Here is a 144,179-nt window from a genome sequence, read left to right on the forward strand (position 1 = left end):
TGATGCAGCGGAGTTACAAGCAACTGCAGAAGCAAGGCAGGAGCATCCAGTACCAGTCTAGCCTCAAGATGTTCCTAAAGTGGTCGCGAAGGATCCAGTGGCGCAGACGGAGTCAAAGGAACTAGTGGCGCCAGCCAAGTCTAAGAGCGCAGCACCGGACCAACAGGCAGAGGAGGAGGCAAAGCTCGTGGACCAAGACACCAATCGCAAAGAGGATGAGGAGTTGGCTGAAGCAGAGAAGAGGGCAGAGAATGACGCCGAGAAGAAAGACGCTGAACTTCTACGTAAAATCGAGGAGCACGAAGGGCAACAAATAAAATTGCTTCAAGAGCAGAAACAGATCCTTCAAGCACTGCAAGAGCACAAGAAGGAGATAGAATGGACTAAGAACCTCACAGTAGAACAAGTTAACAAAGTCGTTGGCGGCGATGGTTCAAAGAAAGTCGGTGTTCCTGAACAAGTAGTCCTCGCCAAGGATAGTCAGCAGAAAATTGTTGTCCCAGAGAAAGCTAATGTTCCAGCCATGAACAATACAAATATTGACCAGAAAATTTGCTACCCCCGATAAAATTAAACTTCCTGAACAGAGATTCCTAGCCAAGAAGAGTCCAAATATCCAACAAAATGAAGTTATCCCTGAAAAATTTAAAATTCCAGAGCAGAGTTTGCCAGCTGAAAGCAATCCAAATAATTTACAAAGTGAAGTTATCCCAAGAAAACCTAAAAATCCAGAACAGAGATTCCCAGGCAAAGACAATCCAAATAATTTACAAAGTGAAGTTATCCCAAGAAAACCTAAAAATCCAGAACAGAGATTCCCAGGCAAAGACAATCCAAATATGTCACAAAACAAATTTATCCCAGATAAAGTTAAAACTCCAGAACAGAGATACCCAGTCAAGAACATTCCAAGTATCATTCAACAGCAGAAAGCTCATATTGCTGAACAAGATGGCTTGGTCAAAGATGGTGTGAATATTGCGCAGCAGAAAGCTATCCCGGAGAAAATCCACTTTCCAGTGCAAGAGATAAAGGTTCAGAAGGACGCTCTTCAGAATATTGCTGGGAATGCAGTGGGGAACATGGAGGCAAACAGTCTTGAAACAAATCTTGTGGACAGTGAGAGAGCTTGTCACAAGCAGGACATGCCTTAACTCGCCAAGGTGAAGGAGGGGAAACCAGGTGAGCAGTCTAATGCCACATTACATTTGTCCCTACAGCTAAGACTAATAATCATATTTCCTTATTCAGTTTGATCTCTGTGTTCATGTAACATAAAAACTATCCATTCTGTCCGGCTCCATGGCTAAATGGTTAGTTTGATGGCCTTTGGTCACAGGGGTCTTGGGTTCAATTCCCAGCAGCGTTGGGAATTTTAACCTTAATTGGTTAATTTCGCTGTGTATATGTATGTGTCGTCTTCATTTCATCCTCATCACGAAACGCAGGTCGCCTCCAGGCGTCAATTCAAAAGACCTGCATCTGGCGAGCCGAACCTGTCCTTGGACACTCCCGGCACTAAAAGTCATACGCCATTTCATTTTTTTTTTTTCCACACTGCCAAACACACAACAATTTCAATATAAATTATACACTATAAATCAGGGATTCTCAGGGTGCATGCGCGTGGTGCATGCACTGTGCACGGTGCAAAAGACGACTTGGCTTGGTTGACCAGATTGCAGACCCCACACTCCTCGATGTGGAGCAATAGCACTTACTCTCTCTTTCCTCACGCCTGTCTCTCTCTCTCTCTCCGCCTGTCTCCATCTGCCCCACTTGCGCAGTAGCGCTCCAAATCCGGGCTGGGTTGAGCCGAGTATAGCCGAGTTGAGCCGAGCTTAGCCGAGTAGCTTAGAGACGAAGCGTTGATCCGAGCCATGCCGAGGGGCACCGATGCACAGTGCACGGAGCTCTTGTGCCTCGATCTGCACGCGTGAGATTTTGGGTGTTTGAGAGGCCCTGCTATAAACAAACCTGTAAAAATACGCAATATTACACAAAGAATGATATGTTTCATTCCACAAGAATATCCTCAGATTCTATCAAATCACTTAAAATATCCATATATATCTACAATATTGTTTACGTTGCTTAGACTTGTCAATGATAGAGAGTTAGGTGATAATATGGACAAGTAATAACAGATAACGAATTTACAAGTATTAACACATTCTCTAGACTGCTGATGCTAAGTCTGTTGTCACCAAACACTATTTCAGGACTGTGGTCATGGAGAGGCAAATGGAAATTTTCGGGCATAGCATAGTCTTGGCAGAGAGGGGAGGGTTACCAGAGGAGTAACTAGTGGAACATTGTGGGTTCTTCCTATTGGATGTTATAATCTAGCATACTGTACCATGCGGTCAGGAGGGGGAGCTAGGGATGGAGCAAGTGGAGCATTCTGGAAACTCTCTTCATCACTGGAAGGTAAATAAAGTATGGAATTGAAATAGAGAGTATCTGTTAGATGTTAATATTATGATAAGCCATACACTAAAGGCTGTTAAGCGCTAATTTCAAGAGTAAGTGTTGTCCAGATATTATGTAGGTAGAGCGAAGAGGGGGCATGTAAATTTTGATTGCTTCCTTTATATTCAAATATTCAAGTATGGCTTCATTATTTACAAACTTTGTATTCTTCATCATTTAGCATACTTTCGTGCCATTGGGAGGGTGTATATTGCCCCCTATTTCCTGGGTAGTCTCAGCTGGTGAACGAGAGTCCCAAAGATGGACCCTTCGTTAACTGGCGTCACTAATTTTTAAGGGCAGTTAATAGGACAAGGACTGACGACAATGGAAAAACAAACAATTTAAAAATAAGGTTTGACATTTATTGCTAATAGCACACCTTTGAACAAAAATTAAGCAAAATTTTACAAACAAAATCTTGAGGTCATTATGCATTTTCTTCTCATAAGACAGTTTTATACAATTCTGACTCTCTGGCCCTTCCACATTGAAGCCTGAATTACACTGAAATGTAAATAAAATTCAAAATTAGCCTCCATCTGGCTTGAGGAAAACAAAATTTTTGAGGGTGAACCTCATCTTAACTTCTTTGAACCGTGAACTTAACAGAAACTGGCTCAGGAAAATAGAACATTTTTCTTAGTGAAAATATCTTTGAATGATAATAACGTTGTGAAACTCTCACAAAATAATACTGAAATATTTACATCATAATTTCATTTTAATTATGGATAGATTCCGCTGATATTGCAAAAATTCCTAACAATAAATTTGGATAAATTACATTCTCGGGTATATTTTAATTAATGTAATTTCAAACAATTATACTGATTTAAAACTTCACAAGCGTAATTATAACCTTAAAAAAGCATTCTTTCCATAAAAATCCTGCCAAATGTGATTGAAATTAATTTGTGACATTTAGAAATTAATGTTACACAACACTATGGAAAATTTTACAATATTTAAAAAATATTATAAACATTGTTTATGCGAGGTTGAAATAGATTGGGCCTATTCATTTTTAAATAGCACATCAATGTAGAACTTTACTTAAATATACTATAAAATTCACTAAACATAATTAATTTCCAGAAAATAAATGTGGACAAACAACGTCAAAATAACCTGAACACGTGGTTAGGTTAAAACCACATTTGAATAAATCACAAGAAAAAAATATTCCTAACTACTGCATTCACTCCACATTCACACATATTTTACTTATATTATTTAAAAATGAATTCTAGAATTTAATTTTTATTTCTGAGTTTTGTCCTAATCCTATCAATAGAATAGTCAGATGACAGTATTTGGTAAATAATTAAGTCTGCCAATTAGTAACACATGATTGAATATTTGCAATCAACTTTTAAAAGAAAATAGCAGGATTAATACAATGTCGATCACATACAAATTCAGCAATTTAATACTCAGAAGAACTTCCTCTTTTTTCTTAAGACACCGTCTCCAAGTGGAGGTTGGTGATCCACGTAACTAGCTCTGATCTTAACAGCGCAGAATGGAATGCCACTTCTGAAGTACGGCAGTGCCATGTTTGAAAGTCTTTCAGCCATGAATTTCATCTTTTCCCAGGAGATCTCTTCCCCTGTATCTTTCCTTCGATAATAAGCTGTAATAACTGATACCTCCCACCTCTCGTGATATGTTCTAGGTATTGTGTTTTCCTCTGTTTCATGGTGAGCAGTAGTTCTTTTTGCTTTCTCATCTGACTAAGGACCTCAACATTTGAGATATTCATTACTCAAGATATCCGCAAGAGACTGCGATACAGGTACATTTCAAAGGCATCAATACGTTTTTCTATGACTGGATTCAGAGTCCAGCTTACACATCCATATAGGAGAACTGGTCAACAATTATCATGCACATCATTAAGGTTAAATTCAATGTCACCGGACACGTGATATGTGAGCCACGTTAAATTGTTATTATTGCTAAATGTCATAAATATCAATTAACACGTGCTCAAAATTTGCAGAATGCATGGTAACCCAACCCAACACACATGCTTCTCCAAATAATCCACAAATTAATCCCACAGGATTGCCATTTCCAGGCTCATACTGCAATTCACAACAGAACACACATTAAATATTTCGCAAGAAGAGCAAATATTATTTATCGCTTTATTTTAACCCAGCTTTAAATTTTTTTATTATAATTATAATTATTATAATTATTATTATTATTATTATTATTATTATTATTAGTGGTGATTTTTAGTCCTACCACAAATCTGAATTTAACACTGAATTAGATGACACTATCCTGCATAAATCCAGAGTAATGCATAAGATGAAATGCACACTGAAATACGTCATATAAGACACAACATAAATTTGTCCCACACGAGTTCATAAATTTAGAATTGTTTAATTAAATTTTATTTTATCCAAGAGGTCCATTACTTTTAAACATTACGTTTGAATATTTGCATGGGAATTAGAAATAATCCCGGAAGACATTCAACAGCAAACTACACTAATAGAATCCAAATAACATTCACACTCAACGTAACAACACTGCCATGACACCAGAAGAATGAAGTATGAAAATATTGCAAAATTGCACTGATCTAATATAAAAACTAATACAAATGAAGAGGCACATACTACTTCTGCATAGATGAACAGTAATAATGTTACAAAAGTTTACTTAAATTTGTGATAAGACTCGATCTCTTCCCAGGTGGCTGAATCTGCTCACATGTCGCAGGTCGTCCTGGTCGCTTTCTCCTTCATGTTAGAATGTGCCTACATTTAGTACACATGCCGACAGCAAAAGTCCATTTTCGTAGGTGAATTATTTGCTCCTCTTGAAGATAGGCGTAGATGGTTATTATGAATTGTAGAGGTCCTCTTCTTTCTTGAAGTTCTGATGGTGGCTGAAACTGACACATACAGCTTTAGATATTTATTAAGTATGACCACGTCGAATAAATAGCTTGATGAACACACTTAACTTGAAGCTCACAAAAATCTGCAGCAATAGAGAATCACAATTAAAGAGAGATTTTATGCATTTTTCTCGAACTTATATTCCCTCGGCTGTGGAGGTGTGGCACATTCCTGACGCACATAATTGGTTGTCTTGATGTTCTGTGATAGGCTGTAATTCTTTCCAGAAATTACTGGGCTCTGATTGAGTTTTGACACGCGCAAGTACATGCGGAAGCAACCTTGAAAAATTCCTGGTTGGTCACGTGAATACCATGTGTTTACTGATCGTAAGGCTGGAATAATCAATAGTCTGCACACTCCCCAAAACTGATCAAACCAGTTATCTGAATGAGAACACACCCATTCACAAATAAAACTTCACACTGCACTCCCAATGGAATAATGTTGTTAGCCATTAAGAACGCATAATCTTCTTCTTCTTATCCTACCGCTTTTCCCACACCTGTGGGGTTCGCGGATGCGAACTGCGTCGCACATGTGGATTTAGGTCTGTTTTACGGCCGGATGACTTTCCTGCCGCCAACCCTGTAGGGGGGGATGTATTCACTATTGCGTGTTTCTGTGGTGGTTGGTAGTGTAGTGTGTTGTGTGAGTATGAAGAAGGGAAATCAAACCCGGGACCCTCTGAACTGAAGGCCAGTACACTGACCATTCAGCCAACGAGTCAGACTTTAAGAACACGTAATAAAAATGCTTATTATGAGCCAAATTTGAAGGGTACTATATAGCACATAAGCCTCTCCATCGTTTCCTCTCATCCCACCAAGTTTGTTCGAGTCTTCTCCTCTCTTTACTCTCTTCGACAATCTTGTCTCTCAGTCTTCCACTCATCTACTTGCTGCCAACTCCAATCTAGTGCAGGAAGTAAGAGCAGCATTCTGTAATCTGCTTTTTCCGGTCTGAGGATGTACCAGGGGCAGAAAATCATAGAAGACTTTCAGCACAATACAGGAACAATGTTTTGCTACAGCGAAGTGTTTACCAGTGGAATGAACAGTTCAAAAGGGATTGCACAAGCGTGTAGGACGAGGAAAGATCCGGGCGTCCATCTGCAGCCATAACAGATGCCAATATTGAAAAAGTGTGTGATATGATCCTGAATAACAGATGAGTGACTGTTCTATGAACTTCCACTCCTGGTACTTCGTCAGACCACAAAATACTTATTACTGAACACTGTTCTTTCTTGATGCAAACAGAGTGTGCTGCGGCCATCTTTACGTCACTACAGCGCAAGCTGTACTGATCTGATAATGCTGAAACCTAACACAGATGTAGACAATGGTGCCATCTAGTGGCTAGTGAATACACAACACCATATAGCCAACCTACAGACAATTAGAGCAGAATTGCAGATACTTATTGACTTGTCTTCGTAGTATACATATTGTCCTTGGCTGATACTCGTGTCCGTGTTTTTGTTTCTCGCTTGCAATTCTGTAATTCTTAGTCTACACAATGAAGGTGGAGCTGATGGTTTATCAGAACAATTCCTGCATAAAACATGCAGCCAAACATATTGTATCCAATGGAAGGTGGGGGACGTGGCAGTGTTTGACATGGCTTCTTTCATTGGCGAGTTTCATCTTCCTGCCTTCGACGTTCCTGCTCAAACTGTGCAACTGTAGCTGGGATGGCAGCACGCCAGCGAGGGCGATACATTTTGAGAGTATGCTAAGAATTTGGGTTTATATCTACTCTTCTCATGGTCTGCTTAAGTTGGTCTTCATATCGCTTCAGAGGACCACCACGAGTCCTTTTGCCAGTGCTGAGTTCACCATACAGGATTTGCTGAGGGAGTTTGTTGTCACTCATACGATGGATATGGTCTGCCCATCTAAGCCGATGACCAACGATGGTGGCTATGATACTATTTAGCTTTGGCTTTGTTAGTTAAACATCGTATTTCTAAATATCACTAAAATGAATTTACTTAACTTCTGTAATTTTGTATCCCTATTGATGATTAATAACTAAATATTAGGTTTTTATGATGTTAGTGAGATTTACTTTCTACAGATTTGAGTTCAACATTGAGCACTTCCTTTTAAATAGCCTTGGATTGCCTATGCCACTAATTTCTGCTGGGACTGAGTTCCAGGAACGTATGGTAGTGGTATAAATGAGTTGTTGTACGAGTTACTATGATTAATGGGAATGGACAAGAGGGATCGTGTGGATGACCTTAAGGGAGCTCTATCAGAACGGTACAGGTACCGTATTTAAAGTCCATTTTGCTTGTTTGCAGTACACTGTGGAGAAGGAAAACAGCGTGCTATTTACGTTGTTTGGTCAATCTTACCCATGACAGCTGAGAGAGGAAAGTGCTAATATGAGTTTGGACTGGGATATTTAATATGAATTGAGCACAAGCGTTGTAGTTTCACTGTAGTTGATATGAAAGTGTTTTGCTCATACTATCATAAACTACATCTCTGAAGTCAAATATTGGGAATATTAGACTCTGAACTAAGTTTTCTTGTGTTCCTTAGAAGGAAGTCTCTCATCCTTTTTGCAGAATGTAATGAATAGTTTCCTTTTGGGGATCTTTGACGAATCTCTGTGACATTGTTCCAACCAACTTCGAACATTACTCCAAGGTTCCTTACATGATCACTATGTTTTTGAGATTCCAGTGGGTATAGATGTGTTTTGTATTTTAACATATGATTTACAAGTACCAATTATTATGACCTGTGATTTTGATGGGTTCACTTTCACCATGTCTGCTAGTCCACTCTTTAACGTTTGCTAGGTCTTCGTTTAACTTAGTGATTGAATTATTTAAGTCATTAGGCTTTGCGTGAATGTATAATTGGATTTTATCTGCATAGGTGATTTTTGCAGTTGGTAACATTTCACATAATTCGTTCATATACAATGAGAACGGAAGAGGTAACAATACTCCACCTTGTGCCAAGCCCACCTTAGTGGTTTGCAATGAAGATGTATCGTTTCCCACTGATACACGCTACTGATGACCACTAAGATAGGCAAAAGAGTGACTGAATGGGTGGCTATATTTCTAGAAAATAGAACTTGCAGAATTAGAGTAGGCAAATCTTTATCTGACCCACTAACAATTAACAGGGGAATTCCTCAAGGCAGTATTATTGGACCTTTATGTTTTCTTATATATATATATTAATTATATGAGTAAAAAAGTGGAATCAGCGGGCGAGTTTGCCGTGCAAGATTGTGGATTTGAACCCCACTGTCAGCAGCTCTGAAGATGGCTTTTTGTGGTTTTCCATTTTCACACCAGGCAAATACTGGGGCTGTACCTTATTTAAGGCCACAGCTGATTCCTTCCCACTCCTAGGCCTTTCCCATCCCATCATCACCATAAGACATATCTGTGTTGGTGTGACGTAAAACCAATTGTAATATATATATATAATCAGAGACAAGGCTTTTTGAGGATGCTGTTATTTTGTCTACAGTAATAAATAAGTTACAAGATTGTGAGCAACTGTAAAATGACCTTGATAACATTGTGAGGTAGATAGTAGGCAATGGTATGATGATAAACGGCTTAAAAGTCGCGTTAAGAGTTTCACAAATAGGAAAATTCCTCCCAATTATAATTACTGCATTGATGGGGTGAAGGTTCCTTCCGGGGATCATTGTAAGTACATACGTTTTAATATAAGGAAAGATCTTCATTGAGGTAATCACATAAATGGGGTTCTAAATAAAGGATACACATACTTGCACGTGGTTAAAAGGGCATTTAGGGGTTGTAGTAACAATGCTGGCATAGGGACGTGGTGACTCCATCACCCAGTGGGTAACAACTGCAATTAGCCTCCCGAGTATTGGCGGGTAAACCATAAACCTTACTGACATGGGGCAATGCATGTCAAGCACTGACCAGCTAGTCCATAACAAAATATTAATGCAAAGATCCATGATAGGCCTAGCAAGCCAGTGGTAGCGTATTAACATCGCTTTCAACAATCAAGCGAGCCTCGGATGAATGTAAAACCACTACTGAAAATGACAAGGCCTTTGTGCAGATATGTCAGGTTTGACGGCCAAAACTGCTCTGATGATAGACATCCCTGTTCACAGAAACGTACTGATAATGGGACTATGTGAAATAAGAAAGAAAAAGGGTGTGGTAATAAGGTGCTGGAGAGGGGATATAAAATGTGTTGGTCAGGAAGAGACAAAAGAAAAAATGGTGTTGCAATAATATTGGCTAAAGTACTGGCCAACAACGTACTCAATGTGGGTTATGTTTGTGACAGAATAATTAAACTTCAGTTGATGATGGAAGGAAATATCCTTGAAATAATCCATGTTTATGCTCCTCAAATAGGTTGTGAAATAGATGAAAAGGAAGAGTTCTTCACTAAACTGGAGGATGATGTAACATCAAACAAGACTGTGATTATAGGAGACTATAAGAGACTTCAATGCTAGTTGAGAATGATAGAGGAGGATATGAAACAGTTATAGGAAGCCACGGAGAAGATCACAGAATGATGAAGAGGAGATGTTATTAGACATGTGTCTGAGAAATACTGTATAATCCTGAATACCACCCGCCACCGAATAAGACCCATACCCTAAATTTGAGACGGCAAAATACAGAAAGAAAAAAAATCAAATAACTTACATATCTATTTAATTTTCTTCGAATATACCACAAATATAAATTCAGGCGGCTAACAATTAATAAAATCATTACAAAAAATCTTAAATAGAATCGGCCCAATACTCAGATCATTCACAATTCACCGTCATCATCTGAAGTTTCACCATAGGAACTTTCGTCACTGGCATCTTTCCACAAATAGCTGTCCTCACTAACATCCACTGAATTTGAAATTATCTTGGACACTAGATTATTGGGAATGCGCGCCCATGCGGTCTTGATCCAGCTGCATATTAGTCCCACTTGAGGCCTCTTCAGTTGTCCGGTTCTTGTTAGCGCGTGGTCACCATCAGACGTCCATTTGGTGTATAACTGTTTCTTTGCAGTTTTGAAAGGCCGGTTCATGCACTCGTCCAACGCCTGTATGATACAAGTGAGTTCTCCGGGAATTATTGCAATATCATTTTTTTTTTCTTTCCTCATCATATCTTTTACGGCATCAGTTGTATGTCCTCAGTAACTGTCCAACACAAGCATGTTTCGTTTTTGTAACAAAGCTCCCGGGCGACGTTGCCAAACACACTTCACATAGTCCTCAACTAACGCACTGTCCATCCAGCCGGACTCATGTGTTCTAACAATAACACCGGACAGCAAGTTTCCTTTTGGAAGTGTTTTCCTGTTTTCCTTTTCAGAACCACATATGGAGGGAGAATGGTTCCATCCGCTAATACGCACAACATTACTGTGCAACGTTGCTTTTCTTTACCACCTGTTCTGATGGTTACACTTTTAGAACGCTTTGTATCCACTGTACTTTCCAATGGCATTTCAAAATAGACAGGTGTCTGGTCAGCATTCCCAATTTACGACAGCAAATAAGAATTTTGCTTCCTTAAACGACTAATGTGACACTGAAATGCTGTCAATTTTTCTTCATACGCCTCAGGGAGACTTTGTGAAATAGACTCGGAATGCACAATCCCTTTATCCGATAAAGGTTTTGGACCCATCCACGGCTTGCAGTAAAAACCCTGTGTTTTGAGTTCTTTCGAGATCTCTAGTGCTTTCAGTTGACACATTTCACTAGAAATACCATATCCTAACTCACGTTTTCTATCACAAATTTGTGGAGTTGTTCTTCAATTTCTCGAAACCCTGTGCTCCGCCCACGGAATGCTCTGCGATTGCCATTACTTTTTAGAAGATGTTCCTTCTTCCGAACATCACAAAAACACGATTCATCAATATCATGCTTTCTGCCAACAGCATGATTTCCTTATATTTCAACTTCACTTACAACTTTAAGTTTCTCACGCACAGCATATGACCGCAGATGCCGTTTTGAATCCATCGCTTTCTATGAAGACAGCACTTTCGCGGGACAGATACGGAACTCGAATGTGAGCGGAGTAGACTTCCATAGCCAACAGTCTCGACTTTCGCAAAGTAGGGTATCCCACAAGATCAGCTATTCGTGCACCCAGCATGCCAGCAACACTTGTGAAACAAATGACGATCAAGCATCCGCAGCAGCGGCTTTCATATTTACTCCATATTTACCCATATTCTTTGATTTATCGTATTTCTTTACCTTACATGTCACTGTAACCTTATTGAGAAAAAATCAATCTTCTTTTCTAGAACACAACTAAAACACAATAAGTCCTGAATGCCCGTTTACATACGGTATATTGAGTATGTAACCATATTCAAATCTATTTCAATAGGTACTCCATGTAAACGTAGTAAATATTTACAAGACTGAACGGCTTGTATACGACCCGCACCGAAGATTTAGAACCAATATTTTGGGGGAAAAATAATGGATGGCATTCGGGATTATGCCATAAATGGATCATTTGTAATGGACAGTGTAAGAAAAGAGATAATCACAAGTTTTCCAGATACAGTTGGAACTTGCAACAGAAATCCATAATTGATTAAATAATAATAACGGAGGAAATCAGAAGTTGCTTGACAGATGTGAAGCCCATACCAAGCATTAATCTTGATGGTGACCACGGACTATTGGTGGGGACATTGTTGAAATTCAGAAGGGGTAAATATTGGGGGGAAGAGACAGGCAAAAATCAAATGCTGGAAACTAAAAGATAGAGAAATCCAAGAGATATATAGAGAAAAGATTAATACTCAACTTCCTAAAGATGAGAGGAAGAATTTTGAGGAAGGATGGAAAAGGTTCAAACAGGCTGTAGTCAAAGCAGCAGAAGAAACCTGTGGAAGGACTTCAACAAATGTCAGACACAAAGAAACTCCATGGTGGAATGAGAGAATTGCAGATGCAGTCAAGAAGAAGAATAATGCATGGAGAGAATGGTTCAGAAACAGAACGGAACATAATAGAGACAAATGGAAACGACTAAGCGGAGCAGCAAGGAAAATGATAGCATTGGCGAAAAAGATGTCCTGGGAAAAATTTACAAAGGAGATAGAGGAGAATGACAAGAAAATATTATACCACATATTAGGTAAGAGAAGGAAGCAAACAGAAAATACATCAAAAGTCATCAACAAAGATGGAAAACCTGTGTGGGAAGAAAAAGTTTTGAAAGTATGGAAAGAATACTTCCAAAATCTATATGAAGGACGAAATGAAACAAATGAGCCCAAGGAAATAGATGAAGATAAAATAAATATCACCATTACAGTGGAAGGGATGAATAAATGATCCGATGAAATAGGGAGAGAAGATCTACAAATGCTTGATGCAGAAAAAGCTGTATAAGAAATGAAAAATGGACAAGCTCCTGGAATAGATGACATCACAGTGGAAATGATCAAAGCTGCAGGACCTATTGGAATGCAGTGGCTGTATAAAATAATGAAGATCGTATGGACTGATTGAGAGAATCCTGATGATTGGACAAGGGCAATTATTGTACCTATTTTTAAAAAAGGTAATAAGGCACTTTGTGAGAACTACAGAGGAATAGCTTCACTGTGTCACAAAAAGTCAAGAACAAGACAGATTCAAAATTAGGAGAACAACAACAAAGATTTAAGTCTGGAAGATCAACTATTGATGCCATATTTACAGCTAGAGAAGTAGTAGAAAAGAAATGGGAATTTGGGAAAGACATCGCACTTGCATTCATAGATATACAAAAGGCTTATGACATGGTTAGAAGAGAAGAGGTATGGCAAGGGATTAATAGAATGGAATTGTCAAGAGAAATGCAATTCAGAAATAGAAACATGTATAACAAATGTCTGAACTGTGTTATAATAGATGGCAAAAAAATCAGAATGGTTTAGAAGAGACAGAGAAGTTTGACAAAGAAGTATACTTTCACCAGTGCTCTTTAATATAGTGATGGGCAACATTATGAGGAAAGTTTGCGTAGGGTCAACAGCAAATGATATGAAAGTCATAGCATATGTAATGATGTAATGATACAGGAAGAAAATGAACAAAAATTGGAAGAACAATTAAATACCTGGCAGAGGACAATTGAAGAAGCAGGCATGGACGTAAGTTTAACAAAAAGTGAGATAATGAAAATCAGTAGAGAAAGAAAAAAAGAAATATGTTAGGTGTAATGGAAAAATTCTTAAAGAAGTAAATGCTGTTAAATACCTAGGAAGTAAGAAAACTGGGAAAGGAAACATCAAGGAAGGAATTTTTGAGAGGATAGGAAATTGCTCAAAATGTTATTACTGTGTACCTTTCAAAGCAAAAGTCATGATATATAAATCGTATTATTTGCCAATATTGACCTATAGAGCAGAATGTTGGACTTGAACAAAAAAAGATCTGAGTAAATTACAAGTGACAGAGATGCGCTTTCTGCAAGGGATCTTGGGTAAAACAAGGAGGGACAAGATAAGAAATGAAACCATACAAAGCACGCTACAGATCAACCCTCTGAAAGAAACTATGGAGAGAGAAGTAGGCAGAAATGGTTCGGCCATATCAAAAGAATGGGACAAGAAAGATTACTAAGAGCTCTGGAATGGACACAATCTGGAAGAAGACCAATTGGAAGAACACAAACAAGATGGAGGTATCAGGTGGAGGATGACGTCAATTGTAGAGGACTACAGTGGCAGACAGTGATGAAAGATAAAATGTGGGAAAAAAGGGAAGATTGGAAGAGGCTCTGTGAATAACCTGCATAAGCAGAAACATATGAAGGAGAAAAAGAAGAAGAAGAAGAAGAAGAAGAAGAAGAAGAAGAAGAATAGTAAGGATGTAAAGCAGAGTGCATGTAAGTCTCTGGTAAGACCCCAACTAAAGTTTGGTTCCAGTGTATGGGACTCTCACCAGGATTAATTGATTCAAGAACTGGAAAAAATCTGAAGAAAAGCAACTCGATTTGTTCTGGGAGTTTTCCGACAAAAGAGTAGTGTTAATAAAATGTTGCACTGGGAAGACTTGGGAGAAAGATGATGAGCTGTTTGACTATGTGGTATGTTCCAGCTGTCAGTGGAGAGAAGGTGTGGAATGAAATTAGTAGACAAATAAGTTTGAGTGGTGTCTTTAAAAGTAAGAAAGATCACAATATGAAGATAAAGTTGGAAATCACTGGGTCAGTTGGCCAAGCGGTTAGGGGCGCACGGCTGTGAGCTAGCATCCGGGAGGTAGTGGGTTCGAATCCCACTGTCGGCAGCCCTGAAGATGGTTTTCTGTGATTCCCATTTTCACACCATTTCCTTAGAACTCCTAAGCCTTTCCTGTCCCATTGTTGCAATAAGACCTATTTGTGTCGGTGTAACGTAAAGCCACTAGCAAAAAAACAAAAAACATAAAAACAAATAAAAAAAAAAGCAGTTGTAATACAAGAGGACAAATTGAGGCAAATATTCTTTTATAAGAAGGGGAGTTAGGGATTGGATTAATGTACCAAGGGTGATGTTCAATAAATTTCCAATTTCTTTGCAATCATTTAAGAAAAGGCGAGGAAAACAACGGATAGGGAATCTGCCACCTTGTCAACTGCCCTAAATGCAGATCAGTGGTGATTGATTGTCTGATAAAGAATTGTACCCAGGATGAAGTGCTGTAAGAAAATTTCAGCTTCTTGAGTTTAGCGAGTAATATATCTCTGTCTACACAGTCACCTTTGTTTAGTATTTCCCATCACTTTCTTTGTTTTCTTGTAAACCGTATTCTGCTTCTCAAGAATCTCATTTCACTCACCTGCACTCTACTAATACCTCTTCTTTCATTTCATTTTCTGTAAGTTAATTCTGTTCTCCTTTATCTGTGTATTATCCCGTGTCATATAGAGGTGGTGGTGGTGGCAGCAACAGCTTTTGTTTTAAGAGGAAACACAATTTGGTAATCATCCTCTCTGAACAAAATACATGGAAATAAAAATAAAATAAAATCTTTTATTCAATAGGGAATTTGAAAATGAATTAAAAGGTTTTCTTATTGAGCTGAAACAGTCACTAAAGCATCAAAAGGGAGCGTAAATTCTTTGAGTAACAGAACGCTTGAAATGTATATACTCGTGATTATTTGACTCGCATGCATAAAGAGAATGAAGAGATCAGCAATATTCTTGTCATTGGCTAGTAAGCGTTCGAGTGTCTTCTGCAGATTGAAAGAAATCGGCTTCATTTCCAGGACCAAATCTTAGTTTTACATTAAATCCACCTGTATGTTACTATATACTTGCTTTAAGCAAATTAATTATTTGTAACAGGTTTCATTCCTAGGAACGTCTTCAGCTACATTACGTTGCTTTTGCATGTTATTAATCTCATTCCATATTGAAGGTTATCATTTTACAAATAAAAAGAATTTATAAGATTCTCCTTTTCAATACAAAACAAACCGTCTGTTAGATGGGACAATGTCTATACATGTTTCAGCCTAATCTCAAGGCCATCTTCATCAAGGCCATTACATTACATAAACAAATTAAAAATATTGATAAAGTAAAATACAATGATCATGATTGTTAAAGTAAAAGACATATTGATGTAAAAAATCTCTTTTCTGAAAGGCCGTTTTGATTGACAGTAAAACTTGCTGATTCTTTAAAATGAAACACTGTGTTGTACAACGTAGTGATACCGTCAATATTGTGGTTAATAAGTATGCAACATCTGTAATGGAAACAAAGAGAGTATGAGTGGATGAAAACAAATCAAAATATTCTGCGAAAGTAAGGCTCAGTGGCCTTACTTATTAAAAACCTGTCGTCTCAAGTGGTATGACCTTGACATCTCAAGTCACATTGACACTAAGCTTGCATTTAGCTTTCAGTGTGCCCGTGCTGATATGGTTGGGTGGGGAAGTGGAGGAGGGGGGACGAACAATGTGGGGTAAGGTAAGTTACGGGAGCGGGATATTGAGGAAAGGGCAGGTCTTGTTCTGGAATGTCGCTAGAGAAACTCGTTTTTATTCATAAATTGCTGACTGATGAGAGGGACAAAGGTTTCCAATAATATATATCTCTTCTCGTTAATTTCATTTAGGTTGTGTGAGGAATTGTTATATTGGTCAATATCGATATAAATATTCTTCAATATATTGAGTAAGGGACCTTTCTGTTCATAACGTAAGATCTTTAAATCCTGGTCAACTGTTGTGTACTTATGATTTTGCTCCCTACAATGTTCGCTCATGGCTGCGTAGTGGTTATACTTCAAGGCGTTAAGATGTTCGGTGTAACTTATATTAAAACTACGGCCTGTTTGTCCTACGCATGTTGAAAACCAAGACTGGCACTTTAATTTGTATATCCCTGAGTTTGTGAATTTGTTGTTGCCATTGATGGTATGAGAATTAAAAATTGTTTTGGCATTGGTGTGAATGTTCTTGAAAGCTATTTTTTAATCAGTGAGGAAACGATACCGAAGGTGAACGATCGCACGCGTATAATCGCTTGTGACAACGGATGCGTCAGTGGTAGGGCTCTCACTGTAACCAAAGGATAATATACAGTTTAATATAGGAATTTTGAAAGGACAGCAAAATTTGTCATGATAACGGGGCTCTCGTTAATTGCTGTACTCACTATAGCGGACTTCTTTACTAAAATAAGTGGGGAGGTTTGACTTGGGCAGTGTAATGGGAAGGGAAGATATATTTACTTATGTTCTAACCTATCTTAATACAATTTTCTATTCACTTAAATGGATGTTAAAAATTAGTTTGTATACAGCACTCTTGTTTATATATGATGTGTGTGTTTTTTCTTAGTTGTTCATTTTAAAAATGTTTTTGAAAAGCACCATTTCGTGTCGATGTTACGTCTTAATTAAAAAAACTGTTCCTTCAGCTGCTCTTATTTTCTGATGTGCGTATTGTCATTCCGTTTAACTTGGTGAAAAACGGTCTCTTGAATTTTTAAAAATTAAGGGATCCTCTGAAGCTGAATGCTGTCTTATTGATGTTAAGAAAAATAATGTAGCCACACAGATGCACACGAGTAGCTGCCAGTTGGTACAATTAATTTTATTCACATGAAAATGAAAACCTACAACCTGTTTTTCAGTCATTGACCGGGTCAGGGATGTAATGAATGAAGCAGATATAGGCTATTAGTACGATGGGGTCGCCACTCCTAAAGTGATTTTAATTAATGAATGATAGATGCTATGAAGTGAGAATGGAAAGTGTTGCTGGAATGAAAGATGGCAGGGAAAACCGGAGTACCCGGAGAAAATCCTATCCCGGTCCGCTTAGTCCAGCACAAATCTCAAATGGAGTGACCGCGATTTGAACCACGGTATCCCGAGGTGAGAGGCCGACGCGTTGCCGTCTGAGCCATGAGGCTTTTATTCACATATATATACAAAATAATACACACATAACCTTAATCACAGTATCACAACAAACACCTCACTTCAAGAATATAATCAATCAATCAATCAATCAATCAATCAATAAATCACTACTGATCTGCATTTAGGGCAGTCGCCCAGGTGGCAGATTCCCTATCTGAACACAAATTCCATCTGCTGCACATCGTCGGAATCTCAAAGATATTCTCATTGCAATAGCTTTGCTCTAAGTATTTATCCTCCTTGCTTGGCCCAACTACTGGGTAAAAACAAAAGAATGACACTAACCACTGTTTGTTTTCACTATGGGTTCCTCATTGCACGGTGTTTTGTGTTCTTTGCTAAATGATTACAATGAAAGGGAAAAGTATTGTGATCATGATTTATTGAGTGAAAGTGAGAGTTCAATGAACCTAGTGATGAAGAAAATATTAATTGCGGGGAAGACGACAGTGTTATTCTCGGTATCGTTTTACCGACAACAGCTTGTGGTGATGGGATTTCACACTTGGATACTGTAAATACCACCAAATTTGCAAATTCTGTTCCTATCCCTGATAAACTACAATTTACTGGGCAAGCAGGTTTAAAAATATACAAGGTTTTCTGAAAATGAATATCGGAGATTTAAGGCTCTATAGTGTTTATTACATTGAACTTACATTTGCAAATAATACGTCAAGTGAAAGAGAAACTCAAACAGTTTGTCCTACAAGTGTTCAATGTTGCACCCGCTCATGTAGCGGTCAGTGCCAAGTTATCCCGGTTGCTCTCTATTTCTTCTCAGGGTATCCAATTCCGCTCATAAAATCTGTGATTTTATATATGATTATTTTACGTGGTTTCGAAAGAGAAATTGGTCACTGGGATACGCTTCACGGGAGTATCTATACGCACAAGAACGAACCTATGACCGATAACTTCAAAGGGATATCGCTTTTCGTTTATAGAACTTATCAATTGCTTACATCTAGAAGACTTATTGACTAACTTACAACTAGACGTTACCCGAACAGAAATTAAAACACAGTCACTTACTAAAGAAAAAATATATAAGATTATTTATTGACTAAAATAATGTTCGAGATATAGTGAAATCTGGGTAGTATTAATTCTGTATTATTTAATCATTTGAAAAACTAGAGTCAGCGCTGGCTCAAATAAAATAAAATAATGAAAGCTTTTAAAAAAAAATGCTAACATTCTCTCATTACTAAAGTTCAAATTCCAATTAATACATATCTGGATATTCGTAGCCATGTTCCGAAAGTATTACATTTTCTCCAATAATATTCGCGATCACTGAGCATTCATGGCATCAAATAAAATTTACATATTGTAAATACTGCTCTGTTAATTATTAAAATTATCCTCACAACATATAAGACATCATACTGTGGAAAAATGAATGATTTGTTAACTTGAAAACGTAATAAAATTACATAGGAAAAAGTTAAATTGTAAACGCAAATCTGCTCATATTTTCACGTAATTATTTCCCAAATATACTCTCTTGTGAGTAATGGGAGTGTGATGCGTCGTTGTAATCCATCTTGCAACAATAACATAAGGACTCGGCAAGTTTGAGTCCTCTAGCCTCTCACACTCCAACTCCAAGCACGTAACCTACAAGAGGTGTCCCCGTTAAGCCGAGCAACCCAGCGGAAGGTTCGGGTAACCAATCCCAGCGGAAAGCTGGGTCGGCGAGCCGATCAGTGCGGGAGGATCACCAATCCGTCAATGAAGCAGGCGTGGTGATTATGCTTCACATCCTTTAAGTCAAAAGACAATGAGTGACATTAAGGTGAAATTCCTACATTCCGGAGGTAAAATAGCCCCACAATCGGATCTCCGGGTGGGTGCTACTTTGATGTCCCGTGAAAGAGAAACAACCACAGGAAAAATCCAAACCTACCAGCTCTGCACGTACAACTGTCGTTCTCTATTAAGCAATGACAGATTAGAAGAGCTCGAAGATGAACTTGGAAAGATCAACTGGAGCGTAATCGGTCTATCTGAAGTACGCCGTAAAGGAGAAGGGTGTTACCTTTTGAATTCTGGTAATTTGTTCTATTACTGTAGTGAACCAGAAGGAGGGCTTAATGGAGTAGGATTCCTAATCAACCGACATCTCGTGAACAAGGTCTCTGTATTAGAAGGTACTTCAAGTAGAATTGCGCGATTAGTTCTAAAACTCTCTAAGAGATACAAAATGCACATTGTGCAAGCATATGCGCCCACATCAAGCCACTCTGACGAGGAGTTAGAATTCTTTTATGAGAGTCTACATGAAACCTGTGAGAAGGGGAGTGACTGTCACTTTCAAATAGTAATGGGAGACTTCAATGCGAAGGTTGGAACCTGTAAGACTGGTGAAACTGTTATTGGAAACTATGGGATAGACGAGAGAAATGAGAGAGGGGAGAGATTGGTCCAGTTTGCCGAGTACACCAACATGCGTATAATGAACACATTCTTTAAGAAACACCCAGGGCGTAAATGGACATGGAGAAGTCCCAATTTTGAATTCACCAACGAGATCGATTTTGTTCTCTGCAACATCCCTCAAATTATTAAAGATGTATCAGTCCTCAACAGATTCAATACTGGTAGTGACCACCGACTAGTAAGGGCTAGAGCCGAATTAAACATTAGGGAACATCGACTTAAACTAGTGCGGGAGAAAAAGAAACAAATAAATCTTAAACATCTAGAAGAAAATAAAGAGAAATTCCATCAAGCCCTTCAACAAAGCCTACATGACACAACTGGTGAAAATCTGGCAAAAATGCTAATGGATACGGCTGAAGTAATTGGAGGGTTGAAAAAGAATAACACTCGTGATAAGAAACTCAGTGACGATACCAGGAACCTGCTAAAGAGGAGGAGAGAAATGAAAATTCAGTCTGACTGTGACAAAATACAGTACTCTGAGCTGTGCAAAACTATAAGAAAGAGAATTAAAGCCGACTTAAAGAAATTCAACAAAGATACTCTGAGAACTTGCTTATCTGAAAAAACAAGTTTGAAGTCTGCTAAAAGGAAGCTACAGATCGGGAAGAAGCAATTAATTGCATTAGATGGGGACAACGGACGAATTACTGATAGGGAAGAACTTCTTGAGTTCATCAGGAACTTTTATAGCAAGTTGTACGAGAAGGCTGATGATAACCTGTCCTTGCCTGACTTATCCAACATTTCCCAAGTCCCGGAAGTTCTCCCATCTGAGATCAGACATGCTATAAACAGTATGAAAAAAGAATCAGTCGCAGGTAGCGATAACCTTTCAGTTAGCGTTCTCAAACTTGCTGGTGATGAAACTTTAAGCCACTTGGCAAAAATATTCACGTCTTGCCTACACAATGCATTCATCCCTCCATCTTGGAACAGAGCAATGATAATTCTCCTGCACAAAAAAGGGAATATACATGACATCAGAAACTATCGTCCTATTAGCTTGCTTTCTGTCCTTTACAAGGTTTTCACCAAGGTACTGACAAATAGAATCAGTTCAACGCTTGATTTTGCCCAACCAATTGAACAAGCAGGTTTCCGCCGAGGTTTTGGAACAATCGACCATATACTCACCCTTCGTGAAGTTATCAGCAGAAGTAATGAATATCAAATGCCGCTCTGTCTAGCATTTGTGGACTTTGAAAAGGCTTTTGACTCGGTGAGCCACGCTGCTGTTATGCAAGCCTTAGCTGAACACGGCGTCGATGCTGCCTACATAAGAGTTCTCCAGCATATCTACGAAACCTCTTCAGCCTTCGTGAACATCAATGTGCCAACCACGGATTTTCCCATTCAAAGAGGTGTTAAGCAAGGCGACCCCATATCTCCCAAGCTGTTCTCAGCCGTATTAGAAATGGCCATGTCAAAAATCAACTGGCAAAGCACAGGAATCAAAATCAATAGGAAAAGGCTGAACAATTTAAGGTTTGCAGATGACATTACACTTTTGGCCAACGACATCGATGAACTACAAACTCTAATAAATGATCTTGTCTCAGCCTGTCAAAAAGTGGGACTATCCATGAACCTTTCTAAAACCAAAGTAATGCTTAACAAGTGGGCCCCAGCAGGAAAGCTGCATGTGGGAAACACCACTTTACAACAGGTCAATGAATTTGTCTATCTTGGGCAACTTGTAAACATGAAAGGGGACTTAAGACCGGAAATCTTCCGACGTATCAAACTAGGATGGCAAGCCTACGGAAGAAATTCTTCAGTCTTCAAATCCAACATGCCACCCCACCTAAAGAAGATAGTCTTTGACCAGAGTGTTCTCCCCGTACTGACTTACGGTTGTGAAACCTGGACATTGAGCGAGTTTGTTAAGCAAAAACTCAGAACAATCCAAAGAGCTATGGAACGGTTCATGCTAGGCTTGACGAAGAAAGACAGGAAGAGAGCAGATTACATCAGGTCAGTCACGAAGGTCAGTGACATTTTAGAAAGGGTATTTACCCTAAAATGGCAGTGGGCAGGCCATGTTGCTCGGAGAACTGATGGTAGGTGGACAAAGCTTGTGCTTGAGTGGTGTCCGAAAGATCATCTCAGACCAAGGGGAAGACCACCGGACAGATGGGATAAAGACATCCGGAAGATTACTGGGATCAATTGGCAGAACATCGCTCAAGACCGTCCCAGATGGAGAGACCTCATGAAAACCTACCTTGCTTTGGACTTAAAGAGGCCACATCGTAAAAATGATTGAATATGGCTGATAGTGATAGTGATAGTGATAGTGATAGTGAGTATTAAACTGTAAAAGTGTCCTCCAACTTTCCATTCATAAGTTTTAGTCTTTCATAGATTATATTCATTCATAGATCTGAACTCTGACTATTTGGTCACATATTTTGAGTACGCACAAGTAACAAACTTACGAGCTAAGGCAATACCTCCCTAAAGCCTACGACATATGGCTCCTAACTAACCATAGTAATATACTTCATATTTAAAATTCCCGAATTGAAATAATTATTGTATGAAAAGAAATAAATATCTAACTATTTATTCAAGTAGTTTCTGATCTACACACTCCTCTATTATTGGCTCAATGTACTCTTGCGATCTGCACTGTCTCAATACTTCATATATATACGTGCTACTGAACTTGTATGGATAGTATAGAATTAAATTATTTCGTATTATCCCGTAACGTCACCGCACCACGAAATATTAGATGTATACTCAGTCATGAGTCTATTGAATCGTATATTAAACACTCTCTCATACGCAGTACCTGTTATTCACCAAAGTCAGACATAAATATAACTGTCACGATACACAATTCTACGTAATACATGTTTATCTTACCTTAGAATGGTCATCTGCGCGTTATTCTCTCCTTGTCATATACTTTCAAATACGGCACAGAAACTCACCTCGTATTTCTAATATACCATTATCACGTCGAATAGCAATTCTTACACTTCCCGTAGAACATAAACAAACCTCTATACTTTAACCATTCATCAATATACTCCAATAAATAAACACATATCAACACTATTCCAAAGACACTTTAACATAATACCGGCTTCCATATGGCCGTATGCATATAGCCATTACTCCCAAAACTATATGCTAAATATTCTAGAATTGCTTTGTAAAAGTACGCAGTTAATAACCTTTATCTTAACGTCAGTAGTACGAGTTCAATGCCCACTTTCTATGATGAAAGGAATACTTAATTTGACAATAATCATCGCATCGCGCAGGTATTTCGTGATGTAATCTATATTCAGGTAAGCGAGATTAATCGAAATTTCATTAGTAAGTTAGACTCATTGCTACAAGGTATTCACAAGCAACACTTCTACCTCTTATCCAAACTAGTTCCACTGTAGATATGCTAGTGCGGTAACCCGTATATGTTATATTAACATTCTAATTCTACACTTCCATCTTATCTTAAAGCCTTAAGTATTTCACACTTCACTTATATTACACACGCGTTCTTAATTACTTCAAAAATCACCAAAATATTCAGCACATGCCAAAATAGCTTGAGGGTGCAGATTACAAGAAACTACTCTACTAAAGAAATGTATGGACTTAGCTCGTCAGTTGCCACGTTTGGTCTGGTAGTTGCTCCATCCTTTGGTTGCAGCTAGACCCTCAGATCGGATCTGGATCTCTGGTTGGATTGCACGTTCATGGTCATCAGCTGGTCACTCAGCTCGTCGGACCACTCCTAATCGTCCGGTCTCTTGGCTGGCCGGTACTCATCCACGTCATCATGTCCACTGGTTGGCCGGTCCAATCATCCACAGCAGGTCATCTGGCTCAACGGTACATATCCCCAGTTCGGTCCATCTTGTTAAATTAGCAGACAGTCATCATCTTATATCTATAGACAACGAAAAGAATTCCAGGTGCGCAGTAATTAGCCATGATATTTTCCATATTTCTAATATTTCAGGTAATCGTCGAAGTTTTTGTTTGCTCTGAAAAGATTCCTCCGTAAATAGTTATTAGGTTTACTGCTACGGTATTTACTATCTTCTCGTATGAAGTTATTCAAAATTATAAATGATGAATTCCGATTCTTTCGATCGCTGAGTTGGTGCTCACTAAACCAAGTCCGTCGTATATCACCAAAAATTATATATTTATATATAATTTCTCGCCTCTTCTACTAGTATACACCAGTGAATAATTTACTCGTATGCTATCGCCGATATATATACAGTAGTTAATATTCTTCTTCAATAGCTAAGAATATTCTTCGGATATGTAGTTCCGCTCGTTTCTGCGTCTTGTCTCCGCGAAAGTAATTTTTTGAGAGTGAGTTCTTAAACAATCCTCCCGCTGCTATATTTTTTTTAAAACAATTCAAAATGAGCCTCTACTGTTCTGCAGTGTCTTCGAAATTTATCCTTTCCATGACGTACATAGCCTCCTATTCGCTGCATTGATATGAAGTTCATTGCCTTAGTAGATCGCATGGGCCATACCTTCCTACGCCGCCATTTTGTTGTTGGTCTTCGAGATGCGAACGGGCACAATGTGAACACCATTCGTCACACAGCACATATAGAGTTGATCGCAGAGTTCACCCCACATCTCGTTCAGTGTGTCTGGAGTAATTGTTGCAACAGGTGTTTCAATCCTGCTTCCTTAAATCTCTCCACACTGACATCAATGGAACTGGTAATTCACAACAAGCCCTCCGAACTGATTTCTTGGGACTACGCTTGAAAGATACTTTCACTTGTTCAAGACGTGCTTTTTTTGTTGGTCTTCTGGAACTCTTGCCTTTTGCAAAGACAGCTGGTGTCTTCAAACACATAACATCTATAGATGTTATTATCACTTGGAGGATTACAATGGAACTTAATATGGAACGCACATTGCACTGAGACTACAGATTCACCCTCAACAGCGTTACATGCCCTCACTCCATTATGAGCACTGTGCAGAGTTTTGAAATTGAATCCAGGCTTTTGGCACGCAATCTAGTATACCACCACCTCCACTACACTGACGGCCATCATTGTGATGGTGAAAACGTTTTCCACCAATGGGACTCGAACCAGCTAACCACAGTGTCAGACCATTGCTACTTCAAAGCCTAAACGATCATGGCCACCAGGCGGGCTAGTTCAAATTACCCTTACTGAACAATGCATTTGTGAAGTTGCACTTAAGTAGGTTCCTATTCAGCCATGGTGTACATGATGTGTAGATCTATTCTGCCTTTCTCCTCGTTCTTCCTTTCCCACAACAAAACTGAAAGTGGCTGAATGAAGTGGAGGAAGATCTTGCATTAGGCCCACTTTAGCCTACTGGAGCACGACTACTTATCATTACCATAAAATTTGCTTGCAATTTTTATTCGAGTCACATGCCAGAAGACAGGTCTGGTCAAGTCAGAAGCAAATGTAGGAGCCAGTAAAATTTCTTGCGTGCCAGACATAAAAAAATAATTTGCCTACCCCTGTAGTATTAACCAGTTCAATCACTCACTTCATCTTAATCACTATCAAATCACATTCACTACTCTAGATACTTCATTTAACCTTTCCACTGCTGAGTTTTAATGACCAGGTGAACCCTTCTGGGCCAGGTTCTTTTTAAGGAAGAAGCACTTTTACAGATACATTTTTACTGATACTATCAATGGAATGCATATCGTCCCCTTAGCCCAATACGGGGTCGGGGATGAAGTGAGATTATATTTCAAAGCTTTTTTTTATGGCCAGATGCCCTTCCTGATGTCAACCTCAGTTGAGAAGATGATGAATATGAAATGAATGATGGTGAATGAAACTGGGTACGAAAGTGGAGGGAATCGGCTGTGGCTTATGAATAGGAACTGTCCCGGTATTTGCTTGGGAGTGCAAAAGGGAAACTATAAAGAAAAAAAAAATTCTCAGGACATTTGACGGTGGATTTCGAACGCACTCGCCTGTCAAATGCAGAGTTTGGCTCCAATGCCGTAGCATGTTAACACGCAAGGCTACTCCGCTTGGTGATATTATTACTGAAATATAATATAAAATTGTTGATCCAAGGACTGGTATTATCAAAATCATTAACATTTAGGGAAAAAAGAATTTTTCTGAGGAGGGGGTGACAATCTAGCACGAAATTCATCATTACTACTTCGTCTCGCACTTTGTTGTAGTCTGTATCGCCCCCTATATATTATCCATCTTCATCATCAAAATATAGCTCTCCAGAATCACTGTTTATGAGGAAACATTCAATTTCTTCATCAACAAGAGTTGAATATATACTTGAAGACTCCATGATGGCTACACGTAAATGCGAAAGATTTTCCACTCCAACGAAGCTGAATTAATACCAGATCGCTTTCAAAACATGCGAAATGGAGTGGCATATCTGCCATACAGAACTTCTTTGAGCATGTCCATGGAATTTCAAAGCATGACACTATATCCCGTTCATATATGAGATCGGTGGAGTACACACTGCACCTAAAACGTATATATACAGGTTTGGCGGGTGAGGCACGGCGTTCATTAACATATATATTATATTGTACCAGTGAAATAGTCCGACTTTATGAATTAATATTAAAGTTAGCACGAAGTAGGTCTCAGGGCAATTCTGGGTGGTTTCTAGCTAGGGCTTGGTACGCGAGGCAGGGTCATATCTACAAGAAATTTTTAAAATAGACTGAATAATAGGTTTTATTCAGAAAATGCATTTCAAAGTGCACATCACCTTATTGTTGATAGTTGCTGTCTTCAACGTCGCATTTTGATGACCCGTGCTCCCAGTTCACCAGGCTGAACGGGGCTGGAACACGTTCTGGAAGTTGCCAATATTACGTTGAGATAAGGCAGGAACATCCAGGTTGGTTAGATATGGGTTTGAGTCTCAAACTTTCGACGTTCTGGATGATCTCCGATGTTCTCCGACGATGTTGCAGGGTAATCACTCGTCACGTAACTTATACAAGTGTCCAGAATTACACAGTCCACCGACACTTTGGTTTAACAGCACTGTTTTATTTAATATATTTGGGATATGCAGTCAAATTCACTCTTAATCTTGTAGATAGAATTTATAAGTTCACTAAAGATGAAGATGCGGGTAGCATCGAGATTGGAAGAAAATAAATCACAGTTCATGAATAGAAATAATGAAACTCAAAAATTGTTCATGCACATGGCACAGTTTGTGGTGATTTTCTAGTAAATAAAGTAGCACTTGACATTGAAAGATATGTATGACTGCTCTAGAGTTTATCAAAGACACTGCTGTCAGTCATGAAACAACACTTAACACTTTGACGAAGAAATAAGGTTGAAATGAAAAGCATAGTTCGTTGTTAGAGAGTTTATCAAAGACGCTGCTGTCATTCACGCACAAATAATTTACTTACTGTTCAGAAGAAATAATACACAATTTTGAATTGGATAAAGAACGCAGTTTGATTTCGGAGTGAAAACTTGGTGTCGTAGCACATGATATGGCAATCACTTGCATTAACACTCTTGTGAAAGTTCGAACACTTTCATAAACACTCTAAATCCCAATGAAATTATGCTGACTGAGATACTTCAAAATGTCACAGTTAATAGTATAACGTAGTAGTGTCACATTGAAATTAAATATGTTTGTTCAGATGCTAAGTTTCACACAAGCAACGTGACTCAGTTCTACAAGAACAAAAGTAAGTTGCATCGAGAAGTTTCTACATGCGCAGAGAATATAACTCCGACTTGACTGTTGTCACTTAAGTCCAATAAACGACTTGTCATAATCAGAGTTCCAATATGCGCACAGATTATAAGTTCAACTTGATTGATAGATTTAAAGATAAAAATTTCATTGTTCCGTATTTAAAAGTATCACAGTATCAATTTAACTGTGATACTTTTCAGTACGGAACAATGAAATTTTTATCTTTAAATGCACAAGCGAACCAAGCTAAACAAAATGCCTTCTCTTTCATGGGCCTTAAGATCAAGATCACTAAATTAGGAAAAGATATAGACTTCCTAAAACAATGCATTTCCTATATTCTTACCCCCAAATTTCTTCAAGGTTGTATCAGGAAAAACCCATTCCTCTCCTCACGTATTAAAAATCCAAAGAATAACCAACAAAATTTGGTTAAAAAACGAAATTCGTTTCTTACACAAGAAAAAATCATATTTAAACAACAGATTATATGAAACACATCTAGAAATTGCTAATCTTCTCCCGAGTGCTCAATGGAACCTCTTCCTAGCTGAAGTTGACAATAAATTATTTCATGAATTGTCAATTAAGCAACAAACCCTTGAGAAAAACTCAACATTCTTAAGAACAATTCCTCACATAAATATCAGTTTAAGAAAATTAACACACCCTCCAAAACCATTGAACAATTCCATCCTCCTATAGTCAATTTATCTAAAACAACTCTGAGTGATGATGAAGGCTTAATTCTTTCAAAGGGCCTCAAACACATTTGGCCCAACCTCAACACTTTCAATATAGCCACCAATTTAATCATTGAATCTGGAGTATACAACTGCAGCTCCTCTTACATCGGTCAAACTGGCCACAACTTCAACATCAGATACTCCGAACACATCAACGCCATTAAATACAACAGATTCTCCACCATAGGACAACACATACATGACTCCAAGCACAATTTCACCAATATTGAAAAAGACATGAAAATACTTAAAATCATTAACAAAGGCCCCCTCTTAACACTACTGAAAATTGTTTTATTCACCTTGACCGATATTTCAACCCCAATTTCAACTTAAACGACATTTCTGAAAAACCCAACATCCTATTTGACTTCCTAAATCTTCCTCTCATACAGAACTTCTTTGAGCATGTCCATGGAATTTCAAAGCATGACACTATATCCCGTTCATATATGAGATCGGTGGAGTACACACTGCACCTAAAACGTATATATACAGGTTTGGCGGGTGAGGCACGGTGTTCATTAACAATTCAATTCAATTTTCCATGCCTTTCCATGCCTTACAAAGTTCCTACCCACATTTTGTACCTCCAGTAACCCACCCTAAACTACCCCTCCTTCATCCCTATCTTATCCTTTCTCACCACCTTTTAACTTTAAACCCTTTTAATCTTTTCTTATCCACTAAACTTCTTTCTTTATTAACTTGTCCTATTTTTCTTTTCACCTAAAAAAATTAAGCTACATTTTCACCTTCATTTCAGGCCCCCACTTTCAAATTTAAACTCATGCCTTGCGTCCGCCAAATTTGACTACTTCAATCACGACCTTAATTTTTTTTATATTAAAAAAATAGCGCACTGTGCATACACGTATTCATTTGTTTCTGGTATTGCGCTTTTTACCATTTTTTCTATTCACTATTGTTTTTTCACGTCAACTGTTCTAAAAATCTTAAAGATCATAATTACGTATTCAATTGTACTGAATCGTATTATAAGTATATATATACATATATACAGGTATATTTTCGTGAACTAAGCAAATACTTGATCATTAATCTATCCTTCAATCTCCGTCAGCATATGAAACTACAGCACTTGACGTTGTAAACACCGCGCCGATCTTCTGGAGCTTGCAAGTTACTTCGATTGAGCTGCTCGCCTTCGGCTTCTTCATGACTTTAGATCTTCATATTTGGATTGTGTTGTGACTTTGTGCCTGATGGTGTATGCAATCTGGCTCATTTAAATATTCTCTGCTTTTCGTGAACATTGTGAAACAGTGCCAAACATTGCGTGTGCCGTGCTGATGCTCGGAAGATTACGCATTACTTATTTTAAGTGACTTACATTCCACTTCGTCTGAATTTTACAGTGCCTACCCCCGTCATTTTTATATCGCCTCTTCAACTGATATTGTGTGGACTTGACCGTTAACTTCTTTCTTACTTATGCATTGTTTTTCGAGTTACAATCGGCTGATGATGACCCAGACTGGGGTCGAAACCGGTACCATTTCCACTTTTAATTAAATAAGAATGTAATCTCTACATCTCTTATTTACTTGTATTGAATAGGTTGAACTACCATATTTATTATTTCAATTTAACTTTGACTGATAGACTCAATGTCCATTATAAAGACTTTGTTATACATTAGAGTTTACACACGCACAATTGATAAGTTCAACATGACTGTCAGTGTTTAAGTCCCACAGGAAGACTTTGAATATTCAAAGGTAGACTCTGTCAGCACTTCGACGAACACTGCAGCGTGGAGAGTCAGGCTGAACACCCAGCTATGACTGTCTGATCTGGGTAAAGTGAGCTCTCCTTATATTCTGTTCGGGCCTCCTACATCATCATATAATGTGATCACTTGAGGCTGATTATCTTGCGAAGCCCTCGACGGATTTCCTTAAGATTCACAATGACGTATTGATCAAGTCGCTGCGATTAATATTAGAGAAGTTTTGATTTTTTCTCAATGGAATGTTCGCGGAGGTGTAACGTTCATATCCAGAATATACCAGACCATGCAGGCTACACGTGGTGTCAGGCGGCTAGTCTATATTGTCCCTGCAGATACGTCACACACACAGCTGTCGGCGGCTCGCCTGTTCGCTCCTCCGAACGTAAACAAACCAAATTTGCTCTGAACGTCTTGCGTGACGATGAAGTATAATTAATAGCGAAAAAATACGGCATGTTCAGGTCATAACCAGTACAATATATATACGGGTTTAGCGTTGAATGGGTTAATGGGCCCAAATGTACTAAGACCAGAGCAGTTGTTATTACATAGTAGTGCAGCACACGAGGAAAATAGTAAATAAAATGTGGTGCCAAGAGCGGCAAAAGGTAGAGGTTTAAGTTGTCGATGTAATGGTTAAGAGCGATCACGAGATATAGGCCTATTGGACGCTCATATTGATTCAAGTCAATGTTCACGTGTTACCACCGCTTATAACCACTTCTAAACCTAATAATCTCTGTAATTACATACGTTGGAGAGACGACAACAACAACAACAAAAATAAATTAACTTAGGAACAAATTGCATTATGGAGTTATTTTAAAAACCACCAAATTTATGTTTTATGCGTTGCTATTTTCAGAGTAGAAATATATTCCAAAAACATTGTTTTTCTTCAGACTGGAGTTTAGCAGTTACAATTTGAAAATGTTAGGTGCCTATACATTTCTTTCCGGCACCATGACGTCCGAGCACCTGGGATTTCACCAGCCTTGCCATAAGATAAAATGTTTTGGTTATTTTTAAAATGTATTTAAGTTGTTGAACCTCTCAAGTCAGCCAGCTCAATTCTTTTCTGATAAAGTGTCCTTTTTGCTTACAGTTAAAATGAAAGATGATGCGGTGGAGTTACCAGCAACTTCAAAAGCAAGGCAAGAGCCTCCGGTACCGCTCGAGCCTCAAGATGTTCCTAAAGAGGTCGCGAAGTATACAGTGGCACAGGCGGAGTCGAAGCATCTAGTGGCGCCAGCCGAGTCTAAGAGCGCAGCACCGGACCAACAGGTTCCGGAGCCAGACAAGGAGGAGGGGGCAAAGCTCGTGGACCAAGATGCCATTCGCAAAGAGGATGAGGAGATGGCAAAAGCAGAGAAGAGGGCAGAGAATGCCGCCGAGGAGAAAGACGCTGAAATTCTGCGTAAACTCGAGGAGCACGAAGAGTAACAAATAAAACTGCTTCAAGAGCAGAAACAGATCCTTCAAGTGCTGCAAGAGCACAAGAAGGAGATAGATAGGACTAAGAACCTCACAGTAGAACAAGTTAACAAAGTCGTCGGCGGCGATGGTGCAAAGAATGTCGGTGTTCCTGAACAATTAGTCCTGGCCAAGGATATTCAGCAGAAAATTGTTGTCCCAGAGAATGCTAATATTCCAGCCATGAACAATCCAAATATTGACCACAAACAAGTTGTTACCCCAGATAAAATTAAACTTCCTGAACAGAGATTCCTAGCCAAGAACAGTCCAAATATCCAACAAAATGAAGTTATCCCAGAAAAACTTAAAATTCCTGAACAGTGATTCCCAGTCGAAGACAAACCCAGTATCTTACAAAATGAAGTTATGCCAGGAAAACATAAAATTCCAGAGCAGAGTTTGCCAGATGAAAGCAATTAAATAATTTACAAAGTGAAGTTATCCCAAGAAAACCTAAAAATCGAGAACAGAGATTCCCAGCCAAAGACAATCCAAATATATCAGAAAACAAAGTTATTCCAGATAAAGTTAAAATTCCAGAACAGAGATTCCCAGTCAAGAACATTCCAAGTATCATTCAACAGCAGAAAGCTCATATTGCAGAACAAGATGGCTTGGTCAAAGATAGTGTGAATATGGTGCAGCAGAAAGTTATCCCGGGGAAAATCCACTTTCCAGTGCAGGAGAGAAAGGTTCAGAAGGACGCTCTTCAGAATGTTGCTGGGAATGCAGTGGGGAACATGGAGCCAAACGGTCTTGAAACAAATCTTGTGGACAGTGAGAGAGCTTATCACAAGCAGGACATGCCTTAACTCGCCAAGTTGAAGGAGGGGAAACCAGGTGAGCAGTCTAATGCGACATTACATTTGTCCCTACAGCTAAGACTCAATCACACTTACTTATTCAGTTTGATCTCTGTATTCATGTAACATAAAAACTTTCCACTCTGTCCGGCTACATGGCTAAATGTTTAGCATGCTGGCCTTTGGTCACAGGGATCCCGGGTTCGATTCCCAGCAGCGTTGGGAATTTTAAGCTTAATTGGTTAATTTAGCTGGCACAGGGGCTGGGTGCATGTGTCGTCTTCATCATCATTTCATCCTCATCATGAATTGCAGGTCGCCTCTGGGCATCAAATCAAAAGACCTTTATCTGGCGAGCCGAACCTGTCCTCGGACACTCCCGGCACTAAAAGCCATACACCATTTCATTTTTTCTTCCATTCTGCCAAACACGCAACAATTTCAATATAAATAATACACTATAAACAAACCTGTAAAAATATGCACTATTATACAAAGACTGATATGTTTCATTCTACAAGAACATTCTCAGATTCTATCAAATCACTTTAAACATCCATATATATGTACAATATTGTTTACATTGCTTAAACTTCTCAGTGATAGAGAGTTAGGTAATAATATGGACAAGTAATAACAGATAATGAATTTACAAGTATTAACACATTCTCTAGACTGCTGATGCTAAGTCCGTTGTCACTAAACATTATTCCAAGTCTGTGGTCATGGAGAGGCAAATGGAAAGTTTAGGGCATAGCATACTATTGGCAGAGAGGGGAGGGTAAGCAGGGGAGTAACAAGTGGAACATTGTGGGTTCTTCCTATTGGATGTTATAATCTAGCATACTGTAATGTGGAGTCAGGAGGGGGAAATAGGGGTGGAGCAAGTGGACCATTCTGAAAACTCCCTTCATCACTGGAAGGGAAGAGAAGGTGATTATGTATTTTGTGTAATATGGAAGAATGCAAGTTAATGATTTTAGGTAAATAAAGTATGGAATTGAAATAGAGAGTATCTGTTAGATGTTAATATTATGATGAAGCATACTCTAAAGGCTGTTAAGCGCTAATTTCAAGAGCAAGTGTTGTCCAGATATTATGTAGGTAGAGCGAAGAGGGGGCAGTATTTATGGTCATTTAGGTTGGTTACGTCAGCTTTTTTGTGATGTAAATTTTGATTGCTTCTTTCTTATTCAAAAATTTAAGCATGGCTTCATTATTAACAAACTTTGTATTCTTCATCATTTAGCATACTTTCTTGCCATTGGGAAGGTGTACGTTGCCCCCATTTCCTGGGTAGTCTCAGCTGGTGAACGAGAGTCCCAGAGTTGGACCCTTCGTTAACTGGCGTCACTAATTTTTAAGGGCAGTTAATAGGACAAAGACTGACGACAATGGAAAAGCAATAATAAAGTTTTATTATGAATCCACCTGTTCAATACAATATAATGTTGTTACATTTAAAATAACTTCATTAGTTAAAAAGTTATATATGGGACATGTTTTGCTCCCTTATAGAGCATCATCAGCCAAATCTGAATCTCAAATAATTGTTATTTACATAAGTAAAGACTTAAGAACTATTAGAACATTTTTGACAAACTTAAAACTTATTCTATTAGAAAATCATAAAATATAAAATCTTTGTATACATGGCTTAATTACATGTGCTTTGATACTATTTAGCTTTGTTTCCTTGAGAACATATAATCATTAGTTAAACATTATATTTCTATATATCACTAAAATGAATTTTCTTAACCTCTGTAATTTTGTATCCTTATTGATAATTAATAACTAAATATTAGGTTTTTATTATGTTAGTGAGATCTACTTTCTACAGATTTGAGTTCCACATTAACCACTTCCTTTTAAATAGTCTTGGATTGCCTACACCACTAATTTCGGCTGGGATGGAGTTCCAGGTTCGTATGGTATAGGTATAAATAAGTTGTTGTATGAGTTAGTATGATTAATGGGAATGGACAAGAGGGATCGTGTGGATGACCTTAAGGGGGGCTCTATCAGAAGGGGACAGGTATTTAAAGTCCATTTTGCTTGTTTGCAGTGCAGAGGTAGCCCAGTGAGGGAGGAGCTTGTGGTTCGGGGAACTTCTGGCTTCGTTCTAGCGGTCGGCTTTCTCCAGATGGTCTGCACCTGTCAGGGTGTTTGTTTGCTGTGTATATGATCTCATTACAATCCTGTAAAACTCTTCTTGGTGTCATAAATCACCATAAAATTCGCTGATTCTAATGAACCTTTAGTCATGAAAATCTGCCTTGTATTACGCAAAATATGCTATTTCTGTGCTTGAAAACCGTTGAAGGCGTGGATTGGTAGTATTGCGTTTGCCTGAAAAACAATAAAGAAATAATGTTTGCCAGGGTTGAATGCATTGTTCGTGACCTTCTTCACTCTCTCAACTCGGCTTGGCTATTCTCTTATCTGTCACGCCAGAGTGAGAGCGCTATCAGTTGCAGATGAAAGTATGACTCGTTTACGGTAAGAATGCGTAGTTAGAGCCACGACCACTTAACTTGTGGTGTGCACTTGCATCCCGTGAAAGGTAAACGTGTGCTAGCTTGGGCGCTAATTAACATAAAAGAGGACGGAAAACGACATATTCTATCTACAGGATACCATAATATACTCTGGGTGACGTGATGAACGGTCACAGTAGGAGCATTTAAAAGTGTTAATACTACCTGCAGGTAGCAGGTAGGGACCCTCTTCGGAGGCATCCCAACGTAGTGAGTGGCGCCCCTGCCTATGTGAGTCCCAGAGCACACTGACCCGGTGTGTAACATCTGGTATGGGTCCCAGCTCAGGGTTACGAGTGAAGACCTCAACGGCATCTACAGCAGAGAAGGTGAACTTTGGTACGGTGGAGATGGTGGAAGGGGCAAATCCGTAGCGTCTGTATTCCAGGGGAGCGGCTACAAAAGGCCCCTGTCTTCATTTTAGGGGCGACCTAATTTTGAACCAGGCAACAGCTGTAAAATGCCTTTGGGTGTGGCGAGCCTAACGTAACAATAGCCTGTATGGACAAAGCAGATATGGTGCCTCAAAAAGGGTTACGGCGTCCCCGGCTAAAAGCGACAAGCAGATCTTCTGGTGCTGGGGGAACTGTGAGCAATGTTTAACTAGCACCAAACTACATAAAGATTGTGACAGTAAATGTCCTGACACTGACGGAAAAGACAGAAGAACTGGTTGAATTCATGATAGAAAAAGATATAGCCATACTTGGACTGTACGAGACCAAGAAGAGGCGTACAAGGGAGATTCCTCTGAGAGAAGAATACAGGCTGTATTACAGCGGAAGATCTGAAGTGGAAAATGGATTGGCCATCATACTCAGAAAAGAAATCCAAGAATGTGTGGAATATACAAAATGCGTCAGCAATACGATGATGGTGATGAGACTCCAGTTTGAAAATGGTGTGAAAGATCTATTTCAGTTGTATGCCCCATAAACGGGTTGCATAGATGAACATCTAGAGGACTTCTTAGAGGAAGTGGAGGGACAGATAGAAGATAAGGAAGTGCTATTGATGGGAGATCTAAATGCACAAGTTGGAATGGAAAGACAAGGAAAGGAAGATGTTGTACGGCCCTTTGGAAATGGAAATGTAAATCCAGAAGGCAAGTAGTTGGTGGATTTTTGGATGAGGAACCAAATGATTATTGGAAACACCTCGTTTAGGAAGAAGAACAGTCAGAAGGTTACAAGGTATGATTGGGTAGACAGACAAACAAAGACCATGATTGATTATATAATCATAGAGAAAGAACACCTGAAGAACCTTTTAGATGTTACAGCCATGCGTGCAGAATCCTCTGGTGGAGATCATAGAGTTGTGATAGGAAAATTGAAAGTGGGAAAGATTGAAAAAACCTCCATTAAGAAGAGAAAAAAGAATTTAAGTATGGAAGTTGAAGGAGAAAAGCATACAAGAAGAATTTCAAAGGGAAATAATGCCCTTGATACCCAGGATGGAGGTGGGGAATGTTGAGAATGGTTGGAAAAGATTTACGGAAGCACTGGTTGGATGTGCAGCAAAGGTGGAAATGTGAAAGACAAAGAGACACACTGGTGGAATGATAGGGTAAAGATTAAAGTGAAAGAAAAGACAATGGCATGAAAAACATGGAAAATATCTAAGACTAAAGAAAGTATAAGAAAATATGTGGAGGCAAAGAATTTGACCAAGAAAGTAGTGGAGGAACAAAAGAGGAAAAGCTGGGCCTTATTCACACAGAAATTGAGAGATGATATGCATCTTAAGAAACAAAAAGAGAGATCAAGTAAACACCAGATTTGTGAAGGATGAAGGTGGCATAATATTAACAAAGCCAGAAGAAATAAGTAGATGGAGAGAGTATTTATAGAAGTTGCTGAACATGAGAACTGATGACAGTCATTCAATGGACGACTGAAAAGGGCAATTAGTTGATGATGAAGAAATGGATAAAGGAATTACAATGAAGGAAATTGAAATGGCTGTCGGAAAGATGAAGAATGGAGAAACTGCTGGAATAGATAAAATTTCAGTGGAAATGGTAAAGGCAGCTGGAGCTGTAGGCCTGCAGTGGACATATTGGGTTCACAGGAATGTCTGGGAGAATAAGAAGGTCCCAGAGGATTGGCAAAATGGAATAATCATCCCAATTTTCAAGAAAAGCGATAAGAAAGTTTTGAAGAACTTCAGGGGAATTACTCTAGTATCCCATGTTGCTAAGATAGTGGAGAGGATACTGGAAAGTACTGTAGAATAAGGTTGAGGGTTGAGAATCAGATACAGGAAAATCAGTTTGGTTTCAGATGTGGAAGGTCAACAATAAAGCCCATTTTCATTATGAGACAACTAATGGAAAAGCAATGGGAATACGGGAATTATATGGTGATGACATTCATTGACATTGAAAAGGCATATGTCGGTGTCCTCAGAACAAAAAGTTGGGACAGTTTGGTGCAAAAAGGAATTAGACAGGGATTAATAAAAATGATCATGGCATTGTACAAGGAATGTTTTAGTTACATGCAAACACAAGTTGGCAGGACAAGTTGGTTCAAAATAACTAGTTGGCTGAGACAGGGAAGTGTTCTATCACCAATCCTGTAACAGATGACATCATGAGAACAGCGAAAGCAACATATGGAGGAAGAGAAATGAACATGATTTTATTTGCAGATGATATTGTGATTGGGGGAGAGAAGACGACAGGAAGGTTCAAAAACAGTTGGATACGGTGAATGGGAAGATCAAAAAATATGGATTGAAAATAAGTGTAGAAAGGAGTAAAACTCTTGTTATGACTAGAGGGGAGACAGAAGGGAAAGGTCAGATTAGACTTGCTGAGGAGCCCCTGGAATAAGTGGAAACGTTCGAACACCTGGGGAGTGAATTAATGGAGAATGCTCGACTGGATGCTGAGATTAGTAAGAGGATTCAAGCTGGAAGCTGTACCCAATATAGTGTAAGAAACATGTTATGGGACAACGATGTGCCAATGGATAGCAAAGGAAACTATGTACAAGATGTATTACATATCTATAGCAACTTACGGAGCAGAAACTTGGACAATGACAAAGAAGGATGCGAGTCGAATACAGGCAGCCGAAATGAAGTTCTTGAGGAGTATGATACAGAAGAGTAGAAGAAACAAAGTAAGGAATGAGAAAATTTGGGAAGAAATTGGAATGAAAAAAATGAATAATAGAGAAGGGCCGACTAAGATGGTTTGGGCACATAAAGCGAATGAGTGATGAAAGAATGCCAAAAATGGTGATGGAAATGCAAATGCAAGGAAGAAGAGGCCGTGGGCATCCTCGATTGAGATGGAAGGATGTAATCCAACGCAGTATTACAGAAAGAAACCTGGTCTGGGGCACAGTGTTGGAGGAGGAATGGTGGAAAGACCAAAGAAAGTGGAGAGGAACCATATTTGCCGCTACCCGGCTACAACTGGATAAAGAAAAATGATGATGATGAGTACTAAGAATATTGACAACAAAATATCAGCTACTTTAAGCTCACCATGTGCGTAGAACAATATTTATAATGAACGTATGGCAGGTTAATCAGTTCAATCTCTCACTTCATCTTGATCACTATCAAATCACATTCACTACTCTAGATACTTAATTTAACCTTTCCACTGCCGAGTTTTAATGACCAGGCGAACCCTTCTGGGCAGGGTTCTTTTTAAGGAAGAAGCACTTTTACAGATATATTTTTACTGATACTATCAACGGATTGCATATCGTCCCCTTAGCCGGGTATGAAGTGAGATTATATTTTAAAACATATTTTTACGGCCAGATGCCCTTCCTGATTTCAACCTCAGTTGAGAGGATGATGAATATGGAATGAATGATGGTGAATGAAACTGGGTAAGAAAGTGGAGGGAATCGGCTGTGGCTTATGAATAGGAACTGTCCCGGTATTTGCTTGGGAGAGCAAAATGGAAACTATAAAGAAAAATAAATTCTCAGAACAGCTGACGGTGGGTTTCGAACGCACTCGCCTGTCAAATGCAGAGCTTGGCTACAATGCCATAGCATGTTAACACACAAGGCTACTCTGGTCGGTAATATTATTACTGAAATGTAATATACAATTGTTGATCCAAGAACTGGTATTATCAAAATCATTAACATTTAGGGAAAAAATAATTTTTCTGAGGAGGGGGTGACAATTTCGCATGAGATTCATCATTACTACTTCGTCTTACACTTTGTTGTAGTTCTGTATCGCCCCCTATATATTATCCATCTTCATCATCAAAATATAGCTCTCCAGAATCACTGTTTATGAGGAAACATTCACTTTCTTCATCAACAAGAGTTGAATATATACTTGAAGACTCCATGATGGCTACACGTAAATGGGAAAGATTTTCCACTCCCACGAAGCTGATTTAACACCAGATCGCTTTCAAGACATGCACAATGGAGTGGTATATCTGCCATACAGAACTTCTTTGAGCATTTCCATGGAATTTCAAGGCATGACACTATATCCCGTTCATGTATGAGATCGGTGGAATACACACTGCACCATAATGTATATATACAGGTTTGGCGGGTGAGGCACGGCGTTCATTCACACATATATTAGTGATGGGACATTCGATTCATTTTACTGAATCGATTCATTTGATTCCATTCACGTTACTGAATCGATACAGTGATCCGATTCATGGCACATTAGCCACCACTCCTGTTGCATCTGTATAATATGTACTGATAAGACAGCAGCAACAGCATTCAGTGCTCGCAGCTGCCATCTGGTCTTCATACTATGAACTCCTTTCTTAGAAAAAATGCTAGTCACTCTAATACATCAAAGGTTTCCGGCAACGCAGGATGGGAAAGGTTTTAATTAAGGTACAGTCCCAGCATTTCCTGGTGTGAAAATGGGGAAACTACGGAAAACCATCTTAACGGCTGCCGACGGTGGGATTCGAACTCACCATCCTCTGAAGTGCATAGCTACGTGATACTAACCGCACGTCCAACTCGGTGAGTCATTTTTGAAAATATGTATTTTTCTATCAGCTGAGGATTTTTTTATATCGTCATATTTTGTTTACGCTATCCGAGATGTACTGTAGCCCGCTGGTTTTCTGATTCAACATACTGTTGGTTAAGTTATTGCATCAGTCAGCTCATTTACTGTCCACATATGATTGAGGTCTTGTGCAAAGATGTGACATATGAACTGAGATAATACTGAGCCGTTCTTCCCAATATAAAACAGATACTTTTGAGTTGAGTGGTCATGAGCATGACTCATAGTCATAGGGCAGGTTAGAGTCGAGTTTAATTGTCAAATGTCAACTAAGTTATAATACTAAGATTCATTAAACTAATAAATAGTATAACCTAATAGCCTACCTACTTACTAGCTACTTCAGAATTATGTTTTGACTACCTTTTTAACACAGCAAATCCATCTATTATGTAAACCTCCCTGTAAAAAGAGGACAGTGAATGCAAACGGTTATTTTCAAATGAGCTAAGCTCGAGAGCCCATTAGAGCATACGATTCTTTCAGTATACCATGGCTCCGTGTGTATACTGTGTCTCACTGAGCCGTGCTCCTTCACGATTCTTTCGATGTGCCATGGCTCACTGTATGTCTCGCTGCAGCGGAAGCTCAGCTCTCCGTGTGTCCAGTGAGCCGATAAGGAGCCGTGTGTATCTTGTGTCTCACTGAGCCGCGCTCGTTCACGATTCTTTCGATGTGCCATGATTCATGGTCTCGCTGCAGTGGAAGATCGGCTACCCGTCAAGGTCCAGTGAGTGCGCCACACAGCACTGTCCGCTGGGATTAAGCTGAATCGTGTGCCGTGAGCACGCTGTTCTTATGAATCGATTCACTTGGACACTTGAATGAATCGATACACTGCTCTGAATCATGCATTCGGTAGCCAACACTAATATATATATATCGTATCAGTAAAATAGTCCCACTTTATGAATTAATATTAAAGTTACCAAAAGTAGGTCTCAGGGGCAATTCTGGGTGGTTTCAAGATAGGGCTTAGTACAGGAGGCAGGGACCTACCTACAAGAAATTTTTTAAATAGATTGAATAATAGTTTTTTATTCAGAAAATGCATTTCAAAGTGCACATCACCTCACTGTTGATAGTCGCTGTTTTCATCGCATTTGATGACTCGTGCTCCCAGTTCGATAGGTTGAACGGGGCTGGAACACGTTCTGGAAGTTGCCAATATTACGATGAGATAAGGCCGGAACATCCAGGTTAGTTAGATATGGGTTGGAGTCTCGAACATTCAACGTTCTGGACGATCGCCGACGATCTCCGACAATGTTGCGGGGTAATCACTGGTCACATAACTGATATGAGTGTCCAGAATTACACAGTCCCCCGACACCTTGGTTTAACAGCACTGTTTCATTTAATATGGTTGGGATATGCAGTCGAATTCACTCTTAATCTTGTAGATAGAATTTATAAGTTCACTAAAGATGAAGATGCAGGTAGCATTGAGATTGGAAGAAAATAAAGCACAGTTCATGAATAGAAATACTGAAAATGAAAATTGTTCATGGACTTCACACAGTTCGTGGAAATTTTCCACTAAATAAAGTAGCACTTGACATTGAAAGAAATATATGACTGCTCTAGAGTTTATCAAAGACACTGCTGACAGTCATGAAACAACACTAAACACTTTGACAAAGAAATAAGGTTGAAATGAAAAGCACAGTTCGTTGTTAGGTGCACTTAACATTAAATAAAATATGTGACTGTTCGAGAGCTTATCAAAGACACTGCTGTCAGTCACGGACAAATAATTTACACACTGTTCACATGACATAATACACAATTTTGAATTGTATAAAGAACACAGTTTGAGTTCGGAGTGAGATCTTGGTGGGTAGCACACGATTATGGTAATCACTTGCATTAACACTCTTGTGAAAGTTCGAACACTTTCATAAACACTCTAAATCCCAATGAAATTATGCTGACTGAGATACTTCAAAATGTCACAGTTAATAGTATAACGTAGTAGTGTCACATTGAAATTAAATATGTTTGTTCAGATGCTAAGTTTCACACAAGCAACGTGGTAATAAACTCAGTTCTACAAGAACAAAAGTAAGTTGCATCGAGAAGTTTCTACATGCGCGCAGAATATAAGTCCGACTTGACTGTTGTCACCTAAGTCCAATAAACGACTTGTCATAATCAGAGTTCCAATATGCGCACAGATTATAAATTCAACTTGATTGATAGACTCAATGTCCATTATAAAGACTTTGTTATACATTAGAGTTTACACACGCACAATTGATAAGTTTAACATGACTGTCAGAGTTTAAGTCCCACATGAAGACTTTGAATATTCAAAGGAAGACTCTGTCAGCACTTCGATGAACACTGCAGCGTGGAGAGTCAGGCTGAACACCCAGCTATGACTGTCTGACCTGGGTAAAGTGAGCTCTCCTTATATTCAGTTCGGGGCTCCTACATCATCATATAACGTGATCCCTTGAGGCTGATTATCTCGCAAATCCCTTGACAGATTTCCTTGAGATTCACAATTTGGGACGTTTATGTTATCCTCCTCAGAATGCCGTATGGCTCAAGTCGCTGCGATTAATATTAGAGAAGTTTAGAATTTTTTTCAATGGAATGTTCGCGAAGGTGTGACGTTCATATCCAGAATATACCAGGCCATGCAGGCTACATGTGGTGTCAGGCGGTTAGTCTATATTGTCCCTGCAGCTACGTCACACACACAGCTGTCGGCAGCTCGCCTGTTCGCTCCTCCAAACGTAAACAAATCAAATTCGCTCTGAACGTATAGTGTGATGATGAAGTATAATTAATAGCCAAAAAATTACGGCATGTGCAAGTCGTAACCAATACAATACATATATGGGTCTGGCATTGAATGGGTTAATGGGCCCAAATGTACTAAGACCAGAGCAGTTGTTATTACATAGTAGTGCAGCACACAAGGAAAATAGTGAATAAAATCTGGTGCCAAGGATGGCAAAAATATAGAGGTTTAAGTTGTCGATGTAATGGTTAAGAGCAATCACGAGATATAGTCCATTCGGACGCTCATATTGATTCAAGTCAATGTTCAGGTGATACCACCGCTTATAACCGCTTCCAAACCTAATAATCTCTGTAATTATATACGCTGGAGAGACGACAACAACAACAAAAATAAATTACCTTAGGAACAAATTTTATTATGGAGTTAATTTAAATGCCACCAAATTACTGTTTTATGCGCTGCTATTTTCAGAGTAGAAATACATTTCAAAAATATTGTTCTTCTTTAGACTGGAGTTTAGCAGTTACAATTTGAAAATGTTAGGTGCCTATAAATTTCTTTCCGGGACCATGACGCCCGAGCACCTGGGATTTTTCAAGCCCTGCCATAAGATATAATGTTTTGGTTATTTTTAAAATGTATTTAAGTTGTTGAACATCTCAAGTCAGCCAGCTCAATTCTCTTCTGATAAAGTGTCCTTTATCTTATAGTTAAAATGAAAGATGATGCGGCAGAGATACCAGCAAATGCAGAAGCAAGGCAAGAGCCTCCAGTACCGGTCGAGCATCAAGATGTTCCTAAAGCGGTCGCGAAGGATCCAGTGGAAAGGTGGAGTCGAAGGAACTTGTGGTGCCAGCCGAGTCTAAGGGCGCAGCAATGGACCAACAGGTTACGGAGCCACAGAAGAAGGAGGAGGCAAAGCTCGTGGACCAAGACGCCATTCGCAAAGAGGATGAGGAGTTGGCCGAAGCAGAGATGAGGGCAGAGAATGACACCAAGAAGAAAGACACTGAACTTCTGCGTAAACTCGAGGAGAACGAAGAGCAACAAATAAAATTGCTTCAAGAGCAGAAACAGATCCTTCAAGCACTGCAAGAGCACAGTAAGGTTATAGAAAGGACTAAGAACCTCACAGTAGAACAAGATAACAAAGTCATCGGCGGCGATGGTGCAAAGAAAGTCGTTGTTCCTTAACAAGTAGTCGTGGCCAAGGATAGTCAGCAGAAAATTGTTGTCCCAGAGAAAGCTAATGTTCCAGCCGTGAACAATCGAAATATTGACCAGAAAAAAATGTTACCCCAGATAAAATTATACTTCCTGAACAGAGTTTCCTAGCCAAGAACAGTCCAAACATCCAACAAAATGAAGTTATCCCAGAAAAAATTAAAATTCCTGAACAGACATTCCCAGTCGAAGACAAACCCAGTATCTTACAAAATGAAGTTACCCCAGGAAAACCTAAAAATCCAGAACAGAGATTCCCAGCCAAAGACAATCCAAATATGTCACAAAGAAAAGTTATCCCAGATAAAGTTAAAATTCCAGAACAGAGATTCCCAGTCAGGAACATTCCAAGTATCATTCAACAGCAGAAAGCTCATATTGCTGAACAAGGAGGCTTGATCAAAGATGGTGTGAATATTGTGCAGCAGAAAGATATCCCGGAGAAAATCCACTTTCCAGTGCAGGAGACAACGGTTCAGAAGGACGCTCTTCAGAATATTGCTGGGAATGCAGTGGTGAATATGGAGGCAAACGGTCTTGAAACAAATCTTTTGGACAGTGAGAGAGCTTATCACAAGCAGGACATGCCTCAACTCGATAATGAAGTCGCCAAGGTGAAGGAGGGGAGACAAGGTGAGCAGTCTAATGCCACATTACATTTGTCCCTACAGCTAAGACTCATAGTCATATTTCCTTATTCAGTTTGATCTCTGCATTCATGTAACATAAAAACTTTCCACTCTGTCCGGCTCCATGGCTAAATGGTTAACGTGCTGGCCTTTGGTCACAGGGGTCCCGGGTTCGATTCCCGGCGGCGTTGGTAACGAGTGGAACATTGTGGGTTCTTCCTATTGGATGTCATAATCTAGCATACTGTACTGTGGAGTCAGGAGGGGGAAATAGGAGTGGATGGAGCGAGTGGAGCATTCTGGAACCTCCCTTCATCACTGGAAGGGAGCAGAAGGTTATTATGTATTTTATGTAATATGGATGAATGCAAGTTAATGATTTTAGGTAAATAAAATAGAGAGTATCTGTTAGGTTAATATTATGATAAACCATACTCTAAAGTCTGTTAAGCGCTAATTTCAAGAGTAACTGTTTTCCAGATATGTAGGTAGAGGGAAGAGGGGGCAATTTTTAAAGTATGTATGGTCATTTAGGTTGGTTACGTCAGCTTTTTTGTGATGTAAATTTTGATTGCTTCCTTTATATTCAAAGATTCAAGTATGGCTTCATTATTAACAAACTTTGTATTCATCATCATTTAGCATACTTTCATGCCATTGGGAGGGTGTATATTGCCCCCTATTTCCTGGGTAGTCTCAGCTGGTGAACGAGAGCCCCAGAGGTGGATCGTTTGTTAACTGGCGCCACTAATTTTGAAGGGCAGTTAATAGGACAAGGACTGACGACAATGGAAAAACAAACAATTTAAAAATAAAGTTTGACATTTATTGCTAATAGCACTCCTTTAAACAATAATTAAACAAAATTTTACCAACCAATCTTGAAGTCGTTATGCATTTTCTTCTCATAAGAATTCTGACTCTCTGGTCCTTCCACATTGAAGCCTGAATTACACTGAAATGTAAATAAAATTCAAAATTATCCTATATCTGGCTGGAGGAAAACAAAATTGTTCACGGTGAACTTCATCTTAAGTTCTTTGAACCGTGAACTTAATAGAAACTGGCTATTGCGGTAGCATATTTTCAACTCAGAAAAATAGAACATTTTTCTTAGTGAAAATATCTTTGAATGATAATAGCGTTGTGAAAATCTCACAAAATAATGCTGAAATATTTACATCATAATTTCATCTTAGTTATGGATAGATTCCACTGATATTGAAAAATTTCCTAACAAAGAACTTGAATAATTTTCATTCTCGAGAATATTTTATTAATGTAATTTCAAAAATTATGTTGATTTAAAACTTCACGAGCATAATTATGACCTTAAAAAAGTATTCTTTCCATGGAAATCATGCAAAATGTGATTGAAATTAATTTGTGACATTTATAAATTAACGTTACACAACACTATGAAAAATTTTACAATATTAAAAAAAAATTATAAACTTTGTTTATGCGAGGTTGAAATAGATTGGGCCTATTCATTTTTAAATAGCACATCAATGTAGAACATTACTTAAATACACTATAAAATTCACTAAACATAATTAATTTCCAGAAAATAAACTAGCACAAACAACGCCGGAATAACCAGAGCCCACCATGGTGAACACGTGGTTAGGTTAAAAACACATTTCTATAAATCACAAGAAAAAATATTCCTATCTACAGCATTCACTCCACATTCACACATATGACACAAGAATTTTACTTATATTATTTAAAAATGAATTCTAGAATTTAATTTTAGGTTCTGATTTTTATGATAATCCTATCAATGGAGTAGTCAGATGACAGTATTAGGTAAATCGTTACGTCCGACAATCAGTAACACGTGATTGAATATTGGGAATCCCTTTTAAAAGAAAATAGCAGGATTAATACAATGTCGATCACATACAAATTCAGCATTTCAATACTCAGAAGAACTTCCTCTTCTTCTTAAGACGCTGTCTACAAGTTGGGGTTGGCGATCCACGTAACTAGCTCTGATCATGACAGCGCAGAATGGAATGCCACTTCTGAAGTACGGCAGAGCCATGTTTGAAAGTCTTTCAGCCATGAATTTCATCTTTACCCAGCAGATCGCTTCCCCTGTATCTTTCCTTCAATAATAAGCTGTAATAACTGATACCTCTCACCTCTCATGATATGTCCTAGGTATTGTGTTTTCCTCTGTTTTATGGTGAGCAGTAGTTCTCTTTGCTTTTTCACCTGACTAAGGACCTCGGCATTTGAGATTTTCATTACCCAAATATCTGGAAGAGACTGGGATACAGGTACATTTCAAAGGCATCAATATGTTTTTCTACCACTGGATTCAGAGTCCTGCTTTCACATCCATATAGGAGAACTGTCAACAATTATCATGCACGTCAATGTCAACGGACACGTGGTCAATGAGTCACGTTAAATTGTTATTATTGCTAAATCTCATAAATATCAATTAACAAGTGCTCAAAATTTGCAGAATGCATGGTAACCCAATACACATGCTTCTCCAAATAATCCACAAATTAATCCCACAGGATCACCGTATTCCAGGCTCATACTGCAATTCCTCAACAGACAACACATTAAATATCTCGCAAGAACAGCTAATATTATTTATCACTTTATGGTAACCCGGCTTTAAAATTGATTATTTTTATTATTATTGTTATTAGTATTATTATTATTAGTGGTGATTTTTAGGCCTACCACAAATCTGAATTTAACACTGAATTTGATGACACTATCCTGCATAAATCCACAGTAGTTCATAAGATGAAATACACACTCGAATACGTCATATAAGACTCAACGTAAATTTGTCCCACACAAGTTCATAAATCTAGAATTGTTTAATTAAATTATATTTTATCCGAGAAGTCCATTACTTTTAAACATTATGTTTGAACATTTGCATGGGAATTAGAAATAATCTCGGAAGACTTTCAACAGCAAACTACACTAATAGAATCCAAATAACATTCACACTCAATGTAACAACACTACCATGACACCAGAAGAATGAAGTATGAAAATATTGCAAAACCACTGATCTAATATCAATACTAATGCAAATGAAGAGGCACATACTACTTCTACATAGATGGACACACATTTGTGATAAGAATCGATCTCTTCCCAGGTGGCTGAATCTGCTCACATGTTGCAGGTGGTGCTGGTCGCTTTCTCCTTCATGTTAGAATGTGCCTATATTTAGCACAACATGATGACAGCAAAGTCCATTTTCCTAGGTGAATTATTTGCTCCTCTTGAAGATAGGCGTAGATGGTTATTGTGAATTGTAGAGGTCCTCTTCTTTCTTGAAGTTCTGATGGTGGCTGAAACTGACACAAACAGCTTTAGCAAAATTTATCAAGTATGTCCACGTCGAATAAATAGCTTGATGAACACACTTAACTTGAAGCTCACAAAAATCTGCAGCAATACAAAACCACAATTAAAGAGAGATTTTATGCATTTTTCTCAAGTTTATATTCCCTCGGCTGGGAGGTGTGGCGCTTTCCTGACACACATAATTGTTTGTCTTGATGTTCTGTGATAGGCTGTAATTCTTTCCAGAAATTACTGGGGTCCGAGTGAATTTTGACACGCGCAAGTACATGCGGAAGCAACCTTGAAATATTCCTGGCTTGTCACGTGACTACCATGTGTTTATCGATCGTCAGGCTGGAATAATCAATAGTCTGCGCGCTCGCCAAAATTGGTCAAACCACTTCTCTGAATGAGAACACACCCATTCACAAAAACTTCATACTGCACTCCCAATGAAATAATGTTGATAGCCATTAAGAACGCATAACCTTCTTCTTCTTTTCCTACCTCTTTTCCCACACGTGTTGGGTCGCGGGTGCGAACTGCGTCGCACATGTATATTTAGCTCTGTTTTACGGCCGGATTATGTTCCTGCCGCCAATCCTATAGGGTGGGTTGTAATCACTATTGCGTGTTTCTGTGGTGGTTGGTAGTGTAGTGTGTTGTGTGAATATGAAGAAGAGACTGTTGGGACGGACACAAACATCCAGTCCCCAAGCCAGAAGAATTAATCAGAAGAGATTAAAATCCCCGACCCGGCCAGGAATCAAACCCGGGACCCTCTGAAGTGAAGGCCAGTACACTGACCATTCAGCCAACGAGTTGGACTTCAAGAACACATAATAAAAAATGCTTATTCTGAGCCACATTTGAAGGGTACAATATAGCACATAAGCCTCTCCATCGTTTCTTCTCATCCCACCAGCTTTGTTCGAGTCTTCTCCTCTCTTTACTCTCTTCAACCATCATGTCTCTTAGTCTTCCACTCATCTACTTGCTGCCAACTCCAATCTAGTGCACTCTTCTTGGTATATGTACCTGTCCTGCCTGAACTTGTCTCTATTCTCTCTTGTAGTTTAATTTATTGCCTTTCTTACATGGTGAGGCTCAGAATATGAAGCCTGCTATTATGCCAAACTATATTATGCAACACCATTGTTCAGTTTATAGAATTATGTAAATGCATAGGCAAGTCAGTAAATATCTGGAATTTTGCTCTAATCGTCTTCAGGTTGGCTCCATAGCATTGTATGCTCACCAGCTGTTAGATGACACATTGCCTATGTCTGTGGTAGGTTTCAGCATTATCATATCAGTACAGCTTGCGATGTTGCGACGTAAAGACAGCCGCGCCACACTATGTTTGCACCAAGGAAGAGCAGCATTCCATAATCCGTATTTTGTGGTCTGAGGATGTACCAGGAGCAGAAAATCATAGAAGATTTTCAGCACAATACAGGAACAATGTTTTGCTACAGCGAAGTGTTTACCAGTGGAATAAACAGTTCAAAAGGGATTGCATAAGCGTGAAGGATGAGGAAAGATCCGGGCGTCCATCTGCAGACAGTTTGAAAATGGTGTGAAAGATCTATTTCAGTTGTATGCCCCATAAAAGGGTTTATAGATGAACATCTAGAGGACTTCTTAGAGGAAGTGGAGGGACAGATAGAAGATAAGGAAGTGCTATTGATGGGAGATCTAAATGCACAAGTTGGAATGGAAAGACAAGGAAAGGAAGATGTTGTATGGCCCTTTGGAAATGGAAATGTAAATCCAGAAGGCAAGTAGTTGGTGGATTTTTGGATGAGGAACCAAATGATTATTGGAAACACCTCGTTTAGGAAGAAGAACAGTCAGAAGGTTACAAGGTATGGTTGGGTAGACAGACAAACAAAGACCATGATTGATTATAATCATAGAGAAAGAACACCTGAAGAACCTTTTAGATGTTACAGCCATGCGTGCAGAATCCTCTGGTGGAGATCATAGAGTTGTGATAGGAAAATTGAAAGTGGGAAAGATTGAAAAAACCTCCATTAAGAAGAGAAAAAAGAATTTAAGTATGGAAGTTGAAGGAGAAAAGCATACAAGAAGAATTTCAAAGGGAAATAATGCCCTTGGTACCCAGGATGGCGGTGGGGAATGTTGAAGATGAATGGAAAAGATTTAAGGAAGCACTGGTTGGATGTGCAGAAAAGGTGGAAATGTGAAAGACAGAGAGACACACTGGTGGAATGATAGGGCAAAGATTAAAGTGAAGGAAAAGAAAATGGCATGAAAAGTATGGAAAACATCTAGAACTGAAGAAAGTATAAGAAAATATGTGGAGGCAAAGAATTTGACCAAGAAAGTGGAGGCAAGAATTTGACGAAGAAAGTAGTGGAGGAAGAAAAGAGGAAAAGCTGGGCCTTACTCACACAGAAATTGAGAGATGATATGCAGGGCAGCAAGAAATTACTGTATGGTATCTTAAGAAACAAAAAGAGAGATCAAGTAAACACCAGATTTGTGAAGGATGAAGGTGGCATAATATTAACAAAGCCAGAAGAAATAAGAAATACATGGAGAGAGTATTTTTAGAAAATGAAATATCGTATGGCTTTTAGTGCCGGGATATCCCAGGACAGGTTTGGCTCGCCAGGTGCAGGTCTTTCTATCTGACTCCCGTAGGCAACCTGCGCGTCATGATGAGCATGAAATGATGATGAAGACAACACGTACACCCATCCCCTGTGCCATTGGAATTAACCAATTAAGGTTAAAATCCCCGACCCGGCCGGGAATCGAACCCGGGTTCCTCTGAACCGAAGGCCAGTACGCTGACCGTTCAGCCAACGAGTCGGACAGTATTTTTAGAAGTTGCTGAACATGAGAACTGATGACAGTCATTCAATGGATGACCAAAAAGGGCTTTTAGTTGATGATGAAGAAATGGATAAAGGAATTACAATGAAGGAAATTGAAATGGCAATCGGAAAGATGAAGAATGGAATAACTGCTGGAATAGATAAAATTTCAGTGGAAATGATAAAGGCAGCTGGAGCTGTAGGCCTGCAGAGGACATATTGGGTTCTCAGGAATGTCTGGGAGAATAAGAAGGTCCCAGAGGATTGGCAAAATGGAATAATCATCCCAATTTTCAAGAAGGCGATAAGAAAGTTTTGAAGAACTACAGGGGAATTACTCTAATATTCCATGTTGCTAAGATAGTGGAGAACATACTGGAAAGTAGAATAAGGCTGAGTGTTGAGAAACATATACAGGAAAATCAGTTTGGTTTCAGAAGTGGAAGGTCAACAATAGAGCCCAATTTCATTATGAGACAACTAAAGGAAAACCAATGGGAATACGGGAATTATATGGTGATGACATTCTTTGATATTGAACAGGCATTTGGCAGTGTCCTCAGAACTAAAAGTAGGGACAGTCTGGTGCAAAAAGGAATTAGACAGGGATTAATAAAAATGATCAAGGCATTGTACAAGGAATGTTTTAGTTACATGCAAACACAAGTTGGCAGGACAAGTTGGTTCAAAATAACTAGTTGGCTGAGTACAGTGAAGTGCTCTATCACCAATCTTGTAACAGATGACATCATAAGAACAGCAAAAGCAACATGTGGAGGAAGAGAAATGATATTGTGATTTGGGGAGAAGACGACAGGAATTTTCAAAAACAGTTGGATGTGGTGAATGGGAAGATCAAAAAATATGGATTGTTAATAAGTGTAGAAAGGAGTAAAACTCTTGTTATGACTAGACGGGAGAAAGAAGGGAAAGGAGCAGAAACTCGGACAATGACAAAGAAGGATGCGAGTCGAATACAGGAAGCCCAAATGAAGTTCTTGAGGAGTATGATACAGAAGAGTAGAAGAAACAAAGTAACGAATGAGAGAATTTGGAGAGAAATTGGAGTGAAAAAAATGAATAATAGAATAGAGAAGAGACGACTAAGATGGTTTGGGCACATAAAGCGAATGAGTGATGAAAGAATGCCAAAAAAGGTGATGGAAATGAAAATGCAAGGAAGGACAGGCCGTGGGCGTCCTCGATTGAGATGGAAGGATTCAATCTAATGCAGTATTACAGAAAGAAACCTGGTCTGGGACACAGTGTTGGAGGAGGAATGGTGGAAAGACCGAAGAAAATGGAGAGGAATCATATTTGTCGCTACCCGGCTACAACTGGATAAATAGAAATGATGATGAGTACTAAGAATTTTGGCAACAAAATATCAGCTTTTTTAAGCTCACCATGTGCGTAGAACAATATTTATAATGAATGTATGGCCGGTGCAGAGTTACATTCTATGGGTTGTATTTGGTACACTTCACGGACAAATAATTTACACACTGTTCACTTGACATAATACACAATTTTGAATTGGATAAAGAACACAGTTTGAGTTCGGAGTGAAACCTTGGTAGGTAGCACACGATTATGGTAATCACTTGCATTAACATATGTGAAAGTTCGAACACTTTCATAAACACTCTAAATCCCAATGAAATTATGCTGACTGAGATACTTCAAAATGTCACAGTTAATAGTATAATGTAGTAATGTCACATTGAAATTAAATATATTTGTTCAGATGCTAAGTTTCACACAAGCAACGTGGTAATAAACTCAGTTCTACAAGAACAAAAGTAAGTTGCATCGAGAAGTTTCTACATGCGCACAGAATATAAGTCCGACTTGACTGTTGTCACCTAAGTCCAATAAGTTCCAATATGCGCACAGATTATAAATTCAACTTGATTGATAGACTCAATGTCCATTATAAAGACATTGTTATACATTAGAGTTCACACGCGCACAATTGATAGGTTTAACACGACTGTCAGAGTTTAAGTCCCACATGAAGTCTTTGAATATTCAAAGGTATACTCTGTCAGCACTTCGATGAACACTTCAGCGTGGAGAGTCAGGCTGAACACCCAGCTATGACTGTCTGACCTGGGAAAAGTGAGCTCTCCTTATATTCAGTTCGGGGCTCCTACATCATCATATAACGTGATCCCTTGAGGCTGATTATCTCGCAAATCCCTCGACGGATTTCCTTGAGATTCACAATTTAGATGTTTATGTTATCCTCCTCAGAATGACGTATCGCTCAGTCACTGCAATTAATATTAGAGAAGTTTTGAATTTTTTTCAATGGAATGTTCGTGAAGGTGTGACGTTCATATCCAGAATATACCAGGCCATGCAGGCTACACGTGGTGTCAGGCGGGTAGTCTATATTGTCCCTGCAGCTACATCACACACACAGTTGTCGGGGGCTAGCCTGTTCGCTCCTCCGAACGTAAACGAATCAAATTTGCTCTGAACACCTTGCGTGATGATGAAGTATAATTAATAGCCAAAAAAATACGGCATGTACAGGTCGTAACCGGTACAGTATATATACGGGTTTGGCATTGAATGGGTTAATGGGCCCAAATGTACTAAGTCCAGAGCAGTTGTTATTACATAGTGTGCAGCACACAAGGAAAATAGTGAATAAAATCTAGTGCCAAGGCCGGCAAAAATATAGAGGTCTAAGTTGTCGATGTAATGGTTAAGAGCGATCACGAGATATAGGCCTATCAAACGCTCATATTGATTCAAGTCAATGTTCAGGTGATACCACCGCTTATAACCGCTTCTAAACCTAATAATCTCTGTAATTATACACGCTGGAGAGACAACAACAACAAAAATAAATTATAAATTTTATTATGGAGTTATTTTAAATGCCACCAAATTAATGTTTTATGCGCTGCTATTTTCAGAGTAGAAATACATTCCAAACATATAGTTTTTCTTCAGACTGGAGTTAAGCAGTTACAGTTTGAAAATATTAGGTGCCTAACATTTCTTTCCGTCACCATGACGTCCGAGGACCTGGGATTTCTCTAGCCCTGCCTGAAGATATAATGTTTTGGTTATTTTTAAAATGTATTTAAGTTGTTGAACATCTCAAGTCAGTCAGCTCCATTCTCTTCTGATAAAGTGTCCTTTTTGCTTACAGTTAAAATGAAAGATGATGCAGCGGATTTACCAGCAACCGCAGAAGCAAGGCAAGAGCCTCCAGTACCGGTCGAGCCTCAAGATGTTCCTAAAGCAGTCGTGAAGGATCCAGTGGCACAGCGGGAGTCGAAGGAAATTGTGGCGCCAGCCGAGTCTAAGAGCACAGCACCAGACCAAGAAGTTACGGAGCCAGAGAAGAAGGAGGAGGCAAAGCTCGTAGACTAAGACGCCATTTGCAAAGAGGATGAGGAGTTGGCCGAAGCAGAGAAGAGGGCAGAGAATGACGCCCAGACGAAAGACGCTGAACTTCTGCATAAACTCGAGGAGCACGAAGAGCAACAAAGGAAATTGCTTCAAGAGCAGAAACAGATCCTTCAAGCGCTGCAAGAGCACAAGAAGGAGATAGAAAGGACTAAGAACCTCACAGTAGAACAAGTTAACAAAGTCATCGGCGGCGATGGTGCAAAGAAAGTCGGTGTTCCTTAACAAGTAGTCCTGGCCAAAGATAGTCAGCAGAAAATTGTTGTCCCAGAGAAAGCTAATGTTCCAGCCATGAACAATCCAAATATTGACCAGAAAAACGTTGTTACCCCAGGTAAAATTAAACTTCCGGAACAGAGATTCCTATCCAGTAACAGTCCTAACATCCATCAAAATGAAGTTATCCCAGAAAAACTTAAATTTCCTGAACAGAGATTCCCACTCGAAGACAAACCCAGTATCTTACAAAATGAAGTTACCCCAGGAAAACCTAAAAGTCCAGAGCAGAGTTTGCCAGCTGAAAGCAATCCAAAGAATTTACAAAGTGAAGTTATCCCAAGAAAACCTAAAAATCCAGAACAGAGATTCCCAGCCAAAGACAATCCAAACATGTCACAAAACAATGTTATCCCAGATAAAGTTAAAATTCCAGAACAGAGTTTCGCAGTCAAGAACATTCCAAGTATCATTCAACAGCAGAAAGCTCATATTGTTGAACAAGATGGCTTGGTCAATGATGGTGTAATATTGCGCAGCAGAAAGTTATCCCGGAGTAAATCCACTTTCCAGTGCAGGAGACAAAAGTTTAGAAGGACGCTCTTCAGAATGTTGTTGGGAATGCAGTGGGGAACATGGAGGCGAACTGTCTTGAAACAATCTTGTGGACAGTGAGAGAACTTATCACAAGCAGGACTCGATAATGAAGTCGCCAAGGTGAAGGAGGGGAAACCAGGTGAGCAGTCTAATTCCACATTATATTTGACCCTACAGCTAAGACTCATAATCATATTTCCTTATTCAGATTGATCTCTGTATTCATGTGACATAAAAAATTTCCATTCTGTCCAGCTCCATGGCTAAATGGTTAGCGTGCTGGCCTTTGGTCACAGGGGTCCCGGGTTCGATTCCCTGCAGCGTCTGGAATTTTAACTTTAATTGGTTAATTTTTCTGGCACGGGGGATGTATGTGTCGTTTTCATCATCATTTCATCCTCATCACGACACGCAGGTCGCCTCCGGGAGACAAATCAAAAGACCTGCATCTGGCGAGCTGAACTCCTCCTCGGACACTCCCGGCACTTAAAGCCATACGCCATTTCAATTTTTTTCCACTCTGCCATTCTACAAGAAAATCCTCAGATTCTATCAAATAACTTAAAACATCCATAAATATGTACAATATTGTTAACGTTGCTTAAACTTGTCAAAGATAGAGAGTTAGGTGATAATATGGACAAGTAAGAACAGATAATGAATTTACAAGTATTAACACATTCTCTAGACTGCTGATGCTAAGTCAGTTGTCACCAATCACTATTTCAGGACTGTGGTTATGGAGAGGCAAATGGAAAGTTTCTGGCATAGCATACTGTTGGCAGAGAGTGGAGGGGAAGCAGGGGAGTAACAAGTGGAACATTGTGGGTTCTTCCTATTGGATGTTATAATCTAGCATACTGTACTGTGGAGTCAGGAGGAGGTTATAGGGGTGGAGCAAGTGGAGCATTCTGGAACATCCCTTAATCACTGGAAGGGAGGAGAAGGTTATTATGTATTTTATGTAATATGGATGAATGCAAGTTAATAATTTTAGGTAAATAAAATATGGAATTGAAATAGAGAGTATCTGTTAGATGTTAATATTATGATAAACCATACTCTAAAGGCTGTTAAGCGCTAATTTCAAGAGTAAGTGTTGTCCAGATATTATGTAGGTAGAGCGAAGAGGGGGCAATTTTTAAAGTATGTATGGTCATTTAGGTTGGTTACGTCAGCTATTTTTGTGATGTAAATTTTGATCACTTCTTTTATGTTCAAAGATTCAAGTATGGCTTCATTATTAACAAACTTTGTATTCATCATCATTTAGCATACTTTCATGCCATTGGAAGGGTGTATATTGCTCCCTATTTCCTGGGTAGTCTCAGCTAGTGAACGAGAGTCCCTGAGGTGGACCGTTCGTTAACTGGCGTCACTAATTTTTAAGGGCAGTTAAAAGGACAAGGACTGAAGACAATGGAAAAACAAACAATTTAAAAATAAGGTTTGACATTTATTGCTAATAGCACTCCTTTAAACAAAAATTAAACAAAATTTTACAAACCAATCTTGAAGTCGTTATGCATTTTCTTCTCATAAGAATTCTGACTCTCTGGTCCTTCCACATTGAAGCCTGAAATACACTGAAATGTAAATAAAATTCAAAATTAGCCTATATCTGGCTGGAGGAAAACAAAATTGTTCACGGTGAACTTCATCTTAAGTTCTTTGAACCGTGAACTTAATAGAAACTGGCTACTGCGATAGCATATTTTCAACTCAGAAAAATAGAACATTTTTCTTAGTGAAAATATCTTTGAATGATAATAGCGTTGTGAAAATCTCACAAAATAATGCTGAAATATTTACATCATAATTTCATCTTAATTATGGATAGATTCCACTGATATTGAAAAGTTTCCTAATAAAGAACTTGAATAATTTTCATTCTCGAGAATATTTTAATTAACGTAATTTCAAACAATTATGTTAATTTAAAACTTCACGAGCGTAATTATGACCTTAAAAAAGCATTCTTTCCATGAAAATCCTGCAAAATGTGATTGAAATTAATTTGTGACATTTATAAATTAACGTTACACAACACTATGGAAAATTTTACAATATTTTAAAAAAATTATAAACTTTGTTTATGTGAGATTGAAATAGATCGGGCCTATTCATTTTTAAATAGCACATCAATGTAGAACTTTACTTAAATAAACTATAAAATTCGCCAAATATAATAAATTTCCACGAAATAAACTAGCACAAACAACGCCAGAAAAACCTGAGCCCACCATGGTGAACACATGGTTACGTTAAAATCACATTTGAATATATCACAAGAAAAAAATATTCCTAACTACTGCATTCACTCCACATTCACACATATGATACTAGAATTTTACTTATAGTTTTTTTTAATGAAATCTAGAATTTAAATTTAGGTTCTGATTTTTATCATAATCCTATCAGTGGAATAGTCAGATGATAGTATTTGGTAAATTGTTACGTCTGACGATCAGTAACACGTGATTGAATATTAGCAATCACTTTTAAAAGAAAATAGCAGGATTAATACAATGTCAATCACATAAAAACTCAGCAATTTAATACTCAGAAGAACTTCCTCTTCTTCTTAAGACGCCGTCTCCAAGCGGAGGTGGACGATCCACGTAACTAGCTCTGATCTAGACAGCGCAGAATGGAATGCCACTTCTGAAGTATGGCAGTGCCATGATTGGAAGTCTTTCAGCCATGAATTTCATCTTTTCCCAGCAGATCACTTCCCCTGTATCTTTCCTTCGATAATAAGCTGTAATAACTGATACCTCTCACCTCTCATGATATGTCCTAGGTATTGTGTTTACCTCTGTTTTATGGTGAGCAGTAGTGCTTTTTGCTTTTTCATCTGACTAAGGACCTCGACATTTGAGATTTTCATTATCCAAGATATCCACAAGAGATTGAGATTCAGGTACATTTCAAAGGCATCAATACGTTTTTCTATGACTGTATTCAGAGTCCAGATTTCACATCCATATAGTAGAACTGTCAAGAATTATCATGCACATCATTAAGGTTAAACGTCAATGTCACCGGACACGATGTATGTGTGTCACGTTAAATTATTATTATTGCTAAATCTCATAAATATTAATTAACCCGTGCTCAAAATTTGCAGAATGCATGGTAACCCAATACACATGCTTCTCCAAATAATCCACAAATTAATCCCACAGGAATACCATATTCCAGGCTCATACTGCAATTGCTCAACAGAGCATACATTAAATATCTCGCAAGAACAGCAAATATTATTTATCGCTTTATTTTAACCTGGCCTTTAATTTTAATAGTATTATTGTTATTATTATTATTATTATTATTATTATTATTATTATTATTATTAATGGTGATTTTTAGTCCTACCACAAATCTGAATTTAACACTGAATTCGATGACACTGACCTGCATAAATCCACAGTAATGCATAAGATGAAATGCACACTGAAATACGTCATATAAGACATAAAGTAAATTTGTCCCACACGAGTTCACAAATCTAGAATTGTTTAATTAAATTACATTTTATCCGAAAGGTCCATTACTTTGAAACATTATGTTTGAACATTTGCATGGGAGTTAGAAATAATCTCGGAAGACATTCAACAGCAAACTACACTAATAGAATCCAAATAACATTCACACTCAATGTAACAACACTACCATGACACCAGAAGAATGAAGTATGAAAATATTGCAAAATTCCACTGATCTAATATAAATACTAATACAAATGAAGAGGCACATACTACTTCTACATAGATGGACAGTAATAATGTTACAAAAGTTTACTTAAATTTGTGATAAGACTCGATCTCTTCCCAGGTGGCTGAATCTGCTCACATGTTGCAGGTGGTGCTGGTCGCTTTCTCCTTCATGTTAGAATGTGCCTATATTTATCACAACATGATGACAGCAAAGTCCATTATCCTAGGTGAATTATTTGCTCCTCTTGAAGATAGGCGTAGATGGTTATTGTGAATTGTAGAGGTCCTCTTCTTTCTTGAAGTTCTGATGGTGGCTGAAACTGACACAAACAGCTTTATAAAGTTTATCAAGTATGACCACGTCGAATAAATAGCTTGATGAACACACTTAACTTGAAGCTCACAAAAATCTGCAGCAATACAGAATCACAATTAAAGAGAGATTGTATGCATTTTTCGCGAGCTTATATTCCCTCGGCTGTGGAGGTGTGGCACATTCCTGACGCACATAATTGGTTGTCTTGATGTTCTGTGATAGGCTGTAATACTTTCCAGAAATTACTGGGCTCCGAGTGAGTTTTGACACGCGCAAATACATGCGGAAGCAACCTTGAAAAATTCCTGGCTGGTCACATGACTACCATGTGTTTATTGATCGGCAGGCTGGAATAATCAATAGTCTGCACACTCCCCAAAACTGGTCAAACCATTTCTCTGAATGAGAACACACCCATTCACAAATAAAACTTCACACTGCACTCCCAATGAAATAATGTTGTTAGCCATTAAGAACGCATAATCTTCTTTTCCTACCGCTTTTTCCACGCGTGTGCGGTCGCGGGTGCAAACTGCGTCTCACATGTGGATTAGCTCTGTTTTACGGCTGGATGACCTTCCTGCCGCCTACCCTATAGGAAGGGATGTAATCAATATGGCGTGTTTCTGTGGTGGTTGGTAGTGTAGTGTGTTGTGTGAATATGAAGAAGAGAGTGTTGGGATGGACACAAACATCCAGTCCCTGAGCCAGAAGAATTAATCAGGAGAGATTAAAATCCCCGACCTGGCCGGGAGTCACGCCTGGGACTCTCTGAACTGAAGGCCAGTACACTGACCATTCAGCCAACGAGTCGGACTTTAAGAACACGTAATAAAAATGGTTATTTGAGCCACATTTGAAGGGTACAATATAGCACATAAGCCTCTCCATCGTTTCCTCTCATCCCACCAGCTTTGTTCGAGTCTTCTCCTCTCTTTACTCATCTTGTCTCTCAGTCTTCCACTCATCTACTTGCTGCCAATTCCAATCTAGTGCACTCTTCTTGGTATATGTACCTGACCTGCCCGAACTTGTCTCTATTCTCTCTTGTAGTTTAGTTTATTGCCTTTCTTACATGGCGAGGCTCAGACTATGAAGCCTGCTATTATGCCAAACTATATTATGGAACACCATTATTCAGTTTATAGAATAATCTAAATGCATAGGCAAGTCAGTAAATATCTGGAATTTTGCTCTAATCATCTTCAGGTTGGCTCTATGGCATTGTATGCTCACCAGCTGTTTAAGAACACGTAATAAAAATGGTTATTTGAGCCACATTTGAAGGGTACAATATAGCACATAAGCCTCTCCATCGTTTCCTCTCATCCCACCAGCTTTGTTTGAGTCTTCTCCTCTCTTTACTCATCTTGTCTCTCAGTCTTCCACTCATCTACTTGGTTTGAATACTTCAAAATGCAACGCAATTACATTTTCACGCAAGTTGGACCAGTAAATTACCCTTACCATTTATGCAATAACCAAATAGCTCGTGTGAATGAAATAAATGATCATGGTGTGACACTTTCAAACTGCTACGGTCTTTCCTTCAAGAAACATTTAGACAATATTTCTAGGAAAGGGTTTAAATTACTTGGCTTTCTGAAAAGAAATTGTGCCAAATTTGTTTCTCCTAGAACTCTGATAATTTTGTTTGGCACTCTAATCAGGCCATCGTTAGAATACTGTTGCGAGGTGTGGGTGCCTTCTCAGCATTATTTAATACAAATCTTGGAAAGGGTCCATGTACGGTTCATGAAATGGATCAGCTACAAGGGTTTGGGTATTTCTCTCTCTTTGTCTGATTACGAGTCTTTTTGTGAGACTATGAACATGAGGACATTGCACTCACGCTGCAGATGTGCCAATGCCCTCTTTCTTTATAAGTGTCTGACTAACAGAGTGGATTGCTCAACATTACTGGAGCTGATTCCATTACATGTTCCTCGTCGCAATACTAGGCAAAGGTATATTTTTCATCTGCCTAAAGTGAGAACTGCGGCTCGGGCTAATTCATGGCTTGTGAGGGCACTAACATCACTGAATGAGGTGGGTGAATGAGTGGACCTTTTCCACTCACCCCCGCCTAAAATCAGACATGCCCTAATGACCTCACAAATGTAAGGCCTTATATGTAAGATATGTAAATGTTACTAGATATAGTTTAATAATGTCAATTATTTAAGGAGATTGAGTTTTATTTAAAGGTTTTGTAAATATGCATATAAAAATGGTCTCTAGATTTACTTTGAATTTGGTTTTTATTTTAGGAAATTAGTGTTATTTACTTAAGGTGTATTTGTTGTATATTATGTTTTATTCAATCATCTTTAATTGGGGATATAACCTGTTGATGATAAATAAATCTATTCTATTCTATTCAATTCTATTCTACTCTATTCTATTCTGTGGTAGGTTTCAGCATTATCATACCAGTACAGCTTGCGCTGTTGTGACGTAAAGACGCCCGCGCCACACTCTGTTTGCACCAAGGAAGAGCAGCATTCCGTAATCCGTTCTTTGTGGTCTGAGGATGTACCAGGAGCAGAAAATCATAGAAGACTTTCAGCACAATACAGGAACAATGTTTTGCTACAGTGAAGTGTTTACCAGTGGAATAAACAGTTCAAAAGGGATTGCACAAGCGTGAAGGATGAGGAAAGGTCCGGGCGTCCATATGCAGCCATAACTGATGCCAATATTGAACAAGTGTGCGATATGATCCTGAATAACAGATGAGTGACTGTTCTATGAACTTCCACTCCTGGTACATCCTCAGACCACAAAATACTTATTACGGAACACTGTTCTTTCTTGATGCAAACAGAGTGTGCTGTGGTCATTTTTACGTCGCAACAGGGCAAGCTGTACTGATCTGATAACGCTGAAACCTACCACAGATGTAGACAATGGTGCCATCTAGTGGCTAGTGAACACACAACGCCATATAGCCAACCTAAAGACAATTAGAGCAGAATTGCAGACTCTTTTTGACTTGTCTTCGTAGTATACATATTGTGGTTGTCGTTGGCCGATACTCGTGTCTGAGTTTTCGTTTCTCGCCTGCAGTTCTGTAATCCTTAGTCTACACAGTGAAGGTGGTGCTGATGGTTTATCAGAACAATTCTTGCATAAAACATGCAGCCAAATATATTGTATCCAATGGAAGGTGGGGGACGTGGCAGTGTTTGACATGGCTTCTTTCCCTGGTGAGTTTCCTCTTCCTGTCTTTGATGTTCCTGCTCAAACTGTGCAACTGCAGCTGAGATGGTAGCACGCCAGCAAGGGCGATCCAATGTGAGAGTATGCCAAGTATTTAGGTTTATATGTACTCTTCTCATGGTCTGCTTAAGTTGGTCTTCATATCGCTTCAGAGGACCACCACGAGTCCTGTTGCCAGTGCTGAGTTCACCATACAGGATTTGCTGAGGGAGTTCGTTTTCACTCATACGATGGATATGGCCTGCCCATCTAAGCCGTTGACCAACGATGGTGGCTTTGATACTATTTAGCTTTGTTTTCTTGAGAACATATAATCATTAGTTAAACATCATATTTCTAAATATCACTAAAATGAATTTACTTAACCTCTGTAATTTTGTATCCTTATTGATAATTAATAACTAATTATTAGGTTGTTAGTACTTTAGTGAGATGCACTTTCTACAGATTTGGGTTCCACGTTAAGCACTTCCTTTTAAATAGCCTTGGATTGCCTATGCCTCTAATTTCGGCTGGGACTGATTTCCAGGAACGTATGGTAAAGGTATAAATGAGTTGTTGTACGAGTTACTATGATTAATGGGAATGGACAAGAGGGATCGTGTGGATGACCTTAAGGGAGCTCTATCAGAAGGGGCTGGTACCGTATTTAAAGTCCATTTTGCTTGTTTGCAGTACACTCTGGAGAAGGAAAACAGCGTGCTATTTACATTGTTTGGTCAATCTTACCCATGACAGCTGAGAGAGGAAAGTGCTAATATGTGTTTAGACTGGGATATTTAATATGAATTGAGCACAAGCATTGTAGGCTCGCTGTAGTTGATATGAAAGTGTTTTGCTCATACTATCATAAACTACATCTCTGAAGTCAAATATTGGGAATATTAGACTCTGAACTAATAGTTTTCTTGTGTTTCTTAGAAGGAGGACTCTCATCCTTTTTGCAGAATGTAATGAATAGATTCCTTTTGGGGATCTTTGACGAATCTTTGTGACATTGTTCCGACAAACTTAAATATTTATTGATCATTACTCCAAGGTTCTTTACATGATCACAATGTTTTTGGGATTCCAGTGGGTATAGATGTGTTTTGTATTTTAACATGTGATTTATAAGTACCAATTATTATGACCTGTGATTTTGATGGGTTCACTTTCACCATGTCTGCTAGTCCACTGTTTAACATTTGCTAAGTCTTCGTTTAACTTAGTGATTGAATTGTTTAAATCATTAGGCTTTATGTGAATGTATAATTGGATTTTATCTGCATAGGTGATATTAACAGTGTTCAACATCTCACATAAGACGTTCATGTACTATGAGAACAGAAGAGGCAACTCCACCCTGTGCCAAGCCCGCCTTAGTGGTTTGCAATGATGATGTATCGTTTCCCACTGATACCCGCTACTGATGACCACTAAGATAGACAAAAGAGTGACTGAATGGGTGGCTATATTTCTAGAAAATAGACCTCGCAGAATTAGAGTAGGCAAAGATTTATCTGACCCAGTAAGAATTAACAGGGGAATTCCTCAAGGCAGTATTATTGGACCATTATGTTTTCTTATATATATTATATGAGTAGAAAAGTGGAATCAGCTGGCGAGTTGGCCGTGCGTTAGGGGTGTGCAGCTGTGATCTTGCATCCGGGAGATAGTGGGTTTGAGCCCCACTGTCGGCAAATCTGAAGATGGTTTTCGTGGTTTCCCATTTTCACACCAGGAAAATACTGGAGCTGTACCTTAAATAAGGCCACAGCTGCTTCCTTCCCACTCCTAGGCCTTTCCAGTCCCATCATCACCATAAGACCTATCTGTGTTGGTGTGACGTAAAAAAATTGTAAAAATATATATATATAATCAGAGACAAGGCTTTTTGAGGATGCTGTTATTTTGTCTACAGTAATAAATAAGTTACAAGAATGTGAGCAACGGCAAAATGACCTTGATAACGTTGTGAGATAGACAGTAGGCAATGGTATGATGATAAACGGCTTAAAAGTCCGGTTACGAGTTTCACAAATAGGAAAATTCCTCACAATTTTAATTACTGCATTGATGGGGTGAAGGTTCCTTCTGGGGATCATTGTAAGTACATACGCTTTAATATAAAGAAAGATCGTCATTGAGGTAATCACATAAATGGGGTTCTAAATAAAGTGTACACATACTTGCATGTGGTTAAAAGGGTATTTAGGGGTTGTAGTAAGGATGTTGGTGTAGGGATGTGGTGACTCCATCGTCCAGTGGCTAACCACAGCAATTAGCCTCCCGAGTATTGGCGGGTAAACCATAAACCTTTCTGACATGAGGCAATGCATGTCAGGCACTGACCAGCTAGTCCATAACAAAATATTAACGCAAAGATCCATGATAGGCCTAGCAAGCCAGTGGTAGCTTATTAACATCGCTTTCAACAATCAAGCGAGCCTCAGATCAAATGTAAAACCAATACCAAATGTGACAAGGCCTTTGTGCAGATATGTCAGGTATGACGGCCAAAATGGCTCTGATGATAGACAAATCTGTTCACAGAAAAATATAAGAATTGGGACTATTAACGTAGCACCCTTAGAAGAGGATGCAGGAATTCAAGAATCACACAAATAATGACGGAAAGAAACAGACCGATAATGGAACTAAGCGAAATAAGAAGAAAAAGCGAGTGGTAATAAGATGCTGGAGAGGGGATATAAAATGTGGTGATCAGAAGGAGATAAAAGAAACAAAATGTTGTTGCAATAATAGGGGCTAATGAACTAGCCAACAAAGTACTCATGTGGGTTATGTTTGTGACAGAAAAATTAAAGTTCAGTTGACAATGGAAAGAAATATACTTGACAAAATCCAGGTTTATGCTCCTCAAATAGCTTGTGAAATAGATGAAAAGGAAGAGTTCATCACTAAACTGGGGGAAGCTGTAACATCGAACAAGACTGCGATTATAGGAGACTATACGAGACTTCAATGCTAGAGTTGGGAATGATAGAGGAGGATATGAAACAGTTATAGGAAGCCACGGAGAAGATCATAGAATGATGAAGAGGAGATGTTATTAGACATGTGTGTGAGAAATACTGTATAATCCTGAATACCACCCGCCACCGAATAAGACCCATACCGTAAATTTGAGACGGCAAATTACAGAAAAAAATTAAATCAAATAACTTACATATCTATTTAATTTTCTTCAAATATACCACAAATATAAATTCAGGCGGCTAACAATTAATAAAATCATTACAAAAAATCTTAGATAGAATCGGCCCAATACTAGATTATTAGGAATGCGCGCCCATGCGGTCTTGATCCAGCTGCATATTAGTATCACATCAGGCCTCTTCACTTGTCCGGTTGGTGTTAGCGCGTGATCATCATCAGACATCCATTTGGTGTACAACTGTTTCATTGCGGTTTTGAAAGGCCAGTTCATGCACACATCCAACACCTGTAAAATAGAAGTGAGTCCTCTGGGAATTATTGCAAGATCGGTTTTTCCTTTCCTCATCATATCTTTTACGGCATCAGCTGTATGTCCTCGGTACCCGTCCAACACAAGCATGTTTTGTTTTTGTAACAAAGCTACCGGGCGACGTTGCCAAACGCACTTCACCCAGTCCTCAATTAATGCACTGTCCATCCAGCCGGACTCATGTGTTCGAACAATAACACCGGACAGCAAGTTTCCCTTTTCGAAGTGTTTTCCTTTTCAGAACCGCATATGGAGGGAGTTTGGTTTCATCCGCTAATACACACAACATTACCGTGCATCGTTGCTTTTCTTTACCACTTGTTCTGATGGTTACACTTTTAGAACCCTTCGTAGCCACTGTATTTTCCAACGGCATTTCAAAATAGACAGGTGTCTGGTCAGCATTCCCAATTTGCGAAAGCAAATAAGAATTTTGCTTCCTTACACGAATAGGTGTGATGCTGAAAAGGCTGTCAATTTTCTTCATACGCCTCGGGGAGACATTGTGAAATAGACGTATGTCTCCGAATGCACAATCCCTTTCTCCTATAAAAGTTTTGGATCCATCCACGGCTTGCAGTAAAACCCTGTGTTTTGAGTTCTTTTGAGATCTCTAGTGCTTTCAGTTGACACATTTCACTAGAAATACCATATACTAACTCAGGTTTTCTATCACAAATTTGTGGAGTTGTTCTTCAATTTCTGGAAACACTGCGCTCTGCCCGCGGAATGCTCTGCGATTGCCGTTACTTTTTAGAAGTTTTTCCTTCTTCCGACAATCATGAATACACTATTCTGCCAACAGCATGATTTCCTTATATTTCAGCTTCTCTTACAACTTTATGTTTCTCACGCACAGTAAATGACCGCAGATGCCGTTTTGAATCCATCGCTTACTAACAAGACAGCACTTTCACGGGACAGATACGGAACTCGAATGTGAGCGGAGTAGACTTCCATAAACAACAATCTCGACTTTCGCAAAGTAGGATATCCCGCGAGATCAGCTATTCGTGCACCCAGCATGCCAGCAACACTTGTGAAACAAATGACGATCAAGCATCCGCAGCAGTGGCTTTCATATTTACTCCATATTTACCCATATTCTTTGATTTACCGTATTTCTTTACCTTACATTTCGCGTTTACATGTCACTGTAACTTTATTGAGAAAAAATCAATCTTCTTTTCTAGAACACAACTAAAACACAATAAGACCTGAATACCAGTTTAAATATGGTGTATTGAGTACGGTAACCATATTCAAATCTATTTCAATAGGTACTCCATGTAAACGTAGTAAATATTTACGAGAATGAATGGCTTGATTACGACCCGCACCCAAGATTTAGAACCAATATTTTGGGGAATAAATTACGCGTGGTATTTGAGATTATGCGGTAAGTGGATCATTGGTAATGGACGGTATAAGAAAAGAGATAATCACAAGTTTACCAGATACAGTTGGAACTTGCAACAGAAATCCATAATTGATTATATAACAATAATGGAGGAAATCAGAAGTTGCTTGACAGATGTGAAGGTCATACCAAGCATTAATCTTGATGGTGACCACAGACTATTGGTGGGGACATTGTTGAAATTCAGAAGGGGTAAATGTTGGGGGGAAAAGACAGGCAAAAATCAAATGCTGGAGACTAAAAGATAGAGAAATCCAAGAGATATATAGAGAAAAGATGAATACTCAACTTCCTAAAGATGAGAGGAAGAATTTTGAGGAAGAATGGAAAAGGTTCAAACAGGCTGTAGTCAAAGCAGCAGAAGAAACCTGTGGAAGAACATCAACAAATGTCAGACACAAAGAAACTCCATGGTGGAATGAGAGAATTGCAGATGCAGTCAAGAAGAGGAATAATGCATGGAGAGAACGGCTCAGAAACAGAACGGAACATAATAGAGACAAATGGAAATGACTAAGCAGAGCAGCAAGGAAAATGATAGCATTGGCTAAAAAGATGTCCTGGGAAAAATGTACAAAGGAGATAGAAGAGAATGACAAGAAAATATTATACCACATATTAGGTAACAGAAGGAAGCAAAAAGAAAATACATCAAAAGTCATCAACAAAGATGGAAAACCTGTGTGGGAAGAAAAAGTTTTGAAAGTATGGACAGAACACAAATAAAACAGTTGACAGCGTGCAAGCATGTCACTTCAATATGGAGTCCGACTCGTTGGCTGAATGGTCAGTGTACTGGCCTTCGGTTCAGAGGGTCCCGGGTTCGATTCCCGGCCGGGTCGGGGATTTTAACCTTCATTGGTTAATTCGAATGGCCCGGGGGCTGGGTGTTTGTGCTGTCCCCAACATCCCTGCAACTCATACACCACACACAACACTATCCTCCACCACAATAACACGCATTTACCTACACATGGCAGATGCCGCCCACCCTCGTCGGAGGGTCTGCCTTCCAAGGGCTGCACTCGGCTAGAAATAGCCACACGAAATTATATATATATACTTCAATATGGAGACTGCATTTTACCGCATGTCATGAAGTCACAAGTATATTCCTTGCTGCACCGTAACTTATCAACCAATAACTTCCAAACAATAACTAACTGAGCAGTAATTAACAGTAAGTAACTTCACCGTCAAGATCGTCTCTTTATATATATCTGGCCAGGTTTCCAGAATGATACGTTACAAAAAACTACCTTCTTGAATATTCCAGAGTGTCCAATACATTGATTACAATGTATAGAATATTCTCAATTGTTTTCATGCATATTACCATTCTGGAAGTTACAGTGTGTTTTACAATTATGGATTACAATGTGTACAGGTAAGAATAAATTATAATATTAACTTACAGGTATTTACATTAACTGAACTGACATCAATGTCTACGTGCAACACGTGTTTTCATGACATAACCTCACACTCAATACAATCTTTCAAGTACATAAATAATACAATACTAATACTAAATAGATGTACACTTCATAGCTATAAATACAAGTAATAATAATAATAATAATAATAATAATAATAATAATAATAATAATAATAATAATAATAATAATAACCATATCATAAAAATGATGATAATATTCACGACTGTAAAATAGTAATAATAATCAAAATAATTAGAGCTCGTTACTTGTATTAGTTACCCATGGGTGAGAGAATATTGTTTTCAAGTTATACCTGTCATCGCACTTGCGTCAAAAAGCTTCCCCAATGTCATGATATGTCATCAACCTACTGTGTCCTTGGAGGGGTCTAGTGGCAACTGATGCGGTTTTAAGTGAATTTAAGTGAATGGGAGATTGTGTGAAATTAGGTTAGAACATAAGTAGATCTATCTTCTGTTCCCACTTCTCTGACGGCCTCAACCCTCCCCACCTATTTTAATTATTTTTACCTCTTTAAATTAGTTTTGTTTTAAGCATAACAAAGGTACTATTTTAAGATTGCTTTTGAGAAGAAGATAACTCTATGTAATTTAAACCTAAGCAATGTTATATAGCTGAAGATCATTTCTAAGGAATGAATCCTTTTACAAATAATTCATCTGTTTAAAGGAAATACATAATATCAGACAGGTGGAATTTTACTTTTATTGATTTAATGTCTTCTGCAGGCATAGGTTTTGTCTTAGGCCACAGAGATGCACTCTGTAAAGATGTGGACCACGGTGAATTCGGCACCACAAGGATACACTCGGGGTATCTTCCCTCTAGTAGGTCAGAATGCCTAAATCTTCCATGATCTATCCTCAGCCTATGTGAAATTATAGCCTCTCTCCGTGAAGGCTAGAAAGAGAATGCTACATGGCAGTTGTCTTCTTAATTGCTCTTAGCTTGTTGGGAGTTTGGTTTGCTAGCAACTCAGATTATTAGGACCCAAGATGATTCGATGTAGCTGAGAACATATATCCCTAGCAGGTATGTTCATACCTCTATGCATTAAAATATACCACTTGTTTGATAGCCTGATCGGCAGCTTCATTCCCCGCAATCTCCACATGGCCTGGAAGCCTCATGAAAGTGATTCTGGTGCCAGCTTTGCACAACTTGGCTAGAACGTCATGAATCTGTTGCAACGGGGGTGTTTAAGGAGACAGGTAACAACAGACTGCAGAGAAATGAATGAGTCCATACACATACGAAAGTGGTCTTGTTTGTGATTCAGCACAAACTCTAGAGCTTCTAAGATGGCAAAGATCTTCACAATACACACGGCCAGGCTGAGTGGCTCAGGCTGGCCTTCTGACCCCAACTTGGCAGGTTCGATCCTGGCTCAGTCCGGTGGTATTTGAAGGTGCTCAAATACGTCAGCCTCGTGTCGGTAGATTTACTGGCACGTAAAAGAACTCCTGCAGGACTAAATTCCAGCACCTCGGCGTCTCCGAAAACCGTAAAAGATTAGTTAGTGGGACGTAAAGCAAATAACATTATTATTATTACAATACACACACTACATACACTAGGAAGCGAGATCTTAGTGTTGCTGTCACCGGAGATGAATGAAGATCCAACATCCTGCTATCGTGACGACAAGTCGCGCATCTACATACTGGAGAACAAGGTTCTGGAAACATCTCCAAAGAACAGAGGCATCCGTATTCACATTCAGTCTGACGCAAGTGTAATAGACTGATAACTTGAAAACAACATTCTTTAACCCATGGGTAAATAATGCAAGTATCGAGTTTGAATTATTATTATTATTATTATTATTATTATTATTATTATTATTATTATTATTATTATTATTATTATTATTATTATTATTATTATTATTTGTATGATTATTATGACTTGTGAGGTATGGCTAGGAAGTGTTTACATCCATTTAGTATTATTATTATTTATGTAGTCATGTCATATGTATGGACGATACGATCATATTATTTGTGAGGTTATGCCATGAAACATGTGCTGTACATGTATGAGTTTAGTTAATGTAAGAACCTGTAATTAATAGTATATAATTTATTAAACCAAACCCCATGGCACTACAGCCCTTGAAGGGCCTTGAGCTACCAAGTGACTGCTGCACAGCCCAGAGTGCGTGGACAATAGGTATGATATACAGGGTGTCCCAGGAGGAATGGTCACTATTCAGGGGTATGATGACATGAACGAAAACTTAATATGGACATATGACCTATTCCGAATGGTTTCTGAGGTAGAACACTTTTAATATACATTTGTGTTTGGGCTAGTGGTGCACATGTATGTGTCTTACCCACCCAACCTCTTTGACATTTTATTGTAGCCCAACTTACCTCATTGCTTTCAACCTTTCTGCCAGTAAACTAGGCCATTGAATGCGCACTTGTCCAGGGTGTGTTGTGAGTGAAGTAGTGCAAGGGATCAAGAGGGTATCAGAGAGAAACATCGGTTAACTGTGTTTATACATACACTGGATAACCAGACCTCTACATTAATGATGAATATGCAGATGTGGTGTATGTTTGCAGCTTCTGCAATGGCAGTATTCTGCTGATGTCAAGGAATACCGTTGGTGCTTTCTGACATGTCAAATTTCTGATCGTAGAGTGTTTACCAGAGTTTTCAGCACACTGTGTGAAACAGGTATTCTTCCAAGTTCCCAGTTTTCTTCTGGACGTGTAGTTCAAAAACCTGTGCAGGAATACCAACACATTGTTGAAATAGTGCAGCGTAGACCTACTACCAGCACACAGTGACCTTCTCCAGGTGTCAGTGTCCCACGAACATGTGCATGGCGAACATTACATGCGGAAAACTTATACCCATTTCAAAATGTCAAAGAGGTTGGGTAGGTAAGACACATACTTGTACGTGCGTGCCACTAACCCACTTCACTGATCTTCGCACAGACTATCTGTCGGCCGATTGTTCTTCCACCAATTTTCTCTAAACTTCTTCAGAAATGTCCAAGGAAAATGTAATATTACTGTCAGAATTCTCAATTGCATCAATACTGAATGAATCGCTCCAAAACGTATGTTTACGTTAGCTATCTATATTACTGGTAGACACTATGATGCTGAATGAGCACGCAGAACATACTGTAAACAGAAAGACCTGGTTGTTACGATATATCGAGATATTTCATTAACTCCTTCGAGAAATTGACACATCCACCGATATTGCACAATGAAGCGTATAATTGCCATAAGATGATCCTAAATCACATGTCGGGTTCCGCTGGACATTCAACCTCCTCGAGAGAAACAATGTCGGGGTCGGCACGCCAGTCAACCAGTAAAGGTTAAGATTTTTTTTGTCATTAGAACAAAAATAAACATATATGACACAGACATCTAAGGATCAATATTTCTCAGACTCTACTCTGAAAACCACCATTTCAATGGTTACTGGAGTTGTGAGGTTTTAGATTAACAGCGACGATAGGTCAATTTAGAATCATTTTAACCATAATGGTCAACTAATTAGGTCCGTATTGACTTCAACTTAATCATCCATTTATATATTTAACACACTTAATCCACCTTGTCCATACATTTCATTTTATTCTCATTAACATCCGTACATGTTCCGAGAAGCTTCAGTTGCTCTCTGCCCCCGCCCCCCTCCGTGGTTGGGGGACACACACACAAAGAATACACCCACGGTGTCCCCTGCCTATCGTAAGAGGCGACTAAAAGGGCCGTCCAAGGGATGATGAAATTAGATCTAGGAGACTACTTGCGATTAGTACCATTACGTAAGGAACACCCTGGATCTACGTTACCTAGGAGTAGTACCCTTACGTGAGGAACACCACAGGTCTTGGCATTGCCTCTGGCTAGTACCATCATGTGTATCCCACTGAGGCGGGGTGGAGGGCGGACACTTGGCCACGCAGACTAATGCTGGAACGTGCCAGTTCCTCTGTGTTCAGAATGGGTCTGCATTGCCTCTAATTAGTACCACTATATGAGGAACACCACGGGTTTGGCTGTTGCTCATGATTAGTACCACTATGAGAGGAACACCATGGGTCTACGTTGCCTGAGAGTAGTACCATTATGTGAAGAACACCATCGGCCTCTGTTGCCTATGGGTGGTACCTTAATGTGTGAAACGCCGTGGGTGTGCATTGCCTATGATTAGTACCACCAGGTGAGCGGCTCCAAGAGTATAAGTGGCCTGTGATTAGTTTCATTATGTGGGGAACACCACAGGAATACTGGCGCCCGTGATTAGTCCCACTGTGGTGCCCCTATGTGAGGAACACCATGGGTCTGTGTTGCCTGCGAGTGCTGCCATTATGTGTGACATGCCATGGGTCTGTATCACCTGTGATTAGTACCACTCTGCGAGGAACACCATGAGTCTACTTTACCTGTGATTAGTACCACTATAGGAGGAACACTATGGTTCTGCTTTACCAGTGATCACTATTATGACGGTCTGGTAATCTGGATTTTGGACCCCTTTTTATAAAAAAAATCATCTCAAAAAAGAAGGGATTTTGAATTGGATCCACCGGTTTTGTTTGGACTCATAGTCATTTTTCATCATCATTCGTTTTATGTTATAGTGAGTGGATATATTTTGAAGTTTTTATTTGTCGTTTCATTTCGTTTTACCTTGTGCCATTAGGGGCCGATGACCTAGCTGTTAGGCCCCTTTATACAACAATAATCATCATCAGTTGTTCTCTTGTTCAGTGGTGTAAATTACCAAAATATATTCAAACTTGTTACATTCCCTTGCCTCATTAACATAATTTTAGATATCCATAAAACTATTCAAAATATAAATGCATGATAGGTCTGTTTGTTGCAGCACCTGTTGGAGCGCCTCAAGAGCCCACCACTTACCCACAACAAGCCTCAAAATGCCGATCAAGCTAAAGTAATGCGCAGAGAGATCCTTCAACAGCCTGCAGCGGGGAACACTCCTGATGTAGCCAAAGAGGTACTAGAACGGGAGAAGCGAGACACCGAGGAGGAAAATTGTCTTGCGACAGAAATGCTGTGACAGAACATTTCACAAGCCAAGGCAGAACTTGACGTACCACCGAAGATAGAAGAGAAACCTGCATCTCAGGAACTCGAGAGACAGCCATTAGTTTTTCATAAGCCAGAGGAAGGACTGTTTCAGAAACAGCAGAATGTGTCTGAGGAGTCCAAGAGACAACCGTTGGTTTCTCAGAAGACAGAGGAAAGACAAAAGTGTTTCTGCCTCAGAAGAGTAAGGAAGGTCTTCCTCAGGAAGAGCAAAATGCTTCCCTAATCAAAAGTGTCAGGCACCTGACAGATCCCAAGCTGCAGCCATTTGTGCCACATAAAATGGATGAAGGCTTTCAACAAGGAGGGGTCCTACAGGAAGCCAAACCCACGAAGAGAGACCTCAAGTCGGTGGTGACTCAGGAAGAGAAAGATGAATAACCTGGTGTAATGTAGACTTTAACTACATTTGTAGTTTTCTTTTCCGAGAGAGACTTAACAGACTGTATACAAGCCCAATGCTGCCACAGTCCTTAAAAGATTTGTTTTCTGTTTGTGAATGAATCTCAGCTTTTGTAAGTGTGGACAAATGCAACAAATTAAATTGCACTTGATTTTTGTGATGAGATGAGTCTTGGTAAACACAGCTACCAGCAAGCTGATGTGTGCTAGGTGGGGCATTGTAAATGTTATATCAATTTTCTATTTTGTGAGTAAATGTTCAGAAAATGTAAAGGAAATATGATGGACAACAGTCAGACTTGATAGAAATGAGTACACTGTTATACAGAAGCAAAAGCTGTGTGAAATAAAGATAGTGTTATAATCACAGCAATAGAACCAGCCTTTTTTGATAAAGATAGTGTTGGTAACAGTCTAAGTAGTTGAAATAGTCATTTTATTATTTATCACTTTGCATTCAGTTCTAACATTATATGCCACACCCCGTGTATTTCTGTTTGAGTTCCAGAATAAATTTATAAACAACCTAGCCTTTAATACAAGCCATACTGATTTACATCAAACTGCAATAAATTCTTCTGTACATGCAAACAATACGTGGGAAAGATTACAACCCCAGCTGCTACCTTGATACTCGTCATCTTACTTCATGTTATTTTGCTTGCCACCGAGCGAGTTGGGTCGCATGGCTGTGAGCTTGCATTCATGAGGCGGTGGGTTCCAATCCCATCACCAGCAACCCTGAACATGGTTTTCTGATTTCCATTTTTACACCAGGGGAATGCTGGCGCTGTACCTTAGGTAAGTCAACAGCTGCTACCATCCCATTCTCACGTCACCGAAAACCATGTACTTTTTTACAATGAACAGCCGGAACTAGTACTATTTGTCGATATAAACTATGTATTGATTAGGTTGAATAATAATTTAAAATTAGGAAAAAAGTAAGTCATATCCATCAATATGATGTGTTAGTGGAACGTTAAACCAATAGCATACGTGCCAACTTTCCCGATTTTCGGCAGTTTTCCCCACCTTCCGATTATTCTATCATTTCTCCCGATTTTAGCTTATATGTTTTTAGTGAACTTTAAACATTTGTTTTCAAATCCCATCATTTCAGCTTTGTACACCAGTGGCTGGAAGTCCTTCGCTCATTGGCCGCGTCATTTCTTTGCTCCAGCAAGCTGGGTGCGGTTGTGTATGAACCTCCTCCAGTTTGTCCTATCCATCCACAGATGCTGTTCAGATATGCAACGCCAGTTCACATCTCTAATTTCAAGGTCCTTCAATATCTGCTTTTCCCAAACATCACGAGGTCTTCCTCTTGCTCTCTTCCCCGGAACATTGTGGTCAAAGTATGTTCGAGGAGTCCTGCGAGGGTCCATTCTTTTCATGTGACCATACCATTGCAATCTCTTCACTTCTAGAGTCTCCAGCAAGCTTCTTTCAAATCCAAGCTGTTGCTGGATATCCACATTCCTTATTTTATCCATTTTTGTTTTTTGTAGACAAGAAAGGATGGACTTCATTTCTGTTGCCTGAAGACGACTCTTTGTTGGTCCAGTAAGTGTTGCTGCTTCCAGGCCATAAGTCAATATAGATACTAGATAAATGTTATACAAGCTGATCTTGGAAAATAACAGAAATATTTCATCCCAAAGTATTTGACGTACAGCGTGATAGAATTTGAAAGCTTTCTGTATTCTGTTGCTAATCTTGATGTACGGTACTGTCTCATGACAGAACACTACCTAAATACTGGAAGTTGTCTACAATATCCACCTCCTCATGTCCAATTCTTAGATGAACAATTGGAGAGTTTCTGCTCATCACCATCTTTGTTTTGATTTTGAGACCTAAGGTTGTAAAAGCTTCATGCCAGAGATCTAGTCTAGTTTGTACTTTCACTTCTGTCTCATCCCATACCATTACATCAGGGCCATCCAGCCATTGCGCTCCGAGAGCGCGCTCGCGCTCGTGGAGCACTGGGCAGTCAGAGTAGCGCTCCTTCTCCTACCACCACTACACTGTGGCAACGAGGAGACCGGAGACGGATGATGTTTGGACCGCGCTGATTAGATACAGTGTGTACGCACAGTTGTGTGTCCGAAGGCTTTTGTGGGTTTGTTGACATATTGATATGCAGGAAACGAAATCAAGTTTTGAGTAAAAAAATACAGTATTGTGATTTATTCAAAACTGAAATTTGAACATATTTGAGAGGAAAATTCAACAACATTATACCAATATGAACATATAGTACAGACTTTTGCTCAGTCATTTTTACAAGTTTTTACTTTTGGAGCAAACAATCTTCTCTAAATTGTGTAGGCCTACGATATTTCTGGACACAGCTATTCTTAAACAACTGCGCAAGTTTCTATCGCTCAAGGTTGCACAACGTTTACTTTTGGGAAACTTAAGAACCGAAAAGAAACTCTCAACAAATGCATGTTGAGCCAAATATTGACAGAACTTTACATGCAGGTTTATAAAAAAGGGGGTATTCTTCTTGCGTAAAGCCGCTGTAAAATTCTTCTAAACTTTGTGACATTAGAAGGCGGTCTTTTAAGACGAACATTGCATAGCAGTTCAAGCAAATCTAATTGAAATAGCTGTGGAGCACTGTCTGCACTAAGAGAAAATGGTCGAACAAATAGATCTAACACGGCTTGGAGTTCTGATAATTCTGAAAATCTCTTTTCAAACTCTTCTTGTAATTGGCGAATTACCTGAAAGTACTCATCAAAGTCGACACCTTCTTTGACTGTTTCAAGCAATGGAAAATGACCTGTGTTCCTTGCACGCAACTGGTTTTCCCACAAAATCAATTTGCTTTTGAACACTTGAATTTTTTCCACCAAATCACAGATATTTTGCTTTTCGCCCTGAAGCAAAGTGTTCAGAGTATTCAGATGGGCAATAAAAACACCTAAAAAGGCCAAGTCCGCCACCCACTTAGGATCACACAATAGAACTTTGGGCCGCCCTTTCACGTTATAAAAGGTATCTATTGCATTCCGCAACCAAAAAACTCGCCTTGCTCAGCCATCTTCCTTCTGCATAGTACGGGATATCCGTACACTCCACTTCGATGTCACCCTTTCAGACCTGAAAGAAAACTGGCGGTGTGAATTGTTTGTACGTCAAAAACTGACTGAAATGCTCTTAAATACATATATTTTTATTTTATTCTATAAAATAAAAATTAACATCTGAAAAAAGCACCCGCACAATTGTGCGTGTCAGGACTTACTTCACTGCTTACAAAAAAGGAAAATTACCTCAAAGCACGTGAATATACATATGTAGATGATCAAATGTTTTATTTTACAGTGGGGAATAATTTAAAACAATTAAATCTTCGTTCAAACACAAGTAAACGTTACATTTTCTACATTGAGGAGGAGTTTCACTATTACTGCCCTTTTGACAGCAGCAGCTTGTCGTCAGACCTGAAAGAAATCTGGAGGTGTCAAAACGTCAAAAACTTACTAAAATGCTCTCAAATACATGTTTTTACAGTTTATTTTACAAAATAAGAACTATCGGCTGAAAATCAGAGCCCACACAATTGTGCGTGTCAGGACTTCATCCACTACTTGCCAAAAATAAAAAATTAAAAAAATTCAACTCAGTACCGGTACATGTGAATATCCACATGTACATGATCAAATGTTTTATTTTACAGTGTGGAACGATTTTAAACAGTTAAAATCTTATACATTACATTTCGCATGTAGAGTACCAGTAAATATGATCGAACTGCGGAAATGTCATGTAAATTCTCGTATGGAACGTAATAATTTGATGCAGGTGAGAAGGGGGGAAATAAGGGAGTGTGACACAGAAAAAAGCACGGGGACACAAAGGTACTAACCTTCACGCCAAAGTGGCCCGTCTTGGCGACTTGTCTACTACTCAAAAACAACACCGGGCCTACAATTGGGATAGACAAACACTTAGGAAAAATGTAGTAGGGAGAAAGGAAAAAGTTAAAGCTAATAGGAGTATTAATTGAAGGAATATGGAGGAGTTGAGGTATATACCAGAGAATTTAGTGCAGAGATGAGAACTAACCTAGAAACAGCTTGCTTGCTTGCTGATGCTTATGGGCTGTGTCTACGACATTTCGCCCAGTCAATACTCCCTTACTCATGTAGTAGCACTAGTATAAATGAAAACTTCAGTTCAATAATGTTTGATCTTGCAAGTAGATTATACAAACACTATTCTTCACTATATCACATAATAACCCTAGTTTGCTAGAGCACACTGTTCTCATACGAGAAACTTCCGTTCTTGCAATCACACTTCTTCTAAAGTGTCACACACTCTGATAATCCGAAATAGCACTCTCAAGTAATACACTAATACTATGAGGAATCACTCAAATGGAACCATCAAAAACATGAGAACATCTAACCATATATTGCGGACAGAATTATAACACGATATTGGCTTCATCCAGAAACAAATTTAGAACTCAAATAATCTCGACTGTAGGATTACAGAGCAAACAAGAAACACTGGTTGGAAATACCTGCTTGAGTCGCTTGAGATTAGTCATAAGTTTTTTACGGGGGTTGTCATATAAAGAACATTCTAATAAGATGTGGTTGGAGTCGCCATTAATAATATTTGTACCACACGAACAGTTTGTATCCTGCGTTAAATGGAAACGAGATCTATATTGTGGCGTAAGGGCATGATTAAACCGTAACCGAATGATGTTAATAATATGTAGTCTAGAATATGATCCTCGTATAAACCATGGTTTAACCAGAATTGTTGGTTGTAAATGATAATAAAAGTTACCTTTGACTTGTGCAGTCTGTCGCCAGTAATTCTGCCATTCTTGACGACCAGCTTGTCGGATAACAACTACATAGTCAGAAGCAGGAACAATATTGTTAGTATTCGGAACAGGGAGAGGAGAAGCTTGTTTTGCAAGACAATCTACTTTTACATTTCCTAAGATACCCACATGGCCTGGTACCCATACTAAAGTTATGTAAATACCGAAGTTGTCAAGCATATAAAGGAGACTCTTGACATTGTATACATACCAATTATAGGATAACTCGTACGAGACCAAAGACTGCAATGCATTCAGCGAATCCGTATAGATCGTAACTCACGTATAGCCCAGACGCTGAACAAAAAGTAGAGCCTGCTGTATAGCGAGTAGCTCCGCAGTAAAAATCGAACAATCACTAGGTAAACCATATTGTTTTTTAACATTTAGAGAAGGTATATAATAAGCGGACCCAACTCCAGTAATGTTCTTTGCTCCATCTGTAAAAGTGTTTATGCTTTGTGGAATATTAGAAAGTTTCACTCTTTTAACAGGACGAATCTCGGTCCCCTGCAAACAAATAACGTTAGTAGAGCCATTACGTATAGGCCATATTATTTGAGGCTTATAATAAGAAACCGGATAGGGTAAGGTATAGGGCATTAAGTTAACACTGTGTATTAATGTATACTGTTTCGACTTCAATGTAGTAAAAGCATGAAACAGAACTGGCAATCGTCGTAAACCCTGACGCCGTAAGGAATAATACTCCGAGAGTAACTGTAACTTTCTGAATTAAAGGATGACTTATCAGAGAAAATTTTTTGAGTAAATATTGAGTAGCAAGTATTTTTCTAAGCACATGTAAGGGAGCTTCGCAGGATTCGACCAAAAGTGCATTTGTAGGTGTGGACTTTAAAGCTCCAATACAGGAGCGTATTGCTTTATATTGACAATGTTAAGAGTATTCAAGTTCGTATACGATGTAAAGTCAAAAATATGTGATCCGTAGTCCAATATCGCCCTAATAGTGGTTTTATACAAGGATAGCACCACAACTGGATCTGCTCCCCATTGCCTACGGGTTACAGCTTGTATTTCCTGAATATACCGTTCGCTTTTCGAACGCAAATATAAAAAATGTTGTTTCCATGTAAGTTTCTGATCGATAAATAACCCAAGATATTTATGGTAACTAACTACGGGGATTTCATACTGATCAAAGGAAAGTGGTGATCGGTCATAGGTTCGGTGATGTGTAAATATCATCGCTCGACATTTCGCTATGGAAAGAGTTAACCCATGGGCTTCTAACCATGCTCTAGCTTCGTGAAGCGTGTAACTAATATGTTGCCTACAGAGCTGTAAATTCTCATGCGTATAAAAAGCCAAAAATCGTCAGCATACGCCTGTAGTCGAGCATGACGGAGAATGACCGTTTCGAAATCCTTCCTAAAAAGAGCGAAAAGAATGCCACTCAGAATATCGCCCTGTGGCAACCCATTACTTACCTGCCGGGGCTGGATTGTATAATGTGTCGATTTAAATCTCAGTGATCGATATGTAAGAAGTTGTCTGAGAATGATAATAAATCCCTCAGGAATCTTAGGAGTTGCAAGCTTTTCCCATAATATGTTCAAAGGTACGGAATCATAAGCCCGTTGAATATCAAGGAAAACCGCTATGGTACTATATTTTCTGTGCCGAGCTAATAACAAATCGATAACAAAACTATTAAATGCATCATATGTACTGCGTCCCTTAAAAAGGCATATTGATATCGAAACGTCAAGTTATAGTATTCTAATACCCATATGATTCTTCGAAGTAAGATCTTTAAACAGACTTTACGGAGGCACGAACCTAGTTACTATACCTCGATAATTATTAAGCTCAGTGGGTAACTGCTTATTTTTAAGAATCGGAATCAGAAAAAATTCATTCCTACTAACTGGAGTACTGTAATTGCGAAGAATATCATTGTACATATTTAATAATGCCTTCTTTGCTCTAATAGGTAATAATTTAAGCATCTGATATGATACATTATCTGGACCAATGGATGAATTCGAGCACGATTGTAGAACTGCCTCTAATTCCTGATAATCGCAGGGTTGTAACAATACGGAAAACGTGCATCTTGTAGGTCTTGTGAATGAACATACTGCGGTACGACATAATCTGGCGTCTCTCCAACAAGAAAATCGGATAAAATCTGACCTGGGATGGTCTTGGCAGGCGAGTGCTGCGTAACTCTTGTGATTGCCCTTATGGCATTCCACAAGTCTGCAATTGGAACCTGACGCGTGAAGGACGATATAAATTCCCTCCAAGCGATACGACGTTTTTTTATGGAAAATTCTGCGAGTCTGTGCTATGTGTCGTTTGAGCCAGAAATAATTTTCAGGTGTGGCGTGCTGCCTATGTTGTCGAAAAAGTACTTTGCGGGTTTGAATAAGTAAATGACATTCCTCATCCCACCATTTAACATTCGCAGGTTTCCTAGAAGATAAAGGAGGTGTAGCGATGATGGGGTGGTGAAGATAAATATAATCTGTTAAAATCTGAAGTAAAGTTTGATATGAAAAATTATTGTCCGGTACTTTTTGTAACTCATCCTCAATGTAAGAGGTATGTATGTGCGGTTTAAATCTCCTCAAAGAACGAATCATTTTATTGTGAACTGTATGCTGCGGTGGAGAAATAGGTCTGCCTACACCACAAGAAATAGCAATGGGGAAATGGTCACTGGAATAAGTATCACTCAACGTATGCCATGTAGGGATAGACTCCATACTTCGCTTACACAATGTTAAATCTACTGCGCAAGGAGGGGCAGAAGGCACAGTCAATCGGGTAGGAGAGCCATCATTCAAAATAGCAAGAGCATGGTTATTTATTGCATGAAGGAACTGCGTACCTTGAAGTGTATCCAAATTTCCTCCCCACATTGTGTGGTGAAGATTAAAATCCCCAAATATAAAAACATATGGTTCTGTAGTAATTTTTTGAAAAAATTGGTCCCATTGTCTCTCATTAATGGAAACGTCAGGAGGACAATAGATGTTCACAAGTAAAATATGCATATAATATAATCCTATAACATATGTATGGGGTATGGCCTGAATATTCGAATGAATTCTATATGTCACTGAAGAGTGCACCAAAAAGGCAACCCCACTATAACCGGGGCCATCATTACGCAAAACTTTGTAATTAGGATACGCGATGGGAGTCTCAAGATCAAACCAAGTTTCTTGTATAGCTAGAAAGTGAGGTACGGTTTCCTGAATCAATTTAAAGAGCTCATGACGTTTGTTCATGAGACTTCTAGAGTTCCATTGAGTGATTCTGAACATAGAATTGAATGAAACTGCAAACCTTGTCCCTTAACTGGAATACATTATGAGCTAACGCTGGGTGATCACCCAACAATTGCACCAATTGCTGAATAGATTGATAAAGACCACTTTGAAGATGTTCTCTTTGCCGATGAAATGATGAAAGCGGTTGCGCCATTGACGCGCTACTAGTGGCAGCAGGCTCGTCCAACGATGCCTCCATCCTCCGGCTTGTGCCATTGGAAAAAGGTGTAACTCCTAAAGCAACCATCTCCGTACGGGGAATCTCTCGAACCAAATTATGATAACCATCTCTATCATATCCTGGGGCTGGTACTGGTCTAGGTGATTTTAAAATTACTTGTGTAAATTTTCTCTTACGGGAATTCGCCTGTGTAGGAGTCGGTTCCTCCCCTGTTAAAGGGGAAACATTTTGGGAATTGTCCACAACATTATATTCAATAGGTTGAACTCTTTGTACAGCGTCCTTGAAAGATAAGTTCTGATTGCTCATGATCTTTTCAATACGGACTTGCTGCTGGTGAGCTGGACAGTCAACGGCTCCAGTTGAATGGGTGCCGCGACAGTGCACGCATTGCAGGAAAGTTTCCGTACAGTTCGCCGTAGTATGGTGCAATGCACATTTCCCACACCTTGGACTTGTTGCTCTGCAATGTTTATCAACGTGACCGTACCGTTGGCATTTTTTACAGAGGATGGGAGCAAAAACATATGGCTCCACCTCTAAATGCACCTGATATAATGACACATACTGTGGAAGTTTCTGCGCACGAAAAACCACTTTTATAGATCCAGTGGGGACATACTGAGTTCCTTCCTCGTTAACAATTCTACGGTTCAAACGCCGTACAGATTTTATAGCAGCAGTAGTGCTTTAATATAGTAGCCTCATTTAACGTCTTCTCGACTCCCCTGATAACTCCTACACGCAATACATTAGAGCTCGGTATGTATGCCCGGAGTTTAAGCTCAACTAATAAAGGGTGTTTCAAAAATGAATTTGCCTGCACGGCATATACAAATTCTATTTGTACCCTATTTCGACCCTTTCGGGCCACGGATTTAATTCCTGGAATGTTTTTCTCATAGAAAATTCTACCCAAGGTCATGGGATGCATGTTACCGACATTGCCTGTTGCTGTGGACTCCACAAAAATAATGAAGGGTCCATAATGAGTACTAGAGTAAAGTTCCAGCGACTCAGTCTTCGAAACCGTAGCACCAGTCTCATTATTCACAGACGCATCTGTTGTATTAGAATTACTCAATGTACCACTATTCTCACTTGAACTATCATCCGCATCTTGTTCCATTTGAACTGTTTCTTCCCGAGCAACTGTGAGGGTTGAAGGATCCGGAGACTCCTCGCCACCACTTTGCTCCCCCATCACTTACGAATTACACTCGTAGAATCACTATTCAATACCGTCCACGCTACCTCTTCACAGCGACTGTCCACTCAACTGCACACTATCACTGCTAAGAGGGAACTAAAACCTAGAAACAGTAATGCGCAATGCTCTGATTTAGTTAGTGAAAGACTTCTTCTTCTTATTTTGTGTTGTTGGGCGCTGCACAGACGCAATTTACCCAGTCACCAAATGTACACTCGCTTGAACACTGTAGTCTCTATTTTTTTATTATATGAATGTTACATGTATGCGTATAGAACGATTGGTCATTATTATCAGAAGAATGTATGTTGAAATTACGAAAAAACGAGATACATCTCATTGAGTAATTTAAATTGTGTGAGAGTATTCAAAGACAAATGTTACATTTATTTAAGTAGTCCGTGATGGCCAGCACAATTTCCGGTGTGAGATTGGATACTAGGCAAGAGATACATGTGGGAAAGGCAACCTGTTGTTCTAATAATCGTTGAAAGAGAATGTTTCGTTGTGAGTTAAATGTTTTACATTGTAGAATAATGTGATTAGCATCCCCGATAGCGTTACCACAATTACATAGCGGTGAGTCATTTAACTGAAATCGAAATTTATAGGCTGGTGTGAGTGCATGGTTAAAACGAAGGCGAATGATAGTGGTAACATGCCGACGTGTGTATTTCCCTTTAGCAAACCATGGCCGTAAACAGGTAGAAGGTTGCACATTAAAATAAAAACCACCCTTTAAAGTCGCAGATCCTTTCCAATCGTCCTGCCATTCCTGACAAAGTGCATGTTTTATGAGAGGTTGAATATCAGTAGCGGGAATAGCGATGTTACAGTTGAACCCATTTCCTAAAGCAGCGTCTTTGGCAAGTAAATCAGCTTTAAGATTGCCATTAATATTAGAATGGCCTGGAATCCAGACCAACGTTATATCCTGATGGTTTTGGTCTAGGTTAAATAATAGTTTTTTAATATTGAGGACATACCACGAACTTGGACTTTGAGTTGATTGTATGCATTTTAGAACACTCTGTGAATCAGAAAATATGATGGCTTTTGGTATAGCATGAAGTTTGACATATAATAGGGCCTGCCGAATGGCGAATGCTTCAGCAGTGAAGATAGAAGCATGTTTTAGTAGTGTGAATTTACCGGAGGTTTTAGATGAAGGTATATAGTAAGCTGCTCCGACACCTTGGTCATTTCGAGAACCATCCGTGAAAATACTTAATGTATCCTGATGAGGAGATAGGCATACTGGGAATGGAAAAGAAATAATATGAGAGGATTGTATGCTTTGTTTGGTATTGAATCCGAATTGGGATATAATAAGTTGTGGTTTATACAATGATACAGAGTATGGGAAGGAATAATGAGGTAGAGAGGGACATTTAATGATTTGATTGTTATAATCTCTAATGTTTTCTAAGACTGTTAAGAGGTCAGGCGGTTTTAATTTAGTATTAGGGTATTTTTGAAAATATTCCGAGAGAAGTTGTAATTTAGGAAATAACAAATAGAAGGTAAACGAGATTTTTCTTAGTAAGAACTTGTTTGCTAGAAACTTTCTCCGTAAGAACAACGGCATTTCTCCAGTTTCAACCAGCAACGCATTAGTGGGGGTTGATTTCAATGCACAAATGCATAGTCGTATCGCTTTGTATTGAATAACGTCTAATTTATGGACAAGGGTGGCAGATGCCATGTTAAAAAAGAAGCATCCGTAATCTAACCTTGATCGTATGGTATTCTTATAGATTGTCAACGCCATGACTGGGTCCGCCCCCCAGTTCCTCCTTACGATAGCTTTGAGAATATTTGAAAAGTTATTTGTTTCATAGTGTAGGGATTCAAAATGATATTTTCAAGTTAACTTATTATCTAAATATATACCTAAATATTTATAGGTTGTACGAATCGAAATGATTAAAGTACTACTTTGTATTGGTGATTGATCATAACTTCGTTTATTGGTGAATACCATGGCAGCACACTTATTCTGCGAAACTTCGAATCCATGGTCATTGAACCAATTATTTGCGTTGTCTAGTACTTGCGAGATGGTTTGTCTGGCTTCCAATACTGTACTTTTAGTAACGTATATTAGGACATCATCCGCGTACGTAATTATGCGAGCATCACGAGTAATGAGTGTTTCTAGATCCTTGAGGTATAATGCAAATAATATACCACTTAGTACGTCACCTTGAGGTAAGCCCTTGGAACTATAACGAATGTTAGGAGGCTGCCGTGATGATTTAACGTGTAGGCATCGATAGTATAAAAGTTGCCCTATGATAGTGATAAAATTGGGAGGAAATTGCATATCCGTTAATTTTTGGAGTAATACATGAATATTAACATTATCATATGCCTGTTTGATGTCTATGAAAATGGCAAGAGTATCTTGTTTTCGAAATCTAGCTAAAGTAAGATCCGTTAAGATAATGTTTATAGCGTCAAAAGTACTTCTTCCCTTGATAAAAGCAAATTGGTATTTTGGCAATAAATTATAATATTCCAAGCACCATAGTAGGCGACAGAGCAGTATACGTAGAAAAACCTTCCTAATACAGGATCCCAAGGTTATGCCTCGGTACCGTGGATATACGTGTCCTTCAGTTGGTGGTTTTTCTAATGGCACAAGGAGAAATTGACTCCAATCCTGTGGAGTTGTGGCGGACGTTAAAACCGAATTGAAGTAGTTAGTGAAAGACGAATGTACCGGAATTACGTATAGTAATATTTGAAACACGAGGAACGGGAGTAACAAAAGACTGTAGCTGTGAATAGTAGCGAGACAAACAGTAGCAACTAAAGTGAAGTATAACGGGAGCCAAAAGAAAACTAAGATCAAATGAAAATGACTGAATAAATGTATATACCAGTGAAATATGTAATTAAATGACCATAAGCGTGGAATGATTATAGGATCAATTGAGCATCGTCAATAAATTGATTAGGAACTGCAATGATCAGATGAGAGATCAATTAATAGACAAGTACCGGTAAGACTTGTAGGAAAGGGAATTTTCATTCGTGTCAGGCTAGCGAGTAGCTTACGCTGGGGTGCAGAATAGACAGGACATTGAAAAAATAGATGGTTACTATCCCCTTCTAAATCACCACATACACAGTTAGGCTGATTAACTAAATGAAAACGAAACTTGTATTGCGGCGTAAGGGAATGATTGAAACGTAATCTAATTATGTTAGTGATATGTCGACGTGTGTATGTACCCCTGGCAAACCAGGGTTTTGTGGTAATTTGTGGTTGGAGTTGATAATAATACGTGCCTCTATAACGCGCAGATTGATTCCAGTCATCTTGCCAGGAGCTGTAGGCAGTGTCCTTAAGACTGGGATAGAAATCAAGGGGGGGTATAGCTACTGTGAGAGGGGGCGTTGGGAGTCGACTAGCTTCTTTAGCAGCAGTGTCCGCTAGATCATTACCACGAATATTGGAATGTCCCGGTGTTCATACGAGTGTAATATATATGCCATTTTGTTCAAGTTGATAAAGTAGGGATTTGACAGTATATATAAATTTAAGGATGGGGTAACGGATGATAATGCCTGTAATACACTTTTAGCGTCGGTATAAATAGTAGCTTTTGGCAAGGAATGTTGTTGTATGTAAATTAATGCCTGTTGGATGGCAAATAGCTCTGCAGAAAAGATGGAGAAAGTAGTCGGAAGTTGAAAACGTTCAATTGTGCTGGAGTCTCTAATAACAAAAGCAGCACCGACTCCTTGACGGTGATTTTCCCCATCTGTGTAAAAGTCTACACCGATAACAGAGGGAGATATGCGCATTTGTTTTTGACATGGGGAAGGAGCAATCAGCGGTAGCTGACGATCCTGTTAATAAAGATTTATGAGAGAAAATTATTGTGGGTGTGTAGTGTAAGCTTGCAAATGGAGTAGAATACATGGGTATGGAAGGAGTCCTGAGGATCGAAGTGCAGGATCTGTTTATAATGATATATGCATTATATATAGCTGGAACGCGTCCCGATCTAGGCAGACATTGTTGATAGTCATGTAGAAGCTGTACCTTTTGGAATTAAAGGGGAAGATGAAAAAGCAAGCCTTTTAATCAGATATTTTTGTGCGAGTAATAAACGCCTTATCACAAGTGGGACTTCACTCGTTTCCACTAATAATGCATTGGTTGGAGTAGTCTTAAGTGCTCCAATACAAAGGCGTAAAACTTGAAATTGAAGGGTATTGAGTGGAATAAGCGAGGTAACTGAAGCGATGTCTATTATATGAGCTAAATAATCAAAAATGGAGCGTATAGATGCTTTGTATAAGGAAAGAGCAGTATTGGGGTCGGCGCCCCAGTTACGACGAACTACAGTTTTAAGAATTTTGATAAATCCATCAACTTTTGAATGTATCAATGTAATATGTTGTTGCCAGGTGAGTTTTTGATCAAATATTATGCCGAGGTATTTGTGATGAGTAGTAAGAGGGATACTATATCCCTCAAAAGTAAAGGGAGAGTGATCATAAGAACGTTTATAAGTAAATATCATTGCCGCACATTTTTGATGGATAGTTGAAGGCCATTATCTTGAAACCATATATGCACGTGACTCATGACCTGGCTCATCAGCTGTCGTGCAATATCAATGTTGTCTTGCGATGTGTAAAGAACTATATCATCTGCATAAATAAGTACTCGGGCATATTGTGAAATGAGATGTTCTAATTCACTGATATAAAGGGCAAATAAAATTCTACTTAATATATCACCCTGAGGCAAACCATTACAAGCAGAGCGGCTAGGTACATGATGATAAGATGATTTAATATTTAATGAGTGATATGTATATAATTTTTGCAGGATAACAATAAAGGCGGGAGGTATGCCTTTCGCAGCTAATTTTTCCCAAAGACGGTGGAATAAAACCGAGTCATATGCACTTTTGATATCTAAAAATATAGAAAGAGTACTTTGCTTTCGATGTTTGGCTAGGAGCAGGTCAATAGTAAAAATATTAATAGGATCTTGGGTGTTTTTTCCTTTAAGGAAGGCATATTGATATTTAGGAATTAACTGATAATACTCAATTATAATAATACTTTTAAGAATGTCTTACGAATACAAGATCCAAGTACAATACCACGATAATTGTTTGGGTCTGTTGGGGATTTGTGTGGTTTGAGGATCGGTATCAGAAAAAATTCAGTCCAATGCGGTGGAATATGCGTATTCAGTAAAATATCATTATAAGAATTTAGAAGTGCATTTTGTGCTCGCAAGGGTAAGAGTCGGAGCATAGTGTATGAAATATAGTCCGGACCTGGGGTGGATTTTGAGGCGGAATGGACAGCTGATATTTCACTTAATTGAGTGGGTTGTGGAAGAGTGGAGTACTGTGAGTGAACATTATATGAGGGAAGTTCAAAATAAGTCAGGGGTCAGATAATGCAGAAACTCATTGATGATATCACGTGGGATGATTCGATGTACGGTACTTGATGTTGAGAGGCACGCGACAACATACGAATAGCGTTCCATAAATGCAGAGCTGACATATGGGAATTGAGAGAGGAGATGAATGACTTCCACGCAGCACGTCTTTTCTGATTAAAGATAAGTTTTGTTTTGGCAATGTGATTCTTCAAACGTAAATAATTATCTCGCGTTAGAGAACGACGATATGTGCGGAATAAAACCTTGCGGGTTAATATTAATTGGTGACATTCCTTATCCCACCAATGGATATATTGGAACGGGCGAGGGGTAGAAGAGGCGAATGGTTTGGGAGGATGATAGATATCAATATACTGATGAAGAAGTGGCACAAGGGAAGAGTACGTGTTGATGCGTTCGGAGCTATGACGTAGATGATATTGCAGATAAGATATATATGTCTGTTCATCAAATGATCGTATGGAGCGTACATTGCTAGATGACAATGAAGTGGGCTGGGCGTGTAGGGGTCTGCCAACCCCATACGTAATCCATATAGGATAATGGTCGCTGGTGTAGGTGTCTGAGAGTCTTGACCACGTAATTATAGGGGTCAAGACTGAGCGACAGAATGTAAAATCAACCGCACTAGGTGGGGATCCAGGTACAGTGAGGCGAGTGGGAGAGCCATAATTAAGAAGAGTTAGGTCATGCTGCTGTGACGCAGTGAGGAGATATGAGCCTCGTGGGCTATCACTAGTGCCACCCCATGCTGTATGGTGCAGATTGAAGTCTTCGCAAATGATAATATGTGATAAATGATGAAATTGTTGGAAAAAGCGAGACCAACTCGAACTCGAAATATAAATATCAGGGGGGGGGCAATAAAGGTTAATAACGTGTAGTTGCCGATAAGAAATGGCTACAATAAAAGTATGTGGAATGTAATACTGTATAGGTAATGATTGATATGAGATCGTAGAATGAATAAGAAATGCCGCCCCTCCATACCCCGGGCCATCATGCCGTACAAGATCGTATCCTGGTAGTAGAAAATTTGTTTGTTCTGAAAACTATTTTCCTGTAAAGCAATAACATGTGCATGAGTTTCATTAATAATTAACTGAATATCACTCTTCTTATGATGGATACTCCTAGCATTCCATTAGACGATATTGATCATATAAAGAAAAAAATCACTTAGCCGGTCACGTAATTGGTAAATAACATGCTGTATAGAAGGGTGACCGCCTACTGCTTGCAGTAGTAGGATAAGAATTTTATGGATTTCCTGTTGTAGGTCATCTTTTGGCGATAAACGGGACGTTGTGGCTGGTCAGAAGATGGAAGGGGGGAAATTACATTTGCTAAAGGAGCCGGGAATTGCGGCTGTGAAAGGGGTGGGGGAGCATTAATGTTCATAGGCACATTAAGTGAATTAGGGGTATCCCGAAGGATAGCCATGTGTGCAGCTCGATCATACCCTTGAGCGGGTTGCGGTCTGGGAGATTGAGTAATAATCTGAGTAAACTTTCGTTTTCTCGGATTTGAAATAGGAGGGGGGGAATGTTCAGCAGCAAGGGGGGGGAGAATTGTTGGGGGTGTTGCGCAGGGCAGTAACTAGGTGGTGAAATCTTGGACTTGGCCTCAAGAAAAGATACATGCTCGGTGCTCATTATTTTCTTAATAAGCTGTTGTTGTTTGTGCTCAGGGCATGACTCATGTCCTGTGGGATGGTCCCCATTACAATGAGCACATTTGGTATACTGTTCCATACACTTACCCGTAGCATGCGACAAGGTGCATTTGCCGCATCGGAACGTTTGCGAACGACATTGTCGGACTGATTGGCCGTATCGCTGGCATTTTTTTTGCAAATTATGGGATTAAAGATAAACGGTTCCACCTCCAGAAAGACACTATATAGAGATACATATCGTGGCAACTGCTGGGATCGTAAAACTACTTTTACTGATCCAGTAGGAAGGTATTCGATAGCCTCATTAACAACAGCTTTACGTTTTAATCTCTGGACAGATTTAACAATGTAGTCAGATTTGAGATGTTGGAGGATAGATTCTTCAGTCAAATTTTTATCAACCCCTCTTATGATACCAACACGGAATATGCTTGTGCTTGGTATATATGCCCGTGCACAAATAGATTCTAATAACGGGTGACTCAAAAATTTATTTGCTTGGGTAGCATGCTCAAATTGCACCTGAAGACGATCTCTGCCCTTACGTATGATGGATTTTACTGGTAAATTTCGATCATAAAATAAACGACCTAAGGTCATAGGATGCAGCTCTCCAACATTTTTGTCCGTTACAGATTCTACTAGAACAATGTAAGGACCAGAATGTTCTCGAGTGTATTCGTCTGAACTAATCGGAGATGTTGACTTTTGAGTATTCTGAATGGTTTGTTTGTTAGGTAGTGGATCTTGAGAACTTTGATTATTAGATTGACTATTTAGAGAAATATCGTCCATTTCCACCTCAATCTCCTTTTCAACTGGTAACTTGGAGATATCCAGAAGGGACCTCCCATCACTGGCGGCAGCCATCACACGCTAACTTCACAAGACATAAAGCACGAACAAACTCCTCACGACCACCAAGTAAATACCGTGCACACTGTACAACCGAACTGATTCGAAGCACAGCGTAGACTGAATTTAGAGTTTAATATGACAATTATCCAAAAATTCTTTAATAGCAAGAACAAGTGAAGGTGTAGGCTGTTGAACGAGGCGAGCGACCGTTGTGGGTACTTGTATTTTCTTTGAGCGTAAAGTTTGGAAAAAAACGTTTTCTATGTAGTGCGAAATGGGTACATTGAAAGAATATGTCAGTAGTGTCGGCCATACTATTATTACATGAACTCATGGGTGAATCCGCTAACTTTAATTTGAATTTATAAGCCGGAGTTAGAGCATGATTAAAACGTAATCTTATAATTGTTGTAATATGTCTGCGTGAATATTTTGTTGTTGAAAACCATGGGTGACTAGCAATACGTGGTTGCAGCTGATAATAATATTTTCCTTTGAGTTTCGCCGATTGTGTCCAATTGTCCTGCCATTTACGTTGAATAGCAATTTTAATATTAGGCGTGAAATCTGTGTAGGGAAGGGCTATGGAAGCATTGATTCCGGTTCCGGATGTAGCTTGTTTTGCCATTTTATCAGCCTTATCATTGCCTGCGTTGTTCGAATGACCTTTTATCCATGTTAACGTTATATCAGCACCATTTTCATCGAGTTCAAATGAAAGTCGGCGAATATTGCAGATGTACCAATTTGTATAGGACTTGTGTGGCACAAAATTTTGAAGCACACTTAAGGAATCTGTAAAAATGATCGCTTTGGAGACTTGGTTATTTTTTAGGTATAGCAAAGCTTGTCGTATAGCGAAAGCCTCAGCGGTAAATATTGAGGCAGGGTTTGGAAGTGTGTATTGCTCACAGACGTGTAACTGCGGAATGTAATATGCGGTCCCTGTGCCCACATTTTGTTTGGAACCATCTGTATATATTATGAGAGTAGGATTGAGATCATTGATCGCCATTTTAAGTGTTAGTTTAGGTACCGGTATGTCCGAAATTTGCATTGTGCTGTTATTAAAGGAAATGTGCGGAGACACTACAATATTAGGTTTGTAGTGCATAATATTGTATGGCATTGTATTGTATGGAAGCGAAATATTTTGTTGAATGCTAGTATGATATTGTCGCGTCAAGTTGAAAGCGTCTAACAAAGCAGGAGTTCGTGATTGCTGTTGAGAACGTTGCCGATATTTCTCCAGTAATTGTAGTTTGGGTAGGATAGGGTGTCTAGCTAGTGCCATTCGGGGCAATAAAAATTTAGAAGCTAAATACAAACGACGATAGCGGAGCGGCATGTCACATGTTTCAACAAGTAACGCATTAGTAGGGGAAGATGGTAAAGCGCCTATACATAATCGGAGTGCTCGATGTTGAATTACATTGAGTTTATGAATAAGAGTGGAGGAAGCAATATCAAAATGAAAGGATCCATAATCTAAAAGCGAGCGTATTGTATGCCGATAAAGTAATAAAGCCCTTATGGGATCAGCATCCCAGTTTCGTCTAATTGTTAATTTCAATATATTGGTAAATTTTTGAATCTTTTTTGAAAGGTATTCGAAATGGGGTTTCCAAGACAGTTTATTATCTAAATATATACCAACATACTTGTGCACCCGGACTATCGGAATTGTAATATTTGCAATTCTGAAAGAGTCTATATTATACTTGCGTTTATGCTTGAAAATCATGGCCACATTTTTGGTAGAGGAAAGTTCCAAACCATGCTTTAGCAGTAGTTAATGCTCGAGTAATATTAGTTCTGCAGACTTCCAGACTTTCATGAGAAGAATAAATGACTATATCATCCGCATATAATAGTATTCGTGCATCACGTATGACGATACCTTCTAAATCCTTTATGTATAGAGCAAATAATAGGCCACTTAAAATGTCGCCCTGAGGGAACCCATGAGATGCGTATCGTTTAGACGTAGAGGTTGGGCATGCGAGTTCCATTCGTCGAAAATATAAAAGGTGTTGGAGAATTTTAATAAAATTAGCAGCGAGGTGTAATTTATGAATTTTCGACAGCAACATGAGTATGGGAACGTTGTCATAGGCAGCTTTAATATCAAGGAAAGCAGCAATTGTTCCATGTTTGCGTTGTTTTGCTAGCACCAAATCCGTTGATAATATATTACTGGGATCCGCTGTGCTTCTCCCTTTTATAAAGGCATATTGATAGACGGGTAGCAAATTGTGATAAGCGAGACACCATAAAAGCCTTTCCAATAGAATACTGAGGAAGACTTTTCTTAAACATGACCCTAAACAGATTCCTCTATATTCAATGAGATTGGTAGCAGAGGTTTTTGGTTTCGGTATGGACACAAGCGTAAATGTATTCCATGCAGAAGGAGGAACATCGGAGTTTAGTACCGGTACTTGATTGTTATACGCTATGATGATGGCATGTGCATGGTAAGGAAGATGGGAGATCATTTTATAGGTAATATAGTCCGGTCCAGGAGCAGTAGTAGGTTTCTTTTGGAGTATGTTAAAAATTCTGGGTAAGATATAGGTTGGGAAAGTGTGAGAAATTTATCTGGAAGAGGCACTTTAGTATACAGCTGAAATTCTTGAACAACAAAATCCGGCGTTAATGTGTCGTAAAATTGGGATATGCTTTCGAAGTGTGGTTGGTCGAGTGTATTGTATCCCACATGAGTTAGTTTTTTTATGGCAGCCCAAATATCCTTAATACAGGTGTTTCTATTGAGGGAGTTAATAAAACATTTCCAAGATTCTCTTCGTCTTTCGTTGAATACTTTTCTCAGATGGGCAGTGTTCTTTTTATATTGCAAATAATTAGCAGGTGTGAAATTTTGATTTAAGCTTATGAGCAGGCTGCGTCTTCGTTTCACCATAGCAGCGCATTGCTTATTCCACCAGTGAATATTAAGCCGTCTAGTAGTATTGCTATATTTGCGATAATGAAAAGGGTGATATATATCTAGGTAATTTTGAATATGCTGATATAAGGAAGTATAGGCAGAAGATGATTGTGAGACAAATTTAATGCGATTTGAAATATAATCATGAAAGAGGCCAAAATCAAAATCTTGGAGATTCCGTGTTCTACGCTGCAGTTGTAAAACTATGTTCTGCGGATGGAGTTGTGTTATAATGTCAATAATTATAGGAAAGTGATCACTTAGATGAGTGTCTTTGTGCGTGTACCACATTGATTTATGGACGATATTTTCGGAGCAAATTGATAGCTCCACAGCACTATTAAGGTGTCCTGGTGGAGATAGCCGCGTTGGGGAGCCGTCATTTAAAATAAACAAATGGTTATTTAAAACTGCATTAAGAATATGACGTCCTTTTGTTGTAATATCGACACATCCCCAGTCAGTGTGATGTCCGTTGAGATCACTTGCTATTATTAAACTGTCTCGGGCTGAAAACTGTGAAAAATAGTGATGCCATTGAAAGGCGTTTCCTTGTATGGAAGGCGGGCAGTAGAGGTTCACGATAAGGAAATGTTGCACTCTAACAGCCAAGGAGTATGTGTTAGGAATCGTGTAAGGGAGCAAGACGTTAGTATATGGTATTTGCGACTCAATTAAAGTGAGTACCCTACTGTAGCCACAATCATCGAGTCGTTCAACATTATAACCCTGGACGGAAAAGGTGGATTCAAGTTTTAACCATGACTCTTGTAAGATAATAATATGGGGATGATATTCTTGGATGAGAAGTATTAATTCATGCTTTTTTGGAGTAATACTTCTACTGTTCCATTGCAGTATGCGCATCCTCCTCTACTAAAAACTGACTAACCTTGTTAAAGAGGATTTTTAATAAATGAGCCCAAATGAGGCTGTTCACCCAGAACGTCTGCTAATCGCTTGAAGTCTTGCAGTATTTCTGCTTGAACATTCTTGGTTAATCGCGGGAGTATAGGGCGATCAGATGAAGTCTGAGGACCTTCTATAGGGGAAGCTGTGCTAGTTGACTGTTCCACTTGCACCTTTGGCGGTTGAGTCTTTGAAATAGATACCCGTGGAGCATGTTCCAAAATAGGATTGCATAAGATCGCGTGATAGCCTGCTCTATCAAAGCCTGGCAGGGGAGCTGGTCGAATTGGTCTTTGAATTACTTCAGTAAATTTTCGTTTACGAGGAGTCTCACGTGGAGACGTCGAAGTGCTTGTACTAAGCTGTGGAAATAGATGTGGGACGCTAAGGGGAGAAAATCCTGTCGGATTGAGTTTTTCTGGTGCTTCCTGGAAGGAAATATTGTCCACACACATCATGCGCTTGATTGCAATTTGTTGCTGATGAACTTCACATCTATCGTATCCTACACTGTGATTTAACCCACAATGTAGGCAATTACGTATTACATCAGAACATGTGTGACTTTCATGATTCTTAGAGCAGTTACCGCATCTCGGGTATTTTGTTCTGCAGTTTTTGGCTGTATGCACATATCGTTGACACTTCCCGCAGATAATAGGGCGAAAAATGAATGCCTGAACCTCTAGTATGACGTGAAAAATAGTAACAAATTGTGGTAAAGATTGACATTTGAATGTTAATTTTATCGTTCCCGTAGGAACAAAGTTAGCTCCCCCATCAACTGACACACGTCGGTTGAGCCGTTGGGCTTTAACTATAGGTACGGGGGATTCAATGTACTTAATAATGTCCTCCTCAGTTAATTTCTTATCGACTCCCCGAATTAATCCAATGCGATACAAGTTGGAGTCCGGAATGAAAGCTTTAAGTTTATGAGAATTCAAAATGGGGTATTTGAGAAAAATGTTGGCATTGTTAGCTGTGTCAAATAGAACTTGTATACGCTTTGCACCTTTCGGTTTGATAGATTTTATACCGACAATTTTACTATCGTAGAAAAGCCTACCAAGCGCCATGGGATGAATATTTCCAGTGTTTTTCTCATCAGCCGACTCAACATAGATTACGTACGGACCGCGGTGTCCTGAATAGTAGTAAATCGGATTAGTTATAACAATCTCATTAGATTGTGTATTGGATAAAGAGTTTTTACCACCGAGAGCAGGTGTAATGACACTATTATTGGTTGACTGCACTGTCTCTTCATGATCAATATTACTAGAAATGTCCATGTCCGGTGAACGGTTAATACCGCCACTCCCACTATCGAAGAGAGCCATATTCTACGCGAACCTTTTCTTGAGCCCAACTTCCCATTCAGCACTATGGAGCTCAGGGCTCAAGAAAAGGTTCGCGTACTATACATATACTGTAAGCCTTGCACTATAGAATACTGCACTTGACGCACACGAACCAATTAGGAAAGTGGAACCGCACACTACCACCGTTCGAAGCGAACTCTATGCAATAAATAAATACTTACTTTAGGCATTACTGCTTCCCGCCATATTGCTAATGAACTGTATTTTTAAACCCTTCTTCCTTCCCCCTGGTGGTCAAATACTAAATAAAAACAGCTGAAGTACATGCTACGTGTCCCGCACAAGCACTGCAGTCCGGTCTAGCGCCAAGAAAACGTCAAATAAGCTCAGTCATAAATAAAATACGAACCCGCACAATTGTGCGAACACGGTCTGACAGGGATGAAATTTCGGGTCGCCCTTTCACGTCATAAAAAGTATCTATTGCATTCCGCAAGCAAAAAACTTGCCTTGCTCAGCCATCTTACTTCTGCATGGTACGGGATATCCGTACACTCCACTTCAATGTCATCCAAGAACTCATTGAATTTTCCTTTGTTGGTACTTGGTTTACGTCGCACCGACACAGATAGGTCTAATGGCGACGATGAAACAAGAACGGCCGAGGAATGGGAAGGAAACGGCCGTGGCCTTAATTAAGTTATTAATTAAGATACAGCCCCATCATTTGCCTGGTGTGGAAATGGGAAACCACGGAAAACTATCTTCAGAACTGCCGTCAGTGGGGTTCGAACCCACTATCTCCCGATTGTGAGCTCACAGCTGCGTGCCCCTAACTGCACGGCCAACTCGTCCAGTACTCTTTGAATTGACGGTGCGTGAGTCCATGGATGTGAGGAAAATTTACCATTCGCACAACTGTTGCCTCCTAGTGTATCAAGCACTGGATCACCGCCATCAGGGTACTACCGCTCTCAGCCATTTATAATTTTACATAGCTGAGGAACCCCGTGCGTAAAGCAGGAGCTCCATCGGTCGTTACACTCGTCAACCACTCCCATTTTAATCCCATTTACTCAAAAACACTCCCCACTGCTTGGAAAATATCGAAACGGGCAGTTGTGTCTTTGAGGGCTACCAAGTCTAGGAAATCCTCGGTGACTCGAAGATCGTCATCCACCCCTCGAATAAAAATAACGAGCTGAACTGTGTCCGCAATGTCGGTTGATTCGTCGAGGGCGATGGAAAAGGATACAAAATTTGCTGCCTTCTCCATTAATTGCTATTCTATATCAACGGCCATATCGTCTATTCTGCGAGCCACAGTTTGAGGAGAAAGAGAGATGTTTGTCAAATTTCTCAACTGGTTCCATAGGACAAATATATGCCGCCGCGTCCATTCGGCACTCCTTGATTACATTCCCTTCCGTGAAGGGTTTCCCAGCTTTGGCAATTCTCGGCGAACATTTGTAGCTTGATCGTAAATTGGGTCCACCAACCTCACTCTCCTCAATCTCCTGTCAGACAAAAATACGGCAAGTCACAATTTTTGTGTTCTTCACATATTAATTCAATCATTTCTTCATTTCCGTTTGTAAACAGGCATTTTAAAATTGAAACAATAATACTTACAGAACAGTGCTGCTTGAAATTTTCTTTCAGTTCGATTGGTGACTAGCGTCTGTCAAATCACCGTAATCATTCATATGGTTGGCACTGTAGTGCAATACCAAATTGTGGTTTTTAAAACACATTAAATCTCAGTGGCACACTATACATTTGGCATGCCCTTTATAAGCTGTACAGAAAAATGAAATATCCCATTCTGCTTTAAAGTCTGCTGCTTCACCACTGCTTCTTGTTTTTGTATGATGTTCAGTCCACAACTGCGAAACTGATTTAGTTACACGCTGTCAACAAAGCGCTTCGGCGCGGAGGGCAGACCGCTTGCTCAGCCAGCCAAGCTCCTCTCACCACTACTGAAATTACCTTTCCCCACAGCGCTCGGAGTACTGGCTTAGAGCGCGGCCGGAGCGCTCGCGCTCGGAGAGTGCTGTTTGGATGGCCCTGCATTACATCATCAGCAAAAATCAGGGCATTAGTTGTTGGATCCTTTCTTTTAACCGCTTTTAAAATATGATCCATTATGATTATGAAGAGAAGTGGTGAAAGACAACTTCCTTGCTGGACTTCACTCTTCGTTCCGAAACAACCTAACCTTCCATCCTGGACCTGGACACAACACTTGGTTTCATCATATAATCGTTGTACTCGTGCTATGATGTCATTGAGCACTTTCTTATGTTTCAAACATTCCCATATATGCCTGCGTGGTACACAGTCATATGCTTTCTCGATCTCCAGGAAAACAGTTATAAGTGCTTTACCTTTTCCCCAATACTTCTCTTAGAAATGCGCACGAATGTGCGATGTTTACTGAAACCTGTATATTGCGACGCATATATCGACTGTCAATCTCTCGTTCACACATGCTGTGTTAGTGTTCATTTGCAATAGTCTAATCGATTCTAGAGACTAGTGACTAGCTTTGAGGTCTTTTTTAGTAATTTTGTGACATCATTTCAAGGATAGCGACTAGTGACTTTTCCAGAGATTTTAGGAGCCATTTGGAGACAATTCTGGTGAATTTAAATTGATTACTTGATAAAATTAGCATTGCGCTTTGCATAATCACGCGGGCACATGATGCAATATATTGTAATTATAGTTTCATGTGGCTATTTCTAGCCGAGTGGAGCCCTGGTAAGGCAGACCCTCCGATGAGGGTGAGCGGTATCTGCAATGTGTCGGTAACTGCGTGTTACCGTGGTGGAGGATAGTGTTATGTTTGGTGTGCGAGTTGCAGGGATGTTGGAGACAGAACAAACACCCAGCCCCCGAGCCATTGGAATTAACCAATGAAGGTTAAAATTCCTGACCTGGCTGGGAATCGAATCCGGGACCCTCTGGACCAAAGGCCAGCACACTAACCACTTAGTCATGGAGCCGGACATGCAATATACAGTATTAATCTATGCATTTGCTAAGTAATGGCATCTAAGTGCATGACTGATTCACACGTGTGGAGCATGAGTTCATACTATTTTCGGATGGCTTATCAGAGACTGATCATCTCACTTACTTCCTGTAAGGGAATAGCGATGTATAATTTTTAGCCTGGTAGAGCAACAGTCAGGTTTTGAGACAAGTGTTATAATATATACAATAGTACTCCTGTATTATGCAAAACATGTAGAATAAGCAGTTTTGACCAGTTGTATCTCCGGATTTATTCTGATTTTCAGCTGCTGTTTTTCTTTTCACCGCTTTAATTCAGTTTCAGCTACTTCCAGGTTTTGATCCAAGCCCAGTATTCCCCTATTTTACACTCTCCCTCCATGGTAGTTGAGTCCATGATATGCTAAATTGCTGGCGTTGGTGATTGTAGATCTTTAGGCTTCCCCGTTCCTTGTATTCCTCTTTCTTCTAGGTTCACGAGGCTGACTGGGTCAGATGGGTGACCCCAACTTGGCAGGTTCGATCCTGGCTCAGTCCGATGGTATGTGAAGTGGCTCAAATACGTCAGCCTCATGTTGGTAGATTTGTTGGCACGTAAAAGAACTCCTGCGGAATTAAATTCCGGCACCTCGGCGTCTCCGAAAACCATAAAAGTAGTTAGTGGGACGTAAGGGAAATAACATTATCTTCTAGGTTCTTCTTCACCACCTCATGCCAGTGTACTATAGTTCTGTATGTCTCAACATACCTCACTATCTCATTAGTTAACCTTCCCAGGTCTGTTCTGTAGATGTGTCCAAAACATGTCTTCTTTTCCAGATGGTGTCTGCTGTCTGTTCCATCTTGACATACAGTTTTTTCTCGGAATCTTTCTCCCCACTTGTTCAAACTTCTTGATCAGTCATATTCCTATAACTGTATAGTTACAAGGCTTCCAGACAAATCTCTTATAAACCCAGACTGTCCATCGGCGTTTTTACTCTCCCAAACCTAAGCAGCTGTACGGGAGGCGCACCTTGCAAGGAGCGTGCACGTGTTTGACCTAGGTACACATAAACAGCCAGTCTGAATCTCAGCTGTGAGATAGTTATCATAGCAACACCGTATTTTTGCATGTAAAAGTTATTTTAACAACGAGTCGGCTTGACGGGTACGCAGTGCATTTGTTCAGCAATTTCTTGGTGAAGTGCCACCTTCATGAGCACAGATTCACGCAATTGTAAATAAATTTGAAACTACTGGTTCAGCGCTCAATAAGAAATGTGCGCGCACACAGTTTTAACAGAGGAAAACCTAGATGACATTGGTGCGAATCTTGAACCGTCACCGAATAATTAGTACAACAAGTAGGGGTTTCGGTTCCTTCTGCATACACAGCTACACATCAAACTGTACACGTTTACATGGGCCCCTTGTTTAAAACCTGCTGATCCAGCCGCAAGTGTGAGATAGTGTGAGAGGTATCTTGCATTGAATGATCGGTTATTCGACCCACAGCTTGCGTTCTTTTCGGATGAGACCTGGTTTCACCGTAATGGCCGTATGAACAGTCGTAACCCTCGCTATTGGTGTGCAGAAAATCGTAATGGTATTTATGAAATCTGTCATTATGAAGGATGACCCTTCCAGCATCTTTAAATTAATATTGCTGATTATCCTTCTTTGACTTCATCGATGTCTCATAGTTTCAATTCCATTCATTCTGATCAAATTGCCTCTTTGTTAACCGAAATTTCTGACGTCATCACTCCTGTTCTTGGTACTGTAAAAAATTTCAAGGATCATATTGACTTAATCGATACTACTCCGGTTCGCTCATCCCCCTATTTAAAGCCCTCCTCTTTTTCCGCCCGAAAATTTTTTTGAATATCGGGCTAGCTTCATTTCCTCAGTTAATGGAATTACTGTCGCCCAAAACTACTGGCTTTTTTTTTACTAAATTTGGGGTTGATAATATGTTAAGCTTTTCGAATTGGTATCAAATTCGTAATGCCATGCATAACTATTTCTTACCTTACGAAATACGTTGTAAGCTCAGCCTTGAATTTATTCGTCGTCATCAACTTTCCACCGAACCTGCTCATGATTATCTTGATTCGATTACAACCTACAGTGATATTTTAAATATCGCTCACTCGGTTAATGACTTAATTTCCATTGTTCAATTCTACGCTACTCCTTCCTTTCGCCAGCTCTTTAACGCTTTAAATCCTCCTACGTCCATGCTTCAGCTTTATAATTTAGCCATTAATTCTTTGGGGGATGTTTCTTATTACTCATCTATCCCACCTCCTGTAGATTCTCGTCCTTCACCTTCCCCTTCTTTAGCTTTACATTCTACATCCGTTTCTTCTGATAATACTCGTTCTATTATCTGCCTCCGTTGTAAAGGAAAGGGTCATATTTCTAGGAATTGTGCTACTCCCTATTCGGGAAACGTGTCTTACCCGCGTCGTTAGACAGTAGGCGTCATGATGGGAAGAATCTGTCTTCTGTTGTTCAGTCCCCTTCTAACTTTTTTTCCAATGTTCGTTCTTTGCCGCTCAAATCTTCTTCTCAACCTTTTTTGAATGAAGGTTCGTCATTTGTACCCCCTACTTCTCATATTGTCTTGACAATTAATAATGTCCCTTCAGTCGCTTTTCTTGATTCAGGGGCTGCTGTTTTCTTAATCAGTTTATCCTTCTTTGAATCCTTGAAAAAGTTACTTTCTCATCTTAAGTTTTTTCCTTCTACTGCCTGTTATGTTTCGGCTTCCAATCACCCTATTGATGTTCTTGGTCATATTTCTCTCACTGTTAAAATTCAACATTTTTCTTGGCCGTTTACCTTTCTTGTTGTTTCGGACTTATCTTCTCCTATTGTTTTAGGCTATGATGTTTTCTCCTATACTGGCCTAATTTTTGATTCAATGAACTCTACGGTTTCTTTCCATTTTTCTTCAACAGTTATTCCATTAATATTGCTGATTATCCTTCTTTGACTTCATCGACGTCTCATAGTATCAATTCCATTCATTCTGATCAAATTGCCTCTTTGTTAACCGAATTTTCTGACGTCATCATTCCTGTTCTTGGTACTGTAAAAAATTTCAAGGCTCATATTGACTTAATCGATACTACTCCGGTTCGCTCATTCCCGTATTTTTAAGCCATCCTCGAATGAAAATTTTAAATCAATTAGTTGAGAAAATGCTTCGAGACAAAACTATAATTCATTCTTCTTCTAATTGTGCTTCCCCTGCCTTCATTGTCGATAAACCCGATGGATCTTCAAGATTCATCGTGGATTATAGAAAATTAAAGGGCCGTATATTCTACGACTCTTATCCTATGCCCAAATTGCAGTCCGCCTTTCAACATTTCTCCAATGCCAAATACTACTCCATTTTCGATCTTAATTCTGCGTACAATCAAATTCCCCTAGACGAAATTAACTCTCGTTACACTGCTTTCATTACTCCTAATGGTATTTTTCAGTTTCAAAAAATTCCTTTCGGCCTTAATTTAGGTTCCCAAATTATGCAACGCTTTGTTGATTCACTTTTTTCTGACATAAAATATCAATATCTGTTCCCATTTATTGACGATATTTTGATCTATTCCTCTGATCTTTCCACTCACCTACAGCATGTTCGTGAAGTCCTAACACGTCTTCGTTCTGTGGGTTTAACGGTAAATCCTTCTAAAATCCTAATTGCTCAAACTTCGATTAAGTCTTTAGGACATATTCTCAGTTCCAACGGTGTTGCTGTCGATCCGGATAGGGTATCTGCAATTTGCAAGGTGCCTCCTCCTAAGAACTTAAAGCAGTTACGTTCTTTTCTTGGTATGGTCGGATTTTATGGAAAATATATACCTAATTTTTCCCATATTTCTGAACCTCTTAACTTATTGAAACGTAAAGGCGTAAAGTTTCAATGGGATGAATCACAGCAAATGCCTTTTCCTGTTTAAAGGCCAAAATTGTGCAAATTCCTGATTTTAACATTAAATTTGAACTTTCTACGGATGCTTGCGATATCGCCATTGGCGCTGTTTTACAACAAACTGTGCAGGGCGAAACCCACCCTATTGCCTATTTTAGTCGCTTATTGTCACCTGTGGAACGTAAATATTCCGTCTATAAACTGGAAGCACTTACTTTAATCCTCTCAATTGAGCATTTTGTGGAATATCTAGATCATCGAGAATTCATCGTGAGCATTGATAACCAAGCTCTTTCTTGGTTACCTAATAATGCTCCGAAAATTGGACGCACTGGTCGTTGGCTGCGTCGTTTGTCACGTTTTATATTCTCCCGGAAATTTGTCTCTGGTTTCCAAATTCGGTCGCTGATGCGTTGTCTCGCCTCTTTGAAGACCATCATCTTGATGATTCTGAAATAAACCACCTTCCGGTTGCTACGGTAAGTTCTGTTTCTTCTCTCATAAATTTTCCTTTGTCTTTTCAGTCATGTCAAGACCATCAAAACCTTGATCCATACTGTCAACAATTAAAAACCGATACTTCTTCTAATGATTATTCTGGACCCTTTCGTATTGCAAATCAACTTATTGTTTTCAAACCTACCCCTCGGGCTACTCCTCGTTTGGTTCTTCCTTCCGCATTACGTCCCATGATATTTCAATACTTTCATGGATCCCTTACTGATGGACATTTTGAAATGGCGAAATCTTATTCTCGCATTGCCTCTCAGTTTTATTGGCCCCAAATGCAAAAGGATGTTTTCTTTTGGGTCCGATCTTGCGACCTATGCCAAAAGCACAAGCCCCCAAATCATCAACATTTCGGGACATATGTTGCCTCCCCCTCCATTTACGCGGCCGAGAAATTCTATATCGACATTGTTGGCCCTTTGGTCAACTCTTCTAAATCAAACTCCTACATATTTACTTCATTGGATGGTTTTTCAAAATTTCTTGTTGTACGCCCATTACGTAATATTTCCTCTCAGTTTATTATTAATTTACTAACTAATCAAATTGTTCCTCTTATAGGCATTCAAAAAATTCAGGTCTCTGATAATGCTGCTATCTTTACTTCAAAAGTCTTTTATAACTTTTGTTTTTCTTATGGCATCAAAAAAGTTTGTACCTCACCTTATCACCCTCAGGCAAATGTTGAGCGTTACCACCGGAATATTAAATCTTTTCTTTCCATCTTTCATCCCAAGATCACAAGTCATGGGATACTGAACTCCCTTAATTTTGTTTGGCTTTAAACGCTACTGTTAACCATTCTACCTCCTTTTCTTCCGCCAAGTTATTCTTGGGAAGAGATCTTCATACTCCTTTATCTTTAAATTGGAATGTGCCTTCTTTGTTGCTTACCCCTCCTCATTTGCTTACTGACTCTCAATTAGAGGAAGCTCTTCGTAATTTTAATCATGCCAGGGATCTTCACCGAAAAACATGTAATTCCCGCCTCCGCCCGCCCAACTTTAAGCTCTTTGATCAGGTTTTGTTGAAAAACCATCCCATCAGTTCTACCCAACATCATATTGGCTAAGCTTTCTCCTTTATGGATTGGCCCATACCAAATTCTTTCCTTCCCACCTTCGGTTACTCTTCAATTACAGTCTATTTCTAATCCTCAGGATATTCGCAAGGCTCATTTTCCGAACTTAATAAATTTTCTTCTTGAATCCCTTTTTTCCTCTTTTCTTTTCTGTCCTTCGGTACTGAGGAAGAGTTCTTTCAAAATGTGATTTCTGGTAGTTATGCTTACGTCATGTCTACACTGATTACTCTGGTCCACCTTTTTTTAGCATTTCCACTTTTGCTTTATGATTTTAGCTCACCCAGTCCCTTTTCCCTCCACCCACACACACTTGATGTCAGACTCTCCCATGCACCGTTTCTTGAATTGTAATTGCCATTATTTGGCATCTTTTTCTGTTTTTTTTAATCTTCCTGGGAAATTTTCTGTATTTTTATGTTTGGCCACTTTAATACTCTTTTTATTCGGTCCGGACCGCTTTCCTTTGTTCACCCTTCCCTTTTTTCTTCCCCTTTCCCTTTGCCTTTTCTATTTCTCTTTCCCTTCTCCATATTTTCCATGCTTTGCTTGTTTCTTTCTTTCCATATTTCTGCTTTTCCTTTGTTTTCTTTTTTTCCGATACTGCGTTTCATCTGGTCACCGTTCTTCGTTTCCTGAGGAGGCGCCGCTCATGGACATCGCTGCTGCTTCGCCGACCGGCTTTCGCAGATCCCACGGATTCCGCCCGGTGGCAGGAATATGTAACGTGCTCCTGCCATAACCCTTCGACCTACGTTCTACAAGCTTTTCGAAACAACGTTGCATCTACGTCTCCATATACTCTGCAATATCTACATTTCTACTGGACTATATGCTTTCTACTGTTATTATTATCTATGTATTAATGGTTTAATCATATCTGGTGTTCAACCAACTCTTCCTTCCCGTATCTCACTACATACTGCCACTCTGTGCTTACATTCTACGGTCTACGTCATCTGCTACGTCACCCAAAACTTCTCGAAGTTACTGGGCTTCCTTTCTTGGCGTATATATAATGCACTGCCGTGCTCGTCTCACCAGCCTGGCATCGAATTGCATACAGTGTGTGTGTGTGGAGGGGGCCACTGTCCTTGTGCGGCTTGCTGTATTCAAGCGAAAGTCTTTCACGTCCAACTGGAAACTTCGTATCGTCGGGACACTGGGTGAGCCAACACTTCACTTTTAATTTTGCAAGAACTAATTCGCCCTTTCAGGCAATTGTCAGTTTTCTCATTCACCTTATTGAAGGCCTTATTTTGTGCCTAATCTGTTTCGATGTTCTTTGGACTTAAAATTTTCACGACATAAAATGAAGATGATAATCTTTAATTTGGACTAAGAGTGACCTCCGTCGACATGATATGTTCAAACCTTCTGAATAGTACACTAGCCGGTGAAAGAACTCTCTCTAAGTATTGCGCAGTCGGAACCCTGTTTTTCTTTCATTCTTGTTATTTTTCATCTTCCCCTTTTCCCTCCCGTCCCCCCTTTGCTTGCATTATTAGAGTTTTGTAAAACACCCTGGAGGTGTTAGTTTTTAAATCGTGGCCAATAGTTATGGTTGTCATGCTAAAATGTTGCTTTATGAATAGTTTTTCCTTGTTATCCTAAAAAGGAATGTTATGGATCTACGGTGTGTGTAAATCTTTCTAAAATTTGTGAGAAGATTTTGGGTAGCAGTTTCTTCCTTTGTTTTGATTGTTCGAACTCTGTGGTCTTTAATGAAAGTGGGAAAACGCCTTACTGGACTTCATCTATGATATCTCTTGGACCTTTTTCAAATCCCATGTTAATCTGTGTATGTAATTACAAAGTCTATTGTCTAATATATTTCATTATCCGAATTGTCGAATGATGGTCCTTTTCTCATTTCTGGTACCTACCACGGAAACCTCTCCTATCTCCCCCTCCAGTGTTGCTTCCTATCACTCTGCTCGTAAACTGTTTGTTTTACGCAGAATCTTGGTATCATCAACCTTGTTAGGAGAATTGATGACATATTCTCGCCTTTGCTTTGGAATCATCTTATTTTTTCAAACACCGCCGATGCAAATATACTATGCCAAAATCATTTATGTTGCAAAATTGAGTTACAATTGACACATCTCTTTGATCTTTAAAGTATATTCCTGGGGTTTTCTCATATGGTAACACTTGAAAATCTAATGCTTCTCACACGGTAATCCCTTGTGCTAATATTTGAATGATCGTCATGACCCAATCCACCTTCCGTGTGGAAGTCTCCATCTCGTACCTCCAAGGAATGACCTGCAAATGAATGAATTTTCTCGCTATACTCTCAGTGAGTTGTTGTACTCTTCGTCTATCAACATCCCATAACTACGTCCTCTGTACTAATACAGCAATTGATTAATCAGCAGACTCTATCATCGTTAAGTCAGACTACCCTAAAAGTAAGAATATCACAATAGCGATGAAAGCTTTCCTACGTATGAGATGCCAGATCTCACCAATTAATCCTTACACTCGGTATACACACCTGTGAGTTCGTCTACTTCACGGACAACCTCTCTCTTACAATAGGTCATCGAACACTGTACTCACTACTACATTGTTCAATCTATTTTACACACCCTCACACAATATCGAACCACTGACTATGAGGTTCGGCTCTCATCTTCGAAGGATTTCACTTTCTGCGGATTTCGCATTACAACGTAAATGGGAATTATCCTGCTTAAACTGATAAATTGTTAAGATGTTTCTCTGCTGTTCACTATTAAAACAATCTGTCTCTCAATATTTTATCATTCATCGTCGTCGCATCTATTCTAGAAAGTGAGGTCCTCACCAGGGTATGGTAGTGAAACACGCTTATTGGGCTTACGGAACATAGCGTTTGGTGACCTTGTGGTTACCGCATTCAGTGGTATTGTTGCACTTCCCTTCAACTAGTCAACCATGAACAAACTATGTCCTATTGGAAATTATGGAAAAGTGAGAAGAAGGTATCTTTTATTTGCCTTGACAGATAGCACAACGGCATAAGACGGTAAGAAAAGTATTTTCTCGCCTACTACAAGAGACAGAACTAGCCGTGGTATTAATCTGCGTGAATATTTGTTATCTCTGTGTCTAAGTGTTGTTTGTGCTAGCCCGATATCACACAGGGAAAACTGAATCACTCCTTGTCTACTTCCGACAGGATATATTTGTTGACTCGCTAGGGTGAAAAGTATTCACTCTCACTCTCTCTAGCCTACCGTTTGTCAACAACATCTGCAGGCTTTCACTATCACTCACTCATAACACGTGTTCTTTCATTTACAGTCACACAGCATTTTCAGGAAATTATAAACACTGCAAGTGATGCACTTTAGTAAGATGACTTGTGTTTGAATTGCTGCTTTAACTATGTAAATAACTTTAGTCTCTCTCTAATATCTAGTGGCTTTTCCCATAAATAACAGGAAGAATGAGGAATTGAACTGTGATCTCTCAGCAGTGCGAGGTGACATCTGGACTGTGTCCTCGCATCACACAATCCATCTGACGAATACCGACAGCTATACTCCATGTGCACTTCTTCACGGCTACTTCTTTACATAAATACATACATACATACATACATACATGCATACATACATACATACATACATACATACATACATACATACATACATACATACATACATACATACATACATACATACATACATACATACATACATACATACATACATACATACATACATACATACATACATACATATATACATACATACATACTTACACACATAATCATTAAGGCCTGTTATGCCTTTCAGCGTTCAGTATGCAAGCCTCTGTGAATTTACTAAACGTGGCCACAATCCTCTATTTGCAACTAGTGCTGTGGTCCCATTTAGTTCTATACCTCTTATCCTTAAATCGTTAGAAACTGAGTCTAACCATCGTCGTCTTGGTCTCCCTCTACTTCTTTTACCCTCCATAACAGAGTCCATTATTCTCTAGGGTAACTTGTCCTTCTCCATTCGTCTCACATGACCCCACCACCGAAGCCGGTTTATGTATACAGCTTCATCTATTGGGTTCATTCCTAACTTAGCCTTTATCTCCTCATTCCGAGTACCCTCCTGCCATTGTTCACACCTGTTTGTACCAGCTATCATTCTCGCTACTTTCATGTCTGTTACTTCTAACTTATGAGTAAGATATCCTGAGTCTACTCAGCCTTCGGTCCCGTAAAGCAAAGTTGGTCTGAAAACAGACCGATGTAAAGATAGTTTGTCTGGGAGCTGACTTCTTTCTTACATAATACTGTTGATCGCAACTGCGAGCTCACTGCATTAGCTTTACTACACCTTGATCCAATCTCCCTTACTATATTACCATCCTGGGAGAACACTCAACTTAAATACTTTTTTACCAGGTGAAAATTTCTATTCTCCCCTAAATTTGGTTACATGGTTTGGCTGGGTATTTCAAAATAAACCCTACCAGCAACCATTGTTAGTTCCAAATAATTGTGGAAGTGGAAGGAGGTGTGGAATCCACTGCGATCAAAATATGAGCCAGACTATACTTACCTTCTAGGCCCACTTTAGATGTATAATTTCAATCTATTTTATGCACTTTAATAACTATCTTAAAATACAGTTCACGCCTTCAACTTTCCCTATCACATCCGAGCCCCTATACGGCGGAGAAAATTTGGAATTCCTTCCTCGCCGGATTAGGCAGTTGAATGTGTTATTCATTCCGAGATATGGAGTCTGTGTTGCTGTGTTTCAACCTGTAATTTACGGCTGGAGGAAATTGTAAGTCACTGTCCGTAATTTCCTTTTCTTCCTCACTGTAAGTGCTGTACTCCCTCTTGGGACTTCGATTATATTTCGAACAGCTGATGTATGTGTTTGTGGAGGACAGCTGGTGCTGACCTACTTCGAGTTCGCGCATACGCTTTTCCATCTTTAAATGTTACTCGTGTCATATTCTTCTTGATTTCTTCAGATTAAGTAAAATGTTGTGTTGATCATTGTACTGGTCATCGTGTAGGTGTGGATAATTTTAGCATGGAGCCTTATTTGATTTTATCAAACGTCTGTCCTGGTAAATTTTCGGCAACAAATTTTATGTTAATGTTCGTAATTTTTCGCCGATTGTTTTCGAGGTTTATTCTGTTTAATAAATTTGGTGTTTCGGCTAATTATTTTCAAATTACATTTCTTGTCGCCTGCTGTGTTTTATTTGGCATCATTATTCGTGTGTGATTATATTAAAATTATCTTTTACGTCGTGTTGTGACTCAGTGTACATCTAAATTTCTGGTCTTGTGCTGTATGGTGTTACGGTGTTCTACTGTACCTGGTTTCGTTTCCAATTAGGCATGGGACTACTTGGGGCGATTCTCTGCCAGTTACTAAAGTCTTACATCGGATAAGAGATTATGCATTCTATGCACTTGCTCTGTGCTACCATCAGATTGCGGCCTGAACGCTGTTGTATGGACTTTCTATATCCTCAAAATTATGCATAGTTTCTTAAAAGTTTGAAAATGTTCCTAGTTCGTTTGTAGGGCTTTCCCATCGTCTGTTTCCTTGCACTTATTTTTATTTACCCGTGTATTCCGATACTTGCTAGGGATAGTTCTATGAGGACTGGCATAGTCTCATAGGGTGACACGTGTTCACCATATCTGTAAACCACGAAATGCTGAGGCCGCTATTGCAAATTATCACGGGTGTTCACGACACATTTGAATTCTGGCGTTCATCTGATACGAGATTCTTCTGTAATCTTTGACCTAGTATTAGTTGGCTAGATGGAGTTGAGTGTCTATTGTTTATTGTAAATTATATACTAGGAAGGTTTTCTTCAAATGTTTATTTCTGTATCATAATTCTGAGCTATTAATTTTAGTAAAATCTGTTGGTGCATCGCAGGTCAAAAATATTTATTTTGTGTTATCCTAAATTCATAATTTTTGCAGTAAAATTTGCAGGTGTTACGATTTAGTAAAAGTTCTTTAGTTAATGTTTTATCACTCCTTCATTTAAATTGCTCTGTTTTTATTCTCATCTGATTCTGCTGGTGTCTTCTAAATTCATTCACCTAGTTCGTTCGATAATGTGGTCCTGTGAATTGAGTAAGTTTCTAAATTTGGTAGCCTTGTCATATCTGTCCATCCATATTTGTAAATATTTTAAATATGTTGGATGTAATTTGTGTTTGTCTTGGGTGCTTTGGGAGGTCATTTGTGAGAACTGAGGTTAGGACCTAAGGTGCTTTGAGGCCGTTCCTCTCCTGGGAGTACGATACTGGTTCTAATACAGTCTCATTGTCGTGTGGTGGAATCAAGAATACTGAGGTAATGTTTTGCCCTTTTCTTTTGCTGGTACTCCTTAATTTAGGGGTCATCGCACTGCTGATTTTGGTTGTATTGTGTTCTTGTACTGTCGTATGATGGAATCAGTAGTACTGAGGTCATGTTGTGCCTTTTCCCTTGTTTGGTATTGCTTGATTCGGGGGTCATCGCACTTGTGATTCGTGTGTGTTCTTGAATGTCCTGTGTCGGAGGACAAATAGACTTGGGGATTTCGGTGTGGCATGCTGTAGTATGATAATCCCTGGTATGAAGGTGTTATTTGTGACCTTTTTTCATTATATCAGTGAGTTGGATTTCTGTTTATCAGTACATTTTATGTTTTTTAATTCTGTATTCTTCGCCTTAATTGCGTTTCAATTTGACTGGTGTGATACTTGATACGTAATGTGAGTTTTACCAGTGTTAAAATTTTAAAGTAATGTGTACATGGTAAAGGAATAGTGAATATCTAACCTCATTTCATGGGATAATGTGATCAACGTTGCAAGTTAACGTAATAAATGTAACTATCTCCCTGTTTTAAATTCCCCTGCATCATTCTAAATTTCATCTGCCATTTATGTTGTGTTTTAATGATGGGTAATTAAGAATGCGCGATAAATTACAGTCGAATTTTAAAGAGCATATTGTGCATTTTCACTGTTAGCAGTGAATACTCTGGAGCAAAAATGGACGCTATGCCACGGGAACATTAAAAATGACACGCTAATATAACCGCAAATGTCAAGAATATCATACATTTACTGCGTGCAAGCAAAGAAATAACATATAAAAGGCGGTGAAAAAATGAAAGATGAAATAAAAAATATATTATTAGAAAATTTTCATTCGAGAAGGGATCTACTTAAGGCGTTCGCTACGGCAAATAGACACGAAAAGAAGGTTTTTATTTGAAGAACAAGTTTGAGAATTCAATGGAGAAATCTTGCGGGACGACGAGGATACCTCGCTTTTGTAAATTGATAAATTAGAACAGAATAGCTGGACTGTATAGTAACGTAATCATTTACGTCACGAGACACCAAGGAAAAAAGTACCCAGGTTCATACACTTGTTCTTAAGAAAATAAGAAGAACAACAACGATTAGAGGCGTGCTAAAAGAAATTAAATCTTATCGTAATTGAAGCTTTGATAAACCATACTAGTAATCTGCAAAATGTTAATACGATACGATTAGAAGAAGCATTAGCAGCAATACATTCCTAAATCATAGTAGGCTTTGTACTCTAAGATGACGAAACTGACAAGCTTAATATATATTTATGTTTCAACTGCGCAAGAAATGGCCTACGTCATTTGTTCAGAAGAACGAGGCAAAGGCTGCCTGGAGATGGGGACTTGAAGCCGACAAACCTATTCCCTGATGACCGTGATGGAGCAAAGACCTTCCCAGATGTTCCCGGAGGCTGATGCGATGTCGCAATCGCATTGCCAGCATGTTCTAAGCATTTGGACATACACAGCAACGAGGGAAAAGCAGGAAGAAAAGATAAGTTCATTAAAGCATAGATTCTGTAAGTAATTTAAATATCATGTTTTTAAGAAGTGCCATTTTTTATTCTTGCAATATATATATATGTGTGTGTGTGTGTGTTTGTAGTGCTGTCGTGAATTATATTCAAAGGAAGTGATGTTACGCGGAAAGACAATCGATTTACTAACATAGGAGTTTATTAGGTAGTCATCTGACCAGAATGACGAGTTCTTTGAGTTAGGATATATTTAACCAGTGATAACCAAACCATGCTTTCGTAATGCTATCAATATTGAGTGAAGAGGTTAAGTTATCTGAGCTTTTGATATGATATGACATTGTGGTTAATGTTAGGATTAGATTAGGACATTATACTATGAAATGGAGTTAATGTAATGCCATATACAAGTTATATCGAGGTGTTAGGAAGACATATGAAAATAAGAGGAATCTGAAGGAAATTGAGAATAAAATGGAATATTTAAGTAGATGAATAGTAATTATGTAGTTATATGCGTCGGGTTAAGATGGGTTATTGTAGTTATTGTAAAGAAGACTGAAATACGAGATGTGAAATATGAAGTAGATAATATATATGTGAAGAATGATCGAATTACAAAAAGAGTAATGATGGTGATGATTATTGTTTGTCGAGATTGAAGAGATGGGTATTTTATTGACGATGTTAAGTTAGTTGACGCACTTTAAGGTTGAATTTTATTCCATGACGCATATTAATCCTTCAGTATTCCATATATAACACAAAATACGATCTATATTACGTGTATATGTAATGTAATCAAAAACAAAATCCACATATGGAAGTTAATGTGAACTTTGCCTATATTGTCCTGAATTTCTAACCACAAATATTTTTACTCAAATAAATGGAGTTAGGAGGCTTGTTTGATCACATGAAATGATATCACTGGAAAGGTTATCTGTAATTGAAGGGTGTCGACATTGATTAGTGGAGTCTTCTTAGAAGTCAGACTACTGAGTTTCCAGGAGAATAATATTAAATAGATGTCTTTTAAAATATTTTATGAATAATAAGTAGATTCTAAGTCAGCTGATGAAATAATTATATTCTTTTCCTGATAATAGGTTAATCAAACCATTTGTCAAGATCTTTTTAATTTAATAATGTTAGATAAAACTTATCCATTCTTTCAATGACTACTTAGGTTAAGCATGTAGTTATAAGTGAACATAGGCTAAGAATCGTAGCAATTTTTGAGGAAATGATGTGAACCGCGAGATGGGGACGTCTAACGCGTAGATGTAAGCTGAATTCAGTCGTTTATCTCGTTCGGCTACCCTCTATCAGAACGCATGACCCCGATTCAACACTGACTGAAGATTAACGATAATTTCGAGCTAGTCTGGATCTTGTTGCGACTTGAGCTGGACGCGGGAACGGCGCAATATGGATGACACATTTATGTGCCCTAAGAGTAAAGTTGTGTGTGTGTGTAGTTCTTCAGTATATTAAGATCTAGTTCTGGGTTAATTATTACTTGGGGGATATTTTCTCCTTTGTGCTGACCTGTCATACCTGTTGTGCTTGATTGTTGGGTAGTTAATTGTGTGTGATGGGATTGGGTGAATTGTAATGGGTTCGTGCTGTATCCTCAGCAACATATGTTTTTTAATTTGTTTTTCTTTGTAAATTTCTTTTATTAAGTATTGTGTTGTGTAAAATCTTGGTTTCTTTCTGTAAAATTATGGGTCTAGGGTAAACTCCAGTAATTTTTTGTATCTCCTCTCCTTTCCTTTGAAATTTTAAGTAGCGCTTGCCCTGGGGGGATTGGGAGGGGATCTCCCTAAGGGGTTTTGTGGAGCCACCAGTTGGGTGTCTCAAAATCAACATTTAATTAAGTAGGAAAAACAAAAAGAAAACCCACACTCGAGCTCTTTAGTCTCTTCAAGTTCTTCTAAATTTCTGGACGATGGCTTTCTTTCATAAATTCCTATTTCTGCTGCGGATACGTTAATGTTCCAGTGGCTACCATAATTTGGTCCATCCGAGGTGCAACCTACCGTGCCTGTTTGGAGAGCACATTGAACTACGGCGTCGCTATTATCCGACATTGAATGGAGTGGCCAGATGTTTCTGGTGGTGGCAGTTGTGCTATAGTGCGCCACACTTCACTGGTTGTTACTAGTCAGTTCGCTATACGGGTGAGCTGAGATGAAGTTTCCTTATTGCATGGTTAGACAGATGGTGTATGGAGTTGTTGGTGATCGGTCTTAGCCAACAGCTGCATAATGTTCGAGCTATGCTCGATGTTAAAGGGGGGAGGATGTTACCGAAGCTTAAACAGAAAAGGACAAAAGTCACCGGCTTCATTTGGTTTTGTAAAGTTCGTTTATTTTGTTTTTTGCCTTGAAAAATAGACCGAGTGTAATATATAAAATTATAGTTTTGGACGACTAAAAGAAAACCTTTGGAATTTTGTTCTGTGCAATGTATGTATGTTCAGTCCGTCAGCGATGCCGCTGGTGGGATCCTCAACAGCTCAGCCATCAGCTGTCATAGATGGCCGAGGCATCACTGGAGAGACGTACTAGGGAAATGAGGAGTGAGGTAGTTTTCTGTGCAATATAAAATTATTATTATCATTTTTATTTTCTGTATGTCAAGGACAGTGTTGATTAATTTGGGAATGTGAACTCTATAAATTATTTATGTAACTTGAAGAAATTACGCGTATAAGATAGACATCGGGCTTAACGGGTCTTCAACTTCTGACTGACCTAGCGAGCGGACGCGTTCTGGGTTTGCTCCGTCTGGTGTTGCCGGCCTCTCACGGTAAGCGCTATGTTCTTGTTTTTCACTTAATTTAAATTCATTCTTGTGTTTCGGCCTTATCTTATTTAATATAACTTTCCGTGGTAATGTAAAATTTTGTCTTGCGTGTGGGAGTTCACTCTGGACCCTGCATTCACCAAATTTGAGCATCAGTACGACTTAGCTGTTCAGCTACTCCGCAACGTGTTGTTTTCGGAGGCAAATCTCTTCTTTGACCCAGTATTTTGAAAGTAAACGTAAATGCAACTTTCTTTCCTGAATAGCGATATTGTACGTCGCATTAAAATTTTGTTTCCGTTTGAGGTTGCCTCGAGTCATTCTGTGCCAATTCTATGTTAAAGTTTTAATCTCCTATCATTCGAGGAGCTGAATTTTTGTAGTTTTGTTTTCTTTTAAACTTAATTTAACAACCTTGTGTCATTAGTGTTTCTTGATTGTTCGCGGCGGAGAAAATTTGGAACTACTTCCTCGCAGTAACGTCCCATCTCTAAGCAATACTTGATCGCCTACTTGAAAGGTCACTTCAGGCTGTGTTATATCATACCTCTGCTTCTCTATCTTTTTACTTTGGAATAAAGTTTGCCGTGATTCTCTTGTAATCTACGGGTTAAGTCTTCTACCACATGTTGGTACTCATTGAAGGTTGCCTTGGGTCTTTTCTACAATATACCCAGTATGTTAGCTTTCTGTCTGAATATTAATTCATACGGAGTGTTGGTGTGTCGCAATGTATTATACACAATTATATATATTACATTTTTATATTATGTCTCAGGTATTCAGTAAGCATTCTCTGCACTCGCTCTATGCTTCCATTATATTGCAGCCTGAAAGCTGAAAGCTGTAGTATGGACCTTCTCTATTCTCAAAATTTTACATAGTTTATTAAAAGTTTTACAAATAAAATTGCTACCCATATCAGTTAAAATAACACTTGGAATTCCAAAAATACTAATCACATTCTTTACTAGAGTCCTTGCTATGATATCTGCCTCTCGAGTAACCATTGGACTAGCTATTACATTTTGAGACAACTGATCTGGACAGGTAAGTATAAATCTTTGCTTTTTTTTTGCTTTCTCTCGGTTACAGGGAGAGAGCCCATTAGATCTAAGGCAACCTTTTCGAATACAATACTAGGTGTATCAGAAATAACCGTCGATTCTTTCATTCCTGGACCTAGAATTTTATTCTTTTGGAATGAAGGACATGAGCGTACAAGGGCTTCTACGGCCTTTTTCATATTCGGCCACTGGCAAACATCTTTAATTCGGGCTTAAGCTCTAGCAGTGCCCTAATGACCACCAATAAGTGAATTATGCACATCCTGTAAGATAGCTAACTAATCCTCCTTAGTTAGCTCCTACGTTGCAGCGTTCAGTGAGTTTCCCTCCTTATCAGACTCGACCTCCTCTGCCTCTGCGTCCTCGGAGATAGAGTCCTGAGCAGGATCCTCATCTCCTGACCTCTCTGCATTCGCGTCCTGGAGATCATTTCGTCTATCGACCTTTTCTCGCTCACCTATCTCTCGGTGGGATTCCTGTCTTTCAGAACCTATTATTCTCATTGCCTTCTCAGGCGCAATGGGAATCCCACTTAACGTATCTGATTTCTTATACGTTTTCTTTGCCTTTTATAGTACGGCGAAGTAATAACGGGCTAATTTTATTCTAAAATTCATTAACATGAAAGATGGGTCTTATACATTGAATACCCATTTCAAAGGCTTGTGGTCCGTGACCCCCGGAAGTGTCGTCCAAATAGGTATGGCCTAAAGTACTTCACGCTCCAGACGATTTGCAAGTAATTCTATTTCGGTAACCGAATAGTTCCTTTCCGCTTTATTTATTAAAGTTCTACTTGGGTATGCTATTGGCAAGTTTTTGCTATTTCGCCTTGCGGGAGAACAGCTCTTAGAGCTTCGCCACAGGGTACTGTAGGTATGGGTCTCTCCTTCAGCTTCTGTTTCAGAATGCAGAAAGCTGTCTCCTGTTTATCCTTCCATACATAAGGGACATTATTCTTCAGAAGTTCATACAGAGGTTTTGCTACCTTGCTATACAGTGGTATGAACCTACAGTAGTACCCATTGAAACCTCAAAGTCCATTTAACTGTTTAGTGGTTGTAGGTCTTGCAAAATTTCTCACTGCCTTAACCTTTCGTCCGTCTGGCTGTACCCCGTTTGCAGTAATAACATGGCCTAGAAATGTTACCTACGTTCTTACTAAGTCGCACTTGTCTGGCTGTAATTTAGGACGGTGTTCCCTCAATCTCTGGAACACGTCTCTAAGCTTATTTTTTTCCTCAATAGAATTTGCAAACACTAAAATATCATCGAGGTAAATCAAACATTTTACACCGATTAACCCTGACCTAGCTACATTCATTAGCCTGACAAACGTACTAGGGGCATTCGTAGGTACTCGCAGTGGAGAATTACGTCTTCTCAAGGTCCTCGGGCCCTAATGGTACTTGATGATAGTCTGACGCTAAATCCATCGTTGAAAAATTGCGGGCCTTGCCTAGCGCATCTAATAATTCCTAAATCAAAGGAATTGGATAAGCAGAAAATGTGGAACCGGAGTTAAGCGCTCTATACTCTATGAATATACTGTATTATATTTCTGCTTCCCTGTGGCATCCATTCGCTTTGGCATAGGTAAGAGAGGAGCATTCTAAGCTGAGGTACAATACTATGAGTAATTATCTCGTCCTCTAACATTTTGTCAATTTTATGTCTCTAGTAGTCTGTCCTGTGGTCTAGGGGTAGCAAGCTTACGTCTCACCCAGAGGGAGACCCTGGATTTGCATCTGAAGACCGATTTGAGAATCACTGAAGAGCTATCTGAGAGTAGGATAGTGGCCCCAGTCTGGAAAATCAAGATTAACAGTTGAAAAGATTTGTCGTGCTCACCATGTGCCGCCTCGTAATCTGCAGGCCTTTGGGTTGGCCAGTGCCTATGACGGCTGTATACGTCATGTACTAGGCACATTAATTTCAGATAGTTGATATGAATGTTACATCACTACTGGCTTCTAACTAAGACAGCTGCAGTTCAAATTCCTTCCAAGATAGGTATGTGAAATTTTTTATATAGTCATGTTCTTGTGGTTTGGACTGCACATAAAACTGGAGGCCCTATGGCTGTGATCATAATATAATCAGATCATAACACAACAAGCTCACTTATTTTGTTATAGATAAAACCATATCAAAGTAGTGTTAATTAATTACATAGTATAAAACCGCAATCTTGAGTAACAGGGTTCCAATGTTAATATACTTGAAAGAAGTACAAGAATAACAAGTGTATCGGCTTTTTTCTTGTTCTGTACAGTTTCAAACAAAAGATTTAATTATATTCTACTATTCTCTGTGACGTGAGACCAGAATCATAGTATAGCATGTTTAAATTTAATGTGTTGCCAATAACAATTTAATTTTCTTCCTTATTTGTCTTATAAAAGATTGCATAGCACAAAATGCATATAGGAAGGATAAAGTTATCTTAATTGCATAGTTCAACGAGAGATACTGTTCTTTTGGAACACAGCTCTGCGTGATGCCGTTGGCAAATTTTTCAACACACTTCACAAACACACTTTCCATTTGGTTCTTGAAAGTACTTTCTATTGCACATTTTGTAGTGAAATACATGGACCGCGAAGCGTGTCGTGGTGTGTCGCAAGTCATAGCCGGAAATCTTCCATTCTGACGTCATGGCGTCTGTTCGGTAGAAATCTATCCAAATATTGGCTTTTTTCCTGTAGCTCTTGAAGAAAGGCTTGGTATTGTGACGTGGAAGGCAATCATAATCGTAGATCTTCTATATAGAAGGGTTGTCTTGTCAGCTCATAAGTTAACCTCGAAGTAGCGTTCTTTGCCAGGCAGAGAGCTTTCCTGAGATACGTGGCCTTCACTTGTTCTAGTACAGGTAGTTTGTCCTTTGTTAAGTACTCCCAAATAATACGCATGTATGACATGATGGGAGAGATCTTGATGTGAAATAGGGCTAGTGCTGTCTCTATAGAAAATTGTCGAAGAACCTTGATGTCATTCATTGCTGCGACTGCTGAGGCTGTTTTGCCTCTGATGTGTTTGGTGAAGCCTTTTCCGTTTGATTGCGAAGTCATTCCTAAGTACTTGTAGGAATTGACCCTCACAAGATCTTTACTCTTGAATTTTAAGTACTCTGCAGCTGGGAGTTTCCCACCTCTTCTAAATGCCATTTAGACCGTTTTCTCTAAATTAGTATTTAGACCGTTGTATTTGACCAAATAATAAGCTTATCAAACGATTCCTGTAGCTTTTTATATGATGTTGAGGCTAATGCCATGCATTGGCGTAGCCAAGGGGGGGCCTAGTGGGGCCGGGCCCCCCAAAATATTTCCTGAAACTAGAGCGACGATCAGCCGTTGTTTTTCGAACGGTACGAACAACTTAAAAACTTACGCCGAAATGTTAAATTAACGTAGCGATAAAGAATCTATTAGCAAGGCTCAATAGGTCTAATCATAATTCTCCATATTTCTACTGCTTGAATGAAAGAAAAACACTTAGGATTGTGATGCGCGGGAAGATTTATCTGTAGAGGCCTCAGGATTGGGAATGTAACCGTGTGTTGACAAATGTCAAGGCATGAGGAAAAGGGCAAAAAAAAGTGAAGGGAAATGGCGTATGGCTTTTAGTGCCGGAGGGTCCGAGGGCAAGTTCAGCTCGCCAGATGCAGGTCTTTTGATTTGACACCCGTAGGCAATCTGCGCGTCGTAATGAGGATGAAATGATGGTGAAGACGACACATACACCCAGCCCCACTGCCAGCGAAATTAACCAATTAAGTTTAAAATTCCCGACCCTGCCTGGAATCGAATCCGGGATCCCTGTGACCAAAGGCCAGCACGCTAACCATTTAGCCATGGAGCCGGACAGGAAAAGGGCAATTACTAAAGGATTACTCAGTTGGGGGCCGGAATGTGACCACCGAGATAACTGGGGCCACGGCCAGAAACAGCTGCAAGCTTACAACATAGTGTCAGATTTTGCACATCGGTTCTAGGAAACAACAATGTCCTAGGGATCCTCGGGTTGTACTGTGGTTGAGAGATGCGCTGTGTTTAAGTTGCAGCGTTGGGAAGACTGTGACAGGATTTTGAGCTTTACGTCAGTTCCCCATTTTGTGCCATATAAGTAAAGTTTTTAAGAGGGCCATTTCGTCACTGAGAAGCCAAAACTATGTACATCCTCGGTAAGTTATGAAAAAGTTTTTGTTTTTTTAATTCTAACAGTAGCAAGGCAAGCGTGCCTAAGTTCGATATGTAGGCCTATACATTTTGTCAAATGCCCGGCGACTGATTGGAACCTCAAATTGCACCATCAAAACTGCGGGTAAATATTCTGTAATTGGCGGGCGTGATAACTCAGTTCCAATGGTTCTATCTTCTCATCAGGACGGCCTAGGCTTAAATCGCAGTCGATGCATGAAACATTTTTAAAATGGGAAGTCACGTTGTATTGTTATGGATTCTACTTAAAACACTAGATCCCGTCGCTTACTTTTGTTTATACTTTTGAGCCATAACTGCGTCATTATGGTGGTGTATTATTTTGAGTATCCAACCATTCTTCGGGCTTACCTTGTACCTCAAATGGTGACTAGATACAGTGGCGCACCCACAAAATAATTTCAGTAGGTCGAGGCCAGTAGCATGGATACAACTTTTCCTTGGAAGGGGTTGTGAAAAGATTTTTTATTTTTTATTTAGAATTTGCTTTACGTCGCACCGTAGGTCTTATGTTGACGATGCGAAAGGAAAGGGCTAAGAATGGAAAGGAAGAGGCCGTGGCCTTAATTAATGTACAGCCCCAGTATTTGCCTGGTGTGAAAATAGGAAACCGCGGAATACCATCTTTAGGGCTGCCGACAGTGGGATTTGAACCCACTATCTCCCGGATGCAAGCACACAGCTGTGCTCCCCTAACAGCACGGCCAACTCGCCCGGTGGGTATGAAAAAGAAGCCGGTCCTACCGAGTGCGGTGACGGATCTTCAGTAGATATTGATGGTTTTGATTGTTACCATGTACAATCATAGCTTCTGTACTCTTAACATAAACCGGCTGCATTATTGGAACTGTTCGTAAAATTGATAATATCGTTCTTCGTTTATGGGGAAGTAGAATCTTCATTTAATTTGTCTTCTTATAAAAAGGAACCACTTTGGTACTACACCCCGTGATGGTGACTACCTTCTAGGCCGTAGATATTTCGATTGCGGGAGACTCAAGACCAACTCTACTGCACCCACAAACAAGGCTGTGTCTTCCCCATCCCAAGCCTTTCTTAACTCTGTCAGTGTCGGAAATCGAATGCAGGATGCCTTAAGTCAAATTCTAAAATAAGGAGACTTGAAGTAACCAGCGGGCCCCGCGGTGTAGGGGTAGCGTGCCTGCCTCTTACCGGAGGCCCCGGGTTCGATTCCCGGGCAGGCTAGGGATTTTTACCTGGATCTAAGGGCTGGTTCGAGGTACACTCAGCCCACGTGTTTACGAGTATAATTGAGGAGCTATCTGACAGTGAGATGGTGGCCCCGGTCTAGAAAGCCAAGAATAACGGCGGAGAGGATTCGTAGTGCTGACCACACGGCAACTCGTAATCTGCAGGCCTCCTGGCTGAACAGCGGTCGCTTGGTAGGCGATGGCCCTTCGGGGCTGTTACACCATGGAGTTCAGTTTGGAAAAGTGAACAGAGAAGGAAGCGACACCCCTGCAAGGCTCTGTGGCTTCCAGGTAGTTCTTCTGTCCGGCCTCGTGCATTTAGGACAGTTGGAAAACGTACGCTGTAATAAATGCTCCTCATAAAAGTTTGTAAAAATACTAATGGCATATATTTATAACAATAACCACAAACGCCTCCTTTTCATGTGGCTCTGTTGGTTGAGTCGCTGTCCTTCTGAGTCTGAGTTCGCAGGTTCAAATCCCGGCTTGGGTCGGTGGCCCTTAAAACGGTGTTGAAATGGCAACAGCTCCGTGTCGTTGGTTATGGCGCGTTAATAAAAATTATACATACGAATATTTGCGTCACAAAACTGTAACTGTATACTACTATATTCTGCATCCCAGGCTTGCGAGGGAAACTGATTAACAATTTGCTTTACGTCGCACCGACGCAGATGGTCTTATGGCGACGGTGGGATAGGAAAGGCCTAGGAGTGGGAAGGAAGCGGCCGTGGCCTTAATTAAGGTACAGCCCCAACATTTGCTTGGTGTGAAAATGGGAAACCACATGCAGTCATTTTCAGGGCTGCCAACAGTGGGGTTCGAATCCACTATCTCCCGTATGCAAGCTCACAGCTGCGCGGCCCTAACCGCGAGGGAAACCAATAGGACAAGAAGGTAAACCCTACCTAGCATATGTTGTGACGTGAATTTTTTTTTACCAACTAACAATATATATACCCATACTCTTTACATTCTATATCTAGTTATTTATTTATTTATTTATTTATTTATTTATTTATTTATTTATTTATTTATTTATTTATTTATTTATTTATTTATTTATTTATTTATTTATTTATTTATTAGTGCCTTCTGTATAGTGGCGAAGTTAGGGCTCCAGGCCCTCTCGTATACTTAACCACATACTAATCAGAATATTAAATAAAATACTGAGATACATAAAATAGTTAAAACTACATAAATTAATAGAATTGAAAATAAATAAAATTGAAAATAAATTTAAATATATTACTAACTAAATTAACTAATTAATATTAAAAACTCTTAAAAATAACTAATCCTCAGGCACGCACACATTCATATTCAACCAGCTGTCAGCTGTCCTCAGCAGGTAGTCTCGGCAGGTGACCTTAAATCGTGATTTAAAAAAACTAGTTTCTCTGAGCTGGCAGGGAATTCCATAATCTGGGGACAGCTGCCACAAATGATCTATTAACTTTATTTGTGGGGTGCAGTGGAATAGAAAGAATGGATCTAGAACGTGCATTTAAGTTGTGAAATGATAAAAAGATGAATTTAGAAGAAATATACAATGGCTGACTTTCAGTTACCATTCTAAACACCATCGTTAAAGCGTGTAGCTACCGAAGTTTATCAGATATCAGCCATGAGACAGCCTGATAGTATGGGGTAATATGAACATCGTACCTGATATTGTAAATAAATCGCAGGCAGGAATTCAGTGCTCGTTGAAGTTTAAGTGTTTCTTCTCTCGTCATGTCAACTAAAACAACGTCACAATAATCAAGAATAGGGAGAATGAGTGTCTGTATAAGTCTGGCCTGTAGCTCAAATGGAAATACATCCTTCTGCCGTTTAAGAGGGTGAAGCGCTCCAAAAATCCTTTTAGGTACCGTGTTTCTTTCGTGTAATGAGACCAATCAACTGTTTCATTCATCATTACGCCGAGATTTTTAACCGTTTTACTGTAGGGAATAATGTTACCATTCAGTAGGATGGGTGGGATTGCGACATTGTTTGAGCAGTTCAGTCATTTTCGTGATCCAATTATGTTTGCCTGAGATTTTGTGCAGTTTAGTATAAGAGAGTTCCGTTGTGCATATATATTGAGTCGTCGGAGGTCATTGTTAATACCTTGTCTTGCAATGTCGATATATTTGAAGATCGTCAGCATAGAGGTGGTGTGTGTTATTTCCTGTCACAGATGGTACGTCATTGATATAAATACAGAAAATTAGAGGCCCAGGAATACTGCCCTGTGGGGCAAGACTAAGTTTGATTTTCCATTTAGAGGCCTTGTCGTTTACTATTACACGCTGTTGACGGTTACTCAAGAAAGAACTAAAAACCTCATGCGCAGCCAGGTCGAAATTTGGCAGTTTCATTTTCTTTATCATAGTCGGAATTACTATAGTGTCAAAGACGCTACTAAAGTCAAGAAAGATAAGTATAGTGAGCAGTCGTTTGTCATAGCGTTTCTAATGTCTTCAATAACCTTCAAAAGTGCTGTCGCGGTACCCTTCTTAAATCCAGATTGCAAAGGGTCCAAAAGAACATTTTGATTTAGGTATTCCAGAACTTGCTCGTATACTAAACGTTCAATGCCTTTAGAAAGCGCAGGGAGTATAGACATAGGACGATAGTCAGAGGGTGATTGTGGGTTTAAACTCTTAGGTACCGGTATAATATTGGCTGTTTTCCAGACAGTAGGGTAATTTCCGTTGAGTAAACAGTAGTTCAGTATGTGCGTCAGTAGTATAGGCAGGACAGCACCCATAATGTTATGTATAAAAGTAATAGGAATATCATCTACACCTGCAGTCTTTGATTTAATGGAATGCAAAGCCTTTTCAACCTGATTTTCTGTGACACTATGAAATGTGAATGGTGGATTGGCTGGAGGGGAGGGCGGTGAGTCGGTACAGTTAATTGGGGTAGGTTGAATATTTATTCTACTAAAGTAATCGTTCAGTTCGTCAAGTGGAGTATCAGAAGTCGTCTGTCCCTGTTGATATTTTCCTATTCCCAGAGCTTTAAGTTGGTCCCATGCGCGATTAGAATTTAAGTTCTTAGCTAAATTCCGAAAATATATACATTTCTTACTTCTGATTAACTGCTTTTTGCGATGTTTTAAGATGCGGTAAGATTCGAAGTCTGTGTCATCTAGGGTTTGTTTATAATGGCGAAAGAACGAGTCACGATGGGCCATAATTCTCCTGGTTTCATCATCTAGCCATGGACAAGAAGGGCGAGAAACCTGTATTCGACGTGTGTATGTGTGTGTTTGTGTGTGTATTTCTTTTCAGCATTATTTGTATAAAATATCGCTCCTTCATTGCTTATCATTTGACCATTATTATACATTATTATAATAACATTACCGTATTTATTCTAAACCAGAATATTGCATCTTTGCTTAGACTGTTTATTCTTGCATTCATTTCACTTGTACTCGGAATATATGAAATGCTGCAGTTATGTTGGGATGGGAGTAACAGAGGTAGCCGCGGGGGGGGGCATTGTCCTCCAAGGAGTCCAGACACCTCAGGAGTTTAAAAACGAATCTACTTTTATTAAGCATTTTATATATAATGTACCGGTATATTAATATTAGCTTCCGGAGTCCGACTCATTGGCTGAATGATCAGTGTTGAGGCCTTCGGTTCAGAGGGTCCCGGGTTCGATTCCAGGCCTGGTCGGGGATTTTAATCGCGTCTGATTAATTCTTCTGGCTCGGGGACTAGGCGTTTGTCCCAACACGTTACTCTTCATATTCAGACAACATACTACACTACCAACTACCAAAGAAACACACAACAGTGATTACATCACTCCATATAGGGTTGGCGTGAGGAAGGACAGCCAGCCGTAAAACAGTGCCAAATCCACATGTGCGGCACAGTTCGCACCCGCGACCCCACGGGTGTGGGAAAAGCGGGGGAGGGGGAAGAAGAAGAAGATTACTATTAGCTTCCGGAATCCGCACGAATCCACCACTTTTACTTCGATCCAAGGACACTAATTTCCTTTTTAGGTATTCTACACCACCTAAACTCTGGAAGTTTGGACACCTATCAAAATAAAATTCTGGATGAATGCCCCCCCCCCCCAACTGAAATCCTGGCTACGCTACTGACGCCATGTAATCAGCATATATGTAGATGGAGACCTCCTCACTGTTGAAGATATGAGGAAATTGCGAGGAGATATACGAACATGTCGAATATTCTACCGTGGCCAGTTGGCACATTTAGTGGCTATGATCTCTAAGTGAGACTAAACGTGATACCTGAGACATTTTAAATGATTTTCCTATTAAATGTGTTGGACTTCTTAGCATTTCAAAAAATTTCCAATCAATAATTTGTTCTTAAAATTCCCATTGCTAAGCCTGGAACTTTTTGGGGAGGGGGAATGTACAGTTGCCCATGGTATTTTATCAAAGTCAGTCTAGGGATACAAGACATGAATGTTACTTATGGAGACGCCATGTTGTCTCTTAAAGTGAGCGTAACCGAAGCCAAGTGTATTCGAATTTAGAGGATATAGGAACCAAACATAGAAATAGTTATTTTTTTCTATTTTTCATGTAGAATATAATTGTGCATCCATTGTTCGGGTATATATAACTGTATAACACTTAAATAATATGAATACATTCACAGCTATTTGAATAGGAAGATAATGGACAGAATCTGAATTTCAATTTCTGAGAAACTAGAATCAGCAGAAGTGCTCGTGTATACTCTTTTACTTCTTCACAACTAGTTCTTACTGTGCTTCTTGTTAATAAAAACTGTCAAAATACGTGATCAATCAATCAACCAATCACTACTGACCTGCATTGAGGGCAGTCACCCAGGTGGCAGATTCCCGATCTGTTGTTTTCCTGGCCTTTGCTTAAATGATTGCAAAGAAATTGGAAATTTATTGAACATCTCTCTTGACAAGTTATTCATACATACATACATACATACATACATACATACATACATACATACATACATACATACATACATACATACATACATACATACATACATACATACATACATACATACATACATACATACATACATACATACATACATACATCGTTATTGCCCCACCATAGTACACACCATCGGTATAAGGTAATAAATAAAAACTAGTTCATGACAGGATTAACTAATTAAATACCGCAAAATCTCTAACTAATTTCATACTAAATCTACTGTGTAGCATCTCACACACGTTCGGATATCCAGCTCCACATGCAAGACGCTACTTCTACATCTTGCTAAACTATCTACTTAAATCTATCCTCATTCTATCCTAAATCTGTCTGGTCGCGACATCATCGCCTGGCGAGGAACTGGTGCCACCGTTGCCTGGGATGCCACTACCAGCCATGTCTCACGAGGCCGGGAACCGAGAACTCATAGACCCCTTAAGCTGTCAATGATTAGTTTCCTCACCACTCCTTTATGTAACAGCCCACATATGAGCGGATTGCCAGCTCTACATGTAGCCTGCCACACCTCCATTCTCCAGCTGAGACGGTGCCATAACTCAGCTCCTTTCACTGTCTCATTGACAACTTACTTAATCTAATTTAATACTCTTCCCAACCCTATTCTACTCTACATGTGCAGACGTTCTGAATAAACACTTTATCTTGAGATATGTCATGCCTATCTCTCCCTCTCATAGCTCACGTCACACACTCCACGATCTCACTTCTGCGAACTTATCTCTTAACATTCATAAAATGTAACAATATATCAAGGGTCTAACTGTAAAAGTCAAATTTTCCACGTTTTTTGGAAAATGAGTTATTGATATATCATTATTTTTCACATTGACATGTACATTATTCTGAAGGTTTACACAATCAAAACTAACAGTATCCTATTTAAATTTAATGTTGAAATTCACGTTTTGAAGCAAAACTAACATTCTCCACTAAGGACTCTAGTGCAAAACTCACATTCTCCTCACAGCCAATGGGGAGCTCTAGTTTGGTCACGTGATGTAGTCATGTGACACAGTCAGCAACAGGTTATGTTTGTTTAAGAGTGAAGTGTATGATTTATTGTGATGTCCATATTGTTTATTAATAATTAGTATTATAATGGATCTAACTGTTAAATCTATTGATACAAGTATTGGAGAAGTTCCAAGGAAGCGTGCGAATACATCACGGAAATGGAAGAGAGCTCAGGCCAAGAAAAACGAGTAAATATCAAAACAACACTTTTATCCCCAGTTATGTACAAGGCTGAACTTAAGTACTGTTGATACCAAACAATTATCTGGGGTTTTCAGATGAGAGAATTCGTTTATAAAAAGTTTTCACCTTCCTTTTTTCTAGATATGCGGCTAAGGGCTTCCCAGAATTTCGAACATGCGAGCAGCAGCAAGGTGCACTGCGGTGGAAACTTATCCGCTCAAGATATTAAGCGATGCCATTCAGCGTTTTATTCAGGAAAAGACAAAATTTATCAAGATAATTTCATTTTAAAACATTTAACTATGCAGCCAATCAAAAGAAGACGTCCAAAACGTGGTACCAACACACAGAAACAGACCAGAGATAAATACTTCATTCGCAACTGAAATTAAGAAATGATCCCTGTAAGCTTTAATACTTTTCTCAAAGCATTACATGTTTCGAGATTCCGAGTAAATCGCATTGCAGAAAGAAACTACGCTAATTGTGAAATGCCTAAAGAAAGAAGAGGAGGAAACGGTACTGGAAATACTGTAAGTTTCTTGCAAAGAAGGAAAATATACTGCAAACTTCGAATAAATTAAAATGCAGCGAAGCCCATTTCTGTGTCAATAGGATTGATCGGAAGTACCATCCAGCGGAACTAAATATAACAAAGCTTTGGGGAATGTATACCGCAGAAACTGAAGAAGAATCTCTGAAAGCGAAGCAGCATTATTTTAGGTACATATCGAACAGATCATACAACTTAGGATTTGGGAGCCTTAGGTTAGATGTGAGTTCAACGTGTTTGTCGCTTGATGGAAAAAAAGCGTGCAAGAATGATGCTGAGAAAGCAACTTTAATAACAACGAAGCAAGTATTGTACCCGTCGAAATGGTATTTGATTGGACTTGGAGAGGTTGGTTCAATTCTCGTAATGTAACATGGGTCTACGCGCGAACGATCATCAGCTGCTCACCTGGCCGTTCCGCTGCTGGCGAGAGGAAACTGTGTCAGGCGGTCAAGGACATCATACGTCATAAGGTTTACGTCACATAGCGAGCACCGGAGACGAAGGGGAGAGAGATTCCAGAAAAATCCGCTCCGAATTTGGAATAACGAATCACGTAGCAGAATAGCTGTCGACCAATGAGAATTAGCGAAAATGTTCTATAGTCAAAGAATCATTCTACAAGGAAGACGAACAGTGTGTTTTTAGTAAGGTTGAGAGACAGATGGAGTACGATAGTCACTGCTAAAGCTGTTGAAAAAATTAGTTGACTATGAGATGGTAGTGCACCACAATTATGGTATTCGGGTGTGCTAATTTAATTTTCTGCTCAGACGGATCAGCCTAGTGCGATATTTCATTACAGTACATTTGCCTGGGTGAAAGTTTCCAAACCACGGACAGTCACTACAACACGTTACGTCGAGTTTTGCCGTAGAAACTTATGGAATGTTCTATTAGGTATTACGAGGGAAGATAATCATTGAAATGGAAACTTCGAGAGTGAATCCGGCCGAGAACATCGTTTTCAACAGTAATATAGTGGACTATTCGAGATTACGACAACCCAATGAAGTGCTGTAAACTGATAAATGAGGTCAAGATTTGAAGCTTTCTGCAGGGTTGAACCACATTGTACATCATTGCGCCAGTTAAGTATTGTAAGGCAAAATGTTAGTTTACAACGAGTGTTGATCAAATTTTAATATAACGTTGTAGTTTCAGCAACATCGACGAAGGCCATCCGTCATCATGGACCGACCGAGAAGGAAATTCTGGGGAACTCTAAAACACCGCTGGAGTTATTCTACGCTATTTGACTGCTCAGGAATCCTGATGTGTTAAGCCGACGTGTGCGAGGCAGCACGATGAATTTGTTCGTCTACAATCTACCCTAAACCAGAGGAGGGCCTACATCTACACCTATATTCCAGACGCCGGAGATTTGCATCGGAATAATAAGTACTCTTGTCACATTTTCCTCTCTTTCGGTAGATTGCTTGTTGGATTGTATTCTTATATAATGAAACGTAGATTAGTTAGAGATGTAGTATTTAAATTGTGGTGATGGTAGAGTAGTAATTGATTTATTGATTCATTGATTTCATGTTGTTGGTTTCTTGGAATATTGCTGTGTGGATTCAGTGATTGCTAACCCCAGTTGTTAGTGAATTTCGCGAGGTTACGTGTAATTAAGGTCTTCGAAATGGATTACGGGGGAATGAAGGCTAATAATAATAATAATAATAATAATAATAATAATAATAATAATAATAATAATAATAATAATAATAATAAGGATGATGTGTGACTTCATTAAAAATCATGACGATAATAATAAATTATCGGATTATATTAAAGCAATGATTTAACCGAAGCATTGGTAAGTAATTCTGACCTTAGAAGGGAATCGAGATGATGCGTTTAGAAATAATAATCATGGATATAATAATAATAATAATAATAATAATAATAATAATAATAATGAGTCGGAACAGATTAAAGTTGTTGTTGAGAGTTAAATGTGAGCGACAATTGTGATGATTAATTTTTATGATAACAATGGACAACATGATGATCGCTAGGGTACATCTTAGTCGTAAGGATATTGTGATTTATGGTGATATGGTTAATTATTCATGGAATAATAACAAATGTTGGCTCAACAACTTATATTGTGTAAAGTAAGGATTCAATATTTTTCATGAGGTTATATGAGTGCATTCTTCGATGTATCCCTAACTGATGGTGCTGATGATTGTTTTTTTTTATTCGTCCTAGCTTGGTGACGGTGATTCATTGCTATGATCTGCTATTATCTGCTAATAATGCGAGGGTCTTCAACCTAATTCTGAAGAGAGAAATAATAATAATAATAATAATAATAATAATAATAATCTTGATACTATGATAAAATATGCTGATAAATAATTGGGGGAGATTGTGTAAGTGTGAGGCAGCTTATCCATGTGATTCGACAGTGACATTTCTTTTGATGATTTTTCATGTGGTTTATTGTCATGTGGAGTTTTGTTTCGGTTTGTTGCGCGTTTCACTACGCGATACCCTGCTATCTGTCCACAGTAAAATTAGTAAGTCAATGACTGTTTTAAATTTTCAATAAAAGAATACAGTTGAGCGTAATCTGAGGAGGGGAAAGTTGCCAAAAAAATTCCAATTAAATGCCAAAGAATTTTCCAATGAAATGTTAAAACATTTTCCAATGAAATGTTAAAGGAATTTTCCAATGGAATTGTAAAGAACTTACCAAGTAAATGTTAAAGTATTTTCTTACGATGATGTTAAAAAAAATTCCAAGTATTTGTAAGCGAATTTTCTAAGTATTTATGAAAGAAGTTTTGCAAGAATTTTCCAAAGATTTGTAAAGGGAATTTCCAGAAATTATACAATAGGATTTTCCAAAGAGTCATGGTGAATTAGAGAATTACTTGATGGGGATTTACCAGAACTTGTGTAAAGGAGCAGTAAAATTGGTAAAGAATTAATTCATCAAGGAAATAGTGTATAATTTAATGATTTAATGTAGCAATATCGGTCATAATGACATTGTTGCTAACATTATGATCGGTTCAATGTTACAGTTCCCTAAATAGACGATTTTGACCTGAAGCATGGTTTCGGACAAGGTGATTAAATGAAGATGGGTTGTAACGAATGGAACCCATAAGCATGCAATGTACATATGTTTACATTACAGATCAGAAGTAGTCAATTTTGAGTTGTATTGGTGTAAAATGTTTTTTTCTTTTCTCATCTGCATGTCCAGACTGTTATTCATTTAATACATGTTATTGTTATTTGGTTCCGATTCCTTTTATCATGCTGTGTCACCTATCCAGTCACCTATAGCCCTGCAAATTAAACATTTCTTAACGTCTGTCCCGAAACAGTAAAGTTGGAGTGGCATAACCACACATTCACCACATTTGGCCCAGTTTTACGATCAGATGCACTGCTCTCCTCCTCATCGGACCTAGTTTTACGGGTAGAAGCCCTTCCCTCCTCACAGACGCCATTTTGGAGGGGCCTAGCCACACAGTCGTCATCTTGGGCCCAGTTTTACGGTCAGATGGCTTTTCCCCCTCACAGACGCCATTGTGTTCCCAGGGCCAAGTTTTATGGTCAGATGCCCTTCCCTCCTCCTCATCGGGCCTGGTTTTACGGGTAGATCGCCTTCTCCCTCACAGGCTCCATTTTCTCTACATGGCATAGTTTTACGGCCACATGCCCTTCTCTCCTCCTCATCGGGCCTAGTTTTACGGCCAGATACCCTTCTCCCTCACAGACGCCCAGTTGTTTACAGGATCTAATTTTACGGTCAAATGCCCTTCTCTCCTCCTCATCGGAGATAGTTTTACGGGTAGATGACCTGCCTCCTTCACAGACGCCATTTTGTTTACAGGGCCCAGTTTTACGGCAAGATCCCCTTCCCTCCTGATTTGTCGCAGTTTTACGGTTATATGCTCTTCCCTCCTTATTATTATCCTAGTACTGTTCTCCCCTTGATTTAGCCGAGTTTTACGGACAGATCCCCTCCCCTCCTTATATGGCGTAGTTTCACAATTAGTTTCCCTTCCCTTCTCCTCCTCATTATCATTCTAGTAGTGTACTCCTCCTGGTCAGCACATTTTACAGCCACACACGCATTGCAGTATGATAGAATCAGCTAGACTTTGCTAGGTTACCATACAACATTTGAGAAACGACATAGACCTTAAAAACATTGATAAAAAATAGCATCCTCTGGAAAACGGCGTATTTACAGATGCATTACCGTGATTAATTCTACACACATTTCAATCACTTTTAGTATTTCATTACTTACTACAGATTACCACAACATATTGTAACAGTAAAAGTTCATTACGTCGGCTAGCAAGGCATGAGACTTGACGCAGGTTGTGTCCGTTCTCTATCTGAATCGTTACAGAGGAGAGGGTAGCAAGAAATAAGTGTAATAGAATTTTTCTAAGTTTGTTGAAGAGTTTATTCATATAGTAAAGGTAAAAATTAAACATCACCTCAGTACAGAAGTTAGAGTAAAAGTCTCTCCTTGGGTTGGGCTGAAACTGGTACACCGCGGGTTTGCAATGTTCATTTACAGCTTCAACATCTTCCGAGAAGGTCTGCAATATCTCGAATTTCTGGAATATCTTGAATTTCTAGAAGATCTCGACGATTTAGGAGCACTTGTAGAAATGGGAACGACACTGCACTAATGTTCGAACGTACTCGTAAGGTATTCAATCTCTGCAAAAACAAAGTTATTATTATTATTATTATTATTATTATTATTATTATTATTATTATTATTATTATTATTATTATTATTATTATTATTATTATTATTATTGACGATTTCAAACAGATCACAGGTAACGATAGACTGTCCCTAAAGTCTGATCGAACTTGACGATGATGCTATAGTGTCACTGACGTCGAAGTTAACACAGTCAATTAAATTAAAAATCAAATTGAACTCTTAATGTTAATTGAGATTGAATCTGTGATGTATCAGCCAATAAAGAAAGAAATTAACAGGTCAATTTATCACAGTCAAAATAGTAACAATGTTGGCTGAACAATAACGAAGAAAATAACGTATTTCACTTTGAAGTTCACACAGTTCGATTACGAATTTATCCTTGATATAAACTGTACCTAACTAAAGATTCTTATTCTGTGAATTTAGTTCCGTTCACAATTAAATAATGTTGAAAAGAAAACACTGCTTTTTTAGAACTGTTCTGGGTTTGATACAAGGCCTATCCTAATAATTAATAAATGTCTTACGCACGTTAATTACACCAGTTCATTTAATCAAAGATTTGAGACTGAGTTCTACCAAGACTCTGATCACTGGGAAAAAATCTAAGTTCGTTGGCACTGTTAGACGCAATGAATTATGTCAGTAAGTTGGGTAAAGTAAACGTACAGTTCGAAGAAATACTCTATCACCTTGGTAAATTTAAATACTAAATTATGTACAGTTTGACGCTCCACTGTCAGAAATGCAAATACTGGATTATGTACAAGTCGATATTTCACTGTCAGAAAAGTGGATCACTTTCAGAATTTACATACGGGGTTAAATCACTTTGTCAAGAAAACTTACAGTTTTACAGTTTGATGTTTCACTGCCATAGAAATTCTATCACCTCATGAAATTCAAACATCGAATTATGTTCAAGTGCCTGGTAAGGTAGAATCATACTCATGAGAAAAATATAAGTTCAAACCACACTGTTCAGGTAAATAATTAGTCACTCGAAATGTACACGTCTTGTAGTTGAACTTCTATTGTCACACGCAACACGATGCGTTGCGGAGTTAGAGTTCCTAATGCGGACTTGAACTTTCGCCGGGGTTGAACTGGAGACTCGCATTACGGCAGCGAAGAATGACCATCAGCCAACCGACCGGCCTCGACTGTGGCACAAAATCGACTGGTTTAACAAGTGAAATGCCTGCATTTTTGTACAGGATCTCGGAGAATTGAAGCTATTTTATATTATTCAATATATCCTTTAATATTTTATATATTCTTCTATATTCGGGGATGACGATCATAAAAAATTGGGCTACACGATGATGTAGTTCATTTTCTAGGACGATACTCCAGTCAAAAGATATTGACGATAGAACGTAAAGATCTTTCCATCGACTGACGTAATCTGGCCTTGACCGTGATCCTCATCGTGACGTCACAACTCCACCTCGTTCTCAGCTGTCGTGCTTGCAGGCTGCCGGATGTGATCGCATGGCGCGGAATATAACTTTATACATCGGGGACTCTATCTCGGGTCATCATTTCTGGTATAATGTATACTTACATATAAAAAAATAGGAAATTAAATATGATTACAATTTTTATATCTGGACATTAGTGTGTTATCTTAAGAAATGAATGCGACTGAGGCTGAACATTGTGACTGCCTGCCTCTGCAAACCGGAAAACGGATGTTTGAGTCAGCGCACTTGCATGCACAGCTGTCCGCTGATTACGTTATACCGACAGTATTGGTAGAACATAGAATTATAATACAATAATTAACATATACGATTTAAAATGTTGGGCCAGCAGCATGGTGTAAGTTCACGGCCGGAGTTCGATTCCGGGGTAGGTCAGAGGATTTTTAACAACATCTGAGGGCTGGTTCGTGGTCTACACAGCCTACATGTTTACAATTGAGGTGTTATCTGCTAGTAAGGTAGTGGGCCCGATCTAGAAAGCCAAGAATAACGGTCGAGAGGATTCGTCGTGCTGACGACACGTCACACCGTAATTTGCAGGCCTTCGGGCTGACCAGCGGTCGCTTGGTAGGCTATAGCCCTTCGGGGCTGTTGCATTTGTACAGAGCAGTAGAATATGACTTACAGTACTCCTGCCTGTCGTAAGAGGATACTAAAAGGGGCACACAGCGGCGCAGGGGTTGCGTTTCTGCCTCTTACATTTGAGACTACGGGTTCGATTCCCGGCCAGGTTAGGAACATTTTTACCTGCATCTGAGGGCTGGTTCGTGGTCTACACAGCCTATATATTTACAATTGAGGTAATATCTGATAGTGAGTTAGCCGCCTCGGTCTAGAAATCGAAGACTAACTAACGAGAGTTCAGGCTTCAGAGGATCCAGCCAGAGGGGCTGGCTAGCCAGCTGGTGCCAGCTGTATCACTCAGCTCGATAAATTATTATTATTATTATTATTATTATTATTATTATTATTGATGGTGGTGGTGGTGGTGGTGTTGGTATTGTTACACTCCTTGCTGAATGAACAGCATTGTTATGAAGGAAATGCTGGGGCTGTATCACTCACCTCGACAATTATTATAATTATTATTATTATTATTATTATTATTATTATTATTATTATTATTATTATTATTATTATTATTATTATTATTATTATTATTGGTGTTGGTGTTGTTCGACTCCTTGCTGAGTGAACAGCGTTGTTACCAAGCAAATGTTGAGGCTGTATCACTGAGCTCGACAATTACACTAGTGTCCAAATGTTAAGCATAATCAGTAAACGAGGCCATACCGCTTGATGGGAACGTCAAAAGGATTGCTGAACAAACAGAAATGAATCACACACCATATGTCACGCAACTTGTCCAAAAACAGTGTCAGAAAGGTTCTGATGGATAAGGTACACCTTTGACAAAAACTAACTAAACTTGATAATGTCTTCCACAACAAAATATGCTGTTAATAGGGTGTATGATTACCCCTAACGGCCACACATGCTTCGCAGCAACGTGGCATGCTCTCTATCAGATGGTCCAAGAGCTCTTGTGGCAGTAGATTCCATTCCTCCGAAAGGACAATGCGAAGGTCAAGGAGGGTCCTTGTTGGAGGCTGACGGGATATAATTTGCCTCCCCAATGCATCCCAGGCATGTTCTATAGGATTCAGATTCGCAGAACTCGCTGACTAGTCCATGCGATGAATGTTTTCTCCAGCCAGAAATTCATCCAGCTGAGCAGCGCGCTGCGGTCGGGCATTATCGTCCATTAAGAGGAAGTCTGGACCAACCGCATCTGTGAAGAGTAGAACATGTGGTCTCAGCATCTCATCCCTGTATCTTCGAGCGTTAACAGTGTTCCTCGGACAACCCCTGAAGATGTGCAGGTCCGTACGGCCATTCAACATGATTCCGCTCCACACCATGACGCCACCACCAGCATACTCGTCCCGTTCCACGATGTTCCTGTGGTTGTATCGGCTACCCGGTTCTCTCCAGATTAATGTGCGACGGGAATCGTTCTGCAAACTGAAGCGGGATTCATCTGTGAAGAGCACATGTCTCCATTCATTCATGGTCCAGTTACGATGTTGACGGCTCCACAGTAAACGGGCCCGTCTCTGTGCCGGTGTGAGCGGGACGCACACCGCTGGACGTCGGGCAAACAGCCCTGCTGTTCTGAGCCACCGATACACAGTTTGCCGGGAAACGGCAACCCCTAAGACGGCTGCAAGCTCCGCCGACAATTGTCTTGCAGATGCACTCCGATTTCGTCGGATTGTGTCGGTCCTGCTGTGGGGTGGTTACGCTTGGTCGGCCTGGTACTGGCCTACGACTAACATCTCCAGTGTCTCGAAATCGTCTCCAAAGCCTCGAAATTATACTTTGTGGCACATTCAAAGATACGGCGACTTCGGTCTGTGTCTGGCCTGCTTCAAGGGGGCCGAGTATTCTACCCTGAAAAACGGGGTCCAAATGGCGTCGTTGTGCCATTATGTTGTCACGTTCACCACGAGGCTACACTCCGCACACTATAACAGGGCAAACACGACTGAGGGAATATGGGGTGCAGACACTGGCTGTGTTTACCTTGCGGTTACGCCGCTAGTCAAAGCAGGGAACACTCCTTTCCTATACAGAGCGAACACATAAGGTTCGTAGGTGCATATGTTGTGCGATTTGCGGTCTATTTCCTGTTGCCCTGCTTACTCGTAACTTACGCTTAACTTTAGGACACTAGTGTATTATTGCCCGACTCCTTGGTGAATGAACAACTTTGTTACCAGTCAAATGTTGGAGGGCTGTATCACTCAGCTCGACTATTATTATTATTATTATTATTATTATTATTATTATTATTATTATTATTATTATTATTATTATTATTATTGCCTCACTCCTTGCTTAATGAATAGCGTTACCAAGTAAATGCTGGGGCTGTATCATTCAGCTCGACAATTAACAATTCTTCTTCTTCTTCTTTCAAATGGGCCACCAGAGGACCACGTGCCAATTTCATTTCCTTCTTCTTTGTTCTTTACTTTTCTTCCAGTACGCTTTCATCTGTTCACTATGTTTCTTCTTTCTGTCTTCAGACCACTTTGAACCAGTCTTTTTTACTTTCCTACCTTGGAATCCTTCTATTTTCAATACTTTTTCCCGAAAGCCTTCTCTATTATTTATTTCTTCTGTTGTTATATTGTTTTTTTCTAAATCCTTTCTTACTTCATTGACCCAGCTTGTCGTTGATTTCTTACCCCCACAAATATCTGAAAATCTTGCTGGTTAATCTACTATCTTGCATTCGATATAAATGTCCAAAAAACATAAGTCTCCTTTTCCTCATTACATCTGATATATTTTCTATTTTTTGATATATTTCAGCATTACTTTGTAATTTCCAACCTTCTGCTGTGTTTTGTGGGCCTAATATTTTCCTCATGATTCACCTTTCTAGTATTTCTAGTTTATCTAAATTATAGTTTAATGCCAGACATTCGCTTGCATATAGGCATTCTGGCTTTACTACTGTGTTGTAATGCCTTATTTTTGCATTTTTGGATAGGCATATTTTATTGTAGATATCTTTGTGACACCATAAGCTCTCTCCATTTTATGTACCCTCACCTCTACTGCAGATTTTTCTAAACCATTTTCTTGGATTATTTCCCCTAGATATTTGAATTTTTTACCCTCTCTATTTGGCCAATATCTGTTTTCAGAAATGTTGGTGCATCCCAAATATTTGTTAAAAATTTTGTTTTTTCTGCAGAAATTCTTAAGCCAGTTCTGCTGGCGATTCTTTCCAAGACATTTACTTGGGTTATAGCAGAAGTCACATTTTCAAAAGTATTGCAAAGTCATCTGCAAATGCAAGACAATTTATTTGGATCCTTTTGTTTCCTCTTCCTAACCTTATCGGTGAAGTGTTGAGTTCAATAATTTTTTCGTTCCAAATTCTCACTATTTTCTCTAGGACACAATTAAAAAGAATTGGGGATAGTCCGTCTCCTTGTCGTACACCAGTTTTTATTTTGAAAGGCTGTGAAAACTCTCCCAGAAATTAAACTTTAGAGACTGTGTCTGTAAGTGTTTCACGGATTAGATTTGCCAGTTTAGACTTTATGCCAAATTCTCGAATTATTTTATATATAGTTTCTCTGTCAACAGAATCAAAAGCCTTTTTGAAATCTACATACATGACTACAATGTCCTTTGAATTAAGTAACCTGTGGCGAATTATTGACTTAAGATTAAATATTTGTTCTGAACATGATCTTCCTTTCCTGAAACCACCTTGATATTCACCTAAATGATTGTCCAGTGTTGTTTCTACTCTGTTTAATAAAATCTTGGAAAATATTTTATATGCCACTGCTAATAAAGATTTTCCTCTGTAGTTATTAACGTCCTGTTTATTACCTTTTTTGTGGAGTGGATGTATCAAGGCTACTTTCCATTCCTCAGGATTTTTTCAGTTTTCCAGATGTCTTCAAAGAGTAATTGTAGCTCATTTGCTATATTTGGCAAGGACCACTTCAAAAGTTCCGCTGTAATAGAATCTTCTCCGCTAGCTTTGTTGTTTTTGAGGGTTTTAATTACTGCTTCAATTTCTTTCATAGTTGGTGGTATGTCTTCTTCCAAATTTTCATCAATATCTTGAAATTCTAATTTATGACTTGGTTCAGGACAGTTCAAAAGTTGATCAAAATATCTTGCTAATATCTCACAGTTTTCAGTATTGCTTAGTCCAGTTCTGCCGTTTTCATCCTTGAAACTAACATTCATTCTTAAAAGTCTGATAAAAGTCTCGGGTGCTATTTTTTATAAAGTTTTGTCCATTGCTATAAGTTTCTCCTTTTGAAAGGCTCGTTTAGTACTTCTGATTATCCTTGCTGTTTCCTTCCTTTGTTGTTTAAACTGATCAAAATCTTCAATTTTCTATGAGCATTTCCATTTTTTCCATGTTTTAGCCCTCTCTGCTAAAGCTTCTTCACATATTTCATTCCACCATATTTTCCTTTTATTTTTCATTGGCCCAAATGTTTTCTGTGCTGCGTAATTAATTGCTTTGGATATTTCTTGCCAGTTGCCTTGTTTAGCCACTTTAATTTCGTCTCGGTAGTTTTTAATTGATTCTTTTGTTATAGTAAGTCTGTCTACATTATATTTTATTAACCTCTGTGGCTTTCTTTGTTCTTTATTAGGTAGGAGTTTGGCTTTAATTTTAGAGAGATAATGGTCAGAATCAAATTCACCATTCCTTACTACTTTCACATTCATAATTTCTTTTGTACTTTTTTTTGAAACAGCCACATGCTCTAACTGAAATTCTCCTAACATTGGGTTTGGAGATATCCATGTTTTAGCTTTTCTGGGGAGTTTCCTAAAGAAGGTTGACATTAGTTTCAGGTGATAGCTTTGACACAAACTGATTAGCCTAATACCATTCGTATTTGTTCTTCTGTGGGCTGGGTAATGTCCTACTACATTTCTAAATTTCTTTTCTCTACCTATTTGTGCATTGAAGTCACCTAATAGTAATATGGTGTTCATTTTCGGAATTTTGGATATTTCATTTTCCAAACGAACCCAGAATTCCTCTGTTTTTGAGGGTTTTCCTATTGTCTTCATTTATTGGTGCATGGCAATTAACAAGTGTGTACGTTTTGTTTTTGCATTTAATTGATAGGAGAGATATTCTTTCTGAGCTGGATTTAAATTGTGTTACATATCCTATTATACTTTTATGAATGTAGCAAGCTGTACCAAGTAGTGGCATCCCCTTCATAATTTTTATTGCTGGTTTGCCTTTAAAGATCCTGTAGTTACAAGTGTCTATTACATTTTCATCTAGGAATCTAGTTTCTTGAACTGCCAAAATTTGAATTTTGTTTTTCTCTAGAAGTATTTCTAGTTCTTTTTGTTTACCAGTCTTGAGTAGAGAATTTACATTTAAAGTGCCAAAAAAGAATTCCTTTTTGAATTTTATTTTAGAAGGATTCCAAGGTTGCTCCGACTCAACCTTCTGATTGCAGTTGTTGGGACTCCCCAGAACCTGTAGTCCCAATGCATTGCGTGACGCAATGGTGGATTTCTCTTTCGGGTTACCACCTGGGGTAGTGCCTTCATTCAGCGGACTTTCCATACTGCAATTTGAAATTGTATAAAATACAAAGTGAGGAATTAGATTCCAGGATAAGATCGGATTGTTAGTCCGAAATTTGATTTTTGTTCGTGGTTCACTCCACTAGGCTCTTCCGCTCTCTCCACCGTTTGGAACTAAAGCAGAGTTCCTCTTCCGCCTTCAAGACCGTTGGCCAGGTTTCACCTGTAACCCTAGGCAGGGGCCCTTACTGGATACTACCACCCGAAGCCAGATGGACCCAGGTTTTTTAACGAGGTTGTTACTCCTCCCCCTCCTCACTTCCTCGTCTCTTGATTATTATTATTATTATTATTATTATTATTATTATTATTATTATTATTATTATTATTATTATTATTATTATTATTATTATTGCCCTACTCGTTTTTGAATGAACAGTGTTGTTACCAAGCAAATGCTGGGGCTGTATCATTCAGCTCGGCAATTATTATTGTACCGGGAGCTACACACGCCACGTTCATTCGAATGAAGCGCCTTGAAGAATGTCCATCTGATATATGAAGTTTGCAAAACTAGTGCAAGCAGTTTGGACTTGAATTGAGAAGGTAATGACTGATGATATTCGCGAGTACTCCTCTTGCTCCAGTTTTGCTATATAATAGAGGTTCGTAATCGTTACTTTAGTGTATGAGTGATCAGAAGTAAATATCTGGATCACCTACTACATTCTTGTAAGTAAGATACCTACCTAGAATATTATATCCATGGCAAGGGCGCCCATAAGCGGGGGCAAGGTGGGGCCAACAGCCCCCCCACCACATTAGCTCTCAGGGAAAGACAAAAATCTAGTGTAATCAGGTGTTTTCCTTTCAAGAAAATGATTTAAAAGTCAGTATTACGTAGAAGCGGTAGTACCGTCCCCCGCCAACAGGCAGGGGATACCGAATACAAGTCGCCATTTATCTTCCAAAATATGAAAAATACTACGTACCTCCAGGTTTCTGTCCACCCCCCCCCCCCGACTCCCTACAAACTGCCATATAGACGCCCATGATCCGTGGTCTTTGTGAGAAGTGAAAAACTATACAGACAACTTAAAACCCTTTGTTGACCCACTCAAAATGGCCACCTTTTTTGATAGAGGTCGACATCTATCGAATTCATTGAATGAAGAAATAAATGATATTTTTTCTCAACAGGCACCAAGTAAGCCAACAAATAACAACACCGTAAATAACGCTCCACATCCTAACAGTGCATCAGGTAACCAAATGACAACCGTCACAACTAGGCCTAGTAACAAACGTAATTCAAGGTTAAGCTATTCTGCTGCAATACAGTCGTACCCCTCCAAAGAACAAGCTATTGTAATCGATTTTCATGATTGGATCAGTATCAAGGATTATACGTTAGCTATAGGGAAACTTACAACCATTAGATTCATTCGGTTTGTTTCACGTATGTCGAACGGAAGAATATGCATCTTTCTCTCTAGTAAGAAAACTGTTGAAGATCCGATACTGACAAGCCCTAAGATCCTAGTAAACAATGTATCACTGGAAATACGACCCCTTCTCACCAAAAACAAGCGTATTGTATTATCCAGCGTCCGTCCTGTGATCCCGAACTATGTTATCGAAGAGGAATATTTAAAACTCGGTGTGAAAATCATGTCTAGGATTGCCCCAAAAAGAGCAGGCTTGTCATTTCCAGCATTCTCCCACATTTTAAGCTTTCGAAGACAAATACACATTCAAAATGAAGACTTTGATAAACTCCCCGAATCCCTCCATATTGAATACGATAGTAATAACTACTGGATTTATCTATCATTCGACTCACCCACTTGTTTTCTTTGCCATACCGAAGGACATCTGGCCAAAGATTGTCCTAGCTTCCAAAAGACGAATCCTCTTCCAAACCCTTTCCTCAGCTCCAAAAGAATTCACAAAAGTCAGGGATCGAAAACCCCAAAACTGTCATCGGTACTTCTAGCTCCCTTCCAAAAGATAGACCTGTTTAAGAAGCCACTTCACTGACCAACCCTGGCTTAGCACTTAGCCAAGTCTGTAATTTAACTAGCTAGTAGTGAAACAACGAATCCAAATCCTCCTGATAGCAACAAATCCATACTGGCCTCTCCTGAACTAGTGGCGGCTCGTGGCTGTAAAGTATGGTGAAGAGATATAACCCGTTCTGTTTCGAGCGACTGATTTAGGAACTA

At 39.1% G+C, this 144,179-nt stretch overlaps 1 protein-coding gene across 2 annotated transcripts; it reads left to right on the forward strand.

Moving 5' to 3' along the window:
• The first annotated feature begins 809 nt into the window (after positions 1–809).
• On the forward strand, positions 810–75,015 carry LOC136857451 (uncharacterized). 2 transcript variants are annotated; one of them, XM_068225192.1, is made up of 5 exons: positions 810–1,182; positions 31,604–32,814; positions 43,820–44,966; positions 54,311–55,522; positions 73,865–75,015. In XM_068225192.1, exons 3-4 carry the CDS (start codon positions 44,612–44,614, stop codon positions 54,532–54,534), a joined length of 579 nt encoding a protein of 192 aa, XP_068081293.1. In that variant the 5' UTR covers positions 810–1,182; positions 31,604–32,814; positions 43,820–44,611; the 3' UTR covers positions 54,535–55,522; positions 73,865–75,015. The 2 variants fall into 2 exon arrangements, 1 of the variants encoding a protein (XP_068081293.1); XR_010858538.2 differs by lacking the exon at positions 43,820–44,966.
• Positions 75,016–144,179: the final 69,164 nt, after the last annotated feature.

Source organism: Anabrus simplex, chromosome 1 (genome assembly GCF_040414725.1).
Source record: "Anabrus simplex isolate iqAnaSimp1 chromosome 1, ASM4041472v1, whole genome shotgun sequence".
Taxonomy (NCBI): Eukaryota; Metazoa; Arthropoda; class Insecta; order Orthoptera; family Tettigoniidae; genus Anabrus; species Anabrus simplex.

What these genes read in the sequence shown, in the direction of transcription:
- LOC136857451 (XM_068225192.1), top strand. Translation starts at nt 44,612, where the DNA reads ATGTCACAAAGAAAAGTTATCCCAGATAAAGTTAAAATTCCAGAACAG. An exon ending in GGTGAAGGAGGGGAGACAAG is followed by an intron (nt 44,967 to 54,310) that starts GTGAGCAGTCTA and finishes TTTTGCTTACAG; the next exon opens with TTAAAATGAAAGATGATGCA.